At 37.4% G+C, this 144,179-nt stretch overlaps 1 protein-coding gene across 2 annotated transcripts; it reads right to left on the reverse strand.

Annotated features, from left to right (window-relative positions):
- Nucleotides 1-8,642: 8,642 nt before the first annotated feature.
- LOC129874385 (uncharacterized) lies at nt 8,643-58,773 on the reverse strand. 2 transcript variants are annotated; one of them, XM_055949668.1, is made up of 13 exons: nt 58,055-58,770; nt 56,543-57,269; nt 47,832-53,815; nt 35,616-37,093; nt 31,641-31,904; nt 29,904-30,124; nt 24,912-25,183; nt 20,870-23,915; nt 20,654-20,786; nt 14,749-15,263; nt 13,637-14,539; nt 11,016-11,207; nt 8,643-9,457 (listed from the first exon to the last, which is right to left on the reverse strand). In XM_055949668.1, exons 1-13 carry the CDS (start codon nt 58,396-58,398, stop codon nt 9,260-9,262), a joined length of 14,277 nt encoding a protein of 4,758 aa, XP_055805643.1. In that variant the 5' UTR covers nt 58,399-58,770; the 3' UTR covers nt 8,643-9,259. The 2 variants fall into 2 exon arrangements, with proteins under 2 accessions (XP_055805643.1, XP_055805644.1); XM_055949669.1 differs by lacking the exon at nt 8,643-9,457 and adding an exon at nt 9,484-9,584 and having other exon boundaries at nt 58,055-58,773.
- Nucleotides 58,774-144,179: the final 85,406 nt, after the last annotated feature.

Below are 144,179 nucleotides of genomic sequence, written 5' to 3' on the forward strand. Positions count from 1 at the left end.
CATTTTTGGCCTAGCTAATGGATCCACAAATAGCACATATTCATGATTAGGAGTCTACCTTGGCAAAGTAGCCTCCCACTTCTCGATGTGGGGATCATCGGATTTCATGTTATAGCTTGTATGGTCTTATTGTCGGTTATGGTTCCTATCCTACAATTGTATGATTTCTTAAGTATGTTATGACTTTAATTTATGTTTTTAAATGCTTTGGTCAATATGATTTTCTCATGACTTTACGTATTCCATCTTATCATGTGTTTTACTTGACCTTTGCATTCCATGATTTATGTTGCATGTCACGCCCTCATACTTAGTACATTCCAATGTACTAATGCACACTTTTTGCCTACATTATCTCATAATGTATGGGTTGAGGTTGAAGATACTAATCATCCACGTAACTAGTAGGCGTTCCTATTCGAAGGTGTTGTGGTGAGTCCTCATTGATCGGGGACTAGTTTTAAGTTACTTACTTTTTTCCTGTCAAAAGACTTTTGCTTATGTTGTGTATTGGGGGTGAGCTAAGTACATGTCTTAACCCCCGCCCATACTCATGTTTAGAGGCATCTCGTTGGACATATGTTTGAGTCTATGTTGTCATAAGACATTCTCATATTTCTATTCATGTTTTAGACTCTCTTATGATGTTTCTGCTTTTATATTTTACCTTATGTATGCTTATGATATGTACAACAGCCCTTTGGGGTTTTGATCTTCGTGTTATGACTAGGCCCTAGGTCGGGTCGTGACACCCTGTCCCGCCATATGATACTGTTGGTACTCTTAGAGGTCTATAGACATATGTGTGAGTTGTATATAGATGATATTCAGATGTGCTAGTATGACTTATGTTGTGGGCCATTCCCTTTTGTAGTGGTAGCCTTGTCGGCTTGCGTATATGTATAAAATGGGACAACCCAACATGTTATGACAACTTCGTCGGCTTATGTACTGTGTTACCTATTGATAATTTGTGACTCCTCAGGAGACAAGTTGTGTTAATATATGAATATGTGATAGTTTTGAGATAACATTCTATTTCCTTAAGTTCTAAATTATGTGTGGTTTGATTATAGTTACCAGGGGTATACGCGAGTGTCCAGTTTGGACACTAGTCATGGCCTACGGGTTGAGTCGTGACAGTTGCATCCGTCAAAGTCCTTTGGGGGAATCAACAAGTTGAAAGTGCTACATGGAAAGAAGAAGAGGTTATGATAAAAAGATACCCTCATCTCTTTCACTCTACTTAAGCCTAAGGTATTAAGTTGTCCTTGCTCAATTACTTAAAATCCTTGTATTTCAATTTTTCATGTCATATACATGCATAATTATGAAATGTGTTTTGAAAGATGTTTTAAATTGAATTATTGCATTCATAATGGTTTGTTAGTTTACACTCTACTGTAAGGTAATGTGTGTTTTGAAGGTTGAAATGTCTTATAATAAGGTAAAATAGAGGAAAATGGCTTTGGAGGATTTTTCGGACTCGTTTTTCGCGAGATAAAATTTTTAAGAAATACCCAAAATAGAAGACTTGCGACTAAGGCGCATCGCGGATTTGTTCCCTGTTAGTGCAAATTTTTCCGAGCTCAAGTTGAGCTCAAATCTAGCAAAAATGAACTTTGCAAAAAATGAACTATGGTGGAGCTCCTCCATGTCGCGGACCTGTTCTCGGATACTTCAAATTTCAGCGAAAAAATTCCAGTTTTAAGTAAGGGTAACTTGGTCAATTCCCTTAACATGTATAAGCGGGTTTGTACAAAATTTGGGGTCATGTTCCACACTTTTTACTACCTAAAACCCTATATTTTATTTTCCCTCCTTTCCAAATCATCTCCAACAAATTTCTCTCAAACGAAAGGGGTTTCAACGCTCCGTAGTGAAGACAAGCATCAAGATTTCTTCAAGCTTTTCATGATTTCTTCAATTCTTCTTCAAAACTTTACTCTAAGGTATGTGGGTCTTTATCCATAGGTTCTTCCACCCATGGAGTCCAAAACCCTTTTTAATCAAATCTCTTGATTTCAAGTAAGATTTTCTTATGAGTCATCCTAATTTCTACTTAATAGCATAAATCATGATTAAACCATTGATTATTGATCTATTTTGATGCAATATATTTCAAATGCATAGATTGAAGGTTGGCAAGTATTTTCTCTACTTAGTTCCTTAAAGGTTCTTGAAATTCATGGTGGGTTGTTTAAAGCATGATTTTAATTGATGAATTTCATAATGTTTGTGCATAATTTCATGTACCTATATGTTTGAAAGTTGAATTGACTTGAGCCCACCCAGTTTCACTCTGTTTTCATTAAAGCATGATTTGAAGGTTATGGACTCCATTTAAATCTCTAAGAAAGCAAATGACTATGATTAAGGGAGTCTTGAATGAAATGGTGAATGTTGGTGAGATGCTTTCTCACCTAAGCTAATGGATTCTTTATGCGATAAGGACAATTCTTGCATACTTGAATCACTAAAGGTTTTAAGGAGCTATTATACCGAATGATGATTTGATGTCCTAAATTATACGTATGATTAAGTTACTACGATATACTATTCCGTAGGATTTCACTTAGGCCCGAATGAGGCTTGAGGTGGAGTTTAGTGAGGGAATCCTAGTAGAAACTTCTTGTTTCATTAACTATGTGCCAACACAGGAGCCGTTGTAGGCTATGCTAGATCCACAAATGACCATTAAATGTTAAAAGAAATGAATATTGAGAGTTCTACCTTGTCAAGTAGTCTCCCCTTCCAATGTAGAGGATTACATTGGATTTCATGTTATAGCTCATATTCTCTTAATGTCGGTTATAGTCATCTTCCCACAAATGAATGTTTCAGATGTTATTTACTTGATTACTCATGCATGCACTCACTTATGTACTTTATAAATGTCTTAATGTTATCCATCATGTTGCATGCCTACATACTTAGTACATTCAAAGTACTAACGCATACTCTTTTGCCTACATGATATCACATTGTACGGACCGACGTTCCTTCTCATTCTCCTCCACGTGGCTAATTGAGATCGTTTGAAGGCTACTATTTGGTGAGTTCCCATGTTTCAGGAACAATATTCCTTTCTTTCTAGCTTATGTTATGTTTAGACCTTTAGACATCTATCATGGTACTTCATTTCTATTTTGATTGAGGGTGAGCTAGGGACATGTCTTACTCCCCGCCAGGTCTAAGACTAGAGGTATTGTTGGACAAATGTAGGACAAATCTTGACTATTGATGTTTTCTATGATGTTTCCCCATAATCCCTCTTTCCCCTTGTTTCCGCTTGTTTATTTATTCTCATTACCTATTAAAGGTTAAATGAATGCTAAGAAGCTTGTTTGGGGTATATTCGGGTTCCTCATTCATCGTATTACATATAGGCCCTACACTTGGATCGTAACACATAAGCCTTGAGATGTACATCTCTCTGATCAACATGGTGCTTCTATATTCTTTGACCACCCAGTTAGACATACCCGAAATAAATTTGCTCATACAAGCTCTAGAATCAGCAACCATGAAAGGAGCATAATTCGATAATTGAGTGATCCCAAGCGAACCCTTAGCATGACTTACTACTGAACAGAACATTAAACATACATGCAGAAGCTTAATAAAGTGAATATTTAAAATCATTTAAAACATTTTATGCAAAAGTATGAAATAAATATGAATAAAAATAATAATGATAATAATAATAAGGAAAAATTACCTAACTACACATTTTTTTACCATATTTTCTATTATTTCCTACGATTTCAAAAAATTACAAAATTCCCTCTTTTTCTTAATTTCTATCACTTTTCCTGATACATCACTCTAAAAATCACCCTCACGATTTCTTTTTCACGCCTAAAATCACTCCATGGTATCACTAATTACCTCCATAACTCCATTTTTAAATTTTCAAATCTTTTCTTTCTAGCTCTTCGATTGCAAGGTATTGAAGATGTAGTTCTTCTTCATCCATTTTTTCTTACCAGTTCATAAGTTATCAATTTTTTAAAATTTTTTCATCTATAAATTTCTGATACATATGAATGATGCTCTATCTTTTATTATTGTAATTACCCAATTAGTCGAAGAAGGATGCATCTTGACTTCAAAATCGACTATGAAAAAAAACACCCCAAAAAGAGGAAAAGGTCGAGTTTGCTAGTTCCATTAAGGGATTTAGGTCAAGATAAATGGGTGACGCCATTGTTGAAAGTGGAAAAAAAAACTATGGAAGTTGATACAAAGCAAAGGAGAAAGTATAGAAGAATTTCTGCATCATTTTGTTTGCTTTCATTCAGATTAGATTGTTGATTTTATTTTATTTTATTTTTTGTTGTTCATCTTTTTCTAATACATATAGATCATATTTTTAATGTATCTAGTTATTTTTATTTTTTAAATTAATATATAATGCCTTTATTTTAACATTATGATACATTACAGTTTTATCATGCACAATGTATCGTATTCAAATATTAGTTTTGATACATAATATTAATTTATTGAAATACAAATTAGTATGTATCATGTTCATAGTTATGTATTTGATACATAACTATTACAAATTTCGTTATTTTTTACTACAAATTTCGTTATGATACATTATATTATTATCATGCACAATGTATCGTGTTCCAATATTAGTTTGATACATAATCTTAATTTATTGAAATACAAATTAGTTTGTATCTTTATAGTTATGTATTTGATACATAACTATTACAAATTTCGTTATATTTCACTATCAGATACATACACCCAAATATATTCAACTAGAAGGTTATGTATATGTAGACATTATCAAATATTATTGTTGATACATAAACATTAATATTTTTATAACAATATCACTTTGTAACATATTCATAGTTATATATATGACACAGCATTGATAAAGAAATTGGTTGATTTTTATTTATTTTTATCTTTTTCAATTTTTCAAAAATTTTGAAGCAAAATTAAAAGGATGTTCGATGATCAGCTTGAACAATTTTGAAATTTGAATTATTTGAAGTTGTTATGCTTTATGAGGGATTGATTAGCTGTGTAAAATTCATGATTGCATGTTTTATGGGATTTTATTTGATTTTTCGTTATTGTTCCTTTTTTTAGCGTAACAGAAGGAATGTAATGTATCAAGTTACTATGTATTTGCATTGGTAGTGATGTATTCGAAAGTGACCAAATTTAAGAGATTTTTGTAATTAAGAAAAGAGTAGGGATAGGATGTAATTAGCTCATAACTCTATGGTATTTCTGTAAATTATACTAATAATAATGCTTAAAAATTTTGAATACAAAAACTGAACTGACTCATTAACTTTGACTATCTATGAAACCTCTACTAACTGAAGATGAAGATAAGTGTTGACACATGACCCATGGCTACCTGACTATAAATATAATAAAACTGAACTAACTACATTGGAGCGCTTCGAAGGCAAGGAGCTCTCACCAACTGCTGATGGAAAGAGATCTTATGAACGTATGTTATCGTGAGTACCTGAATCTAACGTCGTAAAATGATGCAGCGTCGAATAACATCAGTACAATATGTAATAAAGTTGAATGAAAATATTGAACTGAACTAAATACTCATGTTGAATGGATACTGGATAATCTTGACTCAAAGTAAAACAATGCAAGCGTAATTAAAAACCTTAAAGATTTATAACTGAACAAAAAATGCAGTACTATTGAATATTGAAAATAATATAAGTTTACTTTTCTTGGGGAGTTCCTCTAACTGGCAACCATCACTATGAGTCTCGTGATGATACAACGTACTGCTCACGTTGTCAGAGCCTTCCAATACCTTGCTAGGATAAGGGACACAAAATCAACTCATGAATCCATATAAAAGGCCGTCTATGAGGCTGGTGACGAATCTCCCGAATCAGCGACCCGATCCTATTCTACACTAGCTACGTAATTTATAGGGTTTGAGTTATCTAAACTCTTATCTAAATCGGTGTTCAATACTACTCCCAAAACATGCAATAATGCTCATATATACAACAAAATCTTTGTGAATACTGATTCAAAATACTTCTCTGTAGTCACAATGAACTTTACTTTAACGACTCAACTTCTTTCTCAAACTCTTTATGTTTTCATTAAAATAGACATGCTCTTCTAAAAACAAGTAATGCATTTGAAACCACTAAAGTTCCATCAAAACTCATTCTCAATATTAATGCATAATACTTTAACTCACTTAAACTCTGAAAACCACACATAATGAATAGTAATGCAATATTCATTATCTTACTCAACTCTGAAAATCATGTATAATGAATAGGAATGCAAAAACCTCAAAATCAAGTAATGTACTTGGGACACTCATGTTCCCTTAAAACTCTTCTTTTACTCATAGTTTTGAAATCCTTTTACTTTCACTAAAAATAATGCATAATCTAATTTACTGTTTTATTGAAATACTTACTGCTATATAAATACATGAATTCATACCTGAAAGAGCTAAAGAAAATGAACAAAATAAGCCAAAATTATCTTCAATAACTAAAGCGTAAAAACGGTGAAATGGTTTGATAGACATTTATACTTGTATGAATTTTTATTATGAACCCTTTTACTTGACTATTTGTCAAGTGAATCCTTAAACTCAATGAAACTCAATAATTTAAGCCCTTCTGACCATTAACCAAGTTTATGTGGCAACTTATTGATTGAGTTGGCACAAACGCGTGATTTCACGCATAGAAGGAGCGTGAACACCAAAATTTAGACTAAAAATATTTTTTAAAAATAAAATTAAAAAATTGAAAATAATTTTTTTCATTTCTTTCTTCTTTTCCCTCCCTACCCATCCTCACTTCTTCTCGGGAAAACAACACTTATATCTTAAAAAGAAAAGTATTTATCCTTAAATGGCCCATTACTTTCATATCCTTTTTTAAAAAAAAATGACATAAATTTATTTTAAAATTTGCGCGTTGACGTCATGTTGATGTCAGCACCCACCCTACATGATACCGATGAGTATCACAGAGGATTAATCTCAATCCCATAATGATATCGATATGATATCAATATACCAACGGAGTATCACAAAGAATATATTTACTTATTTAAAGTTTAATAAATAAGATTGTGATTTTAATAATTTTTCTCTTATTTTTAATTTTTATTTCTTAAAAACAGAGTTCAATCCTATATGATACCGATAGGGTATCAATATACCGACGGAGTATCACATAGAATTAAGATCAATCCTACATAATACGAATATGACATCAATATACCGATGGAGTATCATAGAAGATTAAGTTCAGTCCTATATGATATCAATATGGTATCAATATATCGACGGAGTATCACAAAAAATATATTTACTAATTTAGAGTTAACAAATAAGATTGTGATTTTAATAATTTTTTCTTAATTGTTTTATTTTTATTTCATAAAAAAAACTCAATCCTATATGATACCAATAGGGTATCAATATACCAATTGAGTATCACAGAGAATTAAGCTCAATTCTATATGATACTGATATAATATTAATATACCAATGGAGTATCACAAAGAATTATTTCATAAAGTGACGCTGACGTCAATATGACGTCATGCACGAAATTTAAAGACAGAAAGTAGTGTAAGAGAATAAATAGTTTGGGTAATGAGTCTATTAAGGGTAAATAGATTGGGTTGGATCCAATTTGAGTAAATAGTTTCACAATTTAGTCTATTTAGTGTAATTTTCCCTATGGTAATGAATCTATTAAGGGTAAATAATTTGAATTTGGTCCAATTTGAGTAAATAATTTCACAATTGAATCTATTTGGTGTAATTTTTCCTATCTTCTTCTCTTTCTAATCACCCCCTACGTTCTTCCCCATCCAACCCCCATTTCTCTCTCCGCCCCCCTCCTAGCCCTCTCCAGTTTCTTTTTTCTCTTTCTTTTTTTCATATCTTCTTTCTTCCTAGAGAAACAAAAATGTAGTGTTGTTGTAGATCTATTTTTTTGTTTCTATTTTTTTGGATAATTTACAATCCATAAGGTGATAAAGATTCAATAGTCTTGAAGGATGAAAAGTGATTGTTGGATGTATTTGTGAAATTAGGTCAAATGTGTTACGTAAAATTGTGTACAAATATTAAAATATATTGAGGCATTTTAATGGTGATTCATTGCAACAATGGAGAAAAGGAATTTGTGGTGGTTCAAATGGTTGATGTAGACTTTGGTCAAAAAAAATACGATTAAGACTTGTAAATGATAGGAACTTCGAAAAAAATCAAATTATGATTTTTAAGAACTTGAAAAGCCTCGTCTTAGCAGTCTTGAATGGAAATGAGATCAGATGAGAAATTGAAGTCATCAATAGCTATATAAGAAGAAAAGAATTAGGGGAATGGAAATGGTGTTAATGATAGTTCTGGGTCGAGGGAGGTGGAGGAAAGGTGAGAGAAATAACAATTTTATTTATTTTTTAAAAATAAAAACTTATTATTTTTGTCTTTTATGGAGTAAAAACTTTGGTAAATGAAATAAATATGGCATGACATTAATATATCTGATGTGGATATGACATGTCATTTATGTAAGAGAGTGAGCTACACACATAGTTGGAGGGGTCTAAAAGTCTCATTTTAATTGAATTTAAAAGTCCAGTTGGCAAATGATTAAGTAGAAGGGTCCAGAATACAAATTCATACAAGTACAAGAGTCCATCAGACCATTTCGCCCCTAAAAAATAGCAACAGACTAATCAGATTTTACATAACATTGCAACATTTAGCTGAACTTAATCCTACTTTTAAGTTGTACCTCGACAGAAAGTGCAACTAATCTCCAGTTTTTGAGGCACTACTTTCAACAGACTTGAATAGCCATCAATTAAAACATCATAGCCAATTTATGTACACGATTAGACACCATCCAAAAAAACGGTACATGACTAGATTATAAGACCCTTATGAATGCTACCATATGCCGATTTATGTACATGACTAGATCATAAGACCCTATACAATTACCTATAAAGTTGAGCTGTGTGTACATCTCCATCTACAATAATTTCTTTTCTGACCGGATATAAATGGGGCCTTTGCCCTAATATGGTATCCAGAAGAAAGCACCTTGGAAACTGGGAGAACAATTCAAGTAAAGACTCTTCAAAACTGCATCAACTATCCTTTAGCAAATGATAGCATACCATGCAAATGAATAATACCAATGAAGTACACGGTAGGAGGCTTGGTAGTAGTTTTGCAGCAATATTGTATTCACGCCCGGAACATCCTCATAACCTTAGAGACTTGAAGCCGACAGAATGGACACCTTGAAACTGCAGATGAGCATCTACGACAAAGCACATGACCACAAGGGACTATAGTAACGTCAACTTCAGTGTTGAGACAGATGCGGCACAGCCATGCTGCTTTAGCTGTGTCAGCTTCTTTCGTAGCCATGTCAGACTTTTCCTGCAGATTCACCAAGTTCTTTTTCTAATAATTTGGCTATGTACTCTGCACAAAATTATATTTGCAGCTTTGGGAGACCAATCCATGATCATATGGTAGCATTCATAAGGGACCAAGAAATTACATTCTGTAAAAGAATGCAACCATTGAAAAGAGGGGTGGGGGTTTTAGAATTATATCGCGACATAGTTCATTTCTATTTCATGAATGAAGACACTATTTGTAGTGAATCCTAAATTTATAATCAGTTCCAGAGAAAAAACAGCTGTTTATATTCAATATTGAGAACCAGATAATAGCAAGATAGCGGGAAACATTAATGGAGATAAGGGTGATGAAAAGGAGATGGACTCAGAAAGGGAATGAGGGGAGAAAGAATTTTGCAACAATAATGTGCATGTCTATTCTTGCTAGCCCTACTCCCTTTTTTACCAGTTCTCTAACTGCACCCCTTTTTTAACAATCCTACTGACCTGGATCCCAGATAAAGAGCCCGTTTGGATTGGCTTATAAGTTGCTGAAATTCAGCTTTTTTGAGTATTTGACTGACCAACTTAAAGCTATTTTGTGCTTAAAATAAGCACAAAAAAAATAATTAGGCCTGTTTGACTTAGCTTATCTAAAACAGTTTGTAAGCTGAAAATAACTTATAAGCCAAAAAAGAAAAGTTGGGGTTCCCCAACTTATATTTTTTTGGCTTATAATAAGCTAAGCCAAATAGTCACATAATCTGTAAAGATTTATGAAGACCTTCTGGCCCTATTGCTTCTTCTCAGTCCAATAGGTGTTTGTGTGATATCCACATTTGACTAGGGTTGATTCATGGCAGTAACCCCATGCGCAACAAGAACCTCATCCTCAGGGTTCGATTAAGGCAACATTGATATCAAGTGCCTCAACCGTACTTCAGTTTCCAAATATAACCCATCTCTCAGTGTGTGCAAACAACACTAGAAAGCAGGTACTCCACATGACCCACATTGCCGGCAATTGTTGTTTACACACCAACAATACCATTCTCTTGGTGAATATTACAGTCATGCTCTCCAAAGTGTACAACATCACCAAAGTTGTCGCAAAACCCGAAATACAATATGCATAGGAGTTTAAATTTACTTCTCAAGCGACACAACATCATTTCCAAATGCAACTGCTGCCTCATGGATCATACTCAATCCCAACAACTGGTTTATTTTAGACGAAACACAGCAAATATTCAGCACGTAAGCTGGTGATTATTGCATTTGATCGCTACAAATATGCAGATTCAATCTATGACGTCAGCAAGGCGCGAACAACACAAATTCCACCTTTCCTCGAACACTTGGTCCACTCTACTATTCAATTATTCCAGACATGCAGTAACGGTTTTACTTTGAATGGAAGGACTTTTGGGGTTCGGGAAAATATGCAAGCATGACAGTCCCTTGCCCAAGAACACGTGTGCATCAATAAACCAAGAAGAATTGGCAGAGGGATAGAATGATCATGTGGTAGTAGGGAAACAATGCTGCAAGAACCATAAATGAAAGATGTGCCACTAAACAAGGAGAGATACCTGCTCGAGCAAGAGTACTGCTTGAGAATCCCTAAATTGCTCTTGCAATGTGATTGTTGTTTCCAGTAATGATTGCTTCTCCACGTCCATACTGATTCCCGCCGCAGAAAGCATCTCCTGAACTGCCTGGACCAATTCTGCAGCAGACACGCGACCATGTTGGAGTGCTTGAAGCTGCTGCTGGTGGTTCCCCTATCAAAAGAATCATGTAACTCTTTAAGTAACAATTATTAGATCAATTTTTGCAAAAACTAGACCTAGAGCCATTTTTTTGTTAGAATCCCAATCGGTTACTATATGAGAAGGGAGGACTTTTTAGCGAACATCCATTTAGTGCAGGAAGGGTAGATAAGGTAACATGTATAGATGGTTGGTTGGAAGTAGCTGTGAGAAATATAAGAGAAAAATATTATTGACTTGTGTACTACATTATTACATTGAGACCCTATTTTTTTTGTAAAACTATTAACTTTTGTATTCCTCAGCATTAAGGGCTATGCTGGCCACCTCCAAAAGATGTTACAAGAAAAGAAAAAGACATAAATACTAACAAAGAGCCTATGAAGTCCACTAATTGGATCTCCTCTTCTATATCATGTTCTTTACACCAAAATCCTAGAGTAGTTATAACTTTCCATTTGATCTTCTATATTGTACACTTCTTTCCTTCAAAAATTCTTTGATTCCTTCTTTCCATATAATCCACCAAATACAAGCTGGAATTGTTGAGTTTTGTATCAACATTATCACATTGAGACCCTATTTATAGACACTAAAATACAATCATTTACCAAGTAGGATACTATTTACTATTTCTATTCCTATTATTATTCATATTCTAAGTAGGATTGTATATACCTATTCCTATTCTAACACTCCCCCTCAAGCTAGTGCATACAAGTCATATGTACCTAGCTTGTTACAAATGTAATTAATACGAGGACCGATGAAAGGCTTGGTGAGATATCTGCAAGTTGATCACTCGACTTCACAAAATTGACAATCAATCTCAATGTGCTTAATCTTCTTATGAAATACTGTATTTAATGCATAATGACAGTCAATCTCAATGTGCTTGCTCTTCTCATGAAATACTGGATTTGGGGCATAATGTCGATAAAACACGTAAGGATGAACTCCTGAATTGTAGTGTTGAACTTCCCAAACCAAGTTTGAGAAGACTGTTTCGGACCATAGAGTGACTTACACAATCGACGTACAAGGCTACCCGACACCCCTTGAGCAACAAAATCAGGTGGTTGCTCCATATAGACTTCTTCCTAGAGATCACCGTGGAGAAAAACATTCTTAATGTCCACTAATTAAAAGGCCAATGGAGAACGACAACAATAGTTAGAAGAAGGCGGACATATGATATTTTAGCCAAGGGAGAGAAACGATCACTGTAATCTAACCCAAATATCTGATATACCTTCTTTTCCTTTTTTTGGCAAAAGTAAATCTGAAATGGAAAGAAAACACTGCAAGAAAACTCAGATCTCTCGGAAACAATGCAATGGTCATTAGAAAGTGCTCGAAATCTGGTATAAAATATATGAAACATCTTGAAATCAAGAGATGAGTATATCTTAAACAAAAAAGTCACCGTAAAACTGATCGGAACATGCTAATGCGCTAGATTAATAGATTTGATGACCGAAAGTGGTCACAATTTGAGAAATAAAATTACATGGATAGGGTCGGAATGATGGCATGACCTTACTGAGAAAGAGAATTATATAGGTAGGGTCGAAATGATGGTATGACCGTACAGAGAAATACAAATTATATGGGTAGGGTCGGAATGATGGCACGACCCTACACAAGTAAGAAAGTATTCACCGAAAAGATGGCACGGTGCTATGCAAATCGATTATGAAAAAGTAGTCACCAGAAATATGGCACGGTGCTACACAAATCGGATATGAGAAAGTAGTCACCGAAAAGATAACACAGTGCTACACAAATAAGATATGAAAAATATAGTCACCGGAATGATGCACGGTACTACGCAAATTAAATATAAGAAAATAGTCACCGAAAAGATGCACGGTGACCCAACTTTCGCTTACATAATCATTGGCCAGAAGGGCGGCATATATGGGTAATAGCCGCCTGCCGGCAGCGGAAGCTCTTTCATTCTCTACCAAGATCGTACAGGCTCTGATACCATGTGAGAAATATAAGAGAAAAATATTATTGAATTGTGTATCCGCATTATTACATTGAGACCCTATTTATAAACACTACAATACAATCATTTACCAAGTAGGATACTATTTGCTATTTCTATTCCTATTACTATTCATATTCCTATTCCTATTCCTATTCCTATTCTAAGTAGGATTGTATATACCTATTCCTATTCTAATAGTAGTGATAGGAATGCAGGTCTTTAAACTTTAATTTCAATTGGTATTCATTGAATATAACTGCAATGAAAGTGGAATTCCGGGAACACAATTGAATTATTAGGAAAAATGACTAGAATTTTCCAACTCTACTACTATAAGAAAAAAGACGGAGTTCAAAAGGTTTTTGCTCAAAGCACTAAGAATGCACTGCTGAAATAAAATGTAAACCATTTGATTCTAAATCGGAAATTTAGCACGGGTATGTACCTCAGAAGGTCTTGACTGAACTCTTCCAGTAACACTTTCACTCCTAGTATTGTCCATCGTACAATAACCCTCCAGAAAATCAGCTGAGGAATCCACAGCAGAGATGGTGACACTTTTGAAAGAGAAGACATGAGAAGATAGAAGAAGCTCAACCAATCCCAGTGATATTTCTACTTTGAATCTGTAGAGTGCTTGGCCTGCTGATGGTCTCACATTCTCTAAGACCCTACCATACCTCAACTTTTCTCCATTCTGCTGCCGCCAAGCTACTATTTCTCCAGCATAAAAAGGTCTTAATGGGTGAAATTGTAGTTGTAAAGCATCTTGGGGTAGTATATCCAGGCCAAGAAGACCATCTTTTTCGCTTCTGCATCCATTAGCTTGCATATGAGAACTCAGTTTCAAGATATCAACAAGGTCAGTCTCAGAGCCCTCGGGACAGAGGAATAGAGAGCCCATTGGTAATGGGATGGGGAAGTCCAACACCCTGCTTACAGCAATCGCTATTACATCAGCTATAGAGACATAGTCTGGTGGTTCAGCAATCAACACAGAAGTTTTAGACGGTTCAACAAAGTAAAGGGCCCGGTGACGCAATGTATCCTTCCACTCTGGGAACATCGATTCCTGTCTAACTCGAGTGATGTCCAAACATTTTGGAAGGAGCACAAAGCGTGTACGTAGACATTGAACAAATCTCAACTTCTCCGCAACCAATTTCAATGAACTTTGTATATCCTCTAAGGTAGCATTACCAATGCCAGGGACGTTGCTTTCCATGCTACCGACAATAGTCCACATTGCAGCTTGAAAGGATCTGCTCAACAACTTGTGCCTTATAGCTTCAATCGGAACTGATCCAATGCATTCTAAAGATTGCAAATGTTCTTCACAATATAGTTCCTGGAAAGATAGCCCATTAACATCATATAAGAGACCACATCATGTGGCCATACAGAAAAACATATTAGTATGCTAATCATTCAGGGAAGAAAAGGGAGGTGAACAAATTCAAATATATATAACAAAAATGACGTCTGCAGCAGCACGAACATGATCAGAATCTTATGTAGACTAGAAATACATAAAAGTAACCAGATCCTTTCGGCTACCTCTATAACCACATCTGAAAGCTTTTTGATTCCAAAGGCAATACATAACTTCTCTGGGAGATCTTGGTGGACGAACCTCAGCTTGGAAATGTCAATAAACTTAATATAGCTAGAACCATAAGAGTCTATGTATACACATGACTTAGCATGTACAAGTCTGCAATCATTATCAGGGACAATTGCTTCAGAACGCCAACTGCTCATGTCCAAAGTGTTTGCTTGATCACAGATGAAATGCACAATTCCCATCACAGCACGGAATTCATTTGGATTCAAACACTGATATCCACATGCTTTTTGAAGATTCAAAAGGAGAGTCTTTGCAGAAGAGATGGAAAGTGTGTCCTGGAGGTCCAAGTCTCTAAGGATATTCACATAAGGCAGGTAGAGTGAAGCGAGTTCAAAGGCAAATGGGGAAAGATTAATTGTCAGACGTGTGAAAAGGCAGCTTGCTGTCACCAAACGTGTACCATTGGCAGCAGGCATGAAGGCCACTTGGCATAATGCCTTCTTGTCTGGCAAGAAAAAGAAAAGATGCAGAAAAAAGAATTATCAGCGGACAAACAAAACCAGAAATGCACATAACACAGGTTATCTACTTCAAATCAAATCAATTCTAAAGTGAGTGAAGGAAGTCTTTCAGGAAAAAAAGAAGGCAAAAGTTCGGATCTGAAATAGTAGTTATCCTTATTGCATTCCACCAACATTTCTACAATAGAAAAAAACCTTGCCGCCTAAGCCAGCAACTTATGCTCACAACTCCTACTGATCATGTGATAGTTTTAGTGGCAAATATGCACTCATAAACATGGTTCAAACTTGTCTAGTAATGTGTTGACTGTGTAGCATGATTTTATGAGACACTTATTTTCCTTTTTCCTAGTGTAAGAATGAGAACAAAATATTTCCTTTTATTGTAATTGATTATCTTTCTTAATCAGCTAGGATTCACTAGTATAAATACCCCTTCCCATGGGATGTAATGAATACTGAAATACAAAGAAGTCTTTTCTTCTTTCTCAATTCCACATGGTATCAGAGTCACTGCTACCTTTTGAGATGAGTTTCTCTTCCTCGCAGCATTAGGGTTCCTTTTTTCCAAAAAGAGGAAAGCTTTTTCCCTCCTTGAAGCTGTTCGTAACAAATAATACATTTCTGTCAGTGTTTTTGCTTGGCTTCGCCTTTCAATTCTGTGCCTACCCACCAAGTTTCAGATTTTCTGGATCACAGATCTGTCCGGCAATTGTTCCCGTTTTCTTCTTCTCTAAGGAACTAATTTGAAGATAATTTCCTTTTAGAATGCTAGGAAATTCTATTTTCTGATTTAGAGTCCTATCAAAACCATGGGGGAACACAAAAGACAGCGGAGAATAATTCTCACAAATTAGTTGTGAAAATAGATGGGACTGGTATGTATCTTGTTTGGTCGAGGTCTTGTTTGTTCTTATATTAAATCTAGAAATTGCTTAATGGAGAGGAGAACAGGAGGGGGGCACTTCTTTTTCAAAGTTAAATGCTCCCAGACACTATTCCCAAGACTGTTTTCTAAAGGTCCCTTATGGGCCTTGGAACTCACCTCTGGTGGTCTTCGACCACCGGAATCTCTCTCATCCTACATCTTTTTGACAACCCTTTTCCAGATCATGGAAAATCGTATTTACTTCATATCAAGGGGTAAGTCTTATGAAATTTCAGAAACTGTCTCCCTCGGAGAGATTTGGTATGAGTGGGTGAAAATGCTAGACTTTACATAAGAAGAATGACTCTGAACAGTGGGGCCCTCTGGTGGCTATGAATGAAGGAAGCATCAGAAGTAAGGAGGAAGACTTTCAAGACTTGGAAAGTCGGGGATGTCTCTATTAACATCTTTTGCTCATTCAAGTTCAACAAGTCTGGTAGATTCTTGTCCATTATTATGACGACCAGCCAGTCCAGAGCAGTCATCATTATTCCGGAAAACAAACCAAATGAGGTATAGCTGGGCCTAGTTAATCGCATTGAAAGCTTCATTAATAGGGGGCAGTTAATGCAAGTGTCTGCTCCAATTGTCTAGTAGGCAGCTCCCCTGATTGTGATGAGATCCCAACAAGGAACAATGTGAGAAGATGGCTCAACAGGTCTGGAAAGGAGTCTTTAACTTCCACATTTTTTTATATGAATGGAATACAATTCCTATTTGAGTTCCACTCAAGTAAGGATGCAGAACACATTATCAGGGGAAGCTGGAAGAGATGGGGAAAAACTTAAGAGTTGCATTGGCGGTCTCCTACGGTTGGGTCGTACCCATCTCAACACAGATTCGAGTGGTTCTGGATTCACGTCCTTGACCTTCCTTTGCACTAATGGTCGGCTGAGATTATGAAAGAAATAGGTGATAAATGTGGGGGATGGTTGGCAACTGGGGAAGAAACATCTCCGATACGCGCGACTTAAAGTGAAATGAAGAAGTATCTCCACTTTGAAGAAGAGTTTTGGAGACAAAAGGCAGGCATCAAGTGGTTTTCAGAGGGGAGTAAAAATATTAGGTTTTTCATAACTTATTAGATGGTAGAAGAAGGAGACTGCAAATCAAAAGAATACAAGCTACAGACGAAAACTGGCTAGAAGGAGAAGATCAACTGGCTGTTGGAGCCATTGCTGTCTGTCAAAAGCAATTTACAAAGTAAGAGGAACCACGTAACAACTCTCTACTTAGCCACATCCCAGAAATGATACCACAGGTAACCAGTTTCTGAATTTGAGGCCTACAGAAGTAGAAATGAAGGCGGCAATCTTTGAACTAGAAGGTGACAGTGTTGTCAAAGGCTCACTTAACCCCTAAAGTGAACCTCAAAACGTGTTGAGCGTTTCGCCTCGCTTAATGTGCACTTTGGAGGCTTGATCAATGTTCTAAGACATAATTTTCCTTATCAATGAGTCTCTTAGTCTCTTATGAAGATACGACAATAAAAAATTGATATTTCACTTTATCGAAAAAAATTTGTTCATATATTTGTCATTCATACTTATAATTATTAGACTTGGACTAAACATATATTTTCGTATTTTCTCCCTTTTGCACCTTTTTTCATGAAAGCCCACACTTTATTTTGCGCTTAAGGACCCAGCAGACCTTGGAGGTTTTTTGCACTTTTTGCTTTTAATAACGTGACAATGCTGGTGGCCAGATGGACTCACATGTATTTTCTATCAAGCTTATTGGAATATAGTAGGAGATGATGTTGTTGAGGTAACCAATTTCAGTTGATGTGCATACAATTAACTTAATTTTTTTTGAACAATATGGTATCATCTGATGCTAGCAAAAAAATGAAATAGCATGGATATGCTATACAAGGCCCAACAAAGCCAGCAATTATTTTGATAAATTGTGAAAAAACTTGTAATGGTCGTCACAAACAAATTTGATTGGTGGGTTCAAAAAAGTAAAACCATGTCCAGATTGACCGGATGGAATTAGGGAAGAAGTAAAAGTATATGTTAAGATAGAAAAATGTGGTAAGAACTCAAATGAGCCATGAAGCAGATGTGGTTAATCTCATTGATGAAGATGATGAAATGGGACCTCCTACCTCAAAAACTCAAGAATGTCTTCAAGTAGTTTCAGTGGATCAGAAGCAAACCGTGGTGTCAAGGCCAGCATGCGTGCACCTCGACTAGTTCCATGGATACCTGCCACCTCCCACTAGCAATAGGCACCAGGTAATTCTATCCACTCAGGCTAAAACAGATAGAAAGAAATCACCTAGTGTTGTGTTTTGTCTCTACTGGGAATAGAACCTCAGAACTCATGGTGTCCAACTCACTTCATTGACCACTAGGTCGCACCCTTGGGTGCCCCTTTCAATTGTGTCAATTACAAAACTTTTGTTGAAGTCATTTTAGTTTTAGGAAAATATGGCCATGGAATAAAACCTCTCCGTTATCACGAAGTCAGAGTTACTCATCTAAAAAAACGAGTTGAAGAAGATAGACAAGATTGTTGAGGAACATAAAGTGGAAGAGAACAAGTTTGGATGTTCCATTATGATGGATAAAAGGACAACACAAAATGGAAAAATGACTATCAATGTTTTTGTGAATTATCCAAGAGGTAGTGTATTTCTTGGATCCTACGATGCTAGCAACTCTTCTACAAATCCCACCAAAATGTACAATTTGTTTGACAACTCTTGAGAAAATTGGAAAGGGAAATATTCTACAAGTTGGCATCGATAACGCAAGTAAGAATGTCAAGTTGTTATGAAAATTAACTTCACATAACTTTTACATGTAAAAGAAATGTTTCAACTGAATGGAAAAGAAAGTAGATTTGCAAAGGAACTTTTGGGGAAAGATGCTGTCAAACATCTTATTTCTACATCGTTTTGGAATAATGTTGTTCGAGCACTTAAAGTTGGTGGTCCTCTGATCAAAGTACTTCATTTGGTGGATAGGGAGAGAACCACCAATGCGAGATCTTTATGAAGTTATGGATGGAGCTCGACTCTTTGTTTTGTGAATGTGACAAGCATACTAGAAAATCTTATTCTTAAGAGTGATAATGAAGGTACTATTCCTTTTACGATTTCTCTTTTTTAAGGGACAAGTTCATTTTCATTCCCTCAATATAGCCAAGTGTGTAGCAAATTCTCGGTCCAATCAATTCCCTAAAATCGGATAACACAAGGCAAACTTGAATAGGTTGATTGATCTAGCTATTCATTCTGATGTATGAGGTCCCACTCACTCTGTTTCTTCGTCTGAAATCGATGATTTGTTACATTTACTAATTGTTGCACTAGGATAACTTGGGTGTATCCGTTAAAGGCCAAAAGTGAGGTTCCCTTACACTCAGCAATTTCATAAGATTTGTGCTCAATTTGAGGCTAAGATATAAATCTTGCAAACTGATAATGACACAGATACATGATAAAAGATTTGGTGCTACCATCAAACTTGTTGTCCCTACACTGTACGGTTGCTGAAAGTAAAAAATAGGCATTTATTACAAATGATGAAACTTCATATGTTTACCGTGAATAAAAACCTACTGGGGGAATGCCATCCTAGATATTGTCAATCTTATCGACAGAATACCACTTAAAACACTCAATTTTTTCAAAGACCTCTAGAGGTCTTAAAGGGTGAGAATAAATATATTGTCCCTCCAAAGGTGTTTGGGTGTGTTTGCTTTGTTCACACTACTATTCTAAGAAGCTTAATCGAAGAACCCTCAAATGTGTAAGATTGGGTATTCTCCTGCATAGAATGGGTACAAATGTGATCATCCTCTCTCCAGGAGAGATACTTTGACAGCATGGATGTTACCTTTCAAGAGTCTGAGCCCAATTTCGGTATTACACTTCTTCAGGGGAAGGAAAGAGTGATAAGGAGGAAGAGATGGTTCTCCTTAATCTCAATATTGAAACCACTACCATATGGGAAAGTGAAGCTAGAAAAAGAATTCTAGGCAAGACTGTTGGCTGTTTGGATAAACCTGATTGATAACTTACACAGACAAGTTCTCAAGCCTCCTCCCTTACTTTTCCAACAAGTTAGTGATAAAGAGTTGAAAACCAGGGATGAGAAAGGAAACAACACTTAAGTCACCAATGCATAATACTATTACATGTGATAATAAGGGTTCACCCAATAAATAACTAGTACATTATAGTTGGAATAGGAAGTCGGTGTTCTAAAATGAAAAGAATAAAGCCAAGCAAGGAAGTGGATTGCTTTAGCAGTTTGGTATACAAGGAAATGGGTTGAAGTAAATGACTCCATTGCCTTTTAGTTTATACTAATTTGCTTCTAGAAGTCCCTAGAGTTGAAACAAAAAGGACTCTGAACAGAAATTCACTGACCTTACACTCCCAACAAAAACATGCGATAACCTGACCAAGGATAAGTAGAATGCACGTACCTGAAGAAGAGAGAGAACTCCAGACTCTGTCCAGGTACTTCAATACATCAAAGGAAGCTTCATCAATTGATTTTATGCCTATAGTAGCTGGCCAATGAACAAGTGTGTCTTCACCACTATTTCTTCCAATAATCTATAGTAACATTTTGCTACATGCTTTAATGACTCAGTAATGTAGTATCATTTTATATAAATACAAAAAAATAACCACTATACCTGGAGGTGCCTCAAAACTGTAGGACATGCTGGAGGACTTCTCAAATTGAGAGCCCCCCAAGAGTATTCTGGTGGGACAATGCTCTGCCGAGAAAGAATGGGGGCACAACTCCAAGCAAGTGGCCAATCCTTCAATATAATAGCTTCAGAGTATGAACACAATACTCGCTTCCCACTTCTCCTGCCACCTGCATTTGGGAAGCCCTTCTCAGCAGGAACACATGCTATCTTCCCAAAATTACTGCAAAAGTGGTTACTGTAAAGGACAGCAAAGTTTGATATTATTGTTTTAACAAGGCTTTCTGCCAACAACCAGATTTCAAATGATACTTCATCCTGTGAGCTGAATAAATCTTTCTCAAGATCATCAGTAAGTCCTGAAGGTGGCATGAAGTCTCTTCCAAGTGACTCAACTCTCTTGGCACATTCAAGGATAACATCAGATTCAGCTGAAGTGTGAAGGCCCACCTTCTTCAAAATGCGTAGCCATCCTTCGGAAATAAACCTTTCTCCAGGAAATTTAATTCGCATGCCTGAGAACACTGATGTTAATAAAGCATCAGTGGGATCAAACAGATCGTTTGGTTTAAAGAGTTCTGCAGACATTTCATCAGCGCTTCTAACAAATTTAGTCTCCTTAAGTACTTCAACAATTGATGAGTCTTCTTGTAGGTCCAGCCAATTCGAGTATAGGTAGATTAAAATATCTTCCTGTACAGACTGAGGCTTCTCATCAAATCCAGGCAATCCAAATTTGACAAAAATTTGTTGATCATGCAACTCCGGGACCCCAAGGGCTCGAAAAAGAGGTTTCTCATTAGAATCAGTAGAGACAGATAGACAGCGTTCATCAAATGGCTTAAGAAACGTATTGGAAGGAATGATACAAAGGTCATGTCTCTGCAATCTTGTATATGTTCCCACAACTGTCTGGTATATAGGCAAATCACGCAGCACTTCAAGCTCCTCTCTTCCATAGCCAGAGCTATTTGCAGAAAAATCAAAAGCAAACAGGGTAAAAAGCTCATCACGCTCTGAATCTGGAAAGGAAGTGAGTTCCGGAAAGTAGCCAGCAGTTTTAGCTGCGACAAGCTTCGATGCTATAACTTGACCTAACGATTTCCCCTCGCTGGGTAAACATTTGCAACGACCAGCACAATCCAAGAAAGAGGTATCAAACATGGGTATATTGCACTGGTTCAGCAACGACCTCAACCAAGGGTACTTTCTCTCTGCAAATTTAAATGAAAAGCTGTAGGATTGAATCTCTTCAGATTCCAAAGGTAATCCAGACAGATCAGCTTCTCTACTTGCCCTGTCGTCAAGATCAATAGAGTCTAAATTAGTTACAACAGGTGGAATAAAAACAAGTTTTCTCTCCTTTACACGGCATAGGACTGGACGACCAAGAAAAGCTGGAATAAGTGGCCAATCAGCGAAAAGTTCCAGGTCATCTGAACAGTCATCAACCATCTTCCAGAAAAGTCTAATCCAATTAGGAGAAGGACCACATTCACTTGCAGAAGTAGCATTGTTCTCCCATGAGAACCAGGGTGCCATATTTGAGTCGATCACATGATTCACCCAGTTTTCATGGAAAAGAAACCTCATATGATTAGCCAGCAAAATAAGGGAGAAACCCTGCAGCTTTAATAATGATTGAATTGTGCTGTTAGAGAAAATGTTCAATAATATTGATCTCTCCAGTACTTTAGGATGAAGAAATTTAGCAGCTAAAGAAATCATTAGTGATTGTTGATCCTTGTTTCCAACCCAAAGTTCGGTAGCTCCCAACCTAGTAAGATGATTTGTTCCTGTTGGACAGGGTAACCCTCTGAGTTCACTAGCTACAGCTAGTAGCTTTTGATCATTTCTATCTCTAATACTATCCCCGATGGTTGCCGAAACAACATTCCTTTGGGATAAAGGACTTCCTCCACGACCAATATCTTCAACAACAACTCGGCCTAGATCAAATAAGGCTTTCCCTAAACTTGTCATCATCTCAAGGGCATCTCCTCCAGAACTGCTTGAAGGTTGCAGAGTGCTGTGAATTCTATGAGAACTGGAGCTTGATTCAGAGAAAGAATTAGTGTGACCTTCACTACATTCTTTAACAGAATCTAAGTTGCTAATATCTCTGAATGAATCAGGCCTACTTGGTTCACCGGTCTCTTGGAGCTGGATATCTGATAAGCAATACTCAAGTACATCTATGTAAGTCTCAACTGATCGGAGAACAATAGATGTTGAAGAAGCCCGAAGAAGGTCCCGGACCATCTTAGGTTTGATTTCCCTGACTGTAACCCCTAAGGCTTGTATTTCACTCACCAACTCCCACGGTACTGAGAAAACTGGATAATGTTCTTTCACAAAGGCACAAACTATAGCTGGAAGCAAGCCACCCTCCACTCCAATGCCAGGCTGAGATAGAAACATACCCTCCTCGGCCTTCACTAGGTTTCCTGAGTACAACTGCCAAACAGGAAGATCCATAAGACGAGCATAGAATGGCTGAATAACTTGCTGAGTTATACATCGCCAATCTACTTTAGAAACCTTCATTGACATGAAATCGTTTCCATCTTGCTCTTGTTCAATCAGCAAATTTCTAGTCGACCTGGGCCAAAATGAATAGATCTGATCATCATAAGCATTCAGAGTCAAACTGACAGCTCGGGCCACACTAGGCTCCAGAAGAGAAGTCGATGGTTCCCTCCTCAACTTTTGCATTTCCAATATCAGCTTCACATAAGAATCACGAACACAACACATAAGTTCTCGATTCCAAGCTTCAATCAATTGATTTCCAGCATCAAACCGTGGCCCTGCCAAAGACTCCATTTCTTGATCCTTGAAAAGAAAACGACCCTGATTATGACATACTAGGAAATATCCAAGTATAGTGACTGGTATGTTCATAGTACTTGACAGTGGAAGTGGGGACAGGATAAATCTTGATGAACAAGTATTGCTAGGCTGTCCATTTTGCGATATCAGTGCTGCAACACCACCAACAGGTGTAAGATTGTATGCCATGTACCGCCTGCAAAGCCCACTAGTAAGTTGCCGCTCCAAAAATGGCAGATTGATTTGAGAACATACAAACCAGGGAATTGTGTATTGTTCAATGGTGGATTCTAGCATGAATTACAACCCTCAAAAAGTGCATTCTATTTGCTTTCCAATAGGCATTCAAATTCCCAAGGATAATCTAATAATCCTCAATTGTCCTACACAATAGTCCATTTATTTGTTCTTGCAGACCTACTAGAATGATACCAATAGCTATATTTTAACAAAAAGGGGTAAGATTGGATCTGTCAGTGACTTGACTACTAGAACAGGTATGATATTCATACTAGAACAAGTATGATATTCATCAAGGAGTTAAGTGTCTGTCTACTTCTATATATCAGACTAAGAGAGCCAAGCCTACCAAATATGAAATAGGAGTTTTATTTTCTCAAATATAAAATAAAAAGAAACTACTGCAATTGAATCACACAGTTAAAAACATATTCCATTCTAGCTTACCATCAATGGGAGACTATAAATGAAATATTATGAGTCAGGCTGCTCAAAATGTTCAGGGACATATGAACCACCTATCAGATTTTCAGTCAAAGCTAACCACCAAATATCTACAGTAGTTTTGAAGGTTCCATGACCAAAAAGTGTTGCCTATTCCCCTTCATGTAAAGTTTTTTTCTAGACGATTATCCTTGAACCAGAAAATCTTTCAAAGAACTGCTTTCACAGAAGTTTCCTGAAAATATTTTGGCTGCCTTTCTCCCTGCTTAAATGTCCAAACTTTCCTCATTGCCAATCCCAAACAATGTCTACTTCCCTTCAAAACCCTACCATATTGGATTTATCAATACACTTCTGATTCTAACTTTTACCTTTTTCCGTTAGCAAAACAAAACACTAATAGTTTTTGTGACCACCAGGGGTGCCCAAGTCAAAAGAGGACCACATCTTGGATGTAGGGAAAATGAATTTGCTCATTGCACATAGTTCAATGCATCTAGTAATCTACCTGTCAAGTGCCATGTTCCTTGTTTGTCCTGAACCCAGACTAAGCACAACAAGCCAACGGTCAACTATTTTAGTCCCTTGTTTCCAAGAATTCACATCTATGACTTGTAGCTTGATTGCTGAATTTGAGCTACTGAATAGACTTGATAGCTGGAACTTTTTCCACTTCTTCTCCGAGAAAGGGTTTCTACTAACTGAATACAATGGATCAAGGTCAACAGAATATTCCAAGGATGGTTGAGGGCTTCCTTGCTCCCAAATTGACAATGAAATCTGAAAATGTTGTTTCACCAACAGAGCAATGTTATGGAGATGAGATCAACAAAGGATATGCACACAGCCAATTGACGATGAAATCTAAAAAAAAATTGTTTCACAATTCATCTACTGAACAATGTTATAGAGATGAGACCAACAAATAATATGCACAGAGTAATTTGAAATATAAAGAAAAAGCTTGAATCAAATATATCATATATTTATGTTAAGATCTTGCTCAAAACCTAACCAAGAAGAGGACAAATCTCCAGTACAGTTCTTTAACCTAAACCTCAGGTATAACAAATATAAAGAACCTTGAGCATTCAAGAACTCAACAGCTCTCAAAACTACTCTAGCCAGTATGGCTGTCTTTCTTGTGCGCTTCTTCTTTTCTCAGTATGTTTATGTGTGTCCCAAAATATTTTCAATGAGAAATACAATGTTGATAGGACTAATAATACACAAATGGTCAAGATAGAAAATGAAACAATATGTGAGAATCGAAATAAGGCAACTGGAGATCAGTTTGGCAAGATAAGCAATAAAACAACATACATAAAAAAAATTATTATTATTTTCAACATAAATAATTAAAATTTGAGGTTTAGGAGAAATTTTCAGTATTGGGAAAATCAACCAATTTAACTTGCTAGAGAAGCTTTATAAGCACATCACACTAGATAATATACTGGACGTGGAGATCAAGGGAGGACAGATAGCATGTTCACGGACAAATCTTACTACTATTGATTGCTAAAAGACTGGTCTTCCCGTATCAAACGATTTGGATCCCCTGGGCATCAGAAAGGTGTGCTTCTTCAAAAGGTTGGCTGCTAGAAGTGTGATATTAACTGCTAAAAATCTGAGAAAGGGAGGAATCACATATGTGTGTTTCATGTATTAAAGCTTGGGGGAGATGTACATCACCTCTTGTTGCATCGAAAGATAGTTATGCAGTTGTGGTGGATGGTATAAAACTGGTTTGGAGTGCAGTGGATGATTTCCTGCGTATATAGATGCTTGGGCGTCTTTCCCAGAGAATCATATCTTTGTAAATTTTCTACTTCTTGGTATACAAAAATATGGGGTTCCCCCATCATTGATAAATTATTTACCTTACTAAAAATTGTCTATACATATGATAATTTGTCTAGCATGCAACTAGGGGGTAGACTAATTTTGATAAATGCAGTATTAGATTCCTTACCTACTTATGTGATGTCTACGTTTCCTATTCCAGCTGGGATGGTGGATAAACTTGACAAGCTCAGAGGGACTTTCTATGGAACGGAGACAAGGAGGGTAAGGGTTTTCATTTGGTGAAAGGGGATGATGTTCAACTTGATAAGAAATCAGGGGGTCTAGGTATCGGAAACCTCAAATTAGACAATAGGTGTCTACGGATGAAGGGATTATGGAGATATGCTATGAAGAGCAAGCATTGTGGAAGGAGGTGATCATGAACAAATATGGACAGACAAATCAATGATGCACTGATGAAGTGGTCAACACTTGCAGTGTTTCAGTTTGGAGGACTATCAGGAATTTATGAGGTAGTCTTAACAACATGTTGTCTATAAGGTGGGTGATGGTACAAAGACTATGTTCCTTAAGGAATCCTGGAATGGGCAAGTGTCTTTGATGACTATGTTCCCCATTTGTTTTCCACATGCAGCAACCCTGAAGCCACGGTGGCAGACTCTTGGACTCCTCAAGGGTGGACTATTTGCTTCAGACGGATTCTAAATGACTGGGAAATTGATAGGGTGGTTGGTCTTTTGAAAGAAGTTGATAAGTTCAGTGGCACCTCCCCAGCCCCAGATGCAATCAAGTGGTGATGGGAGGTTTTATGTTAACAGAGTGTATAAATTGGAAGTTTTGGGGCAACCAGGAGGCAGATCAAGTCCATGGACAAAGGTGTGGAAATTTCTGGTTCCATCCAAAATCAAGTGGTTCACTTGGTTAGTGACTGCCTCACTCATGAAGCTCTACAGAAGAGGGGCATTCAAATATCATCATGATGTTTCCTTTGTAATGAGGTTGCGGAGACAAACAGTCATTTGTTTCTGCATTGTAAAGCGACAGCCCATCTGTGGTCACTCTTCTTCAGCCTCATAGGTAACAACTAGACTATGCCAGAACACACAGCAGAGCTTCTAAGCTGCTGGATCAGGAGATGGGGTAGCATGTCCCAGAAGAGATGGTGGAGAGCAGTTCCTTCATGTATTTGGTGGACAGTGTGGAAGGAAAGATATGGGAGGTGTTTTGAGAATACTTTGCAAAAAATTAAGCGGAACTGTATAGTAATTTTTCATTTTTGGTGTAAAGAAAGAAATGTAGCAGATGCAGATCAATTTGGTAGATCTTATACGCTCTCTGTAATTAGCTCTTGGTTCATAGCTCTCTGTTTATAACTTTTTGGATGTTGGACTCCAGCATACCCTTAATGCTGAGGAATACAACTTACCAGTTCAAAAAAAAAATTGTCTGGCATGCAAACAGAATCACCATCTAGACCTTATGCAGGTAACCTCAAAAATATTTGACTTTAGGATTGCCATGACAATTAAAATAGAACATAGGAAAAAATAAATTTGAAAGTTCTCAAAAATGTGAGAAAGAACGATAGTCAATCACCTGATGCTTATGTAAGGAATCTGGAGAAGATGTCAAGGCTCCTCAAATTGCAATGTTCATTCCAGTAGTTTTCTACATCTTAAATTGGCTCACGCTATGGGCTACCATGAAAATCATGTTTTATCTGTAAACTTAACAAACCCAAGAAGACATTTCTGGACTTTTTGAAGGAATAGGACACTCTTTTTCCCAGATTCAAGGGCAGTTCTATGCTTCCTGAATACCAAATGGAGTACACATGTCATTCTTATGTGTAGTTGATTAATTAAATTTCTCCTTGAATTGTGTACCGACATTACTAGTTCCTGTGCTCCGTGTATATGATTTAATAAGAAAAATAGAATTAAATTCCTAAAAGATAAGAACACTTTGGTCCTAGGATCTCAAATGACCGATAGATCTTTATTGGAGAGATCTGCACGGACATGTGGGTAGATATAGTGACTATTTACATAGAGTATACGAGGGATATGCTTATGATACTAGGAACCACGAAGAGAACTATTTTAGATTCAAGTGGGGTGATGCCAGGCGGCTGGGCTTCTACATGACGGAAGAGAAGCCATAGGGCATTAGGATGATGCACTTCTAGCACTTATGTGGACTATATGGAAAGGGAAAAATAGGAGAGCTGTTGATGGACTGGAGAAGGATTTTGCAGGATTGAGGAATGCCTTTTATTTCTCTTTGGTGAACCCACGAGGTTCCCATTTGCACAAACGATTGGGTGCCGTTCGTAGAAAACCACATCTTTTTGCAAGACATTTCTATTTTTGGAACATTATAGGGGTATGTTATTGCACTTCTTTTAATAAAATCTTATTACTATTTTGATAATGGTAACATTTTATTCACAGCATAAAGGTTGTGCTGGAAGCTGAAGCAATTACAACCTGAAGCCCTTGTATGCTTTACAAGGCTTCCAAAAATTCTAATTTCTAGGACAGATTCAACATGCTCTACAAAGTGTGGTTGCTCAATCTAGTATTGACTAATCATCATCGTCCATGTCCAACATTAGGCCCAGAAGATTGATGTCCTGCTCCGGACCCTGCACCTACTGCGAATTTGTCTCCTCCTAATCAACTGATTGCACTTCGAAAGGGTATTCAGTCCACTCGTAATACTAACCCCATTATACTATTTTAAGTTATCATTTGTTATCACCCAATTATGCCCTTGTATCATCTTTTTCCAAGCGAAACACTTTCTCATCCAAGATAATGACAGTCTATGATTGACGAGATGTTTGTTTTCCATGTGAGTGGTACTTGGAAGCTTCAGGTACTGCTGGTTGTCATTGGGTTTATGCAGTCAAAGTTGGTCCAGAAAACCAAGTCAATTGCCTTAAAGCTCATCTTGTTGCTAAGGGGCATACTCAAATACTTGGGCTTGATTACACTGATCCTCTCTCTCGCGGCTAATCTAGCATATGTCCGTCTTTTCTATCCATGATGGTTGTCCATTATTGGTCTCTTTATCCGCTGGACATTAAGAAGGTTTTTCTCTGTGGTGACCTTGAGAAGGAAGTTTATACGAAACAACCACCTAGTTTTGTTGCTCAAGGAGAGTCTAGTCTGGTGTGTCAATTGACAGTCGCCGGAAATTGAGGCAGGATGATATCTTAAAAGTTTTTCACCAATGCTCTGATACCATGTGAGAAATATAAGAGAAATATTATTGAATTGCGTATCTACATTATTACACAGACCCTATTTATAGACACTATAATACAATCCTTTACCAAGTAGGATACTACATACAATTCTTATTCCTATTTTTATTCTATGTAGGATTGTATATACATATTCCTATTTTAACACATAATATGTTACCTATGTTGCATTTATCAACTAGCTATATCATAGGAGTACCTTGATGAACATGACACCTCTTTATTTGGTGGGAGGATGCCATTTTGACAAATAAATTGAATCCACACACAAAATGATCTATAGTTGGATACCACATCCAAAAAAAATCAACATTTCAGTAACGTTCTAATATAGCAGGTAAAAGAGTGGAATTAAAAGAAGGTGCCACCACTTAAAATTAAAGGTACAACACATCCAACTTGAAAATGGAGAAGCATTACCTGCAAAACTGACTTCAAAAACAAGATCGTCGCAGAAGCATTATTTAAGAATTTATCAAGCATCATTGAAATCTTCTTCAGGCCAAACTCCAATCCATCTTTCATGCATTCTGGGGAAAAAGGCATGCGTATGACAGTAGAATTGGACAATGACCATGGCACATTTTGATCAATCAACAAGGGACTGAACTGATCACGGAACCGCTCTGTCAAATTAGTCCCTGAACAAAGCCAATAATCTCACTCATCAATGCCTAACAGTGTTGGATGTAATACTTGAAACCCTCAAAGTCCCATAAAGAACATGTTAAACAGAAATGATCATGGTTGATCGAGCAGAACCAGAAGTTCTGGACAGTAGCACGAATATTTAGCTAGGAACACATTAGCAGTTGTACGGCCCCATTTGGACAACATTCAAATGAAGTTGAAACAAGGAGTATTTGAAGTTGAAGTTGGAAAAAAAGTATTTGTGTTTGGACATGAATTTCACTTGGAGAAAAAGTTGAAATATTGCGAGTGAAAACCATCATTTCACTTGAAATACTCTTCAAACAAGTTTATCAACTCTAAATTCCCTATTTCAAGTTGATGTTGATAAATGGACAAAATAGTAAAATAACCATTGATTTGCAAATACTATCTCAATATTTGTGCATTATATATAGTTTGAAGTTGTGTCTAAACACTTATAGTAGATAACTAGATATCTCCAACCAAAAGAGTCTATCTAGATAGGAATTGGAGACATCTACCAACATAATTCACTTTATTAATTATAGGGCAATGAATACAATTTAGGTCACTTGTAACTTTTGTTCTTTGATCTGACCTCATAACATATCGATACGAATTCCAAGAATGAGTTCAACCATTGCAAGAATTTATTACGCTTTAGTTTCATGTTATCAATCTTACTATTCATATTAAGGAACATAAAGCAACTATAACTTCAAGAACCTGTCTTCTTTGCTTCTTTTTATGCTCTAATACCCTTTTACCAAATTTCAACAGGAATACATTAGTTAGGGGATTACATCACTTGATATTAATTTTGGAAATTCTCCAGTTATTTAAGTCAGTAATTTATATTACTTACTGAAGGAGTTACTACAAATCATAGCAACATAGGCCTGTAAACATTATCACATATCTTTACATACTCTTGCAGGTTGTTAGGGCCTATTATCCCATTTACCCACTTTTCACATTTGAAAACTGTAATTCATCAGAACAATTTAAATGTGCTACATAGGACTGTAAAATATATGTACAAGCATAAAATAATGTGGATGTGCACATAACCCAAAATTGATAACGAACTTTAGTATGAGATCATTACAGACAATGAAATGGAGAAAATGCACAATCAGTTGCCTAAAATTACATGTAATTTGCAGTGGCAGGTCATGTCATCATCATACTAAATTAATCTCCACGTTACATATTAAATATACGACATTGAACTTTTTTCTGTTTCAACATGGTAACTTCAAATAGCAACTGCTGAGTACATTGTTTTTTTCCCCGAATTATTTCAGACATTTTTTAATTAATAATCATTTAGAATAACATTTTTAGACCACTAAATGTAACATTTACTGATCAGTACCAAATTGTATCAGTAAAAACTAAAATCTATTCACAATTTCACATTTGTCCCAGCATGATTAGCATTAGGCACAGGGTATAAAAATCATGATTAAGCACTAAGTAGAATAACAATGCAGTGTGTACCTCTTAGCGAGAACATTTTCGCAGCTGGTGCACGATGTGAAGGCATTGCAAGAGCTAAACCTTTAGGATCAAACATGTACAAGAAGCCATCTGAAACAACTGATACAAAATCACTTATTGAAAAACAACTAAGCAACCCCAGCCCATAGTTCATGGTATCACCACGCAGACCCCAAGGTGGAAGAAACTGAAGTCCAGCTACTTCGTCTCTACTTAAGTTTGCCCCTTCAAGGATGACAACTAGTGCAGGCCCTTGAAAGTCACCTGCAAAATAAGAGGTTTCTAGAATGAACACAAGGGCATCTATAGAGCGTAAAATCTAGTCTGGTTACTTTCAAGAGACACAGAATGTAGGAGGGGAGATAGCACAGAAGTTATTCTTCAGAAAAGCTATAGAAGCAATGGTACATATTAAAAAGTACTTAAGTAATCCTTTAGGATGTCGGCTATTCGTCATGTTCTTACTGTGTTAGTAAATTATTCATGATCCGCATTGCAGGTTTCTTTTCGTTCATTTTTTTTTGAAGAGGGAGGGGGGGGCAAGATGACAATAGAAGCTACTACCCTGTTTCAGTTTATGTGAGCCTATTTCCTTTTTAGTCCATTTGAGAACGATGACTCTTTTCTAAATCTGAAAACAATTTAACTTAAAATTACCTTTTTTTACCCGTAATGAAAAGCTTTTATGGCCACACAAATGTTATTGCATGTTTAAAACCACAAGTTTCAAGAAAATTATGTATTTCCTTAAACTCTATGCTCGGTCAAATAGGTTCACATAAATAGAAATGGAGGAACAACGTTTCTAGAAAATAGTAGAAGTAATGAAGAAGTTCACAATGTACTTTAGTAGTCCTTAAAAGCCGGTTCTTAGGATTTGGGTTATTTTCAAGGTTACTATTTTGTTTAAGATTATTTTTCATTATATAAAAGCTAGGTGCTTTTCCAGTTATCTTATGGTACACTTCTTTCCTTTTATAAGCGATCTTTTATGGAAGAGGTTAGGAATGCTAGTTTGCTGATAATAATAGGTCTTACGAAATTTATTCTGCTTATAATATGGAGCAAGAAAATTTTTTTATCATTCATCCTCTTATCTAAAATATTTGCCACTTCTGAGATCTACAATGAAACTTGGGATTTCTTTGCTTTGTAGCAGTCTTTCTATAGGCTTTTCATACGTTCCCTTCAGATACACCAAGGTTTTTATATGAATTGAATGCATAAAAAACTACTCTACTTCCTGCTGCATCACCACATTAATGTAGGAAAGAATTAAGCAGAAAAGGCGATTAGAATAACTATGTCAAGGTAGCACAGCTCAACCGTAATGCAGAGTGCAAGAAACAATGAGAACATTTAGGAAGCTCGCAAAATATTTAAAATGCGTAGTGTCTTTCAATAGCGATCAACAGTGTGGGTGAAAGCGCATCATATTGGGCATGGAACTAGTTGTGTAAATCAAAGCCACTTTACAAAGTTTTTTAATGTGGTTGGTTGCTGATAAAGCTTGCCTCACTCATAACAATCTGCAGAGAAGAGAAATGACAATCTGGAGTAGGTGCTTTATGTGTAACAGAGAGGTAGAAAGCTGCAGTCACCTCTTTTTGGCATTGTCCAGTGGCCCACCAGATCTGGCCATTATTCTTCAACGTATTCAGAGTACAGCTCATTATGCCATACTCATTCAAAGTGGTAGTAAATTGTTGGGACTCGAAGAAATCAGTAAGCTATTGAAGGAGATTTGGATTATAGTACCTGCCTGTGTATGCTATGTTATAAGGATGGAAATGAATGGCAGATGTTTTGAAGGAAAAACAGATACTGTACAGAAGCTTAAATACAAATGTTTGAGGTTGTGGGCTTTTTGTCTTGGTGATGGATGAACTGACGCGGCATATCCAAGGGGAGGTACCATGGTGTATGCTATTTGCGGATGACATAGTATTAATTGACGAGACGTGCAACGAAGCGATAAGCTAGAGATTTGGAGACAAACCTTGGAGTTTAATGGATTTAGGTTGCAGGACTAAGACAGAGTACTTAGAGTGTAAGATTAGTGACCGCAACTCATGAGGTGGATGTAGAAGTGAGGATTGGTACTCATGTCATCTCTGGAGAGAGGAAGATTCAATTATCTTAGGTCTATAATCCAAGGTAATAGTGAGATCGATGAGGATGTTACACACCGTATTGGAGCGGGGCAGATAAAATGGAGGCTTGCATTCAATGTCTTGTGTGATAAGAATGTGTCACCAAGAATTAAAGGTAAGTTCTATAAAGTGATGGTTAGACCAGCTATGTTGGTTGAGTCAGAGTGTTGATTGGACAAGAACTCACACATCCAAAAGATGAAAGTAGGGAAATGAGGATGTTGTATGATAAAGAGTTTAATTTCTTTTGCTATTTTTTATTTTTTATTTTATGATAAAGAGTGATTTTGTATGATAAAGTCTTAAGTAGAGTGATTTTGTATGATAAAGTCTTAAGTAGAGTGATTTTATTGATACAAATCCAATGACTTTCTTATATAAATTCTTATAGTTGAGTGACCTTTTGAGATTTTAACTCCAATTTATTAAAATGATAATTATTTACCCTCAAATAATTCAAGTGAGAAAATAGCAAACATGGCGACAAAATTTTCTTCTCCTAGCTAGTTAGAAGGCCACAAAAAAATAATATTGTCCGATAATTATCTATCTTGACCTAATTAAATGAAATAGAAAATCTCATAATAATTCAAGGGTATAATTGGAAAGAAGCTTTTTGTAGAGTTTTAAACCAAACACAAGATTAGGTGAGAAGCAATGAACCAAACACTTCATAAAAAATAATCCATGCATTACTAATCTCTGTGTTATTAATCTTTGTACCAAACGACCCCTTAGAGCCAAGGCTGCATTGTTTATAATGTATAATACTTACTTACCTTTTCAAGAAAATATATTTAAAATGCCAATTAGGTTAATCATCATGTTCGACACAATTAGAATAAAAAGAATTTCATTGATGAAAACAAAAGTAAAAGCAAGTTAATGGAATGCAGACACAAAATCCTCCAATGTAAAGAAGAGGAAAAGAACACAAATAAGAAACAAAAACTGACAGATACTATGCTTATAGCACATGCGTATGGCATAAAGGACATCGGTGACAATCCTTCCATCTCTCTAAAGACCAAATCAAACAGAAAAAGTGACCATGCTATTCATATTATTGTGCAGTAAGATGCATCAACCACCAACTTCTAAATGAGAAGGTATACTTGAGTCATACAATCAAAATATTAACCTTTAAAACTCTAGTGCTTTTCTTGGTTGGTTGCAAAAGGTGCATGTCTCACTCATGAAAACCATCAGAAAAGAGGAATTAACATAGAAATAGATATTTGCTTTGCAGACAACAAACAGAGGATGTTAATCATCTATTTCTTCATTGTACCTTCACTTTGCAGATATGGAGCTTCTTTCTCAACATTATAGGGGTTAAATGGACAATGCCAAGGACAACGAAAGAATTATTAGAGTGCTGGCACCTGCGAGGTCTGAGAAAGGTAAAGAAGAACACTTGGAATACCATCCCTTCAGTCATCTGGGGGACTCTTTGGAAAGAAAGGAACAGTAGAATTTTTAAAAGAAATTCAGAATCTCTAAATAGCAGTGAGTACAGATGTATATCTTCTCTTTTTTTGGTGCAACATGGCCCTTGCAAATGACATTGAGGCTGTGGTTGACTTTCTCAGCTCATAACATATGTTGTAATGCAGCCCTTGTCAATTTTTACAGCAGTTACTTGTTGCTAAATCAATATACTTACTACAACAATAAAAAAAAATGCAGAGAAGAAAATAAGCAAGCCATACAGCATGTGGAAGCTGCTCCAAACTAGAGAACACACAGAAATCGCCTGTTTCTGCCCTTAAGACCATCAGAGAAATAACCAATGAGTAGGAGATTCAGAAAACTACATTACCTAGATTATGCTGCAGAAGGGACTGACACCGATGTTCCCTTCTGTCAAAAATCAGATGAAGCTTTTTTGCTTTGCAGCAATCTGCCAACTCTAGTAGGTCGTACAAAAGGAAATCAGTTTTCCCATACAACTCCAAAAGTTCACATATTTTCGTGTAATCCATGCACGGTAAGTCTTTTGTCATCTCTTCACTGACTAATGACACACTTCGAAGTGATTGAATACCCAATCTGTCTGCAAGATTCTGGCTTATAGATGGATGAACAAGACGTTTTCCACCAACGGTGTTACTCTCTATCCAAGGAGCATCATTATAAACAAGATTCCCAGCACTCATGAGAACTCCAGAAGAATCAGGAAGTAATAAAGGAGTACTAGAAGCCTCAAACATTAAGCTATCCATGTTGCAATCTGCAATTGCTTCTAGCACATGATTGACAAAACTCAGTTGATCGGCAGATAGGGGGAATCCTTTCACATCATTTTGCAACCTTTGTAAAAGGTGAAAGTAATCAAAAACATCAAAACTGAGTCTAACGCCTAACTCCACAAGCAAATCTCTGAAATCCGTTAACTCAGACGGTACAACATACAAGTAGGGGCTGAATTTCACAGGAGAGTCAAAAGCCAGTACAGCAGGAGAAACAAAGTCATCTCCTATCCAAACCCACGGAGCACCATCTAAGGTAGACTTGAGAACCTCGAAGTCATTAATACCAATAAATTCTTGCAACTGCGAATAAATTAAGAGCACCTGCTTCTGCAAAACTGAATCAAAATTAGGTGCTACATCTGAGCTTTCATTTACCTTCACATAGAATTTAGGTAGTCCAAGCAATTGTTCAGACAAAATCTCTATACTTGCGCGATCCATCCAACCAAGTTTATGTTGCAGATGCTCTGAACATTCACCATCCAGGATATGCATCTTAGATGAAACCATCCACATTTGTGACTTGGGCCGAACATTAATTGGCATTGCAATTTTTCTACCTGAGGCTAACCACGGCAATCCTTTGATAGGTGGATCTACAAGTACAGGACACCAACTAATGGATCTCAGTGCTGACCAAAATTCTTCTCCAGTCATATCGTCAATCCAGTTGCTGAGAAATGAAATAATTCCTGACTGGTTGTCAGTAATATCAACAGCTCCTTCAGTGCAAACACTAAGACATGACCCCTGAGAAGTTTCATATCCAGTACTGGAGTCCCCATCCTGTGTTGAGAGCTTTGACGCCACTGTGTCCAACAAGTGAAGCAACCTGCCACCATTCTTCACCGCTTCTAACTCTTCGGAATTATGCAACAAGGCCACAGATAAGGCACAATCAAGCAAACCAGTAAAGCTTAAAGATTGCCGAAGCCCAAGATTAACCAAAATCTCAAGAAACTCCGGACTAGAGAACTTTTCAGATGGAAAGAAGGCACCTCCATGCAACAACATTTTCAGTTCTGGAATACGAGGATCATAAAGCCTACAGAAACATTACAGAGATTCCACAATCATACATGTAAGAACATACTCCATATGTTATAGATGTATATGCACACATATGAGAGTGTATTGCATGTAGATCACATAGATACACCAAACTAAATATATACGGTTAAAACTTTGAAGTAAAGGTCGAATAGGAGAAAGACTGAGCATCTGATGGATTTTAATAATCCGACAAGAAGGTACCAAGTTGCTAACTCGTCAAAAATATTTTTACCCCAAATAAGTCGCACTGGAAGACATCCCTGCTAGTAAGGGTGTACATGATTTGGTTAAAAACTAATCCAAACCGATTAAATAAATCAATATTTTTGGGGTTTGGTTTGATTGTTTTTAAAAACAACAACATTTGATTTGGTTTAATTTTAATAAAAGAAAACGAAGAAAAAAAACAAACCGAAAAATTATATATATAATTTTCATAATTATACGTATACATGTATATTAATTTTTATGAATAATTTTAAGTATCCTATATTTTATTTTATTTTTGACAAAGGTAACAAGATTGTATATAATCTTCAGCACTAAGGTTGGGATCCCAAAATTTTACATCATAGAGGTAACTGAGTAGGATCAGCAATGAGAACAAGAAAACACTATCTCTAGGTCCTATTTCGTCTTATAAGGATCCTGAGATGTCTATAATGACTACAGGATCACCTATATACTCAGAACTATACCAATAGCAAAAAGTGATAATACAGTTCATTGTAATCCTATGTAAAGGGCTACTCATACTTCCAAAACATGTCGAATTTTTGTCCGTCCATATGGTCCACCATATCATTACTGGGACAATTCTCCATTTATTTTTGTTTGTATTGCCACCGCCCTCATTGTTCCAACTTGCTAGAGCTTGACCTGCTCTTTCGAGCATAGTCCACCTTATGCCCCTGAAGCTAGTAATAGATTCCATAACTGACCAACCACTTTACAATGTAGAAACAGATGGTTAGATGGTTGATTATCTCTGCTTGTTGCTCACAAAAATAGCATCTTGGACACATATGTATGCCTCTCCTCATGAGATTCTCCAGAGTTGGAGCAGCCTCTTTCACTACCAACCAAGTGAAAGTTGCCACTTTGTAGGGGATTTTCACTTTCCATACAAGCTTCCACGGTAAAAAGCTGATTTGAGACCCCATCTGATTCAACTAGTCTGATAAGCAGAGCTGACTGTGAAAATGCCTTTGTTATGACCTTTCCACCTTGGAGTATCTTCTCCTTCCTTCAGTCATGTATATTGATCTAAGGTGCCATAGAATTCAGCCCGTCTTTCCACCTACCAATCGTGCATCAGTTTCGTGTATGTCAGGTTTCACCCTTAAGTAGTCCATACTTCTTGCAAAGTAGACTACTGTGGTTGATCCAGTAGATAAATGTCTGAAAAAAGTTGCTTGAGACTGCCATTTCCTAGCCAAGCATCTTTCCAGAACATGTTCTTCCTTCTAGTATTTCCATTGAAGCTTGCTCTTTCAAAGAAAACATGCCACAGATTTCTAATTGATCTCCACATACTAACGCCATAAGCAGAAACTACTTTTCTTCCAAAAATCTTCCTTTTCATATTTTGCTTGAATCACCCTAACCCAGTGTGTTTGCTCTTCTTTAAGAAATCTCCACAACCATTTCATAAGCAAGCTTTTATTCTGTTTTCTCAATTTTTTGATCTCTGGCCCTTTATGCTTCTTAGATAGGATTACAGTCTTCCATTTAACCAAATGGAATCCTTTTGTTTTCCCTATACCCATTCCACAAAAATTCCTCCTTGGGGCATTAATTATTTCTTTCACATTGGTTGGAAGAGGGAAAATTGACATCAGATAGGCCTGGCAAAGCATCTAAAGACTGAGTTGATTAAAGCTAATTTTCCACCCCTGGACAAATATTGTGATTTCCATCTGGACAATCTTTTCTCACCTCTCTCCACCACTCCATTCCAAATCTCCTTGGATTTGCTTTGGGCTCCCAAAGGCATCCCCAAAAAGACTGTTGGTTTCTGCGCCATTTCTCCTCCTAGGACTTTTGTTAGTTGTTCACCTTATTAATTTGAAAAATGTTACTTCTCCTCCAAGTGATGTGAAGACCAGAGGTTGCTTCAAAAAGAATAAGAATTACCCTTAGGATCTTGGGTTGGCTTCCTTTGCATCACAAAAGATAAGAGTATCATTTGTATATTGTAAGTGTGTAACTTCCACTCTTGCATTCCCATTCTTTGCTACATTAAAACCCCTTATACTTCCATTACTGTGAGCTGTCTTCATCATATTATTCAAGCCTTCCATCACTAGCATGAACAAAAAAAGTGAAAGGGATCACCTTGTCTCAATCCTCTGTCAGAAGGAAAAAAGCCTTCAGGAGAACCAAATAGATACTGAAAATCTGTCATACTCATGCAGAATCTCATTCATTAGATCCACTTCATTCCAAATCTCATCCTCTGAATGATTCCAAGCAAAGAGCTCTGGTTGACATGCTCATATGCTTTTTCTATATCCAATTTGCACATAATTCCTGAAGTCTTGTCTTACAATCTAGAATCTAGACACCCATTAGCAATGAGAACTGCATCAATGATTTGCCTTCCTCTTAAGAAGGCCATTTGTTGTGTATCAACTAGCTTGTGCATCACTTTCTTCAATGTTTCTGTGAGAAAGTTGGATATCAACTTGTTAACACTTCCTATTAAACTGACATCTCAACTCCTTGGTTCCATTCTTTTTTGGGATGAGAGTTACGTATGTTGCATTAAAGCTCTTCTAAAAAATCTCCTGTGAATGGAAGTCCTGAATAGTTGTCATCACATCCTCCTTCACAATCTCCCAACATTTTACAAAAGAAAAACCATAGTATATCCATTTGGGTATGGTGCTTTGTCTACAGCACTAGCTCAAGTCCAAGTAGGACTTCTTCCTTTTCAAAAGGTTTCAGCAGTTCTTGTTGTTCCTCTCTGCTGATAGAAGGCCACTGATTCATGTTGTGAAAGAGTCTCCAATTCTCACCTTCACTATATAGCTTCCTGTAAAAGGATGTAATCTCTCTTTTAATGTCGACAGCCTCCACCAATTCTTGTCCTCCTACTACCAGTTTATCAACGTGATTGATCCTCTTGTGAACATTGGCAGTTCTCTGAAAGAACTTAGTGTTCTTGTCCCCTTGTTTTATCCCCAGTGTTCCTGATCTTTGTCTCCAGCTCTCTCTTCCTTTTTTGCATAGTCTTCAAAATCCTTGACCACATTTGCTTTCTGGACAGTTTATCATTCATTTAAAGGTATGTTCTGCTGAATACTATCAAAATCAAAAAAATTGTTGAGCGGCTCCTTCTTTTTCTTTTCCAAATTCCCATATGTACTTGCACTCCATTCTCCCTATTTGGTCATCTTGGATGCTAAAATGTAGTCAGGCCTCCCTTCAAAGTCAAAGGATGTCCACCATTCTTTGATTCTTTCATTAAAACCATCATCCCCCACCCACCACCTATCAAACTTAAAATAGGATTATGTGTGCACCCAACTTCCACTTAATAGTGCAATTGATGTGTGATCTGAGCAAATTCTCGGTAGAATCTTCTTTTCTTTTTTTTTGATGAAGCACACTATAGGTAGAATCTCTTGCTTCACATTGTTGAATTTTCCCCCCATTGAATAGATTGTAATATTCTATCAATTCTAGATGCAGAATTGAATATCTTATATTTTCTCATCAGAATTTTTTATTTTGATTTGTAATTGTGCTATCAGTTCTACAGCGAAGCATGGCTGGTTTGTGTTTAAGTGGATTTGATTTATTTGTACGGATGGTTATTCTAATTTTCTTGAACTTGTACAAGTTTCATTTGCAAGTTTATTTCGGGCTCTAACTAATCTGTAGCTTTTTAAAAAGTAAATCAAAATTACAATGAAATACACGAAATTATATTACATTTTTTCTTCGAAAAGGATTATCCAATCTTTCTTGTGTCACAAGGAAGATAAAGTTTCAAGAATCTTTAGTTTTATAGTTTTCTAATTTACACAACATTACCATATACTTAGTGCATTCACATTGAAAGCATCCAATTCTAACTAAGACACAACATAGGTATTTATATTTGACTTGTTATGAGTATATTTTAATGAAATGATGTTACATTTACCTAATCAAAAACTTGTTGCTTTATTTGTTTGTTTAATGTCAAGGAATAATAGTAGGGAAAAAAAGGAAAGAGTAGATATTTATGTATGGTTAAAACCGAATAACAACCAAATGATAAATGTCTACTATATTTGATTTGTTTTGGTTTTAATAATTTAAAAATCGATTAAATTGATTTGGTTATGATATTCATCAAAAACCGATCCAAACCGAACCATGAACACCCCTACCTGCTAGTAACACATTATGTGTTAGATTTACTCAACTACAATAAAATATTAGTTAAAGGGAGTATGTTGATCATGTAACACAAGCACTTCATTTAGGTAGAACTGTTACCTAGTAGTGGTAAAATGGGCGAATTGGATCGGATTTGGACGAGAATAGATTGAGCTAAAATGGATTGGGCAGAAATTCACCCATATTAATATGGGTAAAAAATGGATTGGGTAAAATTGTTCTAACCCACTTTAATCTCCTAAGACAGCCATGAAATTTCTTTTTTTTCTTGGAGTTGAACTCTGAGAAACACGTTTGGCCATAAAATTCTGGAATTCTACTTCAAGTTGAATTTTAAAATTTTTTCAAAAATTTTAAAAACACAAAAATTGTTTTCACTTTTTTCACTCTAGATTACTCGCAAAAATTGAAAACAACTCCAATTTGTATTTATAGCCAAAAACAGCTCCAATTTTCAAATTTTATTTTTCACTTTGAAAACAAAATCTACTTTTTCCAATTTGCACAATGAAACATGACCAAATGGCTTAAGTAAATTGAAATAAACTTTAACAAAAAAAATTCACATAGTACAAACCCAAAAATGTGTTTCACAACACCATTCAAGTGATTTTACCCTGATATTTGGGTGAATACAAAAAAAAATAGATAAATACTCAACATCTGAACAATAATTTTAGGAAACAGAAAAGATAATGAATTTATTAAGTATTATTTTTTGATTAACAATGCTTTTAGAAACAATCTATGTTTGCTAAGCCAGTAGACACTTAGTACTGGTCATAATTGTATACTTATTAGAAACTGAGACAAATACATTATAGTCATCAAATTTGATATTAAATATTCTGTTTCAAATTCTTCTTTAGAAATGCAAATGATAAACTAAAGATTGATACGTCCAGATATGGTTAATATTTGATAGTAATATTCTGTTTCAAATTCTTCTTTAGAAATGCAAATGATAAAGGGAAGATTGATACGTCCAAATATGGTTAATCAGTAATAGTTCTTGATCCTTTCATTTTTGAGTTGGCTTTCTGGTAAAATATGGATACCCATATTTGTCCATATTTTTATAGGTTAAAGATGGACTGAAGTCCATATTTACCAAAATTGAAATACAAGTGATCCAACTCATTAAAATATGGGTTAAATGAGCTGATTTTATAAATATGGGCTGGAATTGTCATCTCTACTTACACCTCACAAAAACCAGATTGGACACAACTGACTTGATGCTCTAAAGTACAAATTGCAAAATAAAATTGACTTAATAGTTAATTTGCTAAGCCTTTTAGCATATTTTCTTGTTTGTCCTTTGAAAAGCATGTTCGAGCTCTTGTTGTAGTTTATGAGAAACTTTATACCCTTACCTAAAGTTGTACATTAATAATCCTAATTTCCTGAAACACTTATATTACATTATTACTTATCCTTCTGACTGCCTCCCATGCTCTGCCAAGCTCTATTTTTTAAAATTTGTTGAACACCATCTGCATCTTATATAGAAGCCAGTGTTTTGCAGTTTCCTACCTTCCAATTTTCTGTCTTACCTCCACAACAGATAACGAACATGAACTCTATGCTAGGCCCAGATGTAAAGAGTGTCCATCCTCCTCAACAGTTGACTGCATTCATTCATAGAATTAACTAAGACATTAACAAAAACTGTCTAATTATTTGAATAATATCCACAAGGAAACTGAATTCCTCCTTAATTCATCTCTGTCCTATTTTACAGGTAAAATTAGTCCATTCATATTCAAGAGTGTGAAGGAGAAGATTCAGAATTTCATGTGATATTGCTCAAAAGATACGGATATGGTTGGAGGAACTGAATAGATCGGAGTAAATTGGAGGTATATTAGTATCTCTAAGCAGGCATAGTGTTATACCCCGCACTCTTGGTACATGGGAGCATTTATTTAGCTTCTCTAAAATTACCATGTGATCCATGTTATTCATGACGTTATCAAATAACTCTAAGGAAAGGAGGATGTAACGCCCCATATTTTGCATAGGCTAGTTCTATGTGAGTAGTGATGGTTGGAAATAGGTTTGGAAGGATTTGAAAGGAGTTGGAGGCCAAGTAGTGAGTCGTGGTAATCGACCTACTTGCGTAAGCTACTAAGCTACTTGAGTACATGTCGAGCTTAAGTAGCAAGGATCACATAAGTTCTTAAAGTGAGACGAGATTACGAACCTACGAAAAAGAGTAAGTAGGTGATGCACCTACTTCAAGTAGGTGATGCACCTACTTGGAAAGTGGACCCCACCAAGACACGTGGCAGCAGCTGGTTGGTGCATGGATGAGGTGGACCTATAGGAGCTGGACACGTGTCACCCTTGGGGATGGACACACGTAGGGGCTGGACACGTGTCACCCTTAGGGGCTGACACGTGTCACTTTTAAAGGTGGTGTATATAGGCTGAATTAGTGACTAAGAACCTCATTTTCTCATCTTTAACTTCAAGAACCTAGAGAGAAAGAAAAAGAGTTCAAGCCATGACAAGTTTCGGCCATGGCTGAAGCAAGGAGAGACTTCAAGTCTTGCTCCGTAAATTAATTCTCTAAGGTATTTTACGATCAAGTGAAGGTGTTTAACGACGTAAATTAATTGTTGGGTCAGCAAGAAGGTCCAATGTGAAGCCATTAACTTTCAGCCGAGTGGAGAAGTCAAGTTGCTAAGGTAGGGTTTCTTTCTTTCAAATTGGAGTTAATGGTGTTGTAATGGAAAGATTACTTTGTATTAAGTAGGGTTGGAGTTAAGAAAATTACACGGTTATTGTTAACGTTGTAATTGGACAGAATTGAAGTCGTTCTAGTTGGATTAAAGTTTGATTAGTGTTGTTGTTATGATGGTGTTGTATTTGAAGGTAATTCGTGTATGTTGAAGGGCTAAAAATATAGCTATGGATGAGTATAGGTGCTGCTGTTCGCAGCCACGTTATGCTCCTTTCCGTGTGGTTGTGATTTTACGAAATAAAGATCGAAAATCGTAATTTGATGTCGTGATTTTGGGTGGGCTGTTTGGAACTTGTATTGAGTAATGTTGAAGTAGTTTTATTGTATATGAATGGTGGTTAATTGGAAGCTCGAGTTAGGCGAGTTATATAAGGAAAATGCTGGCCGATTTCCGTTAAGTTCTTAACTAACCAAAATACTAATCGAGAAGTGTGAACGAGGAAATGATTCCTATGGGTAGTTGGTTGTAGATTTATAAGCTAGAAAGTTGTAGTTTATTAATAATAGTATTACTTTCGTGTTAAATAGGTCCAAAGGGTAACGAAGCAAGCGTGGTTACGGTTGATCCATAAAAGGTATGTAAAGCCTATCCCTCTTTATTCTTTTGGCATGTCTTAGATATAAGTGATATGTGATATGAGCTTTGGGGATAATTCCATTCATAAGCTCCGAGTATGATTCATGACTCTTATTCACTTCTGGATGTTAAAACTCTTAAAGTAGTTGAGTTATTGCCCTCGAGCCTTCTATATGTTGAATAGTAATTGGATGTATAAGCTCCTATTCCCAAGGACTCTACGATGACAAATGTCTCTGATTCCATAAGTTGTTTAGCATTGTCTGGATACATGTCTATGATTCCTGAGGCTCCATTTGATATGATCCCTAATGACATTTAGAGGGTACTTGAGACGATTATTATCCTGATCTTCAAGTGATGGTTCACTTGACTATTCTATTGAGTCTCAGATGATGATTTAATTTGCATATGGTTACTCACTACTCTGCTCGTGCATACTGTTAATACATGGCATCGGGCCCCATGATGGGCCAAAGATGATACATGTATATAACAGATTCACCGAGTCCATAATGGGCCGAATATGATATATGATATGATCATGCATGATTTTATTTCATAAGGCACAAGTACAGTGATTTCTTGAGAATCATATTTGTCTCCTGAACCTCTACTTCAGATGTGATTTCATTTATGATATGTTATGCTTTATATACTCAGTACATATATCGTACTGACCCCCTTTCTTCGGGGGGGGGGGGGCTGTGTTTCATGCCCGCAGGTACAGACACGCGTTTCGGGGATCCGCCAGCTTAGGCTTCCCACTTAGCCATTTTGGAGTGCTCCATTGTACCGGAGCCTAGCTTGTTGGTATTAATCTTTTTGATGTATATATTCGTTCATTCAGGGGTACGACGGGGGCCCTGTCCCTCCATATGATACCGTTGATACTCTTAGAGGTATGTAGACGTGTATGTGGGTTGTATGTAAGTTTTGTTCAGCTGTGTCTATACGATGTGTTGTAAATATTAATATGTAATGGCAGCCTTGTCGGCTTGCGTGCCCTTTCATGATATGAATAGTGGTGACTCCTCAGGAGACAAATGATAGGGCTATGTAAATGAAGACGTATGACCCATTGGGGTTCTTATGTAAGTTAGCATACTGTTCGTAGTTCAGATTGACTACATCCGATAGGTATGTATACGGGGTCCAGGTCGGACCTCAGTCGCGGCCTACGGGGTTGGGTCGTGACACATAGAAGGATGGATTATGTGAAGAAACAAGAGAGTAGAGAAATATCTAATACTTATATGGTATGGCAAATACAAGGCACACTTACATCTATAGGTGTCAGAAATAATACAAATGGTTTTTGTCTAATGTGGGACAATATCAACCTTCGACCTTGCAGCATCGTAAAAAATATCTAACTTAAGAACTTAACTCTACTAATACCCTAATCTACCACTCTACCAAACCCCCTAAAACTCAAAGTGGTGGAATCAACTTTAGTTTAATTGTTTTGAAAATATAAAGAGTAAATATCATCAGAAAATAGCAAAAAGCTTTCAAAAAATTGTAGTCACTGGAACCTCGCTGGAAAAGCTTTAGATGCCGGAACCGTGCCATGGTAGTTTTAAAAAATGGTGGAAAGATGTGCCCCACTAGAACAGTCACCAGAAGAAGCTGGTAACTGTAAAGGCACAGAGTTGCTGAAGAAATCACCGAAAGATGCGTAATGACAACAGAGCAGTCACCAAAAACAGGTCCAATGTCCTCGAAGCATTACCGTAGAGAGATGCAGCACTGCCGGGACAACCAAGGAAAATTTCAGTAGAAATGGTTGCCAGACGTGCTGCCGTCAGAGCAATCGATGAAAAGAAGTCTGCACTGCCGAAAGAAGCATAGTACACTAAAGATATCACCAGACAGAAGCACAGTGCCACTGATAGCAGACACCAAAAAAGAAGCATGGTGCTGCTGGAACGATCACATGAAAGAATCACTGCTAAGGAAAACGGGAAAAGAAAATGACAATTTTTAATCAACAAAAGACATAGTCCATGTAATGGTCCCAACAGTACGCGGAAGGTGTTTAGATCTCTACTAAGATCACAAAGGACTTGATAACCATGTTAGATAAAAGGAGCAAATAAGTGAAGATTTGGTGAAATTATAACACACCTACTTGCACTGTCACAGAATACACATGTATGTTAGTTCAATATGGGATCATATCCAACTTAAGAACCTAATTCTTCTAACACTCCAATTTTAACATTTTATATATTTCAACATATACCGCTAAGACTAATTGGATGCTTATAATTTATGTAAACCTGGAAATGTCAAGCCTTTTTTAGCATGTTGATTTTTAAAAGAAAAACTGTTGTAGCAAAACCAAAAAGGACCGAGCATATACCAACAATTTTATATTAAATATAACTTCAATATTGCTACCGATCATCACTTCTTGTAAAGAAATGGATTTTGGGCCAAACTCAAACCCAAAAGCTAGCTCATGAGGGGAGAAATGCCCAAGATCATATAGGAGACCACCTATTTCATTAACCACTAATGTGGGACCTCTTCACACCCTCCCTCATGCCAGGGGCTGAACTTCCAGTGCATGAACTACATTTTAAAGAAATGGATCTTGGGTCTAACTAAACCCCAAAAGCTAACTCATGAGGAGAGGATTGTCCAAGACCATATAAGGAGACCACCCATCCCATTAACCATCGATTGGGACTTCTTCACACTTCTCATAAGAAAATGACTCCTCATTCAGCTTATATTTGTAAAATATGATCTACAACCTAGCTCGGGGAAATAAATGCTTTGCCCATAGTATTACTTCCTGCATCATTTGGTGACCCATTAGAAAAAATATACCAATCGCTTCACCTTTACATTATTTTACAATTGGTAGCATTATACTAGTGCATAACAACTTCTAATCAAACTGATTTGACTGAGTGAAAAAGGCAACTATTTGAGATCATCAAGGATTAAGTCATTCACGCATGACATAAGCTAGTTTAGTGAATGGATAAATAAACACACCTGGTTGGCTCATTCCAGGAACCATCACGAGTTAAAACAAAAGAAGCTTTGGAGATTGCCTCTTTGAAGGAGTCATCGTCTTCCATCAAATATTTGATATCTTGTAAGATGTAGGAGAGTAATCTATCTTGAGAAACAAACTCAGGCATGTGAGTGATTACATAATGTTTGATGAAGTCTGGCTTTGTAGGTTCTGCAACTTCTAAGTATTTATTCAAGATAATCCTCTCCTTATCTGATTCGATTTTCAAGAAATCATCATTCAATAGATCTTCATGTACACCATTTGGTTTTAACCATTTAGTTGACCTACTCAAAGATACCATTTTTCTGCTCTTGAATGATTCAAACATAGGAATCTCTTTGATGATAACCATCTGACTGCTATTCAGAGAATCTTCACAGAACCACTTGGACTGGAGAATGTAGCTCCTTAGTTCATGCATTTCTCCCTCCAATGCATTAGTAAAGAGCCCCTCGATCTTTTCTATATTCCCAGCGGCTGCCAACAATGCATTTAAAATACCACTTGCCGTGGGAGGCTGAACATAACGCATTAATTGGGGATGGTCTATTGGGAGGTCACGCGTCAATATCAGGCATCCAACGCGCAGCAAAAGTGATGACATATTCTCACTCCATCCACCATCTTTGATCACATAGGAATTGTCCACTAGCTGCAGGAGACGATTGTTTAGAACAGGCAAAATAGGCCACTTCGAAAACACAGAGAGATCATCACAAGACGACTTGAGATAGCTCCACAGCAGTCTCATCCATTCCAAATCAGGATGTCCTTGACAACCAGGGACCCAATTCACCTGTTTAGCTAGCTGCCAGTCTGCTGGGAGTAATTGCACAAAAAGTCTCTCAAGCAAAGGGCAAGTCAAGAAAGTAATGTTAAAATCTTCACTTCGGGCTACTTCACATAACTTGTCATAGAGAAAAGCAGAGATCCCAGAGTCTACAAGTTGGTGGGGAAGAGAATCCTTAAGAAGACCATATCCATCGCCACGAGCAATATAAATTCGATCACTCTCCCCCCTCTTCTGAAATTTTGTAAATAAACCATTGGAAAGTGGTATCAAGGATAAGCCAAAGTAAGTGGTAGATTGAACTGGAGTTCTTAAGTCAAGCAAGCAGTATTCTAGTGTTAAGATCATAGCATTTCTATCTCTAAATTCACGATTCCTCCTAATTAAAAGAGTACGGAGAAGTTGAGGTGTAAGAAAATGCACTCCTGGGCATATCTCCTTAAACTTTTCCACAAGAGCCTCAGGGATGGTTGCCAATGGCAAACCAGCATCTGATAATGCATCCACAAGTTCCCGTGCCTTATCAAAAGTGAAATCTGGAAAAATTGCTTGCTTCGTTGAGATCCATTGTCCACCTCTGGCTTTTGTATACAATACTCTAAGACCGGAATCTGAGATGAAGGTATAGAGTTTCCGCACCACTGACGCCCATGGTTCATATCCCACCTTGATTGGCCAAAAGGAAAAGAATGAATCACATGGGCCAATTTCTAAAGAAACTTTCTCAAGTAAATAACCATAAGCTGGAGCAACAACATCTTCAAGTAGGTACATATTCCACTCAGAGCGTTTCTTCCCACCCCCTGCCATGTCATTACCAAACCAAATGTCTCTTCGGTTAGATGATAACTCAAAATATGCATTGACATGCACAGGAAGCCCAGTAATCACTGGCAGTGGCAAAAAACAGAAGGCACGACCCTCAAAATTCTCTATAGAGCCAGCTGATGCCACTGGAAACTCCAGCAATTTAGGAGCAATGAGATCAGATTTATCAAAATCACCACCCAAATCGCTTTCAATATTCATTGTGTGTAAACAAGTAGCAACACATGCCCAAGGAATAGCTTTATGGTACTTATTATCAAGGTTGGCATGGTTATTCTTACCTCGAAGGAATCCTAAGCACTCACTAGTTAACCACAAATGTGCACGACCACCAGAAGTGCTCTTCTCGGACACCATAATCTTATGACACTTCCATGGCAAGTCTATATTCACAGACTTACATAATTGGTTAAGAAACTGAGCTTTATTAGTTTTGTCATGTTGCTTCCCGTACATACGACTGAAGACCTGATGGTTTGGATTACTTTCATCCTCGGGATCACCTACATATTGCTTGTCAACACAATGTAGCACTTGCATCTCACTGTTAGCACCTTCTTTGACAAAAATCGATATACTTTTTACATTCCGCAGAAAAAGCAAAGTCTCAGAGACAACCTCCGAAAAGGAATGAAATAGAGCTAGGACATCATCAGGTGTGTACCCTTCTTTCTTTATTTGGCTTCTAGAAGCAACATTTGCACTCCTAAGGGGGAAACGGAAGAGGGTACCTGGGAGAGAATGTTGCAGATCACACCCGAAATGCAGAAATGGAGAAAATTGGTCAGGGAACTGTTCTAATATTCTTCTCCCAGTGAATTTGATCCGTAGGCCAGGATGCGAAGGAGATATACCGGGTAAATTGCAGGCATGTGGGTCAAACATAACAATATTTTCTCCCGAAACAAAAGTTGGAATATCCGTGAAGTGATAAACACAATTAAACCCCAGCCCAAATCTTCCAATGGCAAATGGTTTCTCTAGTTTGGTCTCTTGACCTATACGAGAGATTGCATACAAATCTTGGGGAGTAAAAACAGAGTCGTTGAAACAGTACAGAGCAGGTCCCTGCCAATCCGTCATTTCAGGAGAGAGAACAGATGAAGTCCCATATTGAGTTTTATCCAATAAAAAGATCACCTTGGAAGCATTAGCATCCTCTGCATTTTGTACCAGCTCAAACAGAGTCCCAGGCCCATCTGCATACATTTCAAGTATATGTTTAAGCCTAGTTGTTAATGCCTCATGCTGCCCAAATGCTTCAGCAGCACCAGACAAGCTCAGGTTCATGGAATCAGAACTTTCTGCAAGCAACATCCTTCGAAGAGAGCGTACTCCAAGTTTCTCAGCGACATCATTAGAAATGTTCCCATGCACAAATCTATGGACAGTTTGACTTGCATTGAAAGCCATATTTGATGAACTACCAAATGAGGAACTAGGATCATCTGAATCAAGCAACCAGGGAGCATCATTGAACACCAAATCCGTAGCAAAAAGCAATCTACATGACACATCAGGCAGGTAGATCTTAACTGGATCTTCAGAAAACTGAACTTCAGAAAGATGTTGTGCAATTAGTATAGCAGCCCTGATTTCCTGAGTATCCAAAGGGAGGGAACCTTTTTTTATTGCCATTCGACTTAATATATTAGCATAATCATTAGGACACAAGAACTCCCGGATGCCCAGCTCCATGAATAGTTCTTTGAAAACTGCCAAATCCACCGGTATAACACGCATGTAAGGAGCCAAATGAAGAGGACCATTGAGGACAACCTCATCAGCAGTTGCGAATCCATCTCCAACCCAAATCCAGCGACAGCCCTCTAAAACAGCTTTGACAATGTCAATTTCCTCTGAAGCAAGCATGCTCATCAATATTGAATATATCCTTGGCATTGCTAAGGCCAATTCCTTCCTTAGCATCAGATCAGTAATAATTTCACTATTTTTCCCAAGCTCAAGAAGCTGTGCAGCAATTACACTTCCTGAAGGTGGAGAAGACCAACCTAATTGATTAGATAAAGCAGAAGAAGAACATTCTCCATCCAGTATGCGCATGCTTGCCGAGACAAGCCACAAGTCAGAGTATAATCTCACAAGTTTAGGAGGAGCAACCATGGACAAGACAGCAGGCCATGGTAAAGATTGATATGGAGAAGAAACAAGAACTGGGCACCAGCATAATAACCGAAGATCACTCCAGAACTTCTCTAAGTCAGATTTAACATGATGAGGTTTAAAAACATTTGTAGCTCTTAAGAACATTCTATTCATGGCTCCATGATCATCCTTGGCTGGATCAGGTAGCCACTTCAATGCATTCACTTCCAAATATGAAAGAAGCACTTTACCTCTAGAATGAGCAGTTTCTGGATCGGTATGCATCAAATTTTCCACCCTTCGAGCACTTTGTATCACTGTCTCAGTGGACACAGTTGTCCTGAGACCCAAACCTTGTAATATGTCTAAAATACCAGATTCCTGGAAAGCACCATAAGGAAAACTATCACAATCTTCCAATAAAGCATATAATTCCTCGTTTCTAGGATCATACAACACCGAAGGACTTCTCATGGAGCCATTAGACGTAGGGATAAAGCCCAAGTTTCTCAGATTTTCTTTAAAATGTGCATCCTCAACACAAAGATGAGGTAGCTCTCTCAAAATCATAATCATGATATTTTCACGAACGTCAGGGTCCAGCAAATTGACCCTATTTAAGACGTGATTCTTGTAGAAATCAGCCTTTCTCATACGTTCAATACCAAGATATCTATTTAGCACCTCTTCTTCGGTATTTGAAGAACTATTAATGAACTCAGCAGAAAGGAGAGACGCAAAACAATCTGAAGGCGGCAAGTATTTTTGAGGGCTTACTAAATCAGAGAACTGAATACTTTCAGAGTGCTCTCCACCATAAACTCGATAAACACTCAACCTTTTGCAATTGCATAAGTTGGACACATCCATACAATTGCCAATATACCACCTCGGGTCCAGAAGAAATCCACGAAGCTCATCTCTTTCTTCCACTACCAGATGTTGAAGAAAATCTTCCATTCTCTCAGCAGAAGAGACAACATCAAAGATAGACTTCAGAACACCACCACCATCAGCATCCCAGACATAATTAGATAAGTCTGGATGTTGAATATCATGACAGCGATCGAGTATCTTGCATCCTATCTTAATCAGAACATGTTGCATTTTATCAGACAAGTTTTCTGTATTCAGCAATTTTAAGTGCCTAGACGGTCTATACAAATGCCCCGAAGTTGATGGTAAGATAGGCCAATCACCAAAGAAACTTAACACTGCACAGTTGTCTCTGAGATAACACCAGAAGAGCGTAAACCATGACAAAGTTGGATGGTTAGAACAAGACCCAGGGTCCCAAAGAACTTTACTTTTATATTTCCATTCAGCAGGGAAAAATTTGGGCATTACTTGAAGGAGCTTGGGAACACTAAAAAAACTAAGGTTTGCACCAGATGCCTTTGCAACAGCCGTCAGTCGATCCAATAAATTGCAAGGGATTTTCCTGTCAATTACTCTATCAGAAAGGATATGAAGAAGTGTGTATTCCAAATCATTGCATATAAAATAAGAGATTCCATTTGTTGGTTCAGACAGCAAACCAAAGTCCCCATTTGCTAAAGGAAGTAAAGGCAAACCAAATGCATGCATGCCAACATCTGTATCAACGAGGTCCTCAAGGCAATACTCCAACAGCATTAGACTGTAAGATCTGTCTATTGCACTTGCAAACTTGCTTTCCCTAAGATAATGGCGTACTGAATCTGGTGTAACTATTTTCCATTTGATACCAGTAACACAAGTCACAAGCATATTAAATAATCCATTTGGCAAACGAACAACAGGCATGCCTAGCTGGACGAGCACATCCTCAAGCTCTTTGCTTTTTGACAACTTGATATCATGAAGAAAAGCTTCTCTTGCTGAAACCCAGTTTCCACCATTGACATTGGAATAAAAAACAGGGAAATTGATGATGTTCTGGTAGATCTGTTCAACTAAAATATTCCATGGCTCTTCAAATGAACCAGTGGGCCACAAAGAATAGTAAGTCTCAGTAGGACCAAGCATCTGTTGCACGCCCAGCAGTAATTGAGCATAACTAGGGACTACAACATCTTCTAAGAGAAGCCTATTCCAGAGCGAGCGGATTCTTCCAGATCTATCCATATCAGATCCATACCAAATGCCTCGACGATTCGAGGAAACCTCAAAGAATCCATTAACATGTGCACTTAATCCAGTTTTGACAGGTAAAGGCAAGAAACAGAAAGCCCGACCTTGCCTAAGTACATCATCCTGAAAAATGAAAAATAAACAATGACAGAGATATCAGATGAGTAAGCACCGAAACTAACTAATAGAGAAGCGCTCCTTGCAATTAAATAATTCTTGATGGGAGAAGGAGGGGAGGGGAGGACAGAAAGGCAGCACAGAAGTCCACAGTCCCCCTAAATTCTGATGCCAACACATGAATTTCAAGTGATGCGTGGTATAGTTAATTATTTCAAGTGATACTGAACAAGTATACTGGAGTCGTAAAATCTGGTTATATAAAAGAAGCCAACAAGTCAAAAAAAAATCCTAACATACACAGCATATTCCTAACATACTTATATGTATAAGTTGGTTCATCAACATGATTCCCTTCCCCAATCAATTAGATGGGATAACTTTCTGCTGTTCTACCTCAAAAACTGAGAAGATGACACATATTGAACACCAACAAGGACTAAACCCATACCAACAAGAACTGATGCCTAGGTACTTTTGTAGCACCAACAATTTAGGTTACAAGCCCAATGTTAAGCACACAGAGACAATCAGTGGTGTCAAGAACCCACAGGATACCATACATGAGCAATTTCAAATATATGACACGCCAATTATAGGCGCCTGAAGCACATCTCACAAAAATGTATTACCGAAAAGAAAAGAAGGAGCGCGGGGGTTGGGGCGTATTAGAGAAATAGGAGAGATTTATTGGGAGACGGCCTATTGTGTTGTCCAACCACAAGAGTAACAAAGGTCTGGTCTGAGTACTGGCAGAGGTAAGAAGAAATTTTACTAAGTACTTCCCTTTTTTTTGATAAAGTACTAAGAACTTCCTCTACTACATTTTCAATGAGACGTTACTTTTAACATTGTCCCAAACTGTTATGTGCCTCTATTTCATTTTACATGGCACACTGCCCTTTTTAACATATCCCAAACTGTTCCAACCACTTCATGAAATAACATAAATAACATTGTGAACACCATTCAAAACTTCCAATGTGACTTGACTTGAATTTAGTATATCGTAATGATACAGGAATCTAAAACATGGTGAACAATTTGATGTGGATTTTGAATGAGAAAATTGGATCACGGAGGGCGTGTAACCTCCTCTAAATGCTATGATTTTTACGTACACGAGATGTGCTAATGGGGTGATTTTTTGTTTCATTGTTTTGATAAAAGTAAATGTGTTTCATTCATAAACATGGACAAACTGACCGTATATACAAGGGGTGTACCAACAACTAAGAATTTACAAGATATGATTCTCCAGTCACTCCGTCCAATCATCTTTACAACAAGGAACTTTCTGTTTACACCAAAAGAAAACTAAGGGAGCACCACAACTGAGAGAAAATCGACTCTACACCTTCAAAAACACTCTTATTTCTCTCTCTCCAAACTACCTACATTAAAGCAAGTGTAACCACACTCCAAGCCCTTCGTCTTGTTCTCCTTCTCCTGCTCTTCCAATTTAACATCAAATCTTCCACAGATTTTGGTATTGCCCATAAAGTGTCAAACCACCTAAACATATCCTACCATAATCTCATGGTTGTCCCCCAATACAGTAAAAGATGATCCATGTCATCGCCCGTCTCTTTACACATGTAACACAAACTGACGCAAATAACCTTCCACTTTCTAAGATTTCTTGCTGTCAAAATTACCCCTGTAGTAGCTAGCCAAGTGAAAAAGCACACCTTCCTCGGCACCCTTCGAATCCATATTGCATAACATGGAAAATTTAACTCATCCCTAACCAAAAGCTTCTCATAAAAGGACTTCACATAGAACACTCCATTATTTTTTGAGAAAGCTCCATTATTTCCCACACCCCAACACCAAACATTGGGATTATCAACCAGATAGACTTGCCTATGAAGTAAGGCTAACAATCTTTGAAACTCAGTTACTTCCCAATCTTGAAATTCCCTTCTCAAGCTCAATTCCACAAGATCTCTCCACCTTGTGTCCCCCTAATTTGTTGGCTTGGCAAGTCTCTTTGACAAAGACAATCTAAACAAACTATGGAATTCATCTTCCAATAAAACGTCCCCACACCAATTATGTCCCCAAAAATAAACTCTCCTCCCATCTCCGACCTTGAATGAGATATATTCCCAAAAATAGTCCCATCCCTTCATGATTTTTCTCCACAATCCACATCCAAAAGGCAAGGTGATATCTCTAGTTCTCCAGCCCCCTTTCGTAATCCCATATTTATCCGCTATCACCCCCCCCCACACACACACACACACAAAGCATGTACCTCCACCCTGAACCTCATAATCCCATATAAAGATTGTTTTCAATAGCGGCTCAAGTGTAACATATCAAAACAAGTATGGGAAGGAAATACAAAAGTATAGAAGTGGGGAAGGGAACAGTAATAACAACAGATGATACGGTAACCGAATCAAAGGAAACAACATACAACAATAACAAATGAAAAAGACTATAACAATAACAAGCATGAAGAACAACACGAAAATACAATAATCACGGCTAAAGGAACAACAAATAGAAATAGAAATAGGAATCTAAGAGTACGAAAATACAAGACTATAATCGACTATCTACTCTTCTTCTATCCTACTCCTAGACCTCCACACCCTCCTATCATGGTCACACACTTCAACAAATATTAAAATTCCTCCTTATCTGTAAAGCGTGACTCCACCTGTTTACTTGATTGATTTAGTTGTAACCGGTAAAATAACTAGAAGGGAGAAACTACATTACCTTGGATGAATTATCTGATATGCAAGCAGCAACCGATGCCCAAGGCAGAAGGTGAATATCAAAGTTCTTTGATGCTTTCGCCGCAAAAGCACCTATCCTGCTAGACGGTGAAGACAATCTTTGTACTATATAAAACCTATCAGTTCTCTTTTGAGGATGACTCCCATTAACTGCCTCGCTCAAGAATTCCAATGAAAAGGTATCCACGAAGGAATCATTTGAATCAGTCAATTTTGATAGTCTCAAAAGTGCCTGACGATGCCAAATGGTATCACTGTTGTCTGAGTTCACGGAGCAGGAATATGTCTTCCGTGGCTCAGCCAAACCAACATCCCATTCGTATATCTCTATTGATAATACACTTTTAAGAAAGAGCAGTGAGAAAACTCCTTCCTCATAAAGCTGTCCTAACATTGACGAGATATCATCCTCCAAGTAGCCTTGCTTGGAGAGCTCACTTCTAGCAGCCTGATCTGCATTCCTCAAAGGGAAACGGAATAAAGTTCCATGGAGAGGGCTTCTCATGTCACAACCAAAAGCACAATATGGAGAGAACTGATCTTTGTACAGTGAGATGGCTGAAGAACTAACATACTCTATCCGTTTTCCAGGATTTGATGCTGAGACATTTGGAAGGTAAACACCTTGAGGATCAAACAGTACAACATACTTTCCACTTACAAAGGACGGCAAATCGGTTAGATGATACACCGAGTTGAAGCCAACCCTGAAAGAAAACACACCAATTCAAAGAGATAAGGTGATTGCATTTGCCAGAAACTTAACAAGATTGAGGGGAAAAACAGTATAACTTCCCCTCAACCTTTCAGTTATTTCCCTTTTTAAGCAAAAGGTACAAAATTTTCGGAGTTTTAAATTTAGTACCAAGTTCCATCGTGAATTAATATGTTAGAAATTTACACAAAAGAATGGGAAAGACTCTTCTTCAGAATTACTAATTACTATTGAAGAAATCTTCAATTAAGAAAAAGAAAAAAAAACAGCAATATTAGGTATCAAAAGGTTCTTTTGAAGAAAAATAAACACTTTCTATACTATAGCAGTTGATATGTCCGCACCTTCTTCAGAGAATTATAACTTACATTTCCTAGATTGGGATGTAACTAGTACTTAAAATTTTGACTGTAATAGCTTCCTTCTGACAAAGGTTCCTAATAATTTTAATTGTTCTCCACTTCCTTGATGTGACCTCAGAAAATTTGAACTCACCAGTAAACACAACAAAATGACAAAATTTTACAAAATCAGCCTAGTACCAGTCCAAACAGTAAAACCGGTAATCTCTGTCAAGCTCTCATAATCTCAAGTAGAATTTTGCAATTTTATTATCAAAATACTTGAGATAACACTTTTGCACCAAAATTTGATAAAGTGGCATTTACTCAAGTATACACATTTCGCCTCCAGTTGCCAAAATCCCAAAGGTCATTGCCAGTTCACATTAAAACCAACTAGTGAGCACGTATTGAATATATGAAATGATGAAATTACCCAAAGCGACCGGTTTTCCAGGCCTGGCCATGCTTGCCACTGCCACCAATCCTAGAAATACTAACAAAATCCTCTTCAGAGAAAACGGCATCGTTGTAAGCCAAAAGCGCAGGGCCTTGCCACTGTGCGAGCTTATCGGAAAGCAATGACTCGGTCCCGTGATTCCGGCGGTCAAGGCAGAGGCGAACTTTGGTAGCTCCGGCATCGTCGGCGTTCTGAATGAGCTCCTTAAGCACCGTAGTTCCCTCCGGATAATTCAACAAAACTTCTCGGATTCTCCGAGTTAGATCTACTTTCTGACCGAAATCTTCGAGGAGGATTGACTCCTGCAACGTAGAATCCATTTCCCAGCGATAATTATTAGGGATCAAGTTGGCTGCAGCCGCAATTTGTGAGTCAAGTCATTACAAACAAGTAGATTTGATGTGCGAACCAACAATGACCGACCGAAGAACAGGAAGAATATATACTATGGAGAAGGGCTAACCACCTTGTTGCCAGACAGGTCAACATTTTGGCTCAAAATATCCTTATTTATAACCATTCATGCTCAAAAGCGATGGTATCAATAAAATTCTAAACAAGCCTCTACTACCACAGAGCCTTATCTCACCCGAAACATCTCAAAGTAAAGTCGTGAAAGAAAGGCATAAAGAACTCATAATGGTTGCACCTCTAAGAATAAGGACTCACCATAGCAAGTAATGTCCATGGAAACTTATACTAGCTCCCACTACTCACAAGAGTAGTGAGAGCGTGTGACCTATATTATAAAATAATATAGGCAAAGGAGTATGTCTACTATAGAGATTATGCAATGCATAGTGTAAATCATAATAATGCAATGACCAAGCTAAACATATGAAAAACCTTTAAAAGCATCATTTGAAACATAAGACATGGTCAATGCAAAATTCATAAGGAATTCATAAAGTAATCATAGCATAATGTGGGTCATAAAACTTTGTGAGAGATATCGTTACCCGACATAAACCATTAGGGTTATATTATGGAGTTTAGTGTCTTCCCTACACCGAAAAAAGGTTGTCACACTTGCCAAGGTAAGGACTATTTACATGAACTCTAGCCACTAGCTTAAGCTTAGACTATCCATTTAGGACATCCTACGGTGGCACATAGTTATGGGATCTAGGTGATTGCTCCTAGTACACTTGGTGCTAAGTAAACTCTCAACAAAAATATCAATCATAATCATAGCATAATCATGGAAAATAGCAATAAGCTCATAAGACCAAATTCGCCATAGATGCTTGAAAATCATAAGAATAGCTCCTCAAACCATATATGAACCTCGGCCCAATCAAGTCATAAGAGATAATTAAAAGCATCTAGATCATGATAAGCGTTTCATATAAAATCACACTTAACTTAAAATGGCTAAATCATGGAAAACCTTCATGATTACTTCCTTTTTCGAAGCAAACCATAGTTTCCTAAAATATTATCGATATTTTGTCTAAAAGCATCTTTGAGATCGTAGTTCACAAATTCATGATGCATGAAAAATCTCAAATCATAGTTCATAGTCATAAAATAGGCATAATGCATGGGTTCATGTAAAGCTTCTTGAAATCATGTAATTAACATCAATTCATACATAATAAGATCATTGAAATTGAATAAAAGCACAATCGAATAGACCTAATGCAAAATCATCAAATATCTAGGGTTTAAGAAGACATCATAAGGTAAAAGTAGAGATTTTTTGGGACTCCATGGATGGAAGAAGATCCATGGATGAAATTCCCACATACCTTACTGAAATCAGGCCTAAAAACTTAAGAGAAGACTTGACTTCTTGAAACCCTAGATTAGCTTGAGGAAGAAGACTTGAGAGAGTACATTTGAGTACCTTAGGAAAATTTGAGAGATTGAGAGGGAATGGGGAAACTTTGAAGGGTTTGAGTAGATGTAAGTCGCCTAAAATAGTCCAAAACGACATGGTTTAAGGAATAAAGTAGTGGAAAATGACCAAAATATCCCTAACATAAAAACTATTGAAGTGTCTTACGGACGAAACCTATGGATCGTAGGTCCATACATTAGTCATCCAAGAGGTCCGTACTGGAATTGGCCCTACGACCCTACAACCCTGGTCTACAGGTTGTCGATGACCCTACGAGTCGTCAACCCTCTTCACCTATACAATTCCAAAAATCAACTTCTCTGAATCTCACCCTATGAGCCATCCTATGACCCGTTGAACTTCCTACGGTCCGTAGGACCTCTCGTGGAAGATAACCTTGGCTACTAGAATTTTCCATTTCTCAGGAGTCTTCCTACGAACACCATCTATGGGTAGTAGGACCTCCTCAATCCCTGAGTTTCCAAATTTCCCTAAGTCTCAAGACCCATCTACGAATGCCTCCTACGGTCCGTAAGTCTTTGCATGGGTCGTAGGTGGGCTCCTACAACCCTGTACTAGTGAATACTTGCAACTTTCTTTTCTATTCCAACTTTCCAATTTCTAGGATATTACAATATCACCCCTTTGAAAATATTCATCCTCAAATGGGACTCAAGCTAGCATGAACAGAGTAGAAAAAGAGATCTAACAACCCAATATGAATGCACAATACATCAAACCATAAAATAAAGGAGTAATCAACCCCAAGCTAAAACATGACTTTAAAAATCGATTTCATGAACATGCATGCATATGGAAACATGAGAATAACTGAGATGGATTAATTTGAAAGAGTAAACATGAGGAACTAATACCTCAAGCTAAACTGAAGAGGAGGGGAAGAGATGAGGATAATGGGACATCATATCAGCTTCGGCCTCTCAAGTAGAACCCTTAACTAGTTGATTCCTCCGAAGAAATTTTACGAAAGTAACTTCTTTATTCCTTAACTTCCGTACTTAACGATCAAGGATCTCAATTGGAATCTATTTATAAGATAGACTTTCTTTCACACTAATATTCTCCAATGGTACAATAGAAGTAAGATCACCAATAAACTTCTTCAACAAAGAGACATGAAATACCGGATACACCAATATCAATTCCGAAGGCAATTTCAACTCATAAGCCACCTTACCAAAATGCCTTAAGATCTGATATAGACCTACATAATGGGGACTAAGCTTCCCCTTCTTACCAAAATGCATCACATCCTTCATAGGTGAGATTTTCAAGTAAACATAGTCATTAACTTCAAACTCAAGCTATATTCTCCTCACATCTGAATAGGATTTATGCAGGCTATGGGTAGTCTTCAACCTTTCTTTAATGATTTGAACTTTCTCCATAACTTTACCAAAACGACCTCGCCAACCTCAAATTACCCAATAGGTAATCTATACCCCCTACCCTAAAGAGCCTCAAATGGAGCAATCTGAATACTCGAATGGTATTTATTATTATAGCAAACTCAACTAATAACAAATAGTCATCCCCAATACCCTTGAAGTCAATCACACAAGCTCTCAACATATCCTTTAAAGTCTGAGTAGTCCGCTCGGCTTGACCATCGATCTGAGGTGAAAAGTTATATTAGGCTTAACATGAGTACCAAGACCCTTTTCAAATGATCTCCAAAACTGAGAAGTAAGTTGAGTACCTTGGTCTGATATGATAGACAATGTAATACCATGAAGATTAACTAACTCTCAAATGTAGAGCCTAGCATAATCCTCGACCTAATAAAAAGTCTTAACGTGAAGAAAATATGCTCACTTAGTCATTCGGTCTACAATAATCCAAATTGATTCATATTGCCTATGAGTACGAAGAAAACCCGTGATGAAATTCATATTCAAATCTTCCCACTTTCAAGTAGGAATCTCAATGTCTTGAACTAAACCTCTTGATTTTTAATGCGCATCCATCACTTGTCAACAATTAGGACACTTAGCCACAACTTTGTAATATCCCTTTTCATGTCATTCTACCAATAAACTTTCCTCAAATCACGATACATCTTAGTGGACCCCGGGTGAATAGAATATCGAATATATGAGCTTCTGATAAAATCTATTGTCTCAAACCATCAATATCGAGAATATATAATCGACCTTGATAACGAAACACACCATCTCCCTCTCGGGAGAAAGCCTCAATGGCTTTTTTGGAAACCACTTTCTTTAACTCTACCAAAATTGGATCATTATCTTGCTTTGCCTTCACATTTGAAATAAGGGACGATTCTGAGCCATTTTGAACAACTACACCACCATCTCCCAAATTAACCAAATGAACACCCAAACAGGCTAGTCTATGAATGTCTCGAACTAACTCCTTTTTTTCATCCTCAATATGGGCAACACTACTCATGAACAATCTACTAAGATCATCGGCAACCACATTTGCCTTACCCAGATGGTAAAGAACACTCATGTCAATAATGTTTCAACAACTCAAGCCCTCTCATTTGTCAAAGGTTCAAATGTTTTTGCTTAAACACATTATGCAGACTATTACGATTGGTGAACACATCCACATGAACACCATAGAGTAGTGCCTTCAAATATTCAAAGCAAATACCACCTCTACTAACTTTAAGTTATGAGTCGGGTAATTTTTCTCATGTACCTTCACTTTCCTAGAAGCATAGGCTATGACCTTATCATTCTATATCAACAAACAATCAAGACCAACCCTTGAGGCATCACAATATACAAAAAACCCATTGGATCCTTTCAATAAAGTCAACACTGGGCCACAAAAAGGTCAAAGGAAAAGCAATAGACGAAAATCCTTTTTCAAAATATCTATAATAACCATCTAAGCCCAAGAAACTCCAAATATCTTAGGGAGAAAAAAGTCTAGTCTAACTCACCAAAAGTGGTAGGCTTCAACGATCATACTTAGCCACGGGGAGGAGATTGTGGAGCAACACTAGTTCTTACATGGTGATATCATATAGGTAAAGTATGAGTTAGTACTTTGAATGTACTAAATATGTGAGCATGCTGTGGAATAAAGAACATTAAGACATTTATAAGCAATATGCATAAGTGAATGCATGCATGAAAAACATCATTTGAAACGTTAAAATATTCATTTTGTGGGAAGATGACCGTAAGCTACATTTAAGACCATGCGAGATATTACACAGAATCCAACATAACCCCATACGTTGGCACGGAGAGACTACTTTCCAGGTAGAATTCCGTCAACTTTAAATATTTCTTTAACTTTAACTTTAATGGCTAATCATGGATTTACTAGCCTAAATAGTAGACAAGGGCCCACATGTTAGCTCATATTTAATGTAACATGAGACTTTACTTAAGGACCCCTTAGGTCGAGTCCCCATCTACGTGCTACATTTGGTGCTAGGTCAATCCTACGGAATACATTTAGACATCATAATAACATAAGCATTATATAACTTTACATCAAATCATCATTCTGTGGAATAAATCATTAAAATATTTTATTTAATTTAATGCGAGAATTGTCCTTTCACATTAAAACCTTACTTTGGCTAAGAAACCCTTTCATCATTCAATTATTTCATCATAAGACTCCTTTATCAAATATATTTACTTCATAACTTTCATTTGGAGTCAAAAGCTTTCATGTCAACTTTACTTTAACATAAGGAAACTAGGTGGGTTCATCTCATAAAACCTTCATATGTATTTAAAGAGTACTTGTATGCATGAAAGTGATGGAAAAACATCAAAATACACATCTTAAAAACAACTCACCATATATGCCTTAAAACCTTTTTACAAACCTTCATATAGACATTTTAGCAAATCATTCATTTTATGAAATTGAAAGTCAATATACATCAATATATGCAAGTAAACTTAAAATACATCATAATCTATTCACTTAGAGTCATTATGTAAAAGCCCATAATATTTCATCATTTAGAATTGAAATGCTAGCTTGGGGAAAAACATTTGGGCTCCATGGGTGAAAGAACCCATGAATGTAAACCTACATACCTTGAGGAGACAACTCTTTAATGCAAAATTTGAAAAGAAATGGAAGCTTGACCTTCTTGGAGTTAAACCCTAGCTTTCTTTGAAATGGAGGAAGTCTTGAGAGCACTTGCAAGGTTAGGGTTTTTGTTCTTAGAATGTGAGTGAGAGTGAATGAGTGTAGGATGACTTAGAGTCTTTTAGATAGGTGAAATCTGCCTTCAAAATGACCTTATTTTGGTTTAAAACATAGGAAAAGACCGAAATGCCCCCTTTAAAAAGCTTGCCGAAAGGACTTCACGGGGACCCTTTACGGTCCGTGGTGAGGTCCCATGGTGAGGGACTTAGAAAAATAGTTTGGAATGACCTGCAGGGTAGTCCTTGAACTTTTTCCATGGAGCACCTTCATGGTTCATGAACGACATTACGTGCCATGAAAGGTGGCCATGGTGTATGCCCTGCAAGTGGACTTGCAGGGTGTCCCTTATGAGGACACACCTCGATTCGGAAGGCTTTTACAATTCATAGTGGTTTTTCCGTGGATCCTGCCTTGGAAAAATTCTTGAGGCTCTTGGGGAGGCCTAACCATGGAGGGCTTCACGGCCCATGGTGTTAACCACAGTCCATAGTCCTCATTCGCGGTTCCTTTCCTGGATGTGATGAGTCTCTGAATATCCACCACGGTTGCTCATAACGGTCCATGGTGCTTACCACTATCTGTGATGGCTTCTGTGGTTAGCTCCTGGTTCCAATTTTCTGCATTTTCTAAGAATTTTTCCTTAGTTCCTTAGTTTAGGACCTTTCACATTTTCGGGTTTTTACACAACCAAAACTCACACTTGCTAAACTTAGCAAATAATTGACGATCCTTGAGAACTTGCAAGACAATCCTTAAATGATCGGCATGCTCGTTGTTACTCTAAAAATAGACCAAAATATCATCAATGAATACAATGAAGAACATATCCAAATATTGCTTGAACATCTTGTTCATTAAATCCATAAAAGCTACAGGAGCTTTTTTTAGTCCAAAAGACATATCCTAAAATTCAAAGTGACCATACCGAATTCTAAAAGCCGTCATTGGAATGTCATATTTTCTCACTCTAGGCTGATGACAACTCGATCGAAGATCAATCTTTGATAAATATCTAACACCTTGGGGTTGATAAACAAGTCATCAATCCTTGGTATGGGATACTTATTCTTGATGGTGATCTTATTCAACTGTTGATAATCAATGCACATACAGAGGGAACAATCTTTTTTTTGAATAAAGAGAACTGGAGCACCCCATGGAGAGATATATGGTCCTTTAACTGATCCTTCAACTCCTCAAGTTCCAATAGATCCATTCTATAAGGAGAAATAAAGATAGGTTGGGTTTCTGGAAGATGGTCTATGTCAAAGTCTAAAAACTCATTCACAACAAGAACTGACTCAAAAGTAGGGGATTCAGAATTTATATCCCTAACGCATACTAGATGATAAAAACAACCTTTTAAAATTATTTTCTGAGCTTTAAGGCATGAGATAAGCTGGCCCTTAAATACAAAATTACTACCCTTCCACTCTAGGAATGTCTCATTGGGAAACTGAAACTTAAATACTTAGGTTCTACAATCAATAGAAGAATAACAAGCATGGAGCCAATCCATACCATGAATAACATCCAAATCAATCACATCAAGCTCTACATGATCAACTAAGGTAATTTAATGAAAAGCTTACAACAGAGAATTTTTATAGACCCATTTAGCTAAAACAGAATCACCAACAGGAGTATAGACTAAGAAGGGCTCTAATAGGATTTTGAAACTGACATTGAATTTCATTGATAGATAAGGAGTCATAAAAGAAATGTTTGCTCCCAGATCTAACAAAGCATAAACATCAAACAAAAAGACTCATAACATATCAGTGACCACATCGAGAGAATCCTCCTGATCCTATCAAATTTGAAGAGCATAGAACCTCGTCTAATGTTGAACACCACCAAACTTGATGAAGCATCTGTAATTCCCCGAAGGTTAGGAAGTTGAGATGGGAGAGAAAATTCAGAGAAAGGCTGTAGCTCTTGGCGTCTACAAGGTCCTTCATAGACCGTATAGTATTCCACGACTTGTGGAGTCACTCGTGAAAGGACTATAGGAAATGGAAAATTAGGGGTAAGTGTTTACAGACCATTGTACGATCCATATTAAGTTTCACAGACTATAGAAAGGTTTGTATAAGGAAGGCTTCAAAGAAAAATTGAAAGTTGTGGTTCACGGGAACTTATACGGCCCTGTAAGGATGTACACGGCCCGTAGACCTCCCGTATGAGTCAACCTTAAGAAGCGAATATCACCCTCACTTCCACGACCACTTGTACGGTCTGTGTTGCTTTATATGGACCGTATAAGCATTTGTCAAGAGGACCATGATAGTTATTTTCCCAGGGTATTTTGGACATTTCCCATGCTTTTAATATTAAAGTTATGACATTTTAGGTTATTTTCTAAAGCCTATAACTACCCAAACCCATCAAATCCCCCTCATTCCCTCTCAAACTCTCCTACTAAAAAAGCTTCATCAATTGGTGCTAATTGCATGATTATAAAAAGTTTTACATGAACCCATATATTATGCCTATTTTATGACTATGAATCATTATTTGAGGATTTACAAGAAGCATGAATTTATGAATTTTTATTTCAAGGATGTTTTTAGATAAAATATCATATGACTTTGTGGAACTAAGGTTTGCTTCGAAAGGGAAGTAATTTTATCATGAAGGTTTTCCATGATCTAGCCACTTTACGTTAAAATGTGATTTTATATGAAAAGCTTATCATGATCTCGATGCTTTTAATTAAATATCTCTAATGGATTTATTGGGTCGAAGTTCATGATATAGTTTAAGGAGCTATTCTTATGATTTTCAAAGTATCTATGTTGAATTTGGTCTTATATGCTTATTACCATTTTTCATGATTATGCTATGATTATGATTGATATTCTTGTTGAAAAAGTTTTCTTAGCACCGAGTGGACTAGGAGCAATCGCCTAGATCTCATAACTACATGCCACCCCTGGATGTCCTAATTGGATAGTCTAAGCTTAAGCTAGTGGATCCACATCTAACTTATGTAAATGATCCTTCTATTGGCAAGTGGGATAACCTCTTTTCAGTGTGGGAAAGATACTGGACTCCATGATATAGCTCTCATGTTTTATGTCAGCTAACAATATCTCTCACAAAGTTTTATGACTTCTTTATGCTATGTTTGATTATGAATTTCTTACAAGTTTTGCATTCACCATGTCTTATGATTCAAATGATGTTTTTTTGGTCTTAACTATATTTAGCTTGGTCATTGCACTGTTATAATTTACGTATATTTCATGTACTAACATATACTCTCATGCTGAATTTAGGATGACTTTTTCAGTGCTTGCCCAAGCCATGGCGGCACAAGCCAATAAATAAGTGATAGCTCATGTGAACCCAAATATGGGTACAAAGGCTACTAGAGTTCATGACTTCACAAGGATAAACCCTCCAAAATTTCATAGGTCTAAGTTGGATGAGGATTCAAAAGAGTTTATTGAAGGAATTCACAATATGTTCAATATCATGGGTGTAACTCCGGTGGAGAAGGAGGATTTAGCCGTGTATCAATTGAAGGGAGTGTCTTTGGGTTCGACTATTAAAAGAGAGAGAGCTAGGGATGTGGGTCCCTTGGATTGGGTAGAGTCAAGGATGCTTTTGTTGACTGTTTCTTTCCCCTTGAGTTGAGGGAGACTAAAGTAGAAGAGTTCATCAATTTAAAGCTAGGAAACATGAGTGTAAAGGAATATGCCTTGAATTTCACTCAATTGTCTAACTATGCTTCATTCTTGGTTGCCGACTTTAGAGCTCGTGTGAGGAAGTTTGTTTCAGGTGTTTCAGATTTGGTATTCAAAGAATGTAGAACTGCCATGTTGATCAAAGAGATGTACATCTCAATAATTATAACATCCCGGATATTTGAAGGTTGGAATATGATATAATAAGGTTAAGCATTCTAAAAATGGTCTCTGTGGATTTTTAAGATCAGTATTTCAAAAGATAAATTTTTTCAAGAAATTGATCAAATAGTAGGGTGCGCAGCAAGTTCACAACACGGACTTTCTCCCCAAAGTGCAATTTCTCCCCAAGAGAACATCTGGCCAAAACCTCATTTGCTCAAAATTGGCCTATCAGGGAACATGTTCGCATCGCGGACTTGGCTCATTATTTTTGTCCAAATTCAGTTTTAAAGTGGGGACACTTTGGACATTTTCCTAACTATTAGTTAATAAACCTAGATATTTTTAGGACCTAATTCGACTCTATAAACTCACCTAAACCTCTATTCTTCTTCATTCTACCACAATTCACCTAATTAAATAATTTTCTCTCTATAAATGCTCCAAAGACTCCATTGAAGATTCTTAAGAAATTATCTCAAGCTCTCCACCAAAAGTCCCTAATTCTTCAAGTTTCTTTTGTCTTCTCACTCAAGGTATATGGGTATTTCATCTTAGGGTACTTTCACCCATGGAGCCCAACCAATTTTTTACTTTTCCAATCAATTAAAGTATGTATCTTTATGGGTTTTATGATCTCTATTCCAATTGCATGAATTATGGTTCTAATTATGATTAAGAGTCTATTTTAATATAAAGTGATGTTTATTGTATGGAATTTAAGAGTTTTTCTATGAATTTTCCTACATTGATCTTTAGAGTTCATGATATGGATTATGGTATTTTCAATTATACTTCCAATCACTATTATCTTCATGAATTATGTATGGGTTGATATAATGTATATGATCATACATGTTTTCAATCCAATTTTATTATTTCCAAGTCACTTGATCATGAATTCAAGTTTTCACCTTAGTTTCAAGTATATGTCATGATCATGAAATTTTAAGGAATTTTTGATGAATGTTTATAAATGACTCATGAAAGGTCTTGAATGATATTTTAATGATGTTCCAAACAAGATTATGAAAGAGGGTGACTTAAGACCATAATGATGCTTTTATAAAAAAGGATTCATAATGATGGAAGACTTGCTTCCACATTAAATGAATCACATGATAATGAGCTAGTCCTATGAATAAGTTTTATGAATTATGATTATGAAAAGCTTATGATTTATGACAAGTGTGAAATATGATCTATGACAAGCTTATGATATAATATGTATGATATTTCTTAAGAGTAAAACTAGCACCGAGTGGACCTTGGGATTGAGGCTCGCCCGTTAGTAGAGACATGAGACCATTTGTAGAAATCTCATTGTCCCATAATTACGTGCCACCATAGGAAGAAGGATCACCCATTAGTAGAGGCTTGATTCCTTAGAATGGGTCACCCATTAGTTGATGCTTGATTTCTTAAATAGCATAGTGGATCCACATAGGTATCATGATTCGTACCTTAGCAAGTATGTACCCTCCCTTTTCGGTATGTGGGATAAACACTAGACTCCATGTTATAGCTCACATGGTTTATATAGATTAATGGTATCTCTCACAAAGACTTATGATTTTCAAAATGACTTTTAATATCCCACATATGTATGGTACGTAATGACTAATCCTCTCTTTACTTTTACATGATACTCTTATGGTTTATTATGCATTGGTCCTTCTTATGACTACTTGTGATTTTACTACTTCTCCTATCATGCTATTTAAAATGGTCATTTGCACAACATAATTTTACTATGCATTGTATTGCCTACATACTTAGTACATTCAAACATACTAATGCATACTTCTTTGCCTACAATATATCACAATGTAGGGATGGATGCTCCATCCTATTGCTTTCAAGGCAAACCAAGTCAATCTTTCTTTTTGTCATTTTTAGACTATGTTGGTAAATTGAGACTCTTCCATGTCATGTCTTTACTTTCTTTAAGGGTGAGCTAGGAACATGTCCTAGTCCTCGCCTATGTAGTCATGTAGAGGCATATTGGATATGTGTATGGATTATATATTATCTTACTTTATCCTAGATATGCTATGTTTTCTTGGCCTTTTATGAGTTTTCGCTTATTGTTTACCTTATGTATGCTGATGATATACTAATAGGCTTGGTTGGGGTTTCTTCGAAAAGCCTAATCGCCATTTCATGTCTATGCCCTAGTTCATATCGTGAGAAGATTGATGACTCATATCGAATAAATTAAGGAGGAAAATCTGAAGAAGAAGGATAGAGAGTCAAAGAGGGAAAGAACTAATAGTGGTGACTTCTCACATTTGAGGTCCAAAAATGGTTGTCGTTCATAGTTTCGCCAAAAGTTCTTCCATTAGAATTCTTTTAGCACTCCTGTTTATAAATTCAACAAGGATGGAATGTCTAACCCTAAGCCCAATGGAGTGCTTTGAGTGGTCAGATTGTCTCCATATGTAGGAAGAACCATCGAAGAGAGTGCTTAACAGATTCTAGTACGTGTTTTAGATGTGACAAGATGGGTCACCAGGTGAGAGATTGTCCTTCAGGTGCTAGTAGAGATGGAGGTGGTCAACCTTAGACTCAGACTACTCTTCTGGATCATCCGGCTCAGTAGAGTACTTCATTAAATTCTGGTTCGTTAGCGTCAAAACTTTCTATTCTCTTCAAACTAGGCAGGATTTGGAGGATTCTCTTGATATAGTCACTAGTATGTTACGAGTCTTTCAGTTTGATGTTTATGCTTTGTTGAATCTAGGAGCAAACCTTTCTTTTTTGACTTCTTATTTGGCAATGATAGTCGATGTCAGTTTCGAAATCCTATTAGAGCCCTTCTTAGTCTATACTCCTATTGGTGATTCAATTTTAGCTAAACGGATCTATAGAAATTATCCATTGTCAGTTTTTTATAAGATCCCTCAGTTGATCTTATAGATTTTGATATGACTGATTTTGATGTTATTTTTGATATGGATTGGCTTCATGCATATTATGCCTCTATTGACTGTAGAACTCGAGTGATTATGTTTCAGTTTCCGAATGAACCATCCTTAGAGTGTGATGTTAAATTATTGATTTGCAGCTACAAAGGCTTAAGGACTAGGCAAGGACATTATATTAAAAAAAGAAGCCAAAAAATAGAAAATAGTGAAAAATAAAGACTGAGACTCGCCAAAGGGTACTTGGTGACTCGCCGAGTAGATCCCTGGATCACCCAGGAGTTCTAAAAAAAGGGCCAGCAGTCAAACCAACTTGGCAAGGTGAAAGTCTGAATGGCAACTCACCGACCTAAAGAGAGAGCACGATCAAGCTCGCCAAATAAATCTGAAAGTTCTACTCAAAAAAAGTGGAAACAATAGAGAGAGATGTGCAGACAATGACTCGCTGACATAGAATGAGAGCTCGACTTAGCTCGCCAAATGATTTTGAGATTTCTGAAGAAAGAACGTAGCGAAATAGCAATTTAGAGCTCCAAATGGCAACTCGCCAGCAAAGAATGTGATATCTTTCATGCTCGCCAAATGAGAGCATGAGTACTGAAGAAATAGGGCAAACAAAAAGTAAGAAAACTTCCTAGTTAGGGACTCGTCGAACCCTTCGATGAGCACGAATAATGTCGCCAAAAAGGTTTCGAAGTGAGTTTTCTTCCACATTTTGAGAAGGTATAAATAGTGCAGATAAAAGAGAAAATAGATGCTTTTCACTACTCTAAACACTAAAAGAAGAACCTTCTAATTTATTGGGGTTTTGAACTTAGTACTTGGTGGATTTGTGGGTTTTTGCATTGGGTAATTCAATTTGGAATTGGAATTCATCTGGAATTTCTGGCTAACAATTATTTTTGTATAACTCTTTTTAGTTCTATCATGTGTAGCTAAATCCTTTCCTTTTAGGGGTGTGTAAATGTAGTTTAATCTTGGTTTTGAACTTGGGTTTTGTGTATTTTCTCAAAATTGTGTTAATTTGAGATGGTTTGTGTTAGTTCAACATGTTTTAACTGAAGAATTGAGATTGCATACTTACTTCTAGTTTATATCTTCATATTTACTTAAGAGGGTTGTATGGAGTGGGTGAGCTAATAAATAGTTATTGAATTCATGTCAATTGTTAATTTCACTTGAGAAAGGAAATTATGCTATGGTTGGGATTGGTTTGTTATAGTACCCATGTGTTGATTCAAGAGAACATGCATGGAAAGTGGATTAGTGATTGAAAAATGCATATCGAATGTGTGTTTTATCTAGTGTACTTGTTGGTAATTAACTATGTTGACTTGTACTTTTACCTTTGTTCGAACTATGATTCTAACTTCACACATCTCCTAGAAACCCCTCTTCTGCTTGTTCAAATCCCATGACCATTGTCTTTGTTAACAATTGATTACCAACTCTTTAATATTGATAACTGAAATTTATCAATTTACATTATGTTACACATTGTTTATTTCTACTCCACAAGATATTAGAACACCTTTATACTTCAAATTAAAATTCTCTTCAATACCTCTCCTCGTAGGATCAACCCCAACTTTTCATTGGGTTTATATTACCAGCGACCGCCTATACTTTGTATCATAAGAGGTGTAGATAAGCGTTATAAAAATAGAATAATTGCGGTAGAGTAGTGCTTAGAATTCTGTTATTGAAGTATTTTCGTGAACTAATTTGGTTGTAGTAGATCTCTCTTACTATTGGTTTTTTGTTTTTGCTCTTGTTAGGTGAAGATATGAGTGTTAACGGGAGCAATGCTGCCAGTCTACATGGGCAAGATGACGATGTCGGAAACTTGAATGACGTTAACATGGATTAAATAGGAAGCTTCGGTGCTATTCATTTACCAATAGTTGTGGGCAACACTATTTTCCATATAACCAAAACTATGCTTCAACAGGTTCAGCTAAAAGGTTTCTCGGGGGACTTGCTCATGAGGACCCCATAATCACATTCGAAATTTCTTGGATGTGTGTACCATTCTCATTCAAGAACATTTCTCAAGTGTCTATTCGGTTGAGGTTATTTCCCTTTTCTCTAATGTGAGAAGCTACGAAGAGGTTGGATGAACTACTAATGGACTCTATTACTTCGTGGGAGGAGCTAATAAAGGCGTTCTGTGAAAGATTTTTCCATCTCTCAAAGATGTTGAAGTCGAGGGACTGCATTCAAAATTTCAAGCGGGTTGATGGTGAGCCAATTCATCAAACGTGGTTGAGGTTTCAAAAGTTATTACTACAATATCCTACTCATGGGTTACCAGATAATGTGTTATTGCAATATTTCTACCAGAGTCTTGATACCGTGAATAAAAGAGTAGCTGATCTACTCATTCGAGGTGGGATTATGCATTAACCATTTGTTGTGGCCTCGACATACCTTGATGAGATGACCAAGATAAATCATGTATGACATACAAGGGAGGATCATGTATCCCTCTTACTATGGTTTAAATCAAAAAAGAATTGGAGAAGAATCATGAGTGTGATAAAAATATGGCCAATATGATGACTCAAATTGACTTGTTGTCACAGCATGTCATAGGGGTGGCTATAAGGCCAAAAATGCGTTTGGTGCTAATAGTGGGTTGAGCTTAGACTATGCTAATTTTGATGCGATATATAATAAGGAAGTCCAGTTTTTAGCAAACCAAGCTGGGGTTCCTCATCTAAGCTATCCAAGGCTGGGCAGGAATCTAAGTTGGAACAAAGATTGTGATGGTGGTTGGAGAGAAAGTGAAAGAGATTGACGTGGTAAAGGCACCAACTAGAGAGAAAAAGATGGTGATAGAGACTGTTATGTGCCTCCTTCTGATAGTCCAAAGCCTAAGGAACCAAATGCTGACCCCGAAAGTTTTTGGATAGATGATATGCTTGCCCGCATCCTAAACAAGGTTGATGGGTCAGATAAGGTGCTCAAGAAGATGAAGACTGATTTCTCCTCTTTGAATTAAATATTGACCTCTCATTCAATTTTTATCAAACAACTTGAGGCGCAAATGGGTTAAATTTCTGCTCACTTGAATCCAAGACCAAAAAGGGGTCTTTCTATCATTACAGTGGCCAATCCAAAGATAAAAAATGTATAATGCATGACAATCTTTACCCGGAGTGGTAAGGATGTAGAAAGTGATGTGCCTAATGATGATGTTGTAATTTCAAGCAAAGGGGAATCTATTGTACTTGAGAGTGATGAACTGGCCAAAGAGTTGAATAATGAAGCTTCCATTGGGTTTATGATGCACCAAAGAATATTGATTCCGGGGATGCTAAAAAGTCAAGTATGGGGGTTATTCCTCCCTTTGTAACTATAAAGCTGTATCCCAAAGTCACTCTACCTTTTGCTCAATGATTGAAGAAGTGGGGTGAGGACATGAAGTTCCAAACTTTCTTTCCGTCTTCAAAACTCTTTCTATTAGTCTTTCTTTGATGGAGGCATTGCTAGAGATGCCGGTTTATGCATAATTCATGAATGAGTTAGTGATTAAAATGAAGGTTATGGATTTCGAAATGATTGATGTCTCTCATAGTTGTAGTGAAAATATGTCTAGCAATGTGGTTGTCAAGAAAAATGATCCCAATGCATTTACTATTCTTTGTACTATAGGGCTGTACCAATTTTCTAAAGTTCTATGTGATTTGGGGGCAAGTATTAACTTGATGCCTTATGCTATTTTTAAGCAACTTGGGTTGGGTGAGCCTAAACCAACTATGATGTGTCTTTTTATGGCCGACCACTCTATTATGCGACCTAATGGCATTCTCTATAATATATTGGTGAAGGTGGATAAGTTTATTTTTTGGATGATTTTGTGATTCTACATTGTGAGATCAATGCAAAAGTTCTTATTATTCTTGGTAGGCCATTCTTGGCTACCGGAAGGGCTCTTGTTGATGTGGAAAGTGGTGAACTGAAATTATGGATAAATAGTAAGGAAGTTACATTCAATATGTGTAAATCGATAAAGCAACCAAGGGACCTCCATGTGATATCGGTCATTGACGTGATTGATGAAGCGGTTACTAGTGTGAATGAAATTTCAAGTATAGGTGAATCATTGGCTGTTGTTTTATTGAATTTTGATGGGGAAAAAATCCACAATTATGATGAAGTGGTGGCTGCTCTTTCAGCTCTTTGGTCTTATTCCAAGAACCCAGTAAAGCTTCATATTAATCTAAAGAATAGAGAGAATCCACTTGCAAAACCATCTATCGATGAACCACCAAAGTTCGAATTAAAATCTCCGTTCTCATCTTTGTTATGTATACTTGAGAAAAAATAGCAATTTGCCCGTGATTATTGTTGTGAATTTTCTTGAATGGCAAGTTAAAGATCTTATTAGTGTGTTGAAAAAATTCATCAAAGCTATTCAGTGAACAATTGCCGACATTGTGGGAATTCCTCCCAGTATTTGTACCCATAAGATTCAATTGGATAGTGATTGTAAGCCAAGTATTAAACATCAAAGGAGGTTGAATCCTTCAATGCAAGAAGTTGTCAAGAAAGAGATCATTAAGTGACTTGATGGGGGAGTTGTCTACCCTATTGCGGATAGCAAGTGGGTCATTCTCGTTCAATGTGTTCTAAAGAAAGGAGTAGTGCCTATGAGGCCTGTAACCATGTAAAGAGTATGTATGGTTTACCGAAAAGTGAATGCATGGACTTAAAATGATCATTTTCCTATGCTCTTTATGGATCAAATACTTGATAGACTTGCGAGTCATGGTTTTTATGGTTTCTTAGATGGCTATTCAAGTTATAATAAAATCTCCATTTCTCCAGAATACCAAGAAATGATGACCTTCACTTGTCCTTATGTCACTTTCGCATACAAGCAAATGCCCTTTGTTTGTGTAATGCTCCAGCGATGTTTTAAAGATGCATGCTTTCTATTTTTGCCTATATAGTGGAGGATACAATGAAAGTCTTCATGGATGACTTCTCAATTGTGGGAGATACATTCGAAACATGTCTTGAATATCCTTGGAGTGTATTACAAAAATGTATCAAAATGAACCTTGTTCTCAATTGGGAAAATTGTCACTTTATGGTGAAAGAAGGTATTGTTTATGGAATAAGATTTGAGGGAATATTATTCAAGTTGATCAATACAAGGTTGAGGTTATTGCACGGTTGCCTTCTTCTATTTCAGTCAAAGGTGTGCGAAGTTTCTTGGGTGACACGGGTTTTTACCGACGGTATAAAATTTTTCTCTAAAATGGTGTACCACCTTTTCAAGTTACTTAAAAAAGAAAGTATCTTCGAGTTTGATGAAGCTTGAGTCAAAGTGTTTTTTTATCTTAAGGAGAAGCTCATTTAAGCTTATATCATTGTTGCTCCAGATTGGAGTATCCCATTTGAGCTAATGTGCCATGCAAATGGCATAGCTTTAGGGGCTGTACTTGGCTAGCAGAAGGGAAACTTTTTCACCCGGTCTGTTATGGAAGCAGGACCTTTAATGTAGCTCAAAAGAACTACACCATAACTGAGCAAGAGTTATTATCTATGGTGTATGCTTAAGAGAAGTTTAGAACCTATCTTTTTGGGATCAAGGTGGTGGTACACACCGACCATAATCTCTATACATTACTTGATGGCTAAGAAGGATGCAAAGCCAAGATTGATTTGATAGGTGTTTTTATTGCAGGATTTTGACTTTGAAGTCACGAATTAAAAGGGTTGTGAAAACCAAGTAGCATACCACTTGTCAAGGTTTGAAGCCAATATGGTTGTTTGTTGTGAAAAGGATATTAAGAAAGCCTTTTCTGATAAGTCAGTGATGGTTGTGTTTAATAGTAATCCACCATGGTATGCTGATTTCACTAATTATGTTGTGTGAGGGATTTTTCTCGATGGGCTGAATTTCTCTCAATGAAAGACGTTTCTTTTTTATGCTAAGAAGTATTTTTGGAATGAACCGTATCTATTCTGGGAGTGTGCTGATTATATAATTAGGAGATGTTCTCCAGAAGTTGAGGTAGATGATATTCTTGACGCTTGCCATGCGTCACCGATTGGTGGGCATCATAGTGGAGTGCGTACAACCATTAAAGTAATTCAAAGTGGTTATTATTGTCCAAGGATGTATCAAGATGCGTATTCTCTTTTCAAGAAGTGTGTGCAATAACAAAATCAAGGAGGCATGTCAAGACGTCATGAATTACCTCTTATTCCTATTCTAGAGGTCTATTTGATGTATGGGAAATCGATTTCATGAGGCCTTTTGTGAGTTCTTATGGGAACAAGTACATCTTGGTTGAGGTGGATTATATTTCAAAGTGGGTAGAGGAAGTGGGCTTTACCTAGCAACAAAGGGAAAAAAGTGGTCTAATTCCTAAAATGGTACATCTTCACAAGGTTTGGTACTCCAAGTGCAATCATTAGTTATGGGGGTTCGCAATTTTGCAACCGCATATTTGCATTGCTATTAGGAAAGTATGGAGTTAAACATAAAATTTCCACACCCTATCACCTGTTAACAAGCAGGCAAGTTGAGGTGTCAAACCGTGAAATCAAAGGGGTTTTGGCCAAGACTATTAATGCAAATCGAATTGATTGGTCCTGAAATTTAGATGACACTCTTTGGGCATATAGAATTGCATTTAAGACCATAATTTGTATGTTCCTATATCAATTGGTGTTTGGTAAATCATTTCATCTATCGATTTAACTAGAGCATAAGGCATTGCGGGCTTTGAAATCTATGAATTTGAATTGGGAGGATGCTTTAAAGGATTGGGTTGACCAACTCCATGCTTTGGAAGAGTTTCAACTCGACCCTCTATAAGGAGAGAATAAACAAGTAGCATGACGCCAAAATCCTACAATAGGAATTTAGAGTAGGTGATCCTGTGCGTCTTTATAATTCTCATTTGAGACACTTTTTGGGAAAGCTCAAATCAAAATGGTTGAGCACTTTTAAGGTGGTCGTGTGTTTGAAAAATGGGGCTATTGAAGTTAAAAATAGTGATATCTCAAAGTTTAAGGACGATGGGCAAAGATTGAAGTTTTATTTTAGGGTGGCTCGTGTGTTAGGATGATCAATATTGTGTATTTGGATGATACTTGAACGTATATCCACCTCGTGCCACGATGTTAACTAATGCACTTCTTGGGAGGAAACCCAAGATTTTATTTGTTTTACAATAATGTGTGTTGATTGTGTAGGTCAAAGTTGAATATCAGTGAAAAGGTAAGGTTGGCGGGATGCTGGTCCAAACGGCGATATGCCTAACAGGTTAGGTGAGCCTGTCTTAGGTCTCCCCATTTTGGGACTCAAATAACTCAGAAGCCGCAGGATATTTTGGCGAGCTGTGTCAATCTTTGCGAAGATTTTGGCAAGCAAACTTCATACTTGGTGAGTAGCTGACCATGTTTGGCGAATTCATCTCAACTCGCCTTTTGTGCGCTCAATTTCCTCATAAACTACAGGAGTATTTGGCGAGATGGGACCATCTTGGTGACTCTCTTTCATCTTTTGGTGAGCTACAATGGGCTCGCCGAATGAGTTCCCACTTTTCCAGGCCTGTTGATTATATATGGCAAAAAAGCTTTGGCGACTCGCCGACCTTGTTGGTGTAGTTAGTATCTCTTCGCAAAAGAGGCCCGCCAGTGAATAGTTAAAGGGCGTTTTGTCCATTTAAACTCCCACCTTTTAAAATTCTTATTCTTTCTTCTTCCTTACTTTTTTCACCCTCTTACTTAGATTTTCATTAAGTTTATCATTTTTCATCATTACTGTATTGTGCCTAATTATTGAATCAAGTCTTAGAACTTCATTATTTTCTTCTCATCTCCATGCTCTCATCTAAATATTGGTTACACTGATCAATATATTCCTTGATGGAATTTCAATTGATTAATTTTTATTCATGACTTCAAATTTATGTCTGGTGATATTGTGAATGAAGAATTGTAATTTCTTTTTTTGTGAAATTCCTTATGGTTGCCCTAGTTTGCTTTCTAAAATAAGCCATATTTTGCTCTTATGTTTTCATTGGGTAGTATTCGTATTGGGGTTGTTAAATATTCACTGGATTGATTGAGTGTGATTGTATTTTGTTTAATTGTTGTATGGATATTGTCTGAGTAACCCTTGTCCATGGAACGAATGCATTGGCCCTATGATATATGGGTGTCGTCATTATTAAGGGCGCAATCATCATTCGTGGTTTTTTGTCAAAATTGTGAGAAAATTGTAATGTGGGTAGCCTAAATTAATGCTTGATTATGTTTTAATGGGTTTTTATTACAATTGTGAATCTAATTTATTCAGTGCTAATATTGGGTCTGTGTATTTCTAGTTCGATGAGCTTTATCGGACTCGCCTAGTAAGTCAGTGAGTTATGGAGAATCTACTTCACTCGCCCTTTTTGCCTAAATTATTGCGAGTCACCTCAATAAAGTTTAGCGAGCTCGTGTAGCTCGTCAAATAGCTTTGGCGACTTGTAAATCTTGTTCTTAGCTCACTTAATTGCCCAATGTCTGACTAATTTTTTGCTGATTACTTTAGCGAACTTCCTAAAACTCGCCGATCGTGTTTGGCGACTCGTCAACTCATTAATTATCTCACCTAATTTCTCTACTCAAGCATTAATTTTCTTTGACACATTTAGTGAGCTCAATCTATGTAGTGACTTGCCTTTATTATTTGGCAAGCATCAGCAAGGCAATTCCCACTGCTACTGTGATGCATTATTCCATTTATTTTTCTTTGACCAACCCTTAACCCCAAATCTATGTTCTTATGTGGTAAATTTATAGGAATGGCTCATCTAAAGTTCCTCGTTCGTAGACTCATTGATGAGGATGATCCTCCTCCTCAAAAGCGAGCTAACGATATATCTATCCGGGAGCTAAATGAGAACCAACCAACCACTAAATGCCTATCTAAGTGTGTGAGTGACAAAGATAATGGAAAGGACAAGCCGAAGGTATTGAGGAGTGGCAAGCCCATGATAGCTCCAATTATGTAAATATATCTTGGTCAGAGGATAGAGAAGCTCCAAAAGAGACAAAGGTGAATCTACTTTAGTCCACACACCTATTACTGAGACACAACCTCCACCCTTAGCTGAGACATACCCTCCAACAATAATGCGTATGGAAATGCGTTCTAAGGCTTTACATGACCCTTTGGCTCCTGGGTACCTTGGGTGGTCCCTATTATTGCACCCTGGTTGATAAATAGTTTAAAGTCAGCTGGGTTACAAATGATCTTTGAAGAGAAGTGGTTGTCCGCTAATACTCAAGTATCTGGTGCATAATCTAATTTCACAAGTTTGAGTGTTTAACCCGAGGCCAAATTCCTTACGTACTAAATTGGGTACAAGATTTCTGCAAGTCATATGCACGACAGCTTCCAAAGAAGAAAAAAGAGATATCTTCGGAACCTCTCAAGGAAGTTGAAGTTCATGATAAAATAGTCCGTTGCCCTACTTTTGTTATTAATAAAGCCACGGGTTGTGAAATGTTGCAACAGGATTCATTTTTGGACAAACTACTTTATTCCCTTGATAGTTTAAAGGGGTGTCCGGCCCCACTTCTATTTGATATTACATCTCCATGGATTGAGGAGGGTGTTGTGATTGAGAAGAAGGATATTATTATCACCGCTCGTTATTGGTTCGGGTTTATTAGAAACACATTGATGCCTTGCCACAATGATTTAGTTCTTCATCACCCTAAGTTTGTATTGTTGGGGAATATTATTACTCGGGAGCGATTGAACTTAGGTTTAATCATTGTCTTGGAGATTCTATTATGGGCTCGACAGCAGCAAACTTCACTACCATTCCCCATTTCGATTATTGATTTGTGTGAGCGGGCTGCGGTCCCATTTATTGAGATAACTAATATGAGAAAGGCCCTTATTGCATCTAGTGATATCTATCGGATCTAGGTGAATTACTTGTGAGATTTTGAGGCTAGGAGGAGACCGACATCGAATAATACTACGCCTGTAGTGGATACAGAGTCTCTGGAAGGCGACACTACACCTCTCACTTTGACTACTACACCTACTGGTATATCTATTACCCTGTCTACTTTTACTTCCCTCCACCTCCGTCCATATCGAGACCCCCATTGACACAAGCCATGATTTATCGGATGGGTAACTTTTCTCATTCGGCATATGTGAGGGCCTTGAGAATCGAGGTAGCTTTCCTATCTATGATTTTCATAGCCATTGAGGCTACCTTTATCCTTATTCGGGAGAAGATGACTGGACAATGATCTTTGCTAACGGCCTATGGATTACAATTGGATACTCTTACCGCATGAGTTAAGGAGTAGGAGCGAGACAATGGTAGTTCAGTACGCTTGGCTGCCCTAAGTATTAATAATGCTTCTTTGAGGAGGGACATGGATGAGCTTAACTCCACTAATATATATCGATGCTATGGGGAGGTATTAATATTCGCGAGGTCCCTAGTTCTGAGTTCCATTCGGTCTAAGTTACCGAATATGTGGAGCCTGCTGTCTGGGATGGTTTTGAGGTTCCTCCAGTTTCTATGTCCGGAGTTGATGTTGATATTGGTGGTAATGAGGATTTGGAGCTTTCTGAGATGGATGAGAAGGATTTTGGTTAGCCGGAGCATCATGGGTAGGATACATACGAGGGCCTCACTGATTTAGAGGATGTTCAACTTAAAATTTCCATGGCACACTCTCTAGAAGATATCTCTACCATTGGCCCAAGTACAGTCCAACCATCATCTTCTAGTCCTCCAAGAGAGACACCGAAAACTGTTGCCCAGTTGCAGATGCGTTAGCAGTCTAGTGATCTCCTTAGGCTTAGCCTGCCAAGGGATCCTTATTCTCTCTCTCTTGTATCTTTCTGTTGCTATTTAGCATTGAGAAAACTACACTATTTTTGTTGGTGGGGGTGAGGTACCTTAGGTACCTAGCCTTTTGATTGCAGTTATTTCTTCATTTGGTTGTAGTTGTTTCTAGTTATAGTTATTTTGAAATATTTTCGGTATTTCTATTGGGTTGTAATGATAACTTTTTCATTTTGTTTAAAAGTATAAAGTTTTTTTGGTTGTGATTCTTTGGTGTCGCTCTTAATTGCTTAAAAGTATATGATGATTGGTGTTCTCTTGTACTTTTGTGTGTCGGTTATGATCAATATCGATGACTTGAATAGTGCTCTTGATGAATGATGTGTTTATGTGAGTCCAACAAGGTAATTTGAGTTGCATAAGTCTTGTGTGACTCTTAGCATCTCATTGTGACTAGTCGAATATCAATTTTTAGTCTTATAATGACCGTTGCACACGAGCTTAATTTGTAGAGTTGTGATCAATGATTGTGTTAGAATGCCATGTGTGAAGAGGTTTACTTGAAAAGTGTGCATGAGGATACCTAGGACTTGCCTTGTTGGTATAATTGATTGGCATTGGTGAATGAAAGAAATGATCTTAGGCATAAATTTTTGAGAGTGAACCTAATTGCTATATCTTTATGACCACTTTGTTAGTGTGTGTGAATCTAGCTGGCACCATTTTAGCGTAACCTCTTGTTTAGATGAAATATGAAGACAAATGTTTGAACCGGTTGTTGAAATCTTCTTTGTCCTTCACACCTACAACCTTCATGAAACATGTGTTTGTTTGAACAGTCAACTTAGGCCAAATGCCTAAGTTTCGGGTGTGGTAAGGAATGAGGAAAGAAACCGAGTAAGAAGTTCGTGAAATTCATTCTTGGAAACATGTGGTGAAAAAATAGAACCCCTCTATATAAAAAAAATAGAAAAACAGAGAAGAAAGAAATGAAATGAGTGAAATGTATCCGTTGTGCTTTGTTGTGAAAATGAAAGTGGTGTCCAATGAGCTATATCAAACATTTTGTATGCTATGAATAGACCAAGGATGATTTGTGAATATGAGAAGAATGATAGAAAAGGAAAAGAAGTGAATTTGAGCCATGCTTAAAGAAGGTAAAGTCACTAAATTAAAATAATCATACCCTTACCCTCAGCCCAATTAAAAGCATTGAAAGACCTTTGTGATCTTGCATAAGCCAAGTGATGTGTTGGTTGGAAAATACGGGCAAGCCTATGGATAAAATCAGGCATGTTTTACTCTTTGGGAATGAGAGTTGCTTTCAATTATTTAATTTTAGTCCTTGATTGGCTTTGAGAGAGCATTAAATCATTTTTGATGTGAGGGCATTATAATATATTTGTTGAGCATAAATATGCTTTTGAAGGAAACATTTGTGAGCATGAACTCTCATTGATAATGGCTAGTCATCATTTGGAGCTTTGAGTGCATAATTGAACATTGCTGTTTAGATTTAACCTTGTGTGCACTTTCATGTTGATTCTTAAGAAGAAGTGATTGTAGACATCGCCGTTGAATCGATTGATCTCTTTATTTACTTTAGGACAAGCAAAAATTTAAGTTGGTGGGGGGGGGGGTTGATGAGTCAGGAATTTTGACTCATTTAAGTCTTGTTATTTCACGAATTAGTGTCCTCAATTCCTATTTTGTGTCCATAACTGATTTTAAATTGTTGATTTGCAGCTATGAAGTTTTATGGACAAGACCAAGAAATTATATTGCAAAAAGAAGCCAAAAAATTGGAAATATATTGAAAAATGAAGGATGAGACTCTCCAAGGGGTACTTGGCAACTAGCCGAGTAGATCCCTAAATCACTCAAGAGTTCTAAAATATGGGCCAACATTCAAACCAACTTGGTGAGGTAAAAGTCTGAATGGTGACTCGTCGACCAAAGGCGAGCACGATCAAGCTCGGGGAAATGGCTGCATTCGCGGAGGTATGTGTGTTTTGCTTCTGTGTTCTTGGGGCCTTGGAAACGTTCGAGGAGGTGTGAAGATTTTGCCTCCACATTCGTGAAGGCCAGCATCTCGGAGTTCCGCATTCGTGGCCCACTTAGGCCATGTTCGCGAAGGCTAAATCTTGGTCTTTTAATAAACAACTAAGAACAAAATTTCAGCATCACTTCTTAATTTTATCATCGATTTCTCCCTTATTTCAAGCTTAAATTTGGTGATTTAAATGTCCAAATTTAAGAGAATTTCATGGAGAATCTGTTGGTGAGCTTGGAATCTTGAGGGAGGCTTCGTGTGAGGTAAAATTACGAAACTAGCTACTGATTTTGGTATTTTTTGATTGGAGTTTTAGTGAACTTTGGTGGATTTATCTTGGTCATTTGAGCTCCAGTTTTAGTGATTTTTGAGGCTAAGTTGTGGGTTTTTCACAAGGAACATCATGACGTATTTGTTTTATTGAGAGAGTTTCTTTTTTGAGGATTCGCTGATTAAAGATGTTGCCTTATTGTCTTCTTAGCTTAAAAATATGGGAAATTATTGCATGATCGTCGTGTGTTGTTTTTTCACCCCAAATTATGTTAAATTTATCCTTGAGATTGGGGTGCTATTTAGAACCTATTTTTTGGTTCAATTCCGGAATTCTAGATGCGGGTCTCACATTTCCCATTTTAGACTCCGAAATTAGTCTGTGTCCAAAAATTATAAAATTAGTGTCTAAGCGATTGTAATGATTTTGTGATTCTGTATTTGACAGCATGGTAGCATTCCGAGGTCGTTCAGAAGGGATAAGCTCCGACATAGTGACTTAGAGCGTGCGTGTTCAACCTTCAAGTAGGCTATGACTTTCCTTTCTTAAGATTGAGCTGGAATATATGAAACCATGTTGAAATAGATGGAATTTGGGTTGGATAGGTTATTTAGGTGTTAGAAATCATATTTTAGCATTTTGTTGGATTTTTTGGGTAATTGGAAGCATGCGTTACTTTTCGTTATTTGCTAGTGTTTCAGAAGAGTTGAATGCTTACATTGTTGTTGTGGTGGAGTATGTTGGCCATAGTGTAGGTTGTGAAATTCCTTCAGATACCCCGGCATCGCTCCGCCAGGATTAGTTCCTTGTAGAATTGTGTAGCAGGCATATTCCTAGCTGTTTGGCCTTAGCTAGGCGGTAACCTTGCTCTTAAGAATACCCTCATCCATAACTCAGCATGATTGCGAATTTTGGGATGTGTTGGTTATATTACACTCTGTGATCATTCTGTTCCAGCTTCGGTGGAATATCAGGTGATTCATTGGGAAGGTGATTCTCGGAACTATTAGCGTCCAGTTAAAAAAAAGAATATTCGGCACCATAGGATAAATTATCTGTCAGCATCTGGGTACCTAGCCCCCGCCTCCATTCTGAATTTCCATCAGGGGGCATCTGGGTGCCCAGCCTCGGCCTCTGCCGACTTGTTAGTATTGCGAGCATCTAGGTACCCAGCCCTGGCCTTCACCGTAATGATGTGTTATGGCAAGCATTTGGGTACCCAGCCCCAGCCTTGATCGTACTGATCTATTATAGCAAGCATTCGGGTACCAAGCCCCGACCTCGGCCACATTGAATATCCGAGCGAGCATTTAGGCCTCAGTCCTAGCCTTTGTCTCTAAAGCATTCCTGGTTCATCAAGTCTTGGAGATTCATGGTGCGGAAATGGCATGGTTCTTCAATTCTTGGTATCACAAATTCTTGGTTCCTCGCCTTGGTAATCATAGCTATTCTATGCACTCTACGAGCTTATAGGGGTTCGTTTGGGGTTTAATTTAAACTTGTGCACAAGTGTCCCGGCTGGGCTTATGGGGGCATAGTTGGTTGTAGTTAGCTGTAGTCCTCTTACATAGTACTCTTTTCACTTTAGATACTTATTATAATTCCTATTTAGGCTTATTCTTCTTTTTCATTTTTTTTTACCTTTTCTGCTTAGTCGGCCTATGATGCCTACTGGGTATGTGTTGTCTTGGTGCTTATACTACACTCTGCATATACTTTTATGATGCCTGACTGAGCACCAACTACCGCCGTGGATAGATCGAGACTATTGCAGTCAGCTTTGGAGGCTAGGGTGGGCACTTGGAATTTTGGGATCATTTTTGTCTCCTTCAGTACGAATAGCCCATCTTTTGCCTTTTTGAGACTAGCTAGTTGTTGTATATATTTTTGGTCCATTCTTGGGACTTTTACTTGTATTTTGTTTTGTAGTAGCTCTGTACTTGTGACATCTAGGTTTTTGGAGGGATCTTTTGTTATATATATATATATATATATATATATCAGGTTTTGGTTTTGCTTGCACCTTCTTTTCGGTTTATGCTAGTATTTTCTATTTATGATTGGTTTTTCCCTCAAACCCATTACTTGTCATTTTGAGTTTACGGGTTGGCTTACCTACTGGTGGGTTATAGTAGATGTCATCATGACTTGAGAAATTGGATCGTGATAAGTTGCTATCTGATCCCTAGGCTCATTTGTATAGAGCTAACGTCTTGTAGAGTCTCACAGATATATCCGTAACTTATCTTTGAGAGGCTACATGATATCATTAGGAATGTTCTCTATGATTGTATCATTTCGTGTAGCATTATGACTTATTGGTTTCTTAAAAACTCATTTGTTTCACTCTTTCACAAGGATCATTCGTACGCATGGTACCACCAGTAGTGATGATCCACTAGGGCCGAGTAGGCCTAGATGCCGGCCTCGTGGCTTAGGCAAGAAAGAAACACCAGCTCTCGACCTAGATGTAGCTCCTGAGCATATAGAAGAGCATCAGCATACCCCTATTCCTCCTCAACCAGAGGGACCAACAGCAGCAACACAACCTCCAGCTGTACCAGTGATGACCCAAGCATTACAAGCAGCGATTTCTTAGCTACTCATGGCTATCAGGGTTATACCATAGGCCTCAACTTCTGTGGTGGATATGCCATCACCGTGGGATCCGTTTGTATTGCCAGCACCTGAGGTTCAGCCACTTTCATCGGTTGTTGCACCCTCACCAGCAGTTCTGAAGGGTGTTATGTCATTACAGGAGCAAAAGATGTTGGGGGTATTTAAGAGGCTGTTAACCCCAATATTTCTAGAGCCATTGGCGAGGACACCATGGAGTTTTTAACTACCTACCAGGAGAACCTCCACTCCTTAGGTTTTGTGGAGTCTAGAGGCACCGACTTCACCCCTCACTAATTTTGTGGGTTAGCCAGGATGTGGTGGTATTCTTATTTATAGGACATGCCAGCTGGGTCATCATCATTGATATGGGATCAGTTCTCAGAGGCCTTCTTGGCTTGGTACATCCCTATGAGCATTAGGGATCGACTTCAGGATCAGTTTACTCAGTTGGAGCAAGGTCAGATAATGATCGCTGAGTACAAGGCCAGATTCCATCAACTATATCAACATGCTACTATGATTCTACCCACTGACAACAAGCGGGTACATTATTTTGTACATAGGTTGAGGCCCTACTTGAGGTTTGGGATCGAGAACTTGGTTTTTGTGGGCCGCTCTTTTCTAGATGTATTAGATCATGCCCCCACCATAGAGATTATTCATTGTCAGGCCCAAAGAGGCAGCGATAAGAGACCTAAGCTTCAGGGTAGTTACAGTGGGTCCTAATCTAAGGGCCAAGATAGTTATGATAGACCCCACCAACGGTTCCAACATGATAGGTACCAAAAGGGTAAGTCCAACCAGCCGGTATAGGCCACCCTGCCAGTAGCTGAGGGTATTCAGCCCCATTCGGGGGTTCCACCACAGGGCAAAGCTCGAGGGCATCGATTTCAATTCCTTCCTACCGCGGATAAGTTATCATAGGTCACTCTGCTTCAGGTCGCTTTGATTGTTGTTCACTAGAGCACTAGGCTAGGGAGTGCCCTAGCCGGGCTAGAGCATTGACAATAGTATCACCTCTACCTAGAGGTGGAGATCAGGGTCAGGTCCGCGATGATGGATAAAAGAGTGTTCGGGGAGGTCCTCAAGGAGGCAGGTCAGGTGGCAAAGTAGATGGTTGTGGGGAAGGCTGATAGAGCCATTTCTGTGCTACTCCAGAAAAGGTAGAGGCCGAGGCATTAGATGATGTCATCACAAGTACTATCCTTATTTGCCAGTAGACTGCTTTAGCTTTATTTGATCCTAGTTCAATGTATTACTATGTGTTTATATATTTAGACTCCTCGTCTGGGTATTGTTTATGAGTCACTTGAGATGGCATTGCATGTTTTGACCCTGGTAGGAGATTCTTTAGTAGTGGATCAGGTTTGTAGATCTTGTGTGGTAACTATTCAGGGTCATGAGACCCAGGTAGACCTTACTTTACTTGATATGCTGGACTTTGATGTTATTTTGGGCATGGATTGGCTATTTCCTCATTATGTAGTTTTGGACTGTTTTGCTAAGACCGTTACATTAGCCATGCTTGGCATTCCCCCAGTCATGTATTGGGATGCTTATAGTCTCTCACCAACTGGGATCATATCCTTCATGCGAGCCTAGTGGCTAGTTGCATCTAGGTGTTTGGCGTACTTAACATATGTTCATTATATGTCCAGCGAGGCACCTTTTGTCGATTCAGTTCTTGTGGTTAGGGAGTTTATTGATGTCTTCCTTACTGACCTACTTAGCCTACCCCAAGAGAGAGATATTGACTTTGCTATAGATTTGGAGTAAGGCACTAAGCCCATTTCTATACCACTTTACCATATGGCTCCCGTAGAGCTCAAGGAGCTCAGTGTGCAGCTCGAGGATCTCATAGGTAAGGGATTTATTCATCCAAGTATGTCGTCATGGGGTAAACTTATCCTATTTGTTAAGAAGAAGGATAGGACTATGCGGATGCGTGTTGATTACAAACAGTTCAATAAGGTGAGGGTGAAAAATCATTACCCCATGCCTCGTATCGATGATTTGTTTGACCATATTCAGGTTACTATCGTATTTTCTATGATCGACTTGAGGTTCGGCTACTACCAGTTGTGGATTAGAGTTGCCGACCTTCCTAAGACTACTTTTTGGACTTATTATAGCCACTACGAGTTTCTTGTGATGTATTTTGGGCTTACTAATGCCCCCACAACTTTTATGGACCTTATGACTCATGTATTTAGGCCTTATCTTGACTCCTTCGGGATTGTATTCATCGATGATATACTAGTATACTCATTAAATAAAAATGAGCACACGTAGCATTTAAGGGTTGTGCTCCTGACCTTGAAAGATCAGCAACTTTATGCTAAATTCTTAAAGTGCGAGTTTGGTTGGAGTTTATGGAATTTTTGGAACATGTGGTGTCCAATGAGGGTATCATTGTAGATTCGATAAATATTGAGGCTATTCGTGGTTGGGATAGGCCTATATTTATCATAGAGATTTAGAGCATCGTTATATTGGCTGGCTATTACAGGTGCTTTATCGAGGGTTTTTCCACTATTGCATCTCCATTGACCCATTTGACCCAGGATGTTCCCTTTGTGTGGTACGAGGAGTGTGAGTTGAGCTTTCGGAAGCTTAAGAAGTTGCTTACTACCACTTCTATTCTAACTCTTCTAGTTGAGGGCGAGGGCTTTTTAGTATATCATGATGCTTCTAGTGTATGCCTTAGGTCTGTTCTGATGCAGAGAGGCCTAGTTATTGCTTATGCTTCCAGGCATTTGATTACATACGAGCGCAACTACCCCATTCATGACTTAGAGTTAGAGGCAGTAGTTTTTGCGCTCAATATATAGAGTCACTACTTAAATGTAGTCCATTGTGAGATATATACAGATCACCACAAATTACAGTACATTATGAGTCAAAAGTATCTTAATTCTAGATAGCGGCATTGGATTGAGTTATTAGCAGATTATGACATCTCTATCTTCTACCACCTGGGTAAGCCAAATGTAGTAGCGGATGCCTTGAGTTGAAAGATGGGAAGTATGGATAGTTTAGATTACTTGCCTGCTATGGAACGGCCCCTAGCCTTGGACATCCAGTCTTTGGCTAATAGGATTGTCAGGTTGGACATCTCAAATTCTGGACTAATTTTAGCTTTTATGGGAGCTCGGTGATCTCTATTAGATTAGATTCGTGGCCACAGTTTGAGGATGAAGCATTGGTAGAGCTTTGGGAGTCATTATTGCAAGGCGAGTGTGGCTAAGCTTCTATAGATTCAGATAGGGTACTACGATTTGATGTCCAACTTTATGTTCCCAGAGTTGGAGACTTTGTTTAGTTGATCCTTCACGAGGCCTATAATTCCAAGTACTCTATTTATTCGGGCACCGCAAAGATGTATTGAGATTTGAGGTAGCATTATTGGTGTTACAGTATGAGGAGATATATAGCTGAGTATGTATCCTATTATTTGAGTTACCAGTAGGTTAAGCCCAAGCATTAGCGGGATGGTGGAGTGTTTCATAGATTACCCATTCTCAAGTGGAAATAGGAGCGGACTACCATGGACTTCATGATAGGATTACCTCAGACACCCAGAGGTTGTGATGGTATTTGTGTCACTATTGATCGATCGACCAAGTTAGCACACTTCCTGCAAGTGCGGTCTACTTTCACTGCAGTGCATCTAACTTGGATCTATATTCAGGAGGTAGTTCGTCTTCACGGGGTACCAGTGTCTATTATATCAAATAAAGGGTCTCAATTTACTTCTAGTTTCTGGAGTCTTTTAGAAAGAGTTGGTCACCCGAGTTGATTTTAGCATGACATTTCATCCATAGACCGATGGCCAATCAGAGCATATTATTTAGGTTGTAGAGGATATGTTGCAATCTTGTGTATTAGAGTTTGAGGGTCATTGAGAGTAGTACTTTTCTTTGGCGGTTGCGTACAACAATTACTACCACTTTAGTATTTAGATGGCCCCATTTGAGGCCTTGTGTGGTAGGCATTGTCGCACTCCATTTGGTTAGTTTGAGTCTTCAGAGTATGGGCCGTATAATACCAATTTTCTTCAGGATTCCATAGCCAGGGTCAGTGTTATTCAGGATAGGTTGAGGATAGCTTAGAGTAGGTACCAGAGTTATGCTGATCGCTGGCGCCAACCCTTGCACTTTGAGGTTGGAGATCAAGTGTTCTTACAGGTGTAACCCTTGAAAGGCGTGATGAAATTCGACAGGCAGCGTAAGCTTAGCCTCAGGTATAATGGGCCTTTTGAGATTTTGAGGAAAGTTGGAGAGGTTGTTTATGAGTTGGCTCTACCTCCAGCATTTTTAGCTATACACCCTATTTTCTATATTTCTAGGTTGCGCTGGTGCATCCCAAATGAGTCCCATGTACTTTGGTATGATTCAGTTGAGTTGTATGATCGCTTGACTTTTGTTGAGGAGACGGTTGCTATTCTAGCCAGAGATGTTTGCCAGTTTCTTTCTAGCTCGATTCCTTGGGTTGAGGTCTAGTAGAACCACCATTCGATCAAGAAGGCTACCTGGGAGATTGAGTAGGAGATGCAGGAGCAGTTCCCCAGCTTATTTGATCCTTCAAGTATATATTTGTCTTTACTTTTACAAACGAAAATTCATTTAGTAGTGGATGTTGTAATGACCCTCCAGGTGATTTTCCTAATACTGCTTTTGTTCTATCGTTTAGAGCATTCCTATAGCATCCCAGGTCATTTATAACCTGCTGGCGCTGGTAGCTCGGTTGGCTGGTTGTTCGTTTGAGTTTTAGACCCATTTCCTTTTTTAAGCCTTTAAAACTTGAAAAGTTGACTTTGGTCATAACTTCAGGAAAATGACCTCAGAACGGAATTCTAACAGTTCTATCAACTCTGAAATGCCCAAATTAGGCTAGTAGCATGGTTGGCATGAGTACCGAGGCAACTGGTATGAGTTTGAGGCCATTTTACGCTTTTGCCTTTGAAATTTGGCCCAGAGTTCACTTTGATTAACATTCTTGGAAAATGCACTCAGATGAAAATTCTAATAGTGCGGTGAGCTCTGTAATGTCGAGTTTTATCTAGAATGACCCTTCATTTGCTTTTCGAGGCTTCTAGTTTAATCCCGAGGCCCGTTGTAGAATTTGGTTCAAAATGGCCCTTGGGACCCTCTTTCAGTCGTAATGACCTCATATAAAATTTTTTACTGTGCTATTGAGTCCAAAAAATCGAATTTAGTGGTGTAGCATATCTCGTTTATATGCACGGGATTCCAAAAGAATTTGGACCACCCCATAAGAATATTTGAAGTTGAGAAAGTTCTGCTTTTTAGCTAATATCTGGTGCAGGAGAATTTGTTCTCCGTGATCGCAGGCTCTTGGCCTCGTTCGCGAAAACCCAGGTCCTTATTCTCCGCATTAGCGGAGGTATATGTGTTTTGCTTCCACGTTCAAACACGGAGGCCTTGGCCGCTTTAGCAGAGGTGTGAGGCTTTTTTTTCAACGTTCGCGGACCGCTTACCATGTCGAAGGACACCATCTCTGACCTCCGTATTCACGGGCCAATTAGGCCGCATTCGCGAAGGCCAAATCTTGGTCTTCTAATAAAAGACCAAGGACGAAATTTCAGCATCACTTCCTAATTTCAACCTCGATTTCTGTTTTGTTTCAAGCTCAAATTTGGCGATTTCAGAGTTGATGGAACGTCAGAATTTCATTGGTGCACTAGGAATCTTTAGGGGAGGCTTCATGTTAGGTAAATTTATGAAACTAGCTATTGATTTTGGTATTTTCGGATTGGAGTTTTAGTGAATGTTAGTGGATTGTATCTTGGTCATTTGAGCTCTATTTTTAGTGATTTTGGAAGCTAAGTTGTGGGGTTTTTCTCAAGGAACGCCATTGCGTAATTTGTTTTGATTGAAAGAGTTTCATTTTTGAGGAATCACTGATTAAAGATTCTGCCTTATTGTGTTCTTAGCTTTAAAATATGGGAATTTGTTGCATGATCGTCTTGCGTTATTTTTACATCCTGAATTGTGTTGTAAATTGATCCTCGAGCTTGGAGTGCTATTTAGAACCTATTTTTGGGGTTAATTTTAGAATTCTAGATGCGAGTCCCATATTTTCCATTTTAGACTCCGAAATTGGTCCGTCTCCAAGTATTATAAAATCAGTGTCTACACAACCATAATGATGTTGTCATTTTATTTTTGACAGCATGATAAAGTTTTGAGGACGTTCGTATGGGAAAAGCTCTGACACAGTTACCTGGAGAGCACATTTTTAGAGTTTAGGTAGGCTACGACTTTCCTTCATTTAGATTGTGCTGGAATATGTGAAAGCATGTTGATATAGATGAAATTTGGGTTGGGTAGCTTATTTTTATATCTTAGGTGTTAGAAATCATGTTTTAACGTTTTATTGGGTTTTTTGGGTAATTGGAAATAGGTGTTCCTTTCCGTTATTTGTTAGTATTGTAAGATGAGTTGAACCTTACATTGTTGTCATGGTGGAGCATGTTGGCCTTAGTATAGGTTGTGAACTTCCTTTAGATGCCCCGATGTCACTCTACCGGGCTTAGTTCCTTGTAGGATTGTGTAGCAGGCTAGTGCCTGACAGTTTGGCCTTTGCTAGGCGGTAACCTTTCTCTTAAGAATACCCTCATCCATAACTCAGCATGATTGCGACTTTCAGGATGCGTTGGAAATATTAGACTTTGTGATCATTCTGTTCTAACTTTGGTGGTATATCAGTTGATTCATTGGGAAGGTGATTCTCAAAACTATTAGCGTCCAGTTGAAAAAGAGAATATTCGATATCATGGGATAAATTATCTGTGAATATCCAAGTGCCCATCCCCGACCTCAGTTGTGAATTTCCATCGTGGAGCATTCGGTACCCAGCTCCGGCCTCTACCGACTTGCTAGTATGGCTAGTATCCGGGTACCCAGCCCTAGTCTCGACCGTACCGATGCATTATGGTAAGCATCTAAGTACCCAGCCCCGGCCTCGGCCGTACTGATACGTTATGGCGAGTATCCAAGGCTCCAACCTCAACCACATTAAATATCTGGGCGAGCATCTGGGTCCTAGTCTTGGCCTTAATCCCTAAAGAATTCCTAGATCATCGAGTCTTGCAGATTCTTGGTTTGGAAATTGCATGGTTCTTCTATTCTTGGCATCGCAGTTTCTTGGTTCCTAGCTTTGGTAGTCGTAGCTCTTTTGTTCACTCGACGGGCTTATGGGGGTTCATTCGGTTTTTTATTTAAACTTGCGCACGAGTGTTCCAGATGGGCTTATGGGGCCCAGTTGGGTGTAATTAGCTGTAGTCTTCTTAGATAGTACTCTTTTAACTTTAGATACTTAATATGATTTCTATTTAGGCTTATTCCTCTTTTTTGTATTGTTTTTACCTTTTCTGCTCAGTTGGCCTATGATGCTTACTGGGTACCTGTTGTATTGGTACTTATACTACACATTGCATCTACTTTTGTGATGCAGGACCGAGCACCAGCTACCGCCGCGGATAGATCGAGCCTTTTGCGGTTAGCTTCGGAGACTAGGGTGGGCACTTGGTATTTTGGGATCATTTTTGTCTTCTTCAGTACGGATGACCCATTTTTTGCCTTTTTGATACTAGTAGTTGTTGTATATATTTTTGGTCCACTTTTGAGACTTGTACTCATATTTTGTTTCGTAGTAGCTCTATACTTGTGACCTCTAGGTTCTAGGAGGAATCTTTAGTTGTATATATAAGGTTTTGGTTTTGCTTCCACCTATTTATTTGGTTTATATTAGTATTTTTTATTTATGATTAGTTTCTGCTCTCAAACCCATTACTTGTAATTTCGGGTTTAGGATTGACTTACTACTGGTGGGTTATAGTAGGAGCCATCATGACCTGAGAAATCGGGTTGTGACATAAGTTTTATGCTTAGCGATAGTTATTTTCTATCTTAGAAAATGTCCGAGGAGATTCTTGAAGCTGGCCATTGGAGTTAGAGTTTTTTGGGATCTTTAAGGAAGATCACATTTACATATAGTTTTCTAAATTTTTTAGTATTCTTGGTGTATATGATCCATGGGTTGTACATTTATATGTAATTTTGAATGCTAGTTTGATAAGGACATTATGGTTTGTAACTTAAATTTGGTGACATGTTTTGTTGTTTTGGGGACTGTAAATCCAAGTATTGTGTTATACCCCGTACTTTTGCAATTCGAAAGACTTTGGTACCTTGAGAGGTTCTTGAGTTTCTAAAAAAAATTAAAAATTCTTAAGCTTCTTAAGTTTCTTGAAAGATTCCTAAGTTATTGAAATCTTCTTAGAAGTTACCATTAGAGCCGGATAGGCTATAACGCTATCAAACAATTCTAAGGAAAGGAGAATGTGATACCCCATGACAGGGAAGATTGGAAATAAAGTTATAGGAATCCGGAAGGAAGTGGAGGCCAAGTAGTGAGTCGTAGGATCCGACTTACTTGTGTAAGCTATTACTTTGGATATGTTACATACGTAAGCATCCAACTTGGAAATTTTACATACTTAAGCTACTTGAGTACGTACCAAGCTTACATAGCGATGATAACATAGAATAATAAAATAAGATGAGATTACGAACCCATGAGAGGGAAAATAAGGTGACACATGGCAACATGAGAGAGTGACACGTGGAAGCATGAGAGAGTGCCATGTGGCAGCAACCAGAGCAAGGGGTGGGCCCCACATGCCACATGGCAACCCATAATTGGAGGAAGGGATGCGTTGGCCCAATGAGGGCTTGACACGTGTCACTGCTTAGGGTTTGACATGTGTCACCACTTAGGGGATGACATGTGTCCCCTCCTAAAGTGGCCTCTATATATATGTTTTATGACTTTTTAGGCTCATACTTATCCTTTAATTTCATCCTCATCAAGAAAATTCTATAAAAGAGGAGAAGGGAAACCTCTAGCTAGAAGAGAAAGAGAGCTACGGTTTTGGGAGGAGAAAAAAGTAAGTTCTCCGATTACCTTCCATGAATTAATTATATGGGGTATACCACAAAGGTATGAAGGTGTTAGTAATATAAATTTATGGTTTGGAGCATCCCAAAATGGATAAAAAACAGCCACAAAGTTTCAGTCGCGCTAGAAGAGCTTCCGAGGCGAGTTTTGGGCAAGTTAAGGCTTTCCCTTTAAAATTGAAGTTTATGATGTTGTTATGGGGTATATTACATGTCTTAAGTGAGGCTGGAAGTGGAAAAAGTTTATAAGGATGCTAAACATTAGAAATAAACTAAATTGATGTCGTAGTAGGTAAATCGAAGTCGAGTAGTGTGTTGTTGTTGTGGTGCTGCAGGTTGGGGGTGGTTTAATTGCGTGTTTCAGGGATGGAAGGTACTCAAAAATGGGTATGGGTTCTGCTTGTTGCAGTCACACGACCCTCTGGTTCGTATGGTAAAAGATTTTTTGAAATAAAGGTTAAAAACTCTATTTTGATATCATAGTTTTGAGCTAGTGGTTTGGAGTTGTATTGAGTAATATTGAATTGATTTACTTGTATATATGCTTCTGGTTTTTTTTGCTGGTATGGTTGTTGACATGGTGACTGAGCTAAAATCTCGGGGATGTTGAAGTTATGGGGGAGATGCTGCCCGATTTTTAGTAACTTAGGAACTAGTAATGAACTAGTGAGGGAAATGGATAAGGAAATGACCTCTATGGAGACTTGGTTGTAGAGTTGGAATTGGAAAGTGAAAGGTCATTAACCATAGTATTAATTTCATGTTAAATAGGTTCAAGAGACGACGAGGAGAACGTATTTGGAGTAATTCGTAAGAGGTATGTAAAGTTAACTGTTCCTTCTTTTGTCATGTCTTTGGCATAAGTATGTAAAGCTATCCGTTCTTTATCTTGACATGTTTTGACATAAGTATATAAAGCTAATCTTCCTTTTTTGCATGGTTTTTATGAAACAAGTATATGACTTTTATATGAATCTAAGAAAGTTCTATTCGTAGAGCCGCTAAGATGGCCAACTTCTTGATTTTCCAAAGGATATTTTATCGTACCTAGATATGTGTATATGATTCTAAAAGTTCTATTTGGATATAACTCATAGTGATATTCAAAAGCTACTTGATACGACTCTTGTCTTGACTTTTGAATAATAGCTCATTTTGTTAACTCTATGGAGTCTCAAAAATGATTTAAAGTGCATTTAGTTTCCCATTACTCAACTCGTGGATGCCTCAATGCTTTCTTCACCGAGCCAGGGGCAGGTTTTGTTATCGTGCGTACTTTTATGCATTATTCACCATGCCCCAACGTGAGGGGGCAGGTACGACCTGTACTTGGGTTTTGTGGAGTTATGATGTGCCATGTACATATATGATATGATATGATATGATCTGATATGACCATCTGATGTGATATGATCTGCTATAGAGATATTCCCTACTCTGGAGTTATGATGTTCTGTGGCGCTAGTGATGGGGAGGCAACCACGATTTGTTCACCGAGTCCCATAATGGGGCCGGATATAGCATACGTTTTTCTGCATACATTATCTGTGGTTATGAAAAATATTTTGATATTTTGGATATTTTGCTCATTTTTGCACCTTCTGTTCTGGTAATGGCTTTACCTATTACAGTCCATGCTTTATATACTCGGTACATTATCCGTACTGACCTCCTTTCTTCGGGGGTTGCGTTACATGCCCGCAGATACAGACGCTCAGTTTGCTGATCCGCTTGCTTAGAACATCTACCCTGTTGGTTGGCAGTGCTCCTTTGTCCGGAGCCCTATTTTGGTACTAACTTTTTTGTTGTTCATTTGTACATATTGGTTAAGAGTACGACGAGGTCCTGTCCCATCATATGACTAGGCTATAGTTTTGTAGAGGTCTGTAGACTTGTGATGTGGGTTATGTATATATGTTTTGGGCTTTGTAGTCTGTGATGTCCTTAACGGCCCTCTTGTGCTATATCTTTTGTCATGCGCTCTCTAGCGACCCCTTTTTGATTTCTACTTTTATTTATTCTGCTAACACGCTAAGTTGAGCTAAGGGTACGTATGGGTGCCCAACTCGGACACCAGTCATGGCCTACGGAGTTGGGTTATGATAAAAGTTGTATCAGAGCGGTTTGGTCCTCGAAATGTCTATAGACCGTGTCTAGTAGAGTCCGGTTTATCGGTGTGTGGTGCACCACATCTATAAATAGGAGGCTATAGGGAATTTAGGATCTTATCTTTCTTTCTTGTCTTAGATCATGAGATAGAGACCAACTATAGGAAATTAAATTCCTTTTTTCTAACCTTTGGTTTCAGCTGAAGAACAATATCGACAAAAGAAAGTGATGGATGATGTTGGAAGCTACACAGTATACAAGTAAGTAATGGTGCGGAAGAAGCATGCTGGGTAAGGTAAGAAGATTGAAATATGATTGAAATGTAAAGTTGAAAATTGAAAGAAAATTAGACAGGAAAGTGTAACGAGTTTGAGTTGGACATACGAGGTAAGTCCATCAATTTATACTATTGTTGATATTGGGCGCCCTGTGAGGCCGTGATATGAATATATATGTATTATCCTTGTGAGGCATTGTTGGCATTTCCTGAGTACAGGTTTAGGATAGTAAGGAATATAGAGGAAACTTTGCCGAATTGTTTTTTGGAAATAGAATAAGAATGAGATATAAGGTCATAATATATCTTGAGAGATCGTATCCACAGTAACGATAAGATCCGACTAAACTAGGAGTACAAGTGACTTAGGGAAATAAGTTAATTGTGATATGGGTGGCAAGTAGAAGGTCAATACTGATATGGTGAGAAGAATGGTGATGGATATGAATGTCATAAGGCAGCCTGCGAGGTATTAAGGATGAGAATAACGAGGAAGGATAAGGGGTTAAGTACGCTTTCTCCACCAGGTGGAATTAGCCCAGAGTAAGGATCATGAATAAAAGTTAAGAAATATTACCCTTCGGGATTGACCATGGCAGAATATAGTGTGAATATAATGAGGATCATCATGGAAGTACGTAGAGCTTAGTAAAGAAGTAACTAAAGAATGTGATTGTGAGTAAGATTAGGAGTTATCATCGGGTACACGATAAGAATGAAAGCTCATGAAGCAGAAAGGGGTATTGTGTATATGTACCTCCACTTTAGAAATAGTGGGATCCCTCAAGGATAGGGAATGGAAAATTGCAACACAATTGAGGCATTGTGAAATTATTAAAGGAACAAGTGGTATCCTTTGGAAAAAAAAGAGGTGATAACAAAATATGAAACACGTGTCATCAGAGTATAAGTGCCCCCGAATGGAGAATCGGACACGATTATAAGCACTAGTAACGTACTGATTGGGATGAATGAAATGTGGCTTCGGCTATACTACTATATTAGTTATATGACTCGAGTACCAGTACTTGGACTAGAGTGTGTACTATTTATTGAGAATTCTAAGCACCCCATGATTGTACTAAGGTTTCTTACAGGGGCAACCTAAAGTATAGATGATCTAACAAAAGGTGTAGACATGGTGCAGTATGTAAGGGGTTGGAACAGAATCATTTGTGCGTGAATAGTTGAAAATAAACAGAGGATGACATGGTACACCTTAAAAGGGGGGAAGTGGACAATAGAAATACAAGCGTAAGAGAAAATCAACTGACGCTATCTTATGTAAATAGGAACGCTTAAACATCAAACGAGATCCCATAAGGGATGGATGGATCTCGAGGCCAACAATAAACAGATAGAAGATGCGGTATCTGAGACCATGTGAGGAACCATTGGTAGAGACCTTAATGGATGGATGCAATCATACCAGCACTAACGCGTCGGATCCCATCAAAACTCTGAAGTTAAGCGTGCTTGAGTGATAGTAGTACTAGGATGGGTGACCCCCTGAGAAGTGAAAGAGGAAAGGAAACACAAGTATCCGTACCTATTCCCTATATATACAAGTAATTCTAACCTTTGGAACTCTAATATTGATTGCTCGATGAAAGTATATGTTATGGAAATGGGACAGAGAAACTCTCCATATAGGCGTTATAAGATCTAGAGGAAGGTTTGGGTTCACATTTGAGGACGAATTCTCTAAAGGGGGGAAGGATGTTATACCCCGTACTTTGGCACTTCGAAAGACTTTGGTACCTTGAGAGGTTCTTGAGTTTCTTAAAAAAATAAATTCTTAAGCTTCTTAAGTTTCTTGAAATATTCCTAAGTTACTAAAAGCTTCTTAGAAGTTACCATTAGAGCCGGATAGGCTATAACGCTATCAAACAACTCTAAGAAAAGGAGAATATGATACCCCATGGCAGGGAAGATTGGAAATAAAGTTATAGGAATCCAGAAGAAAGTGGAGGCCAAGTAGTGAGTCGTAGGACCCAACTTACTTGTGTAATCTATTACTTTGGATGTGTTACATAGGTAAGCTACCAACTTGGAAATTTTACATACTTAAGCTACTTGAGTACGTACCAATCTTACGTAGCAAGGATTACATAGATTTGTAAAAGAAGATGAGATTATGAACCCACGAGGGGAAAAAGTAAAGAGTTTGAGTTGGACATACGAGGTAAGTCCATCAATTTATACTATTGTTGATATTAGGCGCCCTGTGAGGCCGTGATATGAATATATATGTATTGTCCTTGTGAGGCATTGTTGGCATTTCCTGAGTGCAGGTTTAGTATAGTAAGGAATATAGAGGAAACTTTGCCGAATTATTTTTTGGAAATAGAATAAGAATGAGATATAAGGTCATAATATATCTTGAGAGATCGTATCCACAGTAACGATAAGATCCGACTAAACTAGGAGTACAAGTGACTTAGGGAAATAAGTTAATTGTGATATGGGTGGCAAGTAGAAGGTCAATACTAATATGGTGAGAAGAATGGTGATGGATATGAATGACATAAGGCAGCCTGCGAGGTATTAAGGATGAGAATAACGAGGAAGGATAAGGGGTTAAGTACGCTTTCTCCACCAGGTGGAATTAGCCCAGAGTAAGGATCATGAATAAAAGTTAAGAAATATTACCCTTCGGGATTGACCATGGCAGAATATAGTGTGAATATAATGAGGATCATCATGGAAGTACGTAGAGCCTAGTAAAGAAGTAACTAAAGAATGTGATTATGAGTAAGATTAGGAGTTATCATAGGGTACACGATAAGAATGAAAGCTCATGAAGCAGAAAGGGGTATTGTGTATATGTACCTCCACTTTGGAAATAGTGGGATCCCTTAAGGATAGGGAATGGAAAATTGCAAAACAACTGAGGCATTGTGAAATTATTAAAGGAACAAGTGGTATCCTTTGGAAAAAAAAGGTGATAACAAAATATGAAACACGTGTCATCAGAGTATAAGTGCCCCCGAATGGAGAATCGGACACGATTATAAGCACTAGTAACGTACTGATTGGGATGAATGAAATGTGGCTTCGGCTATACTACTATATTAGTTATATGACTCGAGTACCAGTACTTGGACTAGAGTGTGTACTATTTATTGAGAATTCTAAGCACCCCATGATTGTACTAAGGTTTCTTACAGGGGCAACCTAAAGTATAGATGATCTAACAAAAGGTGTAGACATGGTGCAGTATGTAAGGGGTTGGAACAGAATCATTTGTGCGTGAATAGTTGAAAATAAACAGAGGATGACATGGTACACCTTAAAAGGGGGAAGTGGACAATAGAAATACAAGCGTAAGAGAAAATCAACTGACGCTATCTTATGTAAATAGGAACGCTTAAACATCAAACGAGATCCCATAAGGGATGGATGGATCTCGAGGCCAACAATAAACAGATAGAAGATGCGGTATCTGAGACCATGTGAGGAACCATTAGTAGAGACCTTAATGGATGGATGCAATCATACCAGCACTAACGCGCCGGATCCCATCAAAACTCTGAAGTTAAGCGTGCTTGAGTGATAGTAGTACTAGGATGGGTGACCCCCTGAGAAGTGAAAGAGGAAAGGAAACACAAGTATCCGTACCTATTCCCTATATATACAAGTAATTCTAACCTTTGGAACTCTAATATTGATTGCTCGATGAAAGTATATGTTATGGAAATGGGACAGAGAAACTCTCCATATAGTCATTATAAGATCTAGAGGAAGGTTTGGGTTCACATTTGAGGACGAATTCTCTAAAGGGGGGAAGGATGTTATACCCCGTACTTTTGCACTTCGAAAGACTTTGGTACCTTGAGAGGTTCTTGAGTTTCTTAAAAAAATAAATTCTTAAGCTTCTTAAGTTTCTTGAAATATTCCTAAGTTACTAAAAGCTTCTTAGAAGTTACCATTAGAGCCGGATAGGCTATAACACTATCAAACAACTCTAAGAAAAGGAGAATATGATACCCCATGGCAGGGAAGATTGGAAATAAAGTTATAGGAATCCAGAAGGAAGTGGAGGCCAAGTAGTGAGTCGTAGGACCCAACTTACTTGTGTAATCTATTACTTTGGATGTGTTACATAGGTAAGCTACCAAATTGGAAATTTTACATACTTAAGCTACTTGAGTACGTATCAAGCTTACGTAGCAAGGATTACATAGATTTGTAAAAGAAGATGAGATTATGAACCCACGAGGGGAAAAAGAAGGTGACATGTGGAATCATGAGAGAGTGCCATGTGGTAGCAACTGGATCAAGAGGGTGGGCCCCACATGCCATATGGCAGCCCATGATTGGAGGAAGGGATGTGTTGGCCCAATGAGGGCTTGACACGTGTCACTACTTAGGGTTTGACATGTGTCACCACTTAGGGGATGACATATGTCCCCTCCTAAAGTGGCCTCTATATATATATTTTATGACTTTTTAGGCTCATACTTATCCTTTAACTTCATCCTCATCAAGAAAATTCTATAAAAGAGGAGAAGGGAAACCTCTAGCTAGAAGAGAAAGAGAGCTACGGTTTTGGGAGGAGAAAGAGGTAAGTTATCCGATTTCATTCTGTGAATTAATTATATGGGGTATACCACAAAGGTATGAAGGTTTTATTAATATAAATTTATGGTTTGGATCATCCCAAAATGGATAAAAAACAGCCACAAAGTTTCAGTCGCGCTAGAAGAGCTTTCGAGGAGAGTTTTGGTGAGTTTTGGGCAAGTTAAGGCTTTCCCTTTAAAATTGAAGTTTATGATGTTGTTATAGGGTATATTACATGTCTTAAGTGAGGCTGGAAGTGGAAAAAGGTATAAGTATGCTAGACGTTAGAAATAAACTAAATTGATGTCGTAGTAGGTAAATCGAAGTCTAGTAGTGTGTTGTTGTTGTGGTGCTACAGGTTGGGGTTGGTTTAATTGCGTGTTTCAGGGATGAAAGGTACTCAAAAACGGGTGTGGGTTTTGCTTTTTGCGGTCACACAACCCTCTGGTTCGTATGGTAAAAGGTTTTTTGAAATAAAGGTTAAAAACTCTATTTTGATATCATAGTTTTGAGCTAGTGGTTTGGAGTTGTATTGAGTAATCTTGAAGTGATTTACTTGTATATATGCTTCTGGTTGTTTTTTTTGGTATGGTTGTTGACATGGTGACTGAGTTAAAATCTCGGGGATGTTGAAGCTATGGGGGAGATGCTGCCCGATTTTTAGTAACTTAGGAACTAGTAATGAACTAGTGAGGGAAATGGATAAGGAAATGACCTCTATGGAGACTTGGTTGTAGAGTTGGAATTGGAAAGTGAAAGGTCATTAACCATAGTATTAATTTCATGTTAAATAGGTTCAAGAGACGACGAGGAGAACGTATTTGGAGTAATTCGTAAGAGGTATGTAAAGTTAACTGTTCCTTCTTTTGTCATGTCTTTGGCATAAGTATGTAAAGCTAACCGTTCTTTATCTTGACATGTTTTGACATAAGTATATAAAGCTAATTTTCCTTTTTTGCATTGTTTTTATGAAACAAGTATATGACTTTATATGAATCTAAGAAAGTTCCTATTCGTAGAGCCGCTAAGATGGCCAACTTCTTGATTTTCCAAAGGATATTTTATCGTACCTAGATATGTGTATATGATTCTAAAAGTTCTATTTGGATATAACTCATAGTGATATTCAAAAGCTACTTGATACGACTCTTGTCTTGACTTTTGAATAATAGCTCATTTTGTTAACTCTATCGAGTCTCAAAAATGATTTAAAGTGCATTTAGTTTCTCATTACTCAACTCGTGGATGCCTCAATGCTTCCTTCACCGAGCCAGGGGCAGGTTTTATTATCGTGCGTACTTTTATGCATTATTCACTGTGCCCTAACGTGAGAGGGCAGGTACGACCTGTACTTGGGTTTTGTGGAGTTATGATGTACCATGTACACATATGATATGATCTGATATGACCATCTGATGTGATATGATCTAATACAGAGATATTCCCTACTCTGGAGTTATGATGTGCTGTGGCGCCAGTGATGGGGAGGCAACCATGATTTGTTCACCGAGTCCCATAATGGGGCCGGATATGGCATACGTTTTTCTGCATACATTATCTGTGGTTATGAAAAACATTTTGATATTTTGGATATTTTGCTCATGTTTGCACCTTCTATTCTAGTAATGGCTTTACCTATTACAGTCCATGCTTTACATACTCGGTACATTATCTGTGCTGACCCCCTTTCTTCGGGGGGCTGCATTACATGACCGCTGGTACAGACACTCGATTTTCTAATTCGCTCGCTTAGGACATCCACCCTGTTGGTTGGCAGTACTCCTTTGTCTGGACCCCTATTTTGGTACTAACTTTTCTGTTGTACATTTGTACATATTGGTTAAGGGTACGATGGGGCTCTGTCCCATCATATGACTAGGCTATTATTCTGTAGAGGTCTGTAGACTTGTGATGTGGTTTATGTATATATGTTTTGGGCTTTATGGTCTGTGATGGCCTTAACGTCCCTCTTGTGCTATATCTGTTCTCATGCGCTCTTTAGCGACCCCTTTTTAATTTCTACTTTTGTTTATTCTGCTAACATGCTAAGTGGGGCTAAGGGTACGTATAAGTGCCCAACTCGGGTACCAATCACGACCTATGGAGTTGGATCGTGACATATTGTAATGTACTAAATTTACTATTTGACTTGGAGATATTTGTAAGAAGTATGAACAGTTTACTTTGGTACTCGTAATATTGGGAATAGTTTATAACATGAACTGTAGTGGTATGGAATGATACATGGAAATCATAAAGTATTTTCTTAAATTATTTTGAAAAGTTGTTCCACCATAAATTGGAAGTTTTATTTGGTTGCATTTTAGATCAAATAAATTTTTAAAAGGCAGTTTTTTATACCTTTAACACTTTTAAATTAACTAATTTCACTACTAGATTATGATTAATATGTCTTATGTTAAGGTTCTTCAAAATTTTGCAAGTATTATATAAGTTTATTTTTAAGAAGTGGCATCCTCCCAAGAGGGTCGCTGCAAATATTAGTATCAGAGCCTAGGTTTGTGGTTCTAGGACTTCTATTGTGATTTGCTTGTATACTTGCTTCTTTTTTGAAAGTTTGGCTCTATTATGTGGTCACGTACATGGTTAATATTATCTTTAATGCATGTAGATTTCATATGCATCATGTACACGTCCCTAACGCAATATGATCATCCTATTTGAAGGAATTAAGTTATGGTCACTTCTTGTAATAGACCTATGGAAGCTGCTCGTAAATATTCGAGTGACTCTTTCCCAACCTCATGCACTAGTAGGGGTTGGAAAACATTCCTAAGATTAATATGTCCCTTGTACTAGTGGGTATGAAGTGGAAAATTATCAAGTTGTAAGAGCTAGTCCACATCCTCATATGAGTCATAGTACTCAGGTTATGAATCCTTCTTTCCAATAGATTGTTGAATTCTTCCACCACATGGTTGAAATTATGCATGATCCCAATGGGATAAACCTTGAGAAAATGAGAAAAATGGGTGGAGTTGAGTTTGAAGGCACTGTTGATCTCACTGATACTGAATAATGGCTGGAGTGCATGGAGAGGACGTTTGAATAGCTGAAGTGTTCATATGTTGACAAATTTATGTATCCTATCTCACTATTACAAAAGGATGCTTATGATTGGTGGGTAAGTGTTCCAAATGCCACGATAAAACCTCTGGTTCTTACTTAGGATGATTTTGTCAAAGAATTTTGTATAAAGTATGTCCTACCTGCTTATTGTGATGCAAAGAAAAATGAGATTATAAATTTAAGGTAACGGGGCAGGTCTATTGATGAATATCAATAGAAGTTTCTCATACTTTCTCGTTATATTAGAGGTATTATTAATGAAGAAAAAGATAAGTGCAGGAGATTTGAAGACGGTTTGAATGGTTCAATCAGAAAGAATGTGGCAATCCTGCAACATGAGAACTTTTGCAAATTAGTTTCTGTTGCTTTTACTTGGGAAAAATTTGATAAGAAAGAAGCTAGTAGACATAAAAACAAATTCTAAAAGCCTAGATCAGATTTTGGAGGTCCATCTAAAAAGGGAAGGTTTGATGATTCTAAAGTTGGTAGTGTTAACAGGCCAGCTCAACATAATCAGAATCAATTTTTTTTACAGTTAGCACTCTTAATTATGGATAAGGCAGGACTCACGTTCCCACTCATGCACAATGTGGAAAGAATCATTATGGTACTTTCAGGAGAGCTCTAGTGCATGTTTTAATTATGGGAGCTTTGATCATAAAATGAAGGATTGTCCTAATCCTAATCATGTTCCTTCCTTGCACATTGAAGGCTCAGATCAGAAGCCTTCTACTAATCCTCCTCAAACTAATAGAGGTGAAAGACCTAAAAAGACCCTAGCAGCAGGGGCAAGTGGAGAAAATCAAGCTAGTGGGTCAAGGGCTACTACAAGAGCTTATGCTATGAGGTAGAGGGATGATTAAGATGGACAGGACATGATCATTGGTAAATTTCCCTTATTTGGCTTATGTGCGTTTACACTATTTGAACCATGCCTGGTGGAGTGAATTGGGGACTTGAACCACAAATTAAGGCAAATCAATCAACATTAGGATCAACGACTAATTGAGCATCATGAGGAATACCTCCAAATAGAGCGTCATCAATAAATCACTCTAGCCCGAACCCTATTTAACCAAAATCGATGAATTGATTTCTGAATCATGAATTAATTAACCAGAACTAATGAAAATAAGGGAATTATGGGCAATAGGTTCTCAAAAGTGGTGTTACTTCCTAGCTAAGGCCCAGACTATTATACTCAAGTTTGCTACATCAGAGTACCGGGATCTAAGCGATATTTCAAGACCTAATGACTCCAAAAGTACACAAGTCTATGGTAATTACTAGTCTAAGCCTAGACTAAGGCCAAACATGCTTCCAACGATAGAAACAAACCACACAAATGCACACCACAAGGTATAGATGATCAACAACAACAATAGACATGCTTCAATAACCCGAAGTACCCGAATAGAGACTAAGGCATGAGTTCTAAGAGTTTAGCATGCTCAACCACCAATTACCCCTAAATTCACAAAAATCAACATATAAATGCTAAATCATGCTCAGTCTACTTAGAGAGAAGTTGTAGCCTACCTGTAAGCCGATCGCATATGCTACAAATCTCGTAACTAGAGATTTTCCCTTCTCTATGGCCTCAAAACTCTACCACGCTATCAAAACTAGAATCACAACACTATTATGGTAAATTTAACACAAAATTTATCAAAATCGAAGACAAACTAGTTTCAGAGTTAAAAAGGGGAACATGGGACCTGCTCTGGTAATTATAGAATTGACTCTGTGAAAAGGTCCTAAATACCACCCTAAACTTGTGTTCCAAAATGGGACACAATTCGGAGTTCGGAACAGCTCTAAATTCAAACATGCAAGAAAACCCAATTTTAAGCTTAAAAATAACAAGCGATGGCAGCAGCTATAAGAGCATATTTACCTCAAACAATGCCTCCTCAACTATTCCCAAACACTCCTCTATGTAGCCACGAAGATTCCAGATGCCCCTATTACACCCCACACTCTTGAGCTCGGAATGTCTCTTAAGTTCTTTAGACATTATCATGTGAGCCGGATAAGCTACGACTCTATCAAATGACTTTAAGGAAAGACAAATGTGATACCCCATAGTAGAGAAGGTTGAAAATAGAGTCATAAGAATCCGGAAGGAATTGGAGGCCAAGTAATGGGTCGTAGGACTCAATTTACCTACGTAAGCTACTAACTTAGAACTCTTACATACTTGAGCTACTTGAGGACATACCAAGCTTAAGTAGTACGGATTACATAGGCTCTTAAAATAAGATGAGATTACGAACCCACGAGGAAGGGGAAAAGACGACGCGTGGCAGCCAATGGAAGAGCGACATGTGGAAGTACCTTAATCAAGTAGGTGACCCACCTACTTAGGGTCAAGTAGGTGACCCACCTACTTGGGAGGTGGGGCCCACAAGGACACATGGTAGCCTAGGGGTAAGGCATAGATTCGTGGCCCAATAGGGGCTGGACAAGTATCACCCTATGGGTATGACACATGTCACCTCCTAGGACCACATATATACATGTATATCATGTCTTAAGTTCAGTTCCTACACTTAAACTTCAGCAACCAAAAAGAAAAGCAAACCCTAGAATGAGAGAGAAAAATGTGACGGCTTGGAGGAAAAAAATAGGTAAGTCCCGATTTCTCTCCATAAATTAATTAGATAAGGTATTCTTCTATAAAGTGGAGGTGGTTAATAACATAACTTACCTATTTTAGGGCAGCAAAAACGAGTAACAACTAGCCACAACATTTCAGCCGCGTCAAGGAGGTTCCGAAGTTAATTTTTAGCAAGTTTGGAAAGCCATATGATAAGCTATAGCTTGATTCTCTTCTCCCACGTTTTTTCAAGGATTTGGAAATTTTATGAGGGTGTGAATAATGTGAATTTAGGGTTTTGAGAGCACCAAAAGGACAGAAAATAGTCCACACAGTTTCAGCGCGACTAGAGAAGTTCCAAGGCAAGTTTTGGCTAATTTCGGATAAGGTAAGACTTCTCCTTTAAATTTGGAATTTATGGGGTTTTTATGTAGGGTATTATATACCTTTTATACTGCTTGAAGTATAAAAAAGGTCATGTAAATGCTCAACAATAGAAACAATTGAAAGTGAAGTCGTCGTAGTTGAATTGTAGTTGAAATGGGGTGTTGTGCGTGTGGGGTGATGCTGAAGGTGTGTGATGATGTGTTGCAGGGAATAAATGTATTTTAAAAGGGTTGTGGGTGCTTATAGTTTCAGCCACACGACCCCTCGTTTTGTATAATTAAAGGTTTTGCGAAACAAAGACTAGAAACCCTATTTTGGTATTACAATTTTCAGCAAGTCGGATGGAGTTTATATTGTGTAATGTTGCCATGTTTTACTTGTTTATGAGCTGGATGTTGTTGTTGTTGGTTGGCTGTAGTAATTAGGTATGTAATTGAGAATTCGGATAGGAAATATTATAGGAGAGATGCTGCCCAATTTCCGTTAACTCCTTAACTAGTTAAAGACTAGTCGAGAAGGGAGAATAAGGAATTGATTCCTATGGGTGCTTGGTTGTGGATTTAGGAATTGGAAAGTCAAAAGTTACTAACCTTAGTATTACTTCTATGTTAAATAGGTTAAAGGAGTACCAAAGCGAGTATGGACGCGACTAACCCATAACAGGTATGTGAAGCTTTCTTTTGGCATGTTTTTGGAATAAGTATGTAAAGCTTATCCCTTCTCTTGGCATGTTTTTGGCATAAGTAGGTAAAGCTATTCTTTTTTATTTTGGCATGTCTTAGATATAAGTTATGAATGGTTTGTATATGGAACTTGGGGATAGTTCCATTCGTAAAGCTCTGAGTACAGTCCATAATTATTATCCATTTCGTAATGGTGGAACTCCTGTAATAGTTGAGCTATTGCCTTTTTAAGGCTTCTATAGGATAAAAGGTAATATATGTAGAGCCTATTGACTCGTGTTCACTTCTAAATGCTAAGGCTCTTAAGGTAGCTGAGCTATCACCCTCAAGCCTTCTATACAGGAAATAGTAACCGGATGCATGGGAAGCATGAACTATAACTCTTATTCATTTCTTAATATCGAAGTTCTTGAAGTAGTTGAATTGCTACCCTCGAGTCCCTATATGATGAATACTAATTGAATGTATGAGGTCCCATGCCTAAGAACTCTATAATGACAAGTGTCTCTAATTGCATAAGCCGTTTGGTATTACCTTAATAAAAGCCTAGGACTCTTGAGACTCCGTCGATGTGGCCCCTAATGGAAGTTAAAGGATACGTGAGACGATGATAGTTTTAATACTCAAATGATAGTCCATGATGATTGTTATATCGAATCTCAGATGATGAACTAATTGCATATGGTTCCTCATTACTTTACTCGTGCAGGTTGTTAATACGTCACTCACCGCGTCCCATGAAGGGCCGGGCAGGATAAACTCACCGCGTCCCATGAAGGGCCGGGCATGATAAATTTACCGTATCCCATAAAGGGCCAGGCATGATAAACTCACAGCGTCCCATGAAGGGCCGGGCATGATAAATTTATCGCATCCCATAAAGGGCCGGGCATGATAAATTCACCACGTCCCATGAAGGGTCGGGCATGATAAATTCACCATGTCCCATGAAGGGTCGGGCATGATATATGATGAAATGATTATTCATCGTGCCTCATAAAGGGCCGGGCATGATATATGTGATACAATGATTATTCACCGCGTCCCATGAAGGGCCGGGCATGATAAATGATAAAATGACATCTTCATTGAGTCCCTTACTGAAGGGTCGGATATAGTCTGTAGGCATGCATGTGGAAATATAGTGACACACTTATAGCACCAAGTTCCATAGTGGGCCAGGTATGGAATGTAAGGAAGGTATACATGCCCTCATGTCATAAGATGCAGGTAGAGAAATTTGTTAACTGTTATATTTATTTCCTGCGTCCCTACTTCAGTTGTCAGCTCAGTTATGTATTATTATGATTTATATACTCAGTACATATATCGTACTGACCCCTCATTCTTCGAGGGCTGCATTTCATGCCCGCAGGTACAGATGTTTAGTTTGGAGATCCGCTAACTTAGGGTTTCTACTCAGTGATATTGGGAGCGCTCCACTGTTTCGGAGCCTAACTTTTGATACTAGTCATGTAATATATATGTATTTAATTATCCAGGGATACGACGGAGGCCCTGTCCTGCCATATCTTGCTTTTACTATTCTTAGAGGTCTGTAGACATATGTACATGTGGGTTGTTTATAAGTTTATTTCGACTGTGCCTATACGACAGGTTGTAAATGTTTTTTATGTTATGACAGCCTCGTCGGCTCGCGTGCCCTTTCATGATATGATACGAATGAAAGAGGCTACATGTACATGAAAAAGTTTTCAACTATTGAGGCTTTTGGGTATAATGTCACATCACACACGGTTCAACTTAGGTGTAGCTGATAGATATGCATAGGGGGGTCCAGGTTGGACCCCAATCGCGGCCTACGGGGTTGGGTCGTGACAGCCCCAATCTTCAAATCACCCAAAACAGACTTGTATTGAGATACTTATCACTATTTCAACCTTTAGAATTATGGTTGATCACATCTGGTCTCTTATTTAAGAGATCAGAAAAAATACTCTACACGATCGTGGAGCCAAAGGCTCATAATCGCGGCCCATTTACGGGCGGATCATCACGATCGCAGAGGTGAAACCTCGCAATCGCGAAGAACAAAAAGGGGTCAACGCAGTCAACCCTTAATTGCCATATTAAGAGGGGACCACATAATTATGGAAGGAAAATAGATAGAACTTGGTGGTCACGACCAAGGGCCTCACGAATTCGAAGTCCATTGGTGTCCTACACCAGCAAAGTGCTGCAACAACACTTTTGGCCAAGTTCAAAATTTTGACGGGGTGCTCAAGATTAGTTTGGAACCTTATGCGCACAAACGAGATATGCTACCCCACCAAATTTGATGGTCTAGACTCAATGGCGCATTTGAAATTTCTATACGAGGTCATTTTAATAAAAAATGGATCCTACACCTGTAATATTCCAACTATTTGAAGGTTGGGATATGATATAATCAGGTTACGCATTCCAAAAATGGTCTCGGTGGATTTTTAGAACCTGTATATCGAAAGATAATTTTTTTAAAAAAAATATATTTCAAGTAGGGTGAGCACAGGTCCATGTCGCGGACTTGTTCCCCCATAGTGTAAATTTTTCTCAAGTCAAAATCTGTCCAAAATCTCATTCGCTCAAAATTGGCTATTAGGGAACAAGTCTGCGTCGCGGGCTTGGGTGTGGTTTTCTATCCGAATTTAGTTTTAAAGTAGGGATATTTTAGACTTTTCCCTAACTATTATTTAATAAAGCTAGACATTTTGACAACCTAATTCGTCTCTATAGACTAACCTAAACCTCTAATTTCATTCATTCTACCATAATTCACCTATTCAAATAATTATCTCTCTACAAAAACTCTCAAAGCCTTCATTGAATCTCCTCAAGGAATTATCTCAATCTCTCCATCAAAACTCCGTAATTCTTCAAATTTCTTTGGTCTTCTCACTCAAGGTATGTGGGTATGTAATCCTAGGGTACTTTCACCTAAGAAGCCCAATCAATTTCTCATCTTTTTTATCAAAATTCAAACATGTATTTTAATGGTTTTATGATCTCTATTTTAACTGCATGAATTATGATTCTAGTTATAATTATGAGTCTATTTTAATATAAATTGATGATTATTGAATGAAATTGAAGAGTTCTCTATGAATTTTCCTACATTGATCTTCAGGGCTCATGATATGTATTATGAGTATTTTCAATTATACTTCCAATTGATTTTATCTTTATGAATTATGTCTGGTTTGATAGAAAGTATATGATCATGCATGTTTTCAATCCAATTTTATAATTGTTAAGTCAATTGATCATTTATTCATATTTTACCTTATTTTCAAGTATAAGTTTATGATCATGGAATTTCAAGTATGGAAGCATGTTTTATAAATAAGGGTGTCTTAAGACCCTAATGATGTTTCTATGAAAAGGATTAATAATGATGAAAGGCCTACACCCACATTAAATAAATCACAGGACAATAAGCTATTCTTATGAACAGGTTTTATGAATTATGATTATGAAAAGCTTATGATTTATGTCAAGTATGATTTATGATATTGATATGTATTCCGTGTGATGTTGACTTAGCACCGAGAGAACTTTTAGGCAGGGACTCGATTCAAGAGGTCCTTTGTAGCAATCTCTAGTCCCTTAACTATGTTACCACCGTAGGTTTGCCAATATGGCCTAGCTAGTAGATCCACATATAACACATACTCATGTCATATGGAGTCTACCTTGGAAAGTAGTCTTCCCCTTCTTAATGTGGGGATCATCGGATTTCATGTTACAACTCGCATAGTCTTATTGTTGGATATGGTTATCTCTGTCATATGTATGGTACTTATGATATTTTAAATGACTACTCCTTACTTTTATATGATACTCTTATGATTTATTGTGCATTGATCCTCCTCATGTTCACTTATGATTTTACCATCTCTTTTGTCATGATATTTGAAATGGTCAATTGCATAATATGATTTAATTATGCATTGCATTGCCTATATGCTTAGTACATTCACACGTACTAACACATACTTTATTGCCTACATTATATTATAATATAGGGAAAGATGCTCCATCCTATTCTTGTGGCTAGTCGGTGATCTATTTTGAAGATTTGTGTGGTGAGTCCTCATCCTTCGAGGGCAAGCTGAGTCATTCCCTCTTTTATTGTTGTTTTTGAACTATGATGATGTTGTGAGACTATTCTATCTCTTGTCATTACTTTATTTGAGGGTGAGCTAGGAACATGTCCTAGTCCCAACCTATGTACTCATGTAGAGGCATGTTGGGCATATTGTGTAAGGAGTCTATGTTGTCTTGATTTTCTCTAGTTATGCTATATCATCTTGGACTTTTATTAGTTTCTGCTTAATGCTTACCTTATATATGCTTATGATATGCTAAGAGGCTTGGTTGGGGTTTCTTTGGGAATCCTAATCACCATGTCATAGCTAGGCCATAGTTCAGGTCATGACAAACTTGGTATCAGAGCACAAGATTTTAAAGTGTCCTAGAGAGTCCATCATGCCTCATCAATTAAAGTATTATTAAGGGGTGTGAAGTGTTCTATATTTATGAGTAAGAGGCTATAAGGATTCTTCGGAAATCTTCACTTCTTTCATGACCTATGTCATGCGATAGAATATACTCTGTCTTTTCTCTCAAACAATTGTTCTTTGAAATTTTCAAAAAATACCTCCAAGAGGAGATCCATGTAAAAGAGGGATTGATGCTAGTAAGGGACAAGACCCTCAAACTCCTAATGATCCTCTAGTCGATCAAGTTACCCATGCGGAGTTTTGGACCACCATCTCTATGCTAGCCCAAGCCATGACTACTCAATTGAACCAAGGAGTAGTGGCTCCTCCCATTATGTCTACAACGTCCTTAAGGGTTAGGGATTTCTCAAGGATAAACCCTCCCGAGTTTCATGGGTCCAAGGTTGATGAAGATCCTCAAGATTGTTTTGATGAAGTGAGTAATATTGTTGCTATTATGGGGGTGTCTTCCGAAGAAAAGGAGGAGTTGGTGGCCTACCAACTCAAAAGTGTTGCTCAAGCATGGTACAATCAATGGAAGGCCTAAAGGGTTGAAGAAGGTCTCATAGGTTAGAGAATTTCAAAGTTGCTTTTCTTGACCACTTTTTTCCACTTGAATTAAGGGAGGCGAAGGTGTTAAATTTTATCAATATTAAGAAAGGTAATATGAGTGTGAGGTAACATGCTCTCAAGTTCACAAAGTTGTCCACGTATGCTCCTTCTTTGGTGGTTGAATCTCATTCCTAAATGAGTAAGTTTATTTCGAGTATGTCGGATTTGGTGATGAAGGAGTGCCAAACCACTATGCTTATCAAGGAGATGGATATTTCTAGGGTCATTACATATGCTGAACAAATTGAAGGGGAAAATCTTAAAGAGAGCAACGTGAGGGAGTTCAAGAGGGCTCGATTTGAAGGTGAGTTTTCTCAATCCAAATCCGATGGTGGTAAAGGTCATTTCCAATAAGACCAAAGGTTACAAGGCCAAGGTTTTTCATAAGATTCGGGCCAAAGATTTAATAAAGATAGGGTCTCTAACCCTAAGGCCCAAAGTGGTGGTATTAGTGGGTCTACTTTTCCCAAGTGTCCCAAGTGTGGGAAAAACCATGGAGGTAAATGTTTGTTTGGTATGGGTACTTTTTTTTGGATGTGGTAAACTGAGGAACAAGATCTCTGAATGCCCTAATAAGGGAAGAGAAGGATGTCCTCAAGGGAAAGCTACTCAAGGTGGACAATCTCAATAAGGTGGTGGCCCATGCCAAAATAGGTTCTATGCCCTCCAAGCCAGGCAAGATGTTGAGGAGTCTCCCGATGTGGTTATGGGTATGTTGCGGGTCTTTGACTTTGATGTTTATTCTTTACTTGATCCGGGTGCTATATTTTCTTTTATTATTCCTTGACTTGCTATAAGATTTGATATATGTCCCAAAATCTTGCTAGAGCCTTTTTCGGTTTATACCTCCGTTGGTGATTCGGTTATAGCTAAGAAAGTCTATAGAAATTTCCCCATATTGGTCTTGCATAAAATAATCACTTGTGATCTTGTTGAACTTTAAATGACCTATTTTGATGTTATTCTTGGCATGGATTGGCTACATGCTTCTTATGCATCTATTAATTGTTGAACCTGTATGGTCAAATTCTAATTTCCTAATGAGCCGGTTCTTGAGTGGAAGGGTAATGATTCAATATTTATGGGTCAATTCATATCGTACCTACAAGCCTAAAATATAATTTCAACGGGGTGTATTTATCATCTAGTATGGATTAGGGATACAAATTCTGAAGCTCCTTCTATTGAGTCAATTCCTATTGTAAATGAATTCCCCGATGTGTTTCCCGATGATTTGCTCGGTATTCCTCTCAAAAGGGAAATCAATTTTGGTATAGATCTTCTTTCTGACACCCAAACCATCTCTATTCCTCCCTATCGTAGTTGAAGGAATAATTGAAAGATTTGTTAAGATAAAGGTTTCATAAGGCCAAGTATTTCACCATGTGGTGCTCCCATGTTATTTATTAGAAAGAAGGATTGCTCGCTTCGTATGTGTATAGACTACTAATAATTAAATAAGGTCACCAAAAAGAATACATATCCCATTCTGAGAATAGATGATTTATTTGATCAACTCCAAGGTGCAAGTCACTTCTCCTAGATTGATCTCCGATCCGGTTATCACCAATTAAGGGTGAGGGATTGTGACACTCCCAAGAGGGATTTTCGAACAAGGTATGGATATTTTGAGTTTTTAGTTATGTCATTTGAGGTGACTATTACTCTCGCTATTTTTATGGAATTTATAAATCGGATTTTAAAACCATACCTAGACACACTTATGGTTGTTTTAATTGATGATATATTGATTTATTCCCAAAATGAAGAAGAGCATATGGGTCATTGAGAATTGTGTTGAAAAATTTGAGGGACAAAAAATTGTTTTCCATGTTTAGTAAATGAAAATTTTGGTTGAAGTCCGTGGCATACATTGGTCACATTGGTTCCGGTGATAGTATTGATCTTGGGTTCATTTATGCATCCAATAGCCAAAATAACCCATGTTCATAGTAGAGTTTGAGAGTAAATTCTTATAGTTTAATTTATTTTTAGATTACTTGTGTATGAATATTGCTAACCAATATGATTAGACACTTTCAGGGCTAAATGTTGAAGAATGGACATTCAAAAGATGATTGGATTAAAAGTGTTGCTTAAAGAAGAAGTTGGGAAAAAATATGAATAAAATGCATCATATTGGAGTGTGTACGAGCACATTAAGATATAGAAATTTAATTCCAACAGTTAAAATTTATTGGACATAATAGTGTAGTCCACGCTAGGTCCTCATTGCGGACCTTGTTCTGGATAGAAAACATTCTGCTAAAAAAGAAAATGAAAAATTGCACTGTGGAGAAACACCTCCGCGTTGGTTCATGCCTACTTAGTTAATAGATAGGATGATAGAATTAATGCACCTATGTTAGTTCATGCCTATCCCAACTCAACGATGTAGTTAAGCTGTCAATAGAGGTAGGCAATTAAAGGTTGGGAGATAATGATTGTAAAATCAACCCTGTAAATCAGTAATTGAAAGACCCATTAAATGCTAGAGTAAAGTATGTGAGACCTGAAATCTGCAAGTGCTACAACCCTGGAATTACTTACTCATTTGATCACAAATTATTAAATTTCTGAACTATTTCTTAAGTGTAGTTTCAATAACTTAGTAGACAATATAATTGAAATCAACTTTTTTGCAACACATGCAAACAATTTAGTCAATTGGAAATACTAATCATGCCTGATATCTCGCTAGGCTCGAGGCGATCACTTGAACAAGGTGGGATTGATCGGTCTACATAAAAAATTTAGGCTTTCCTTTCAAGAGTGCATCTACAGAATAAAAAGAGCACCCTTTCGGTGAGAAAAATTGGTTCTGAAAGAAGCCACTTTATTACTTGTAAGACCATGTGCACTTGCGTGTGCTCAGGTGGCAACAAGTATCATGGTTGATCCAAAGAAAATGGAGGCAGTAAAAAATTGGCCTGGACCATTATATCCTTCAGATATTCATAGTTTCTTGGGTTTGGCCAGATATTATAGAAGGTTGGTAGAAGGATTTTCATCTATTGCATCGCCTTTGGTTAAGTTGACCCAAAATAAGGTGAAGTTCCAATAGTCGGATGAATGTGAAAGAAGTTTTCAAATATTGAAGGATCATCTTACGTCATCTTCTATTTTGACATTGTCAAAATGTACAAATAGGTTTCTTGTATATTATGACTCCTCACGGGTTGGATTGGGTTGTGTTTTGATGCAACATATCAAGGTCATATCATATACCTCTAGACAACTAAAAGTGTGTGAATGAAATTATCTAACTCAGGATCTTGAATTGGCGGCGATTGGTTTTGCATGGAAAATTTGGCGTCACTATCTTTATGGGGTGCATGCTGACATATTTACCGACCATAAAACCCTACAATATGTGTTTAACCAAAGGGAATTGAACCTTAGGAAAATAAGGTAGCTTGAACTATTAAAGGATTATGATAGAAGTGTGTTATACCATTCGGGTAAAGCTAATGTTATAGTGTGTTATACCATTCGGGTAAAGCCAATGTTATTACCGATGCTCTTAGTCAGTTGTCCATGAATAGTGTTGCTCATGTTGAAGATGAAAAGGAGTTAGTTGTGCATCGATTGGCCCAGTTGTTGGTAAGGTTGAGTGGCTTGAATGAGGGTGGTATTCTTGTTCAAAATGGTTCAAAATCATCATTGGTAGCGGATGTAAAGGCAAAGCAAGACATGGATCCAATTTTAGTTGAATTAAAGAAATTGGTGGTTGATACGAAGATTGAGGTTTTCTCATAAAGGGGTGATGGATTACTTCATTACCAAGGTCGGTTATGTGTTCCTAATATTGATGGCCTAAAGGAAATGATATTGGTGAAGCCCATAGCTCTAGATATTCTATACATCCAGGATCCACTAAAATGTATAAAAATTTTAGAAAAGTATATTAGTGGGATGGTATGAAAGGGAATATAGCAAAGTTAGTGGCGGAATGTCCAAATTGCCAATAAGTGAAAGTTGAACATCAAAGACCGAGAGGTCTAGCTCAAGATATTGAAATTCTTACTTGGAAGTGGAAAGATGTGAACAAGAATTTCATAATGGTTTTGCCTTGTACCCAAAAGAAACATGATTCAATTTGGGTGGTAGTGGATAGAATGACCAAGTCAGCCCAATTTCTACCGGTGAAAACTTCTTATAGTGCCGAAGATTATTCCAGGATATACATTCGAGAATTGGTAAAGTTACATGGTATTTCATTGTCCATCATTTAGGATCGTGGCACTCAAATCACTTCTCACTTTTGGAAGTCCTTTCAAAGGGGTCTTGGTACCCAAGTTAAGTACCATATTTCACCCTCAAACCAATGGGTAAGCTGAAAGGACAGTCCAAACTCTAGAAGATATGTTAAGGAAGTGTGTACTTGATTTCAAAGGGAGTTGGGATGATCACCTACCATTAGTTGAGTTTACATACAATAATAGTTACCATTCGAGTATCAAGATGACATCATTTGAATCCTTGTATGGAAGAAGATGCCATTCACCCATTGGATGGTTTGAAGTGGGAGAGGGTGCCTTGTTAGGACCCAAGTTAGTATTTGAGGCCTTGGAAAAGGTCAAGCTTATTCGAGAAAGATTAAGGTCTGCCCAAAGTCCTCAGAAGTCCTATTCGGATGTTAAAAGAAGAGATCTTGAATTCGATGTGGAAGATTGGGTTTACTTGAAGATTTCTCCCTTGAAAGGAGTAATGCATTTATGAAAGAAGGGAAAGCTTAGTCCCCGATATGTAGGCCTATATAGTATTCTAAAGCATATTAGTAAGATGGCCTATGAACTTGATTTACCAATAGAATTAGCCTCATTTCATCCAGTATTCCATGTATCAATGTTAAGGAAATGTGTTGGGAATCCCAATGCCATTGTACCTTCGGGTAATGTGAGTGTTGAAGAAAACTTGACTTAAGAAGAGGTTCCGATTGAAATTTTGGACCGCCAAGTTAAAAGGTTGAGGAACAAGGAAGTTGCATATGTTAAATTATTATGGAGAAACCAAAAAGTTGTAAGTTCCACATCGGAAGCGGAAGCAAACATGCTGAAATAATATCCTTATCTCTTTCCTTCCATTCCGACCTATGGTGTTTAGCTCTTCATGCTTGAATCCTCCAAACTCCCACATTCCAACCTCTCTATGTCTTATTACATTCATGCATACACATGAACATGATTTTAAATGATGTTTAAATTGCATTATTGCATTCATGTTGGGTTGTCAAGCTATACACTCTACTCTACTCAAGCTAGTTCTACCTCATTCGAGGACAAATATTCCCGAAGAGGAGATATTGTTAAATCCCAAAAGTTTGAAGGTTGAAATATGATACAATAAGGTTAAGCATTTCAAAAATAGTCTCGGTGGATTTTTAGGATCGTATATCGAAAGATAATTTTTTAAAAAATTTACATTTCCAATAGAGTAAATTTTACCCAAGTCAAATTCTGACCAAAATCTCATTCGCTCAAAATTGGCCTATCCGGGAACAAGTCCGCATCGCAAACTTGGGTGTGATTTTCTGTCCGAATTTAGTTTTTAAGTGGGAATATTTTAGACATTTCCTCAACTATTAGTTAATGAACCTGGACGTTTTTAGGCATAATTCGGCTCTATAAACTAACCTAAACCTCTAATTTCATTCATTCTACCACAATTCACCTATTCAAATAATTCTCTCTCTATAAAAGTTCTCAAAGACTCCATTGAAGATTCTCAAGAAATTATGTCGAGCTGTCCATCAAAACTCCCTAATTCTTTAAATTTCTTTAGTCTTCTCATTCAAGACATGTGGGTATTTCATCCTAGGATACTTTCACCCAAGGAACCCAACCAATTTCTCATTTTTTAAAAATCAAAATTCAATATGTATTTTTATGGATTTATGATCTCTATTTTAATTGCATGAATTATGATTCTAGTTATGATTATGAACATATCTTAATATAAATTGATGATTGTTAATACCCAATCTAGGCTCTCCACATTCTTAATCAATTGGTCAAGCTTCTTAAACTTTAAATAAAGTTTGAAATAACTATTTTATATAGTTAAAAATATTTTACTATTTTTGCCATTTCATTCGGCAAAATACCTTAATATTTACATATTACTTTCTTAAAGGTGTATTTATCAATTTGAAAATTACATTATTCCTAAAAAAATGTTTGTTTAAGTATATGTTTACATATTACTTTCTTTATTTTATATATATTAATTTGAAAATAACATTATTCCAAAAAAAATGTTTATTTAGGTATATATTTCATTTTATCAAAATAAGACTATTTACTGCCTAATTACTATAATTGGTCCATATTTGCAAACATTTATTTTACTTTGTGAATCAAGAAGCTTAGTTAATTGATTAAAAAATCTTCTCGATCATTAGTGCAAATCAGCTTAATTAATTGCAAAAACCTATTCTTCCTCTTTGATTTGACTGTTTTTTTCAATGATTTGGTAACATGGCAATGAAAAAGGCTACAATTTAAATTCGATTATAGCCAATTTTAAACTCTCAAATCAGCCCCTCTTGAAATCTATTTTTGGGTTGAGATCCCAATTTGCCCCAATTCATCCGAATACCCGATCCTTTTCTTCCCGCTCCTCTCCCCCACCTTTCTTTTTCCTCTTTAAGGAAAATTCCACACGCCTCCTCTCTGACAATCATCACATGGGTTCCAACAGACTAATTTTGAATTTGAGTTTGAATATCAATCTCAATCTGCCTATAAATGCTCCTACATGACAAGAATTGAGAGGAAGGAGAATGGGGGGAGAAGCTTTCGGAGAAGAGGAGGCATCTGGTCTGTTTGAGTTTCGATCTTGGTTCATTTCTTTGATTTGGGGTTCGAAGATTGCTGCTCATTGGGGATTTTCCCTTCTAAATTTATTTTTTGGGAAACCCCTTCAAATATGAAGTTTTGGGTTCACTAAATTTATACCTCATTCTGGGAGTGATCTACTGCTGCGTTGCTGCTATATTAATGAGCTCATCTCTGTGGTATTTTGGGTTACATTGTGTCTTTATGTTGATGAAGATAGCCGTTGCACCTTAGTTATCAAACTAACGGTTGCTGTGCACAAATTATTGCATTTATGGTCATTAGTTGCTGCCTTTTAAAGGCAAATTGTTGTTGAACGTAAGGTAAATAGTGGATGCATTTGAGACAATTCGAACGTGTTAGGCTAAAGGTCCAAGTCTATCTTTTATACTTCGGTATTTATTTGTCTTCATATATCTGGATACTAATCCTTATTTATTTTATTACTTAACTAAATAAATCTCTAGTGAAATATCATTCTAAGTTGCTAAGTATTTTAATTATTCTTTAAAGAGGGATCTACCCCATATTTGCAAATTAGCCAAATTTTAAAGTTATATTTTATTATTAGTAGTGGTATTACTTTTTTTCTCAATAAATATATTACTATTAAATTTTCTCGTAGAATATTATAAACATATATTTGTCATACACAAGGTATATATTTTATTTTTTTACACTAACTTTCACTATACTTGATGTACTATTTTGTTATAAGCATATTGTTTTTTTCCATGTCTACTATCCCTTTATCAATGCTATTTTTCCTTTTATTTTTTAATAATCCTACACAATAAACACATTTTTGTTTACTAAATATATCTGTTGACATTTTTTTCTTACACGTAAATAAAATAATAGGATCTCATAAGCTTCAAACAACGTACATATGCATATTTTATTTTATAGTAAAAAGGTGCAAGATCACAAACTTTTGTGCTATTATTATTTTTATGAAAACTCTATTTTATCAAATATTTGCTCAAATTATATTTACTATAATACATCACACATATTGCTATATTTTAAACCCCATCTATTGCCTTTTATTTATATATTCTACACCTCAATTATATATATGTAAATAAAGTAACAAATTATCATACCCTTGAAACTCAATTTTTATACATAGGGAGATTATAAACTTTCACATATTTCAAATACATTAATTTCTTTTATTTTTTTACTATTAAAATTTTCATGGATATTGTAGACATATGTATAACATATTTTGTATTTTATCCCTTTTTTTGCAAATTAATAAAACTTTTCTAATTAATATTTTCTAAAGAAAATAAATGAATGAAATATCCATAATTATTTTTCTAAAATAAATTTAAGGACTATCTTTGGATAGGCTCTGAGGAATGCTTAACACCTTCCCCTCGAGTAACCAAAACCCTTACCTAGAATCTCACTGGTTTCGCAAGTCAAAACAGAGTTTACATTCACATTTTAAAAAATGGTTTTCCTATTCTTTTTCTTAAAATTAGGTGACGACTCTAAATATTTTTCAAAATCAGAGGTTAGTCATTTTATGTTGCGAACTATTTCGACCAATTAGAAAATAGGGTGAGACAGCTTGGCGACTCTGCTAGGAAAACCCCATGTAAGTAGCATTTTAGGTTTTAACCTTAGTAAAATTTAGTTTTAGAATCAAGGGATATTTGTTTATTATCTTTCTATTATTTTCTTTAATTATTTAATCATGATTTGTTATGTCACTGCTCATTTGAAAGGACACAAGCCAAATCCAAACTTATGCTCCTTATTTGTTTGAAAACACTACATGTTACTGCTTTTCTTACACTGTCATTTGCACTTTATATCGAGTCCTTGGCCGTACACAATACACACACTGTGGTTCACGCGGGGAGTGTCTCACACTCCCCTAAACCTTCTTTTGGATTCCTTAATTTCAGAGTTGGCGTAATAACATTAAACATTCAGTCCCACTCTTGAACATCTAGGAAAAATCTTACTCTAAAAAAATAGGTCATGATGCATACACCTTAGGCGAGGCGATCTAAGGCATTGTCTTCACAATTAGGAAATCCACTCTTTGTCAAAGGTTACACACCTGGCGACATATTTTATGTGAAAGTTGTTATGAATGATCCAAACTAAAATACATGACGGATTTGGAATAAACATATTTATCATACCCCTTACCTTTCTTTTAGATGAATATCAATCAAAACCTCCCAAACATTCAGATGGTTATTTCAACCCTCCACATCATACAAAATTGGTGGTGAAACATTCGTGGAGCACACAGAGTTGAGGTTAGAAGGCATTTAGGTGCATTGTTGTCTCTTAGGGGAATTCGGGCCAACAAAATGCTCATTTGTCTACTGATGGAGTTTTGGCATCTAAGCATAGTGACCTTTAAGTTTTTGGATTTTGAGATCACTCCTACACTAGAAGAGTTTAATGATTTTTTGAAATTACTGATAAGGGAAAAAATACTGATATGTCCATCAACCATAAGTGCAAGAGATTTTCTTGGTCTCTTAGGGCTGCATGTCTTTCCATCACTAAGGAAGGTGGAAAATGTAAAGGTAAAGTTGGAATGTCTTTTCAAAAGATTTGGTCATCTCGAGAGCTTCGATGAACACCGAGATGAATTTGCCTGCACCCGTAGGTAATGGATACATATGCGGCCAAGGATATTTGTGATGGCCTTTTTGGAAGCTATGGTTTTCCCAATGAGGTTTCATTCAATAAACATCAACATTTTACCGATAGTGATGGACCTCTTTGTAGTGCCGCATAGCTATTTCTTGGTGCATATGATTCTTGCCAAGGTTTTTCAATCATTGTCAGCATGAATGAGGGGACACAATTTCTTTGGGGGTTTCAATTTGTCATTATAGATTTGAGAAATATAGCACTTATATTGCTGACAACCATAAATGGACTACACTATAGACGCTTGTAATAGGATTCAGAGCCATAATGATTGTCTCAGCTATTGGAGCGTGCTTATGGGAGAGGAAGAGTGGCATTTTTTATCAACCTCACAGGAGATTCCATCCACCGAAAGTATTATTGGATAGGAGGATTAGTTTTTATCAGGATGCGACACCTCTATTTAATTGAGTTGATCGAGCTAGGAGGCATTCAACCACATGCTCCTCTCCAAGTTTTGCGATAATTTGGAGCTTTCCAAGATATACTGCTATGGGAAAATATGGAATTACATGAGGATGATCTCATTTCGATCCCAGCAGTGCGGATAAGAAACTTGCAATTGAAATGAGATTACATGATTATGATGAACGTAGGGAAAGAAGAATGGTGCACACCAGAGTATTGTATGTGGCATTCCACTGTGAGCCATTTGGCTCGACCAAGCACAGAGTGATTAGAGGTGTTGCGGACAACCAGTGGGTTGATTGGGTTAGGAAGAAAGTACTCCCTCACATAGAATTCACAACACCAATGTACAATCAAATAATTCCAGGATCCGTAGATCATTTGATACAAATGATAGAAGAAGATCCAAAAGAGAACCCCGAAGAAGATCCGGAAGAGAATCAAAAAGAAAATGCCCACTCTGAGTATGGTTCTATAGGGTTCGATGAAGGGGTAGGTTCAAACCAGATTGATAAATCCCCAGAGTATCATCCAGGGCCATATTATGATTACGACAATGATGATAATGCTCCAACATGGCCTTAGATTTTAATTTTTTTTATTTGTATTCTATCATCCCTTTGTTCGCCTTATGGCCTCTATGTACCTTAATTTTTTTAGCTTCCACCCGTATACTTTATTGTAAGATCCAAGTCATCTTTGATTAATGAAGGTTATGTTTGTTTCAAATCCAAAATGTATTTGAATGGATCATTTATCACCAAAATGATTGCAATGTAGGCCAACCTCTAGCAAAAAGAGTCTCCATATTAGGATACATTTAAATGTTGCTAACTTGGCATATAAATGTGTTATATAATTGTTGCACCTTTCAATATCCCCTAAACTAACATAGTTTCCCTTTCCTTTCGCTTTTGTTAATCCCTACAAGAACATTGATTTGTGTCGACTTGCAAACTGACTGACTTATGGTACAACCTTCGATTAAGGGGAAATATGACAGTTGGAGAAGAGTTTAACGCTGCTACAAATATAATGATACCGGTAGAGAATTTTGAGGGTTCTCAAAATGTGGATGACACTCAAAATGATGAGAAAATGGCTCATATGGCAAAGGAGCTTGAGATCCTGTGGGAGGAATTGTGTTAAGTGCGAGACTTGGCCAAACTTTCGGCTACTACTTTCCCAACTTTCAAGATGCCCATCTACTTTCAAAGAGCTGACTTGCCTTCTGCCGATTCATCAAATGTGCCTAAATATGCTTCTGCTAATGGTCCCTACTAGCTCATCCATCTATAATCAGGATTCTTCCTGACCTTCCTACTCAAGACCCCGCCACACCTACCTATCGAGCAACACAATAGATATTTGGGGAACACATCGCCGCTCTTTATAAGCCATATATCCTACTCGTATATGCCGTTGAAGCTCATACTTTAACGACACCAGCTAGGGTCAATTCCCGTATGAGGTTGACTAATATGCAGAGGTGTAGAAGGATGCCCGGTTTAAAGAAGATGAGTCGATAGATGCCCAACTTCGCGGTCTAAGAAAGGCGTTGGAAAACTTGCAAGTCACTAGGAGAACAAAGAGCCTAGATTATGATGACTTATGCATCCACAAAAGCCACCAAAGTTTGACATATTTGATGGAAACAGTGACCCTCACGCACATTTGAGGGCATACTATGAAAAGTTAGTCGGTGTAGGGATAAATGAGAAACTAAGAATGAAGTTGTTCATTCAATGTTTGTTTCGAGAAGCATTGACTTGGTATACATGCCAGGATCCTCATAAATGGCATAATTGGCAGGAAATGGCTGAGGATTTCATGAATCACTTTAGATTAACTACGAAATCACTGCAGACAGGTTCTCATTAGCTAACATACCGAAAAAACCATTTGAAGACTTCCATGAGTATGCACGATGTTTGAGAACTGAGGCTGCCAGGGTTCAACTACCACTAGATGAGAGTGAGCTCTCAAAATACTTTATCCAAGCTTAAGAATGTATCTACTTTGTCAAGATGATGTCAATGATGGGCCAAAAGTTTGCAGATTTAGTTAAGATGGGGGACTTTATAGAGAAAGACATCAAATCGGGTAAAATTCAGTCCATGGCCACATTGCAAGCTGCAAGTAAGGCCATATAATCAGGCTCCACTGGTGGCATCAAGAAGAAAAATGAGGTTGTTTCAGTCATCACTTACTAGCATGGAGGGCTATCCCCATGATACCCCAACAATCCTTAAATTATTGCACATACTCCATACACCTCATACCCAGTATATAATACCTAATCATACTACAATCCACCGTAAGAATCAGGATACAAAAATCCACTAGGACCAAATACCCCATTTCAAGCACCAATCGACCAAAATAGACCAGCATATTCGCCAAGAGCATGTCCAAATCTCAAAGCTAGGAATACTCGCACCTATACACCCATCGACGAACCTTATGCCCAATTGTTTGAAAGGATGATAATAGAAGATGTGCTACAGAAAGTTAAAGGAAAACTCCCTGATCCAATCCCTCACAATTTTGATGAAAACAAGTGACGCTCTTAGCAATTAGGAATCCAAGTACATGGTACAGAAGATTGTTATGGCTTGAAGAACTAGGTTGAGTCTCTTATCAAAAAAGGATTAATAAAATGCACTCCAACAATCTCGAATGTAAACAATAACCCCTTGCCAAATCATGAAAATCAAGAAGTCAACACGATTACTCTAGAAGAAGAGTACAACTTGGAAGAAACTATTGCACCTATTTGGAATATTAAAGAAGTTGCTATTGCATCTTAGTGCAACCTATTATTACTGTTCAACTAAGGGAACCTCTGACTGTACAAACATATATCCCAAGAGTTGTAGTGACCACTACGATTGCTAGAAAGCCTAAGTTTGACACCAAAGAAGTCCCATGGGACTATAAAATAGAAGCCAAGGGCAAGATGATTGATGCTATTGTGGATTAGGGAATGACTAGGTCGGGAAGGTGTTATGCTTTAGAGGATAAAAATCGAGGAGTCCTTCGGAAAAAACTGAATCCAAAGATAAATGTTACCGATGCTGAAGTCACTGAATTTTGGAAAAAATGCAGCTTAAGGACTATTCAGTCAAGGAGTCAAGGAGCAACTGAAGAAAACACCAGCCCACATATCCATAATGTCTTTGCTAATGAGCTCTGAGGCACATAGGAATGATTAATAGAAGTGTTAAATAGAGTCTGTAATTTAAAAGAGACCACGATTGAAATCTTAGATGCAACAATTAGACGAATGGTGGAAGCTAACAAGATCTCTTTCCAGGATAATGTGCTACCGACAGAAGGGAATGGACACAACAAAGCACTTAATATCGCGGTCAAATATTGTGATAAGATTGTGATCCGAGTTCTAATTGATGGTGGTTCCAGATGCAACATATGACCTTTTACCACTTTGAGAGATTTAGGGGTGAATATAGGAGTAATAAAGGAAAGTCATGTGGAAGTTAGAACTTTTGATGAGGCATAGAGAAGCATCATTGGAGAACCTATCTCACATTGCAAGTGGGGCCAACAGAATTCCCAATCCTATTTCAAGTGATAGATGTGTCATTCAACTACAACCTATTGCTGGGAAGACCATAGGTCCATATGGAAAAAGTAGTTCCTTTGACTCTTCATCAGTGTGTAAAGTTTGAGTGGGGTAGCACAGAAGTTACCGTTCATGGGGAGCTTAATCACCCCATCTATTTTGTCAATTCTATTCCAGTCACTGATGAGTTAGATGGAATCACTTTTAAAACACTAGAAATCATGCAAACTGTAAGGGTTGAAGAAAAAGTAGAGTCGGTTCATGTGAAATTGTCGAGAGCAGCAAAGATGGTTGGGTCAGAGATGTTGAAGTACGGGTATCTTTCTAAGATAGGACTTAGACGTAAGTACAATGGCATAGTTGAACCAATCCTGTTGAAGCATCAGAAATGTACCACTGGACTTGGATATGAGCCCACATCGGAAGGAGTCCACAACATAAGATCAAGCAACACAACATTTGTACCAGAACAAGCTTCAATTCTAGATCAAGCAGTTGATGATGACATCATAGAAGGAATGGGAAATTTGTTTGTGGCCATGATTGGAGAAGAGAAAGAGATAGATCTCAGCAAATTGACTATCCGTGATGCCAAGCCTAGAGAAACCTTGCAGAATTGGACCATTAGTCCTTCCCTATTTCGGATAGAGTCCTGGTAGTGTGGAAAGTAGTTTTGTTTAAAAAATTTCCTTTTGTCGCTTGAATCATGCATGATCTTTTTGTCGCTTGACTCTTATGAAAAGCTAGAATACTTTGAAATAAAAGGTCTTTGTTTTTCTCAAAAATTATCTCATTATTTGAAATTTATAGTTATTTTTACTTACCTTTTACACTTTTCAGTGCTCATATTAATAAAAATCCTCGTTCAATGATTATGACATGTAACGAATCCACCGAGCAATGTAAAAAGAATGAACATGATCATGAAGAATATGATGAAAGCATGATTCATGAAGACCTACCATATGAGATTGAGCAACTTGAAAGTAAGAAGAAACCTAATGTGTATGAAACAGAAGTTGTCAATTTAGGAGATGAGGAAACTGTGAAGGAAATGCAAATTAGAATACATTTGGAGGCTGAAAGAAAGAAAGAGTTAATAGAATTGCTTAGGCAACATGTCAATATGTTTTCTTGGTCTTACGATGATATGCTAGGGTTAAGCACTAATATCATCTCACACAAACTACCAATTGATCCTACTTTCCTACCTGTTAAACAAAAGACAAGAAAGTTCAAGCCAGATTTGAGTCTAAGGATCAAAGAGGAGGTAACCAAGCAGATTGAGGCGAATGTGGTAAGGGTTACGAATTACCCCACTTGGTTGGCCAACATTATACCAGTGCCAAAAAAGGATGGGAAAGTCAGAATATGTGTGGACTATCGAGATCTCAATAGAGGTAGTCCTAAGGATGATTTCCCTCTCCTAAATATTCATATACTCATCGATAATTGTGCAAAACATAAGTTGTAATCATTTGTCTATTGATTTGCAGGATATCACCAGATACTGACGAATGAACATGATGTAGAAAAGATAACATTTATCACTCCATGGGGAGTGTATTGCTATAGAGTAATGCTATTTGGTCTAAAAATACCGGTGCAACCTATATGAGGTCTATGACTACTCTTTTTCATGATATAATCCACAAGGAGATTGAAGTAGATGTGGACGATGTCGTTATCAAATCCAAGAGGAATTAGGACCACCTAGATGATTTGCAAAAATTCTTTGAGAGGTTGCGAAAGTATAATCTAAAATTAAATCCAACAAAATGTGCATTTGGAGTACCCGCAGGAAAATTATTAGGATCCATTATTAGTAGGAGAGGCATATAGTTGGGTCCTTTAAAGATTAAGGAAATTCAAGAATTACCTCCCCCCAAGACTAAGAAGGATGTGATGATTTTCTTGGGAAGAATTAACTACATCAGTCAGTTCATAAAACAATCCACAGTAATTTATGAACCCATATTTAAATTACTAAAGAAGGATGCTGCCGTAAAATGGATGGAGGAATGTCAAAAAGGTTTTGCTAAAATCAAAGAATACTTGTCCAACCCACCAATATTGGTCCCACCTGATCCTAGGAGGCCATTGCTACTGTATTTATCTTTCATAGATAATGCATTTGGATGTGTATTGGGACAACATGATGAGATAGGTAGAAGAGAGAAAAAAGTTCACACCATATGAGGCAAGATATACCTTTTTGGAATAAACGTGTTGCACTTTGAATTGGATCACGCAAAAATTTAGGCATTACCTGTCTGCATACACCACATACTTGATCTCAAGAATGGATCCACTGAAGTACATCTTTCAGAAGATAATGCCTACAGGTAAATTGGCTAAGTGGAAATTTTGTTGAGCGAGTTCGACATTGTATACGTGACACAAAAGCCATCAAAGGACAAGACTTAGCTAACCACCTCGCAGAAAATCCAGTGGATCAAGATTACGAGCCGCTTAAAACCTACTTCCCTGATGAAGAGGCGTTGTTTATAGGAGAAGACATATCAGAGCCATACAATGGTTGGAGGGTGTTTTTTGATGGAGCACCAAATTCCAAAGGAGTCAGAATAGGAGCAGTCTTAATTTCAAAAATGGGTCAATATTACCCAATCTCAGTCAATATTTGGTTTGATTGTACAAATAACATGGCAAAGTATGAAGCTTGTATTCTTGGACTTAGGATGGATATAGACATGAACATCAAAGAGCTTTTGCTCATAGGCGATTCTGACTTATTGGTTCATTAGATGCAAAGAGAATGGCCGCTAAGAATGTGAAGATCCTTCCTTATTTGCATTGCATAAATGAGTTGACTAGGAGATTCACAAGGTTTGAATTCAAGCATGTCTCTCGAGCTCAAAATGAGTTTTCCGATGCTTTCACAATATTATCCTCAATGATTCAGCATTCAGACAAGAATTACATTGACCCTATTGAAGTAGAGTTATATGATCGACATGCATATTATTTTGATGTTGATGAGGAATTGGATGGAAGATCATGGTATTATGACAACAAGAGATTGATAGAAGCACGAGAATACCCCAAAAATTCCACAAGCAAGCAAAAATAGACTTTGAAAAGAATGACCAATCATTTGTTTCTTAATGGAGAAATCCTATATAGAAGGACTCCAGATTTACGATTGCTGAGATGTGTTGACGCCAAGGAAGCGATGAGGATTTTAGAAGAAATATATGCAGGAACATGTGGAACTCACATAAATGAGTTCACTCTAGCTAAGAAGATCTTAAGACCTGGATATTTTTGAATGACCATAGAGAGATAGCATTCGATATATGCAGAAGTGTCATCAATGCCAAGTACATGGAGATTTTATACGGGTTCTACCAAATGAGCGCAATGCTATGGGTTCCCCTTGGCTATTTGCCATTTAGGGCATGGATATAATTGGACCCATAGAGCCTCCCACATCAAATGAACATCATTTCATCCTTGTGGCTATCGATTATTTCACAAAATGGGTCAAAGCTTTGACATACAAGGCACTAACTAAGAAGGTAGTGGTAGACTTTGTTCGTAATAATATAGTTTGTCGGTTTTGGATTCTAGAATCAATCATTATGGATAATGCCGTCAATCTCAACAACGATCTTATGATAGGAAATTTGTGAGCGATTTAAGATTTCTCATCAAAATTCCACAACTTATCTGACACAGATGAATAGAGCAGTTGAAGGTGCAAAAACAATATCAAGAAGATTTTCAGGAAAATAGTGGATAGTCACAAATAATGGAATGAGAAGATACCATATGCTCTACTCGGTTATCGCACCATAATCAGAACATCCATTGAGGCAACTTCTTATATGTTGGTTTGTGGTTCAGAAGCAGTAATACCTGCTGAAGTGGATATACCATCTTTAAGGATTATTCAAGAGGTCGGTTTAGATGATACGAAATGGACTCGCACCAGGATTGAACAGTTGATGCTCATTGATGAGAAAAGAATGGGTGCGGTTTGTCATGGTCAACTCTATCAGAATAGAATGGCCAAATCATTCAACAAGAAAGTCAAACCTCGATAGTTCACACCAGGATAATTGGTATTGAAGAAGATATTTTCTCACCAAGGAGAAGCTAAAGGGAAATTTTCACCAAACTGGCAACGTCCTTACATGGTTCATAGAGTACTCTCTGGAGGAGCAGTTATCTTGGTAGAAATGGACGGCACAATGAGCACAAAGCCAATCAATTCAGATGTCATCAAGAAGTACTACATTCAAAGACATCCATACTAGTTTTCATTTTTTGTACTTTTACATTTCATGTACAAAAGAACTACATCTCAAATATTGTACTTTTACATTCCCATGGTGGGGTACATAGGCGACCCACATCGTTTCTTATCTCTCTTAGAAAATCCAAAAACATTATTTCTATGTATTTAGAACTACGCTCAACCTGACTTCCCTCGGCAGGATATGTAGGCAATCTTTGTCAGATTTGGTCCCTTCACATTTTCACTTTTCTATTGTATTTGAACTACGTCCTAACCTGATTCCACTTGGATACATAGGCAGCCTGAGTCAGGCTCGATCATTACATTGCATAACATTCACCTTTTATCCTCGAACTACATACATACCTAATTTCTATTTGGGGATACGTAGGCAACCTTAAAGGTTAGGTCATACCTTTAGGAAACCCTTCTTTAGTTAAGTATCATTAGAACATGAAGGATCTTGCGAACGAATCAAGAGAAGCGTCATAAGAAGACAAGACTACGAGAAAGATTATATTTGGATATGGAGAAGCTTGATGGACTTCAAAGCATGTCATAACCTTATAATGATAAAGGATTACACACTCTCTCTCTCTCTATATATATATACATAATATATACATAATGTATTCCTTTGCTAAAAACAAACTATTATTTTTTATAAAAAATACTTTTCTACTATTCCACCTATCAAGTCTCTAGATTAAGATACTACGGATGGACTGAAGAAGTATTGAAGGTTTCCAGTGACAAGGCCTAAATCCGCAAGTCGATACAAATCAACACCCCCTTCCAAACTACAATTTTTCTTTGAGCACAGGAAAAAAGAGATCAAGGAAGACAATCCCAAGTCTAGGGGCATGACTAAAGACGCCATTCGACTTCTCAAAATCATGAGCCACAATATCCTCCCCTTACCTTATTTATCGGAAGTTCTTTATACTTGGATTTTTTGTCTTAAATATTCCATTTTAAATATTTGTAGGTACACTCAAGATGTGGATAAAATTACTGAAGACAATGTGGCCCCATAGGATAAATTGGATAGTTTGCTTTTGGTCAAAAATAACTCCATCAATTAGAGCTTGTCATCTAACCTCATCAACAACTCCTCCATTAGATAATATCATCTAACTACGTCAAATAAGCTCCATCAATTGGAGAATGCCATCTAACATCATCCAACCTCCGCCAATCAAAGGTTGTATTTAGCAAACACCGCTCAAACTATACCAAACGGAGGTTGTATATAGCAAACATGGTCCAAACTCAGCCGATTGGAGGTTGTATATAGCAAACACTATTTAAACTCTATCGTCTGGAGGCTGTACATAACAAACATCGTTCAAAATTCATTGTTTGGAGCTGTATATAGCAAACGCCATTCAAACTCGGCCATCTGAAGGTTGTACATAGCAAACGCCGTTCAAACTCCGCCATCGAGAGGTTGTACATAACAAACCTTGTCAAACTCAACCGATCAGGAGCATGCATACATCATCATCGTACATCTACAGTTAAACTCCACATTATAAGTTCTACACGGCTGGATACAAGTATTACATTACAAGCTTTACGCAGCCAGATACATGCATTATATTTATAAGCTCTACACCACCGGATACTGGCGTTATATTATAAGCTTTACATTGCCAGATACAGGCATTACATTACAAGATCTACACCACAGGATACAGGCGTTACATTACAAGCTTTACATCACCAGATACGGGCATTACATTTATAAGCTCTATACCACTGGATATAGGTGTTACATTACAAGATTTACATCGCCAGATATAGGCATTACATTACAAGTTTTACACTGCCATATATAGGCTTTACATTACAATCGCCACGCCAATCGAAGGCTTTACATTACAAGCTTTACACGACCATATATAGGCCTTACATTACAAATTTTACATCGCTGAATACATGCGTTACACTGCAGTCGCCCCACCAGTCGAAGGCTTTACATTGCAAACTTTACACCATCAGATAAAGGTGTTATACCACAATCGTCTTGCTAGTCAGAGGTTTTACATTTTATTTTGCCGACATCGCATTCATCCCACAACACAGAAACATCAATAATTTGCTTGGACATCTATATTTTAGTCTTTACATTAATATTTCAATTTATTATTTTTGAACCATGATAGGTACTTTTCATCCTTTTACCTATTTTGCAGGACACCGCATTAAAACATGGAACTCCCGCTAAGCAGCAAACTAGGGCAGGCTAGTAGAATGTCAAACATCCTTAGCTACGTCAAGAATTCTCTTTCAGAAATTAACTCGACTCGATTTTTAAAAGTTTGGATTTGAATTTTATTTATAACTCTTTCACGTCTCAGTATCACCATAACTAGATACTGGGCAATTGTTTTAAAAATTCATGTTCTTTTCTCTACCATAGGTCTTCACTAGAAATTTCTACGGAGCATTTCTCATCCTGAGTTGTTCTTTAGAATTACATATTACCTGGTTTCCCACACCTTAGGATATGCAGGTAACCTCAGTTTGACCATGGCCATATTCATCCTATTCGTGCTAACCTCTTTGTATGTCATCACTCGCAAGAATTTGGTGTTACCATAATCCAATACTGGGGTAGATTTTGAATTCGATCAAAATTTGCTAAGATTCTACCCTCTCGAATTACAAATTGATTGATTTCTCATAAAACCTGAGATATGTAGGCAGCTCAGAAGACAGAGTTCGGCCATAGCTCCATAAAAATAAACCTTCATGTCAAGTTGTTGCTCAAAAGATATTTTGGTTGGCGACTGAAAATTGGGTTGTGTCAATATTTCTTTGTCTATGCCTTCTTTACTCTTCTCCATGGACAAAGAAAGGGGCAAGCTGTTGGCACCCAATTTTGCCCCTCCATATTTTTAATTAATTGGTTAGGATTCTTGAACTTTAAATAAAGTTTGAAATAACTATTTTATATAGCTAAAAATATTTTTCTATTTTTTCCATTTCATTCGGCAAAATACCTTAATATTTACATATTACTTTCTTAAAGATGTATTTATCAATTTGAAAATTACATTATTCCTAAAAAAATTTGTCTGTTTAAGTATATGTTTACATATTACTTTTTAACGATATATTTATCAATTTGAAAATTACATTATTCTTAAAAAAATGTTTATTTAGGTATATATTTCGTTTTCTCAAAATAAGACTATTTATTGCCAAATTACTATAATTGGTCCATATTTGCAAACATTTATTTTAATTTGTGCATTAAAAAGCTTAGTTAATTAATTAAAAAATCATCTCGATCACTAGTGCAAATCATCTTAATTAATTGTAAAAACCTATTCTTTTCTTTTTATTTGACTGTTTTTTCAATGATTGGCTACAATTTAAATTCGATTATAGACAATTTTAAACTCTCAAATCAACCCCTCATTAAATCTTATTTTTGGGTTGAGATCCCAATTTTCTCCAATTCATCTGAATATCCGATCTTTTTCTTCCCTCTCCTCTACCCAACCATTCTTTCTCTTCTTCAAGGAAAATTCCACACGCCTCCTCCTAAAAAAATCATCACATGGGTTCCAACGAACTAATTTTGAATTTGAGTTTGAATATCAATCTCAATCTGCCTATAAATGGTCCTACCTAGCAAGAATAGAGAGGAAGGAGAATGGGGGGGGGGGGAGAAACATTCGGAGAAGAAGAGGCATCTGGTCTCTTTGAGTTTCGATCTTGGCTCATTTACATTTCTTTGGGTTGGGGTTCGAATATTTCTTCTCATTGGGGATTTCCCCTTCTAATTAGTTTTTGGAAACCCCTTCAAATATGAAGTTTTGGGTTCACTAGTCTTGGCCGATGTCATGTTGTGAGCCCTTCGTGGTAATTTTGTTTGTTTCGTTGGTCTTTTCTCATTACTTTTCTGCTATATCTTGAGGCAAAATGTTTCCGTGTTATTGGTCATTTACACGTCATTCTAGGAGTGATCTACTGCTGCGTTGCGGCTATATTAATGAGCTCATCTCTGTGGCATTTTGGGTTAATGTGTGGCTTCATGTTAATGAAACTAGTCGTTGCACCTTAGTTATCAAACTAATGGTTGTTGCGCACAAATTATTGCATTTATGGTCATTAGTTGATGCCTTTTAAAGGCAAATTGTTGTTGAACCTAAGGTAAATAGTGGATGCATTTGAGATAGTTCGCACGTGTCAGGCTAAAGGTCTAAGTCTATCTTTTATACTTCGGTATTTATTTGTCTTCATATATCTGGATACTAATCGTTATTTGTTTTATTACTTAACTAAATGAATCTCCACTGAAATGTGATTCTAAGTTGCTAAGTATTTTAATTATTCTTTAAAGTGGGATCTACCCCATCTTTGCAAATTAGCCAAATTTTAAAGTTATATTTTATTATTAGTAGTAGTATTATTTTTTTCTCAATAAATATATTACTATTAAATTTCTCGTAGAATATTGTAAACACATATATGTCATACAAAAGGTATATATTTTATTTGTTTACACTAACTTTGACTATACTTGATGTATTATTTTGTTATAAGCACATTTTTTTCCATGTCTACTATTCCTTTATCAATGCTATTTTCTTTTTTATATATAAACTCCTACGCAATAAACACATTATTGTTTACTACATATATCTATTAATATTTTGTTCTTACACGTAAATAAAATAATAGGATCTCATAAGCTTCAAACAACGTACATATGCATATTTTATTTTATAGTAAAAAGGTGCAAGATCACAAACTTTTGTGCTATTATTATTTTTATGAAAACTCTATTTTATCAAATATTAGCTCAAATTATATTTACTATAATACATCACACATATTGTTATATTTTACACCCCATCTATTGCATTTTATTTATCTATTTTACACCTTAATTTTTGATATGTAAATAAAGTAACAAATTACCATACCCTTGAACATAGGGAGGATATAGATTTTCATATATTTCAAATACATTTATTTTTTCATTTTTTTACTATTAAATTTTTTATGGATTATTGTAGACATGTATAATGTACTTTGTATTTTGTCCCTTTTTTGCAAATTAATAAAACTTTTCTTATTAATATTTTTAAAGCAAATAAATGAATGAAATATCCCTAATATTTTTTCTAAAATTAAATATAAGGACTATTTTTGGATAGGCTTTGAGGTATGCTTAACACCTTTTCCTCGAGTAACCAAAACCCTTACCTAGAATCTCACTGATTTCGCAAGTCAAAACAGAGTTTACATTCACATAAAAAAATGGTTTTCCTAATCTTTCCCTTAAAATTAGGTGACGACTCTAAACATTTTTCAAAATCAAAGGTTAGCCATTTTATGTTGCGAACTATTTCGAACAGTTCGAAAATAGGGTACGACAATGAATATTGGATGAAATTGAGGAGTTTCTCTATGAATATTTCTACATTGATCTTTAGGGTTCATGATATAGGTTATGGATATTTTTAATTATACTTTCAATTGATATTATATTTATGAATTATGTATGGGTTGATAGAAAGCATATGATCATGCATGTTTTCAATCCAATTTCATGATTGTCAAGTCAATTGATCATGTATTTATATTTTACCTTATTTTCAAGTATAAGCTTATGATCATGGAATTTCAAGTATGCAATCAAGTTTTATTAATGAGGGTGACTTAAGACGCTAATGATGTTTCTATGAAAATAATTCGTAATGATGGAAGGCCTACACCCACATTACATGAATCACATGACAATGAGCTATTCTTATGAACAAGTTTTATTATGATTATGAAAAGCTTATGATTTATGACAAGTATGATTTATGATATTGATATATATTCCATGGGATGTTGACTTAGCACCGAGAGGACTTTGCGGTGGGACGCGACCCAAGGGGTCCTTAGTAGCATTCTCCAGTCCCTTAACTATATTGCCACCGTAGGTTTGCCAATATGGCCTAGCTAGTAGATCCATATATAGCACATGTTCATGTTATACGGAGTCTACCTTGACAACTAGCCTTCCTCTTCTTGATGTGGGGATCATCGGATTCCATATAATAGCTTGCATGGTCTTATTGTCGGATATGGTTACCTCCCACATATGTATGGTACTTATGATGCTTTAAATGACTACTCCTATCCCTTACTTTTATATGATACTCTTATGATTTATTGTGCATTGATCCTCCTTATATTTACTTATGATTTTACTGTCTTTTTTATCATGATACTTGAAATGATCAATTGCACAACATGATTTAATTATGCATTGCATTGCCTACATAATTAGTACATTCAAATGTATAACGCATACTTCATTGCCTACATTTTATCAAAATGTAGGAACGGATTCTCCATCCTATTGTTGTGGCCAGTCGGTTATCCATTTTAAAGATTTGTGTGATGAGTCCTTATGCTTTGAGGGCATGCCGTCATTCTCTCTTTTGTTGTTGTTTTTAGACTATGACTGTGTTATGAGACTATTCTATGTCATGTCATTACTTTCTTTGAGGATGAGCTAAGAACATGTCCTAGTCCCTACCTATGTGGTCATGTAGAGGCATGTTGGGTATATTATGTAAAAAGTCTATGTTGTCTTGATTTTCTCTAGTTATGCTATGTCATCTTAGACTTTTATGAGTTTTTGCTTATTGTTTACCTTATGTATGCTTATGATTTTCTAAGAGTCTTGGTTGGTGTTTCTTCGGGAATTCTAATCGTCGTGTCACAGCTAGGCCCTAGTTTGGGTTGTGATAACACCCAAGTGCCTTATTTAGCCAAATTCCACAATTGTCCTCGAAATTAGACCGAAAGACTCGGAAAGTGAATGAAAGGTCGTTCTTATCCAAACTCGATATTCTAGAACTAACAATGCTGATGAAATTTTTATCTGAGTGCGTTTTCCAAGAATGTTGGCCAAAGTCAACCTTAGGATAAATTTCAAAGGCTAAAATACCAAATGGACGTAAACTCACACTAATGCCTCGATACTCAAACCGACCATGCTACTAGCTTAATTTGGCCATTTTAGAGTTGATGGAATTATCAAAAATCCGTTCTGAGGTTGTTTATTTGATATTATGAATGAAATAAACTTTTCAAGTTTCAAAAGCTTCAAAATAGGGAAACGGGTCTAAAACCCAAATAAACAACTAGGCGATCGAACAGTCAGTGCCAGTAAGTCATAAGTGACTTGGGGTCGCTATAGGAATGATCTATACGTTAAAATGAATGTGTTAACTAAATAATGACCTGGAGGGTCATTACAACATCTAGTACTAAAAGAACTTTCTTCAGTGAAATAAAAGTCAAGAAGTACCCAAAGGCTTAAATAAGCCGGGGAACTGCCTCTATATCTCCTGTTCAGTCTCCCAAGTAGCCTCCTCGACTGAAAGATATCTCCAATGTACCTTACCAACTAGAATGTCTCTGGATCGCAACTGCTTTACATCTCTATCTAAGATAGCAACTGGCTCCTCAATATATCTCAAACGATAATTTATCTTAACCGCATCATATTGGAGTACATGAGACTTGTTTAGGACATACTGACACAATATTAAAACATGGAAAACTAGATGGATAGCTGCAAAAGATAGGGGAAAGGCTAACTCATGTGAATCCTTACCAACTGTCCTAAAAATCTCAAAAGGGCCAATATTCCTGGGCTAAGCTTGCCCCGCTTCCCAAATCTCATTACGCCCTTCATGGGCGATACACGCAGGAATACTCTATCACCACGCCTATGATCCATATAAATCTTGTGTCTACTTTGAGTTGTCCTGAGCCTATCCTGAATCACCCTCACATGCTCTAAGGCCTCCTACATCAATTCTGTAAAATGTGGCCTGGGTTTCGTAGACTCAAACCAACCAACCACAGAGCGACAATGCCTACCATATAAGGCCTCAAATGAGGCCATCTGAATACTAGAGTGGTAGCTTTTGTTGTAAGTAAACTCCGCCAAAGGAAAAAACTGGTCCACTGACCTCCAAAATCCATAACACAGGCCCGCAATACATCCTCAAGAACCTAAATAGTGTGCTCCGACTGACCATCAGTCTGCGGGTGAATAGTTATGCTAAGATCGACATGGGTACCCAAATCATCCAAAAAGGTCCTCTAAAAGCTGGATGTAAACTGTGAGCCCTGGTATGAAATGATAGAAACAAGCACCCTATAAAGATGAACCACCTTCTAAATGTGGATACAATACAACCTCTCAGCACTGTTGTAAGCATGAACAAGGAGAAAGTGTGCTGACTTGGTCAATTGATCAATGATGACCCAAGTACTATCAATACCTCTAGAAGTCCAAGGAAACCCCACAATGAAGTCCATGGTAATACGCTCCCATTTCCATAAAGGAATGGGTAATCTTTGAAATACACCACCAGGCCTCAAATGCTCGATCTTCACCCATTAACAACTTAAACAATAAGATATGGTCTGCAATGCCTCTCCTTATACCTCTTCACCAGTAATGCTGCCTCAAGCCATAATACATCTTAGCTATGCCCAGATGAATAGAGTATTTAGAATCATGGGCCTCGCTAAGGATCAACTAGGTAAAATCACCGACTCTCGAAACACTAGACAACCACCAAATGTCAATACCTTATCTGGATCTAAGGTAGCCTAACTCGCATCACCTCCCAAACATTAATCTCGAAGAGCAGCTAAATCCTTATCCTCAAATTGATAACTGTTGATCCAATCTAATAGGGACGACTGAACTCCCATATAAGCTAGCACATATCGAGAATCAGAAATATCAAGCTAAATAATCCTTTTGGCTAAGGATTAGATGTCTAAAGACAAAGGTCGCTCCATAGTAGAAAAAAAGGCTAGACTACCCATACCCACTGCCTTCCTACTCAAGGCATCCGCTACTACATTCGCCTTACTTGGATGGTAGAGAATAGAGAGGTCCTAGTCCTTCAGAAGCTCAATCCAATAGTGTTGCCTTGAATCAAGACCCTATTGACTCATAATGTACTAGAGGCTCGTATAATAAGTGTAGATCTTGCATCGAACTCCATACAAGTTGTGCCTCTAAATCTTAAGCATGAAAACTACCGCCACCAACTCTAAGTCATGAATGGGGTAGTTCCACTCATAAAACTTTAGATGCCTTGACGCATAAAAAATAATCTGACCCCGCTGCATCAGTACACAACCCAAACCAATATCAAATGCGCCACAATAAACCATGAACGCCCTCAACTAGAAGAGTCAATATAGAAGCGGCGGTTAGAAACTCCTTGGGCCTTAGAAAGCTCATCTCACACTCCTCTGACCACTTAAAGGGAAAATTCTAGCGATTTAACCGAGTCAAAGATGTCACTATAATAGAAAAGCCCTCAATAAAATGTCTAGAGTACTTTGTCAATTCGACGAAGCTACGAATATCAGTCATAGAGGTAGGCCTGGACCAATCACAAATAGCCTCAATCTTCACCGGATCCACCATAATGCCTTCCTTGGACACCACATGCCCCAAGAATGCTACAGACTCAAGCCAAAGCTCACACTTTAAGAACTTGGCATAAAGCTATTGATCCTTCAAAGTTTGGACCACTATCCTCAAATATTGCTCATGCTCACTCTAGTTCCGCGAGATTACCAATATATCATCGATGAAGACTATGAAAAAGTAGTCCATATATGACCTGAATAGATGAGTCATCAAGTCCATAAAAACAGTAGGGGAATTAGTAAACCCAAAAGACATCACTAGGAACTCATAATAGTTGTAACGAGTCTTAAATATGGTCTTAGGGATGTTCACTTCCCTAATCCTTAACTGATGGTAGCCAGATCTCAGATCAATCTTAGAAAACACCACTGCACCCTAAAGCTGGTTAAATAGATCATCAATATGAGGCATATGGTAGCAGTTATTCATTGTCACCTTATTCAGCTACCTGTAATCAATGCACATCCGCATAGTACCATCTTTATTCTTCACAAATAAGACTGGGGCACCCTAAGATAATACGCTAGACCAAATGAATCCCTTACCCAAGAGATCCAAAAGCTGCACATTAAGCTATGCAAGGGCCATACTGTATGGAGGGATGAAAATAGGATATGTACCAAAATATCAAAGTTGATGTCATAGTCTAGGGGAAGGCCAAATAGGTCGGCATGAAATACATTTTTATACTCTAAGACTATAGGCATTGAATCAACTGTAAGTCCCTCTCTACTAACATCTCTAACTTACGCCAAATTTGCCAGATATCTGTTAGCCACTAACCTCTGAGCCCGAATAAGAGAAATTATCCCAACCGACATACGACTATAAGAGCCCTACCACACCACTGGTGGAATACTAGGCATGGCTAAGATAACGGTCTTGGTGTAGCAACCCCAAATTATTCGGTGAGGGGATAACCAGTCCATGCCCATAATCATGTCAAAATCCAATATATGAAGTAAAATAAGATCATCCCTAGTGTCACTCCCCTTAATAGTCACCATATAGGATCTGAAAACCTGATCTACTACTAAAGAATCATGTGCTAATGTTGAAACACCTAATGACTCTACAAAAGGCTATGGACTCATATTCAATTAAGGGGCACAATACACAGATACATATGAATAAGTGTAGCCTAGATCGAATAAAGTTGAGGTGGGCTGATAGAATACAAGAATCTACTTGTGATTACATCGTCTGATGCCTTAGCCTCTACTCTAGCTAGAGCTACATAAAAGTGGCCCTGGATGCCTCTACCTAATGCATTGTCTTGAACACTTTTATTGCCTTCCCGAGGACCTTCTGTGCACCTTGGTGACCACCCCTGCAGTCCTAAACCTGGCCTCCACCTTTAACAAGAGGTGTTGCTGCTGGTGCGGGTCTAGTTGCCTATGGAGCTGACCTACGAAGAGGACACTCTTGAGACTAATGATCTAGATCTCTGTACTCATAGCAACCCTGTGGCGGTCTTCTCATAACTGGAGGCCAGCCACTATAGCCTAAAGAACACATCTAAATACCACCCGAACCTAGTTTAGACTGGAATTAGAGCCACCCTGATTGTGTTGGTCACTCTCTGTAGCATGCAGAGAATCTTGGAATGGGAGACTGGACTGACCCTATTAGAACCTTAAGAAGGGCCTATCATATGAGTTTCTTGCCTTAAATGGGTCCCACTAAAGCTACCATCCTGTCTAGCTCTCTTTCCACTACCCTCTTGGGCCTCGCGATAGAGTTGTTCAAGTGTGCGGGCATGGTTTACCACATCTAGAAAGGAGCGGACTGCTGAGACTAGGGACTGAGTCTCAATCCTCGAATAAAACACCAAACTCTCTCATCCTCTATAGGTAAGATCATAGTGGTATGCCTTGAGATCTCGTGGAATCTAGCCTCATACTCTAACATGGTAATGGATCCCTGCTCCAACCATGAAAACTGATCCCAGAGCTGATCTCCTAGCTTTTAGGGATGAACTTGGCCAAGAAGGCCTCAAAATTTGTTGTCCATGACACCTTGGAGACCCGACTGGCCTGATATCTAAATATGAACACCACCATTGTCTAGTAGGACTATTTAGCTGATATACAGTGAAGTCATCTCCTCGTGACTCCATCAATCCTAAAGTATAAAGCCACTCATGATAAGTAAGTAGAAAATCATGGTCATCCTCCCATTTAGCCCTAGAAAACCTCAGTGGTGATAATTTGAGAAACACCTCGAGCATCTTCTGCTTGCACAATGGCATGATGCCATCTAAATTATTCGACTAGGCAATGGCAAATGTTGGTGGCGGCTGTACTACTAGTGCTGCTGGTGTAGGCTGATCCTGAGGTGCTGGAGCAGTTGGAGCTTAGGCCTTCTGCATACCCCTTATCGTAACCAATACGTGGTCTAACATAGTTTGTAGGTCTGGAGCTACAACTATTATGCACAGTGGCT

The sequence above is a fragment of the Solanum dulcamara genome, chromosome 11 (assembly GCF_947179165.1).
Source record: "Solanum dulcamara chromosome 11, daSolDulc1.2, whole genome shotgun sequence".
NCBI classification, from domain to species: domain Eukaryota; kingdom Viridiplantae; phylum Streptophyta; class Magnoliopsida; order Solanales; family Solanaceae; genus Solanum; species Solanum dulcamara.

Excerpts from the sequence above, each read along its gene's own strand:
- LOC129874385 (XM_055949668.1), bottom strand. The coding sequence starts at position 58,398 with ATGGATTCTACGTTGCAGGAGTCAATCCTCCTCGAAGATTTCGGTCAG. Across the intron at positions 25,184-29,903 it reads TTTTGAAGTCAGTTTTGCAG|ATTTCATTGTCAATTTGGGA; the intron begins GTAATGCTTCTC and ends CAACATTTTCAG. Across the intron at positions 11,208-13,636 it reads TTCAGTCAAGACCTTCTGAG|GGGAACCACCAGCAGCAGCT; the intron begins GTACATACCCGT and ends TTCTTTTGATAG.